The 142,191-nt window shown below is 42.3% G+C and overlaps 4 protein-coding genes across 8 annotated transcripts; all 4 read right to left on the bottom strand.

Moving 5' to 3' along the window:
• Nucleotides 1-35,072: 35,072 nt before the first annotated feature.
• FAM161A (FAM161 centrosomal protein A) lies at nt 35,073-43,760 on the bottom strand. Of its 5 annotated transcripts, none has more exons than XM_065631547.1 (7): nt 43,704-43,760; nt 42,351-42,619; nt 40,761-41,945; nt 40,189-40,356; nt 37,860-37,959; nt 37,145-37,299; nt 35,073-36,544 (listed from the first exon to the last, which is right to left on the bottom strand). In XM_065631547.1, exons 2-7 carry the CDS (start codon nt 42,509-42,511, stop codon nt 36,103-36,105), a joined length of 2,211 nt encoding a protein of 736 aa, XP_065487619.1. In that variant the 5' UTR covers nt 42,512-42,619; nt 43,704-43,760; the 3' UTR covers nt 35,073-36,102. The 5 variants fall into 5 exon arrangements, with proteins under 5 accessions (XP_065487619.1, XP_065487621.1, XP_065487617.1 ...); XM_065631549.1 differs by having other exon boundaries at nt 42,351-42,592; nt 43,704-43,756; XM_065631545.1 differs by having other exon boundaries at nt 42,351-42,592; nt 43,445-43,754.
• Nucleotides 43,761-44,993: 1,233 nt separating this feature from the next.
• Nucleotides 44,994-50,986, bottom strand: CCT4 (chaperonin containing TCP1 subunit 4). The gene is made up of 14 exons (XM_065630623.1): nt 50,733-50,986; nt 50,353-50,405; nt 50,028-50,117; nt 49,557-49,665; nt 48,646-48,788; nt 47,846-47,967; nt 47,625-47,757; nt 47,121-47,260; nt 46,729-46,825; nt 46,492-46,602; nt 46,122-46,252; nt 45,801-46,035; nt 45,473-45,586; nt 44,994-45,211 (listed from the first exon to the last, which is right to left on the bottom strand). Exons 1-14 carry the CDS (start codon nt 50,848-50,850, stop codon nt 45,197-45,199), a joined length of 1,611 nt encoding a protein of 536 aa, XP_065486695.1. The 5' UTR covers nt 50,851-50,986; the 3' UTR covers nt 44,994-45,196.
• Nucleotides 50,987-59,688: 8,702 nt separating this feature from the next.
• LRRN4 (leucine rich repeat neuronal 4) lies at nt 59,689-68,750 on the bottom strand. Its single transcript, XM_065631613.1, has 5 exons — nt 68,485-68,750; nt 66,487-67,210; nt 64,789-64,993; nt 63,461-63,598; nt 59,689-62,375 (listed from the first exon to the last, which is right to left on the bottom strand). The coding sequence occupies exons 2-5, from the start codon at nt 67,172-67,174 to the stop codon at nt 61,013-61,015; spliced, it is 2,394 nt and encodes a 797-aa protein (XP_065487685.1). The 5' UTR covers nt 67,175-67,210; nt 68,485-68,750; the 3' UTR covers nt 59,689-61,012.
• Nucleotides 68,751-73,847: 5,097 nt separating this feature from the next.
• FERMT1 (FERM domain containing kindlin 1) lies at nt 73,848-90,847 on the bottom strand. The gene is made up of 15 exons (XM_065631452.1): nt 90,805-90,847; nt 86,820-86,992; nt 86,355-86,588; nt 84,736-84,882; nt 84,040-84,253; nt 83,261-83,363; nt 81,601-81,708; nt 80,714-80,845; nt 80,523-80,572; nt 78,110-78,234; nt 77,861-77,967; nt 76,896-77,117; nt 76,551-76,675; nt 75,198-75,339; nt 73,848-74,182 (listed from the first exon to the last, which is right to left on the bottom strand). The coding sequence occupies exons 2-15, from the start codon at nt 86,968-86,970 to the stop codon at nt 74,009-74,011; spliced, it is 2,034 nt and encodes a 677-aa protein (XP_065487524.1). The 5' UTR covers nt 86,971-86,992; nt 90,805-90,847; the 3' UTR covers nt 73,848-74,008.
• Between the last annotated feature and the right edge of the window lie 51,344 nt (nt 90,848-142,191).

Here is a 142,191-nt window from a genome sequence, read left to right as displayed (position 1 = left end):
ATAATCTGATTAGAACTGAGACGTTGTTTCATATTTTATTACCTGCATAGGAGAGGTTTATGATGGTGCTTTGATTCAGATTTTTGTGCTGTGTAAGTAAATGCGGATGCACCTTGATATGGTTATTTGGACAGCTTTTTGATCCTCTATTTCAGCATTATTAATACTTCACTAGCAAGAAACCTCTTTCTAAAGGCTCAGAGATTCTGTTTTATTTGGATAAACATATAACATTTTCCATCATCTCCAAAGTGCTAAGACTGTTTTTCTTGGTAAATTTCTTATCTTCTTTCTTTATGAACTGCCATGAATGATGAAGGAATTACTACAAGGCTGCAGATCAGTTTCAATTCACTGCATAAGCTTACCTGTGCTATTGGAGAGGAAGGGTTTGTGTCTGAATTATGATTATTTTTTTTTTCTGGGAAGGGTTGGTTTATGTTACAAATTTCAAGTCATATATTTAATCTGGTTAAGCGAAAGGATTTGGTTTTGTGCCTTAGATAAGTGACAGACATATTAATTTAGTTCAACACAAACATAAATAGTATTTGGAGTAGGGGAGGGGTCAGAACTCCATTAATTTCATCTTGAACAGATGAAGTGGAGGATAGCACTACTTCCAGTTGATTACTTGTGTGAGTACTCACTATTAATACTTCACATTGTGTCGCATTATTTGATTAAGCTTTTTTGTCTCTTTTAATTTCTTTGGGCAATAGAGCACCATGGAGAATATTTTAGTGGAGTTATTGACGGTGAGGAATGTGACTCATGATGACTGAAACTCGTGAATAATTATCACTGTGAAAGTTCGTCACAACAGCATTGTCCCGTCTTATTTCAGCATCTGCATGAGATGAGAATCATTCTGCTCAGAGGTGTGGGATACGACAGTGCTACCGCTCCATATGGTAGAAAAAAATTCTGCAAGATCCAGACAAACTTCTTGTGTTCATTGTCTAGGCCGGTGGTATGGGTGTGCCTGTCCCATGGCCTTTTGTTGCACGCATTGTGAACTTTTCAAGGCAAGAACAGGGTGGTTGGAAACTGCCTCGCATGTTGTGGATATTACTGGAAAGAATAGAAAAAAAGGATTTATTGTTTTTTAGCATGAGGCAAACTTCTATCAAATTTGCTGTGGAAAGTGCCGACCAAGTTGAAATGTGCTTACATCTGACCTAGTATCTGAGAGCCATCGTTGGTGTTAAACCTTAAATTATTACATGCTGCTGGATTCACCCTTCAGGGAAAATGACTGGGAGGTTGGGGCCTGTTGTTTAATGCAGAAAGAAACAGAACACAATAAAATTTTCAACATCTTCCCCTTAGGCCTCGGGGCTCCAAATCCTGTGAGGAGGTTTGTTTTTGCTGAGAGATGAGTGTGATGATGTTGCATTCACTGCTCAGAAAGGAGATGTTAGCACCAGCTTTGGGTCAGGACTGGGAAGCAGATGAGAATCCAGAGTCCTGAGGATCTCCTGGCTCTTCACCTGGCTTCAAAAATATTTCAAAAAGCACCTCTTGTGCAGTAGTAAGGCAGGTGAGCAGCGTATGTATACGCAGCTGGAGCTATGGTTACACCTAATGCTCCTGGAGCATGCAAGATGTGTGGTCTTATTTTCATCTCTTGCCCTGTGCTGCCTTCAACCACATCCATTCCCTTGGGTAAAGCAGATCTCTGATTTCCTTCTGCTCCCTGTAGAACTGGAACACATGCTCCACTAGGTGCTTTCAAAGTAGTTCAGGACGTTGTCTGATACTTAAACATCAACATTATGTCAGGACCTATTGAGAAAAGTGGGTTTTGAGGTGATTATGTGATTCCATGTATTTCTTGTGGAATGGTTGCACTTAGTATGATCAACTGCTTGGATCTTCCTTCTTCGGTAAATTCTCTTATGCGGTTGGGGTCTTGCAGAGCATTGAGAATATAGATGGGCAATAACTATTGTGATTGGTTATAGTGCTATAGTGGTTATGCCACCCAGCTTTAAATGTTGCTGCTTGTTCATATTATCCTGCAATTAATTAATCTTGCTCTTTTGCTTGACTGCTGCATAGTTCTGACACAATCGGTTGCATCTCAGCCAGGGTAAGGAAAAAGTATTTTCAGATGTCGCCAACTGACACATGAGTTTGTACAAATCTGAACTCAGCCCCCTCACAAATCCCTGCGCAGGCAATAAGGGCAATTCTGCTCCATGTTACCTGTCATCTGTTCTGCCTGCTGGGAGGGGAACGAGCACAGGTTGTTTTTTAGTTTGGTTTTTTTTTTTTTGGACTTGAAAATGGGGAGTTGCAGGTGAGATTGCTGATATGCACAGGAGTGGTGATGGCACAAGGAAAGAGGTGCACTCGCAGTGAGGATATAATTGCAGAATTGCCACCTGCATTAGAGGCCACATCAAGCACTTGGAAATGTCTGGGTGTTGTAGGTTTGAGTTTTTGAAACTTCTCTGGCAATTGAATGATTGTAAACATAGGAAAAGTGCCATTATTTTTGTCTGTTGTTAGCTCTTCATTTACGCACAAGCCTATGGTAAAAGAATGAGTTTGTGTGCACGTCAACTCTAAATCCTTCTATTATATTTTAGTTCTTTTCAAACAGTAGGCAAAAGGATAAAAGAGAATAAAGTTCAATGGAGGGGAAAAAATACTGATGGCAGGAGGTGTCCATTATACATATAGATGACTGTATTAACTGCTTAATGGTTTACCTTTTCTGTGGTGACTGCAAACTTAATGAGAAATTTACTTCCACATTGAGAGCTGAAGCACATGTAGTTTATAAACATATTTCATAACATGAACTGTAGGTTCACTCTAGGCCTTTTTACTAGTAGTAGTTTCTGCGTGACCTAAGGTTTTCTTATGGTAACAGGTACGTCACTTCTGAGCTGACTAACGGCACAGAGTACTAGAGTGTTTTTTCCCAGACAGTCAAGGACAAATCGAAACAAAAGAAGTAAAGCAGTCACACCCAGTGTTGCATATTTGTGATCATTATATACAGGGCTTTGCTCTTGAGAAAATACTCATTGTTTTCAACATCAGCACTTTTTACTGTGACCAGAACTGGATTTAAATTTTTTTAATGTATTTCCTATTCTTCATATCTTTTAGTTAAACACCCGTTAAAGGAACATATTCACACTAGAAATTCCACTGGCATTGCAGAGACTGCACATTTAAAAAAGGATGTTTGTTTGAATGATCACTGAGAGCTTGGGGCCTTCTGTTGTAGGGTATTGAGTCCCTCACTCGGGTGCTGAGCATCCTTGTTTCTCCATGAAGCCAATAACCTTATAGGACCAGAGGCTGGATGAGCACTGCTCTCATTTGGGGAAAAAACGCCAATTCTCTTGCCTGGATCCCAGTTCACGTTCCCACGCAGGTGCCCCAGAACCTGAGAAGTCACAGAACATCTCTCATGGCAGGGCCCTGCTCCGCAGACAGGCTCACCCTGCTTTCTGACTGCTAGATTTGCAGGAAAGCCATTTTTTGTTTGCAAAAAATACCAACCAGAGATTTTATGTAACATGTTTGCAAAAAAAGTATATGACTTAATATGCAACAAAGTATATTACAATATAATGCTACAATTTAGAATTAGGGGACTAGTTAAGAGTTGTATGTGGTCACCATGGAATCTTACAGTGACTCGTGGACAAAGAACATAGCAGGACATTTCTGTGGTCTTTTCCTGTGCTTAAATCTTTAAATACCTATTGTGTGTAACTCTGGATTTCAGATCACTTTTTAAAAAAATCCTTTTTTCCTTCTGTTTTATTTTGTCAAAGGCCCAATTAAAAGCAGCATTCGGTGGTCACATTTTGAGATGTATCTAGGCACAGAAAGACACCTCAGACAGTTTTCAGAAGTGCTTAGGATTTAGAATACAATGTTTTCCCACATCCAGGTCTCTTTGCTCTGCCACATAAAACAACCCCTGCTGAGAGAAAAGAGCAGATGGATTCAAGTGCTTTATACCCAGTGACTTTCTCACTCTTCAGCAGACGTTTAGCTCAAGTGTGTGAGACTGTTGAAAGTTGTTTTCAATTTCAGCTCAGTAATTCATAGTTTTCTTCCCCAGGTCTCTAGGATCACAGGGAGGAAGTACATAATATGTTTGTAATTTGAGTACCGCTCTGTAGTCCTACTCTTTTTAGCAAGACTGACAAGAAAACTGCCATTTAGATCACGGAGAAGCTCTCAAATCCATTTAAGCTGCCATGCAGGGATACTCCCTGCATTTTAGTTGCACTTTGAGTTTCTAAGCATCAAAATAAATTAGTTACAGAAAAAATGAAATTTGTCTGTGATAAATGTGAACCGGAGGTCTTCCACTGTGTTATGTTCAGAATTGAGAGGTAAATTGATTCACTGTACAGATCATGTTTACTTAATTTGAATATTTGACAGATCTTTTAGAACATGACATTTCAGGTTTCCCGTTGCATGAGCAATGTAGCTTATTGCTGATGAGAAAAACTGAAGGCTTTGATTAACAGCATTAATTTGCTTGCTGCTATATTACTACAGTATCTTACATTTACAAGCCAAAAAAGCTAAACACTTTAAATGAAAGATTTTTTGTACAAGTAAAGAAAATACCGGCAGAAGTTTCCTTTTACTGTGTATGTGGGTGTGTCTGACAATTATGCACATTTTCCATTTTTCTATCCATCAAGATGATTAATTACAGAGTTTTGATGAATTCTAGTGTGACCAGAGCTGGTAAGTCTTGATAAGTATTACTGAGTTTTATGAGGGTTTTTATTTTTATTAGGCTAACAATATTAAGAGTTCAAGTTAAAGCTGCAGTTCCTGGAATCTGGTGATCAGATAAGAGCTTTCTTTTTTTTTTTTTTTTTTTTTTTTAAAAAAAAGCACGTATCTGGCATTTGTTATAGAGAATCTGAGAATGGAACAGTAATGTGAATTATTAGCCTACTGTCATAAAATCCCCAGTTCTCTAGGCATGTAACTATAATAACACAAACAAAAAGTAGGTATGTTCAAATTCGTGTTATTTCACCTTCGAAAAACACAGCAGATAAAGTGAGCTATTCTGTAAGTGTTCTGTCTTATAAAACATCCTGAGTTATCTATTAATTGACTCCGACTTGCTCCTTTCATGTGGCTTGTAGACTGACTAGGAGATAGGAACTGGTGCAGTAAGAAATAAATCTTCTCCTTTTATATTGACAGTATTTGTAAACAATAATGTATCTGTACAAAAATGTGCACTATCAATAATTCATGAAGTGTTTTCAGCCTTCCAACTCTTATTCTAGCATTGACTTAAAAAAAATTTGGCAGTAGATCACAGAATCCTGTTTGAAAGATGAGGCCTTACACGGGCCGAGAACTACCTACAAATGGCCCGTTTAGTACTATCATTAGGACTGGAAGGACTACTCAGCCAGCCAGCCTCAGTCTAGGAGGTTCCTCCAGTGCATTGACGATAACTTTCTGATGCAAATGGTGGAGGAGCCGACTAGAAGAGGTGCGCTGCTGGATCTCGTCCTCGCTAACAAGGAGGGTCTGGTCGAAGCAGTAAAGGTGGGGGGCTGCCTTGGTTGCAGTGACCATGAGATGGTGGAGTTCAGAATCTCCTGTGGTGGGAGCAGAATACCGAGCAGAATTGCAACCCTGGACTTCAGCAGGGCCGACTTTGGCCTTTTCAAACAGTTGCTGGAGGAAATCCCGTGGGCAAGGCTGCTTGAAGGTAAAGGCGCCCAAGATAGTTGGTTAACATTCAGGGACTGCTTCTACCAAGCTCAAGATCAGTGCATCCCGATGCGCAGGAAGTCAAGGAAGGGAGCCAGGAGACCTGCGTGGTTAAACAGGGAACTGCTGGGCAAACTCAAGTGGAAGAGGAGGGTTTACAAATCATGGAAGGAGGGGCTGGCCACTTGGGAAGAATATAAGGCTGTTGTCAGAGGATGTAGGGAGGCAACTAGGAAAGCTAAGGCCTCCTTAGAGTTAAACCTGGCGAGAGAGGTCAAGGACAACAGGAAGAGGTTCTTCAAATACATGGCAGATAAAACTAACACCAGAGGCAATGTAGGCCCACTGATGAACGGGGTGGGTGCCCTGGTGACAGAAGATACAGAGAAGGCAGAATTACTGAATGCCTTCTTTGTCTCTGTCTACTCTGCCGGAGGCTGTCCTGAGGAGCCCCGTACCCCTGAGGCCCCAGAGGAAGGCAGGGCAATGGAGGAGTCTGCCTCAGTTGATGAGGACTGGGTTAGGGAGCAATTAAGCAATCTGGACATCCATAAATCCATGGGTCCAGATGGGATGCACCCGCGGGTGCTGAGGGAGCTGGCTGAAGTCATTGCTGGACCGCTCTCCATCATCTTTGCCAAGTCTTGGGAAACGGGAGAGGTGCCTGAGGACTGGAGGAAAGCAAATGTCACTCCGGTCTTCAAAAAGGGCAAGAAGGAGGACCCGGGCAACTATAGACCGGTCAGCCTCACCTCCATCCCTGGGAAAGTGATGGAACACCTTATCCTTGGTGCCATCTTAAGACATATCAAGGATAAGAGGGTCATCAGGGACAGTCAACATGGCTTCACCAAGGGGAAGTCGTGTTTGACCAACCTCATAGCCTTTTATGAAGACGTAACAAGGTGGATTGACGATGGCAGAGCAGTGGATGTGGTCTACCTTGACTTCAGCAAAGCATTTGACACCGTCTCCCACAGCATCCTCACGGCAAAACTGAGGAAGTGTGGACTGGATGATCGGGTAGTGAGGTGGACTGCAAACTGGCTGAAGGAGAGAAGCCAGAGAGTTGTGATCAATGGGGCAGAGTCTGGTTGGAGGCCTGTATCTAGTGGAGTGCCTCAAGGGTCAGTTCTGGGACCAATACTGTTCAATATATTCATCAACGACTTGGATGAGGGAATTGAGTGTACTATCAGCAAGTTTGCTGATGACACCAAGCTGGGAGGAGTGGCTGACACGCCAGAAGGCTGTGCTGCCATCCAGCGAGATCTGGACAGGCTAGAGAGTTGGGCGGGGAAAAATTTAATGAAATATAACAAGGGGAAATGTAGAGTCTTGCATCTGGGCAGGAACAACCCCAGGTTCCAGTACAGGTTGGGGAATGACCTATTAGAGAGCAGTGTAGGGGAAAGGGACCTGGGGGTCCTGGTGGACAGCAGGATGACCATGAGCCAGCACTGTGCCCTTGTGGCCAAGAAGGCCAATGGCATCCTGGGGTGTATTAGAAGGGGGGTGGTTAGTAGGTCCAGAGAGGTTCTCCTTCCCCTCTACTCTGCCCTGGTGAGACCTCATCTGGAATATTGTGTCCAGTTCTGGGCCCCTCAGTTCAAGAAGGACAGGGAACTGCTGGAGAGAGTCCAGCGCAGAGCCACAAAGATGATTAAGGGAGTGGAGCATCTCCCTTATGAGGAAAGGCTGAGGGAGCTGGGTCTCTTTAGCTTGGAGAAGAGGAGACTGAGGGGTGACCTCATCAATGTTTATAAATATATAAAGGGTGGGTGTCACGAGAATGGAGCTAGGCTCTTCTCGGTGACAACCAACAGTAAGACAAGGGGTAATGGGTTCAAGCTGGAACACAAGAGGTTCCACTTAAATGTGAGAAGAAACTTCTTCTCAGTGAGGGTGACAGAACACTGGAACAGGCTGCCCAGGGGGGTTGTGGATTCTCCTTCTCTGGAGATATTCAAAACCCGCCTGGACGCCTTCCTGTGTAACCTCACCTAAGTTTTCCTGCTCTGGCAGGGGGATTGGACTAGATGATCTTTTGAGGTCCCTTCCAATCCCTAACATTCTGTGATTCTGTGATTCTGTGATTAGTTTGACGGTGTGGTTGATTAAAAAGGTAGTGAAGAATTTGTGGTATAGTTGTTTGCTTCCCCCATAGTAACAACAGAAAACCATCAGAAGACAGGAATTTTGAGAGATTCCAAGATTAAAGTTTGGATAAATAATTGCACAGCAATTAGGCCATGAATATTTTGTTACGTGTAAAACATCCGAAGTACCTACTTGCTACAATACAAAGGTTGGCTCCAGTCCCGTAAGCTGTTTCTTGTCATTAAGACCTTGCAGCGTCGAGGGCCCTTGTGGCAGACGTTTGTGCAGACTGACAACCTGTCCATCTGAAAGAATTTAAAGGATCTGGGCTTTCAGGCTTAATTGTATTAGTATGGTGTGGTAAAGCCTTTGTGCAAAGCTGTCACCTTCAGTGGACTGTAAGAGTTCAAACAGATTTGAGTGACTACAAAGGTTTAAGGTTGTAACAGCTGCTGTGAAGTTGTCTGATGTCACACTGAGGAGTGTTTTGAATCTGTAAACCTGATTTGTAATTAGGACAGTTTTCCTATCAAAAATGACACTGAGCCAGTAAGACAGCAAAAAATTCCCCTGTAGCTCTTGGAGAAGTTTCTTGAGATCCCTCTGTGATTCAGAAACACAAATTCCACTGAAAGCCACTTCTGAGCTTCCAGAAATCTTCTCTTACATGCTTTTACTATTTAAGCTTTTCAGAAAAGCCACGAGAGCCTCACTAAAGAACTTCTAGTCTCCATAACAGAGAAAGGACAAACAAGCAGCAGCTCTGAGGTAGCTGTGAACAGTCCCTTTTCACCTCATTATGGTGGGACTTACTAAATTGACACTTATAAAATTAAACTTTGACAATTATTCTGCTGATGATTGTTTCAGCTGAAACACCAGTCATTTCTAAATCTGAAGAACTAAATAATCGTACCCTAAACTGATCCTGCTGGCTTTTTTCTACCACACTACCCGCTGGTCATTGCTGAGGAACAGTTCTGGTAGAGACAGGCATCTATTTAAGTTATAGAAGCTTTATACAGGAAGAAAATATCTCAAATATCCTGCTTTATATTTTAATCTTTAAAAAGAGTAACCTACCTAGTTGTTGTAACTTTAGTTGATCAGCAAAACTTAACCGAGTTATCTTGCTGTTGACTGGAGATTTGTGCCTTTGCAAAAATGCAATTGTGTTAATGGCTTAGCACATCTTACAAACTAACACTTAACTTTCACCTTCGTTGCTTGCAGCAGCAATGTCAGTAATTGCAGTCTTCAAACTGCATGGAAAATTACTTCCAGTGCAGTCATCTGGAAAAGATCTGCTTCCTCTGCAGAACAGAACGGATCGTGTAGTTGTACGTTTCCTGGAAGAAAGTGCTGCTCTAAGATGATCTGTCTCAGCTCCAAGGAAAGGTTTTGGTTTGCTTGTAGACATGTTTAGATTAAACTGTTTTCTAATATTTCATTTACGCAGTTTTTTGTTTGTTTGTTTTGCCTGTTTTTTTCCCCCATGGTGATTTTGAGTGACAGCACTGGTTGATTGTTTAGGATTTTTTTTCAGTTCTTTGGGGAGCTTTGTTAGTAATATACAAACCCATCAACTTGAGTTTTGCTGTGACATTGCTTATGTCTACGATCATTTGGAATTTGTGTTTGCAGGAGCTGCTACAGAGTACTGATATGTGAACTTCCAGGGTTGGATCTGAGAGTTTTGTTTGCAGTCTTGGATTTGAAAGAATCGCTGCCATCTTTGAAATAATTCTGTGGTTTCCAGCTTCCTCAGAAGCCAAGAGTATCTAGGATCATTTGGATAAGAGGTACAAAACCCACAAATCAGTTGCAAACTGAAAATGGCGCACAGCAGTGATTCTTAAATATTTACTTGGATTTGCTGAGACAATTCAGAGCCCACTAAAATATTTTTCCTTTTATTCTAATTTATGTAATTTTAAAATAATAAGAGTCTAAACCTCTGAAAAGTACTGACAACACAATAAATACGATGGCATCTTGTTAAAATAGTAACTTCAGTAGCGAGTCTGGTGGTGGACGCAAACAGGGACTTCTTATTTTATAGGAGGAATGTTTTTGCAAACAATCCTGCATTATTTGGAGCATGTTAATTCCTGTTCCAGATGTTACATTGTACCTGATATAGGTTGTGAAGGGAAAGTAATATATAAATAAAACCTGTAACTCTCACTGTTTCTGTTGATCTCATGGACGAGTCAACTACAGCTGTGATCATATTGTCTAGGAAATCAAGGGAGCAGAAATAAATGGGTCAATTAATCCATTGTAGAAAAAAATCCCAGATCTATAAGCGTTCTGTCCAAGTGAGGAGCTGAGGATTAAACCTCAGGAGTGGCCAGTGCTTTAAATAGTGAAGTGAAAAGGTCACATCCAAGTGGCTCGTAGCCAATATCAGTTATCCTGGCTTTTACATTCACTGTCAGTCACAGAAGGGGAACACACACATGCTGGAAGAAGGGAATTGTTGTAGATTAGAGCCCCGTGTGAAATGAAAGAGCCATCAAAATTCTTTATAGTTGCTTGGCATGAGTTCTGATAATACAAAGTTCTCTTTTATTATGATTTGAAAATGCAGCCATCTACCACAGACTAAACACAAATCCCCCAAGACAATAGCGCCAGCCTGTGAGTTTGGGATGTTTAATTGCTGTGCACAGCTGGAGTTGGCAGGTGAAAAGTAGAGACATGATTACTTGTTCAAATAGGAAGATTTAGATTTCTTCTGCCTTTTTTTTGCTGTTTAACTTCCTCTTGTATTTTAGCTGCAGATAGGATTTTGAAGTTTTGCCGTATTTTAGAGCTGTTGTTTACGTACAGGGAAACATTTTTTGTTTTCTCTTGTGTACCTATTGGCAGGAATAAAAAAGCCACAATTCCCTAGTGCTGGGGTCACAGTATGCGAGACTGATAATCATCCAAGCTTTAAAAACTAATACTCGTGAAATATATCTCTTGAAAGTCCCATGTAACATTTTTTGACTTGCTGTATGTGAAGCCAATGCTACGATGAGAGTGTTAAGACATGTATGCGAGCAGGGATCCATAGCTCATAATTTTCTTCAGGGTTGTACTTAAAGCACCGAAGAGTTTACACACCAAGGAGAAATACAGGACACTCGTACGGTCGTAATTTCTCTCTTGCCAGTCATCAAGTGTCGTGCTTGATTGTTGCATTTAAATTGACTGACTGTGTTTTGCACAGACACCGATTCTTCTGAGCTCTCAATGTTTTATGCCCCGTTTTAGCTCCTGTTGTTCCTGTTTGAAGTCAGTTGGTGTTCTTAGTGCACAAAAAATGCAGCCTTGAAGATGATGCAACCAAATTAACCTTCCACCTGCCCAGTCCTCAAGGAAACATCAACAGTTGGTGATGGGAAGAGGCCTTGTTATTAAGAGGTAATTACTTTTCCTTTGATACTTTTCAGTGCATTTGCTAGCATATTGTGATCAGTGTGATCGCACAGTGAAATTGCTACAGTATTTACATATATAAAAATGATGCTAGCAGTTGTGAAAGATAGCATTATAGTTCAGATTTTTATAAAACAATAAACAAAATGTTTCTTATTGATAAAGGCGCTGTTTCCTTCTCTGAAAAGCTTGGGACTATGTGCTATAGGAATAGAAAATGTCTACATACATGTGGAGACATGCATGTATAAAATGTCACTTTCTATATCTGTGCACTAAAGACAAATTCTGGTTGTTGATGTTGAGAAACTCAGAACGTTTATTGTCTTGGGATTTGTGTTTGCAAAACCTCAGGCACAATATTGTTGACTTTCGTCTTTGAGTCAGATGAAGGAAAAAATACATATTGTAATGTTATTGGTAGTTCATGTGCTTGAACAGTCAAATATATTTGAAAGCATCCTCCATGCTGTTTGCCTGAGTGTGTACCATGCCCTGTGCATAAACTTTTCTTAAGTCAGTGTTGTCTGGTTTTAAATTAATTCAGGTTGACAGATGCTATCATGCATTCAATGTGGATGGAGTTAATTGAGATTTTTAAGTTTTAAGTTACCTAATACTGAAACGCAACTACTATGACAGTATTAACAGCTATTTTAAGCGATATAAAGCCCTAGCATTATGATCAAATATGTCAATGCAAGATGTTCTCCCAAGAAACAATTGCAATAAAGCATCGATAAGAAAAATCTCTCAAAGATAACTTTAAAAGAAAATCATTGTTCCTAAAAATGAAAATGTCAACTGGACTCAGTTTTTCCACTTGCATTTCTGCCAAAATCGTTCAAATGTTTGTGACCTCCCTTCTCTTCTGTACATTTTTTCATTCAGGCAACTGTGGAATTTCCTGTTTTATTTTTGTTTCTCTAAAGCAACTAAACCAACCAATGATCAAGGTCATTGTAGAACCCCAAACTTGCAGTCAATTTTGAACAAAACCATGACCTCCTGTGTCTGTTCTTTCTCTGTTCTCTGAGCCGCTGTTTCATTTTGTGGTGCTTTGGCCTTTCCCAGACTCTGAATTTTCACTCATCCTCCTATTTCTTCCCCTCTCCCCTCAGTTCCTAGTTTGCTCATTCTTTTGATTTTGCTCACTCTTTTGATTTTGCAGAAATGCCTGTTCCAGTGAGGGATGAATGTTTTTTAATTAACTGGTGTCCTTATTTGAATAGGTCTGTTAGAAGGCAGACCCTGTGCTGTCCAAGTACTTCTCGTTGTTCCCTTGTGAGTATCCATGCACAGGAATTCTATTAAAGTTGTGTGACTTTCATTTTCCAAACATTCGCAGCTATCATTGGTACTACTGTAACAGAAACTGCTGAGTGAGAAAATTTGAAATTAGTTCATAGTTGCTTTAATTTTTGAATTGTGCGTGATCACAGATCAATTTCAGATTTAAAAAAAAAAAGTTTCTGTAGCTATTGAGATTGCTGTGAGTTCAGACTCCAGCTGCGCTGCACAATTAGTCTTTGTGAAGGTAAAAGACTTGTGATTGCATTTGGTAGGAAGAGCTGCAGTGGGGGTGAGGTACATTTTTTTTTAGGTAAATAGTGTGCTAGACTGCTTGAAAACTAAGAATATGTCTCTGTGTCTTTATTTTCTTCGCATCTGTTTTTGTGTTGTTTTCTTCCTTGTTCCACAGGACCTTCCATGAAATTGTGGGAGGAATGGATGGGTTAGAACTAGTTTTAGTTACACCTGGCCTCCAGCTCTTCCTGCAGATACACTGCCCCTGTTCCTATTGCTCGGCTTCGTAGCATCTGAATGGCAGGGTGAAAGTCAGTCCATTTTCTTCCTCACTGGCAACAGGGCCAGTCTTTGAAAATTTGAAAATTCCCTTTGCTCTACTTAGATCCACGGTTAAATCTGAAAGCAAATGGGAATATCCCTTTTATGTGGCTTCACAAAGAGACCATTCCAAAAATTCTTACTTAAATTTATCATGAACCCAGGTCAGATCAGACGAATATCTATCACTTGCAACTCTACACCCAGTAGAAAGATTATGAGCCTTTGGTGAGCAAGTATGTGAAAGTACTGTGAAGATGATCCAGAGAAGTGGATCTGCTAGGAAAGTGCGATCTGCTTTTTTGAGTGCAGTGACTTGATGTTAGTGTGGGGGGACTTGCAAATACAAATATCGGTGGACATCATCCCTTTTTAAAATCGCCTCCTGTTGTGTACTCTGGAATCTGCTGCTTTTCTTCTTCACTACAATAAAAATTATGTTTATGGTAAGTGCTGAAAAGTGCATTATTAGTTCCCTTCATCCTCCATGGAAATTATTTGGCTTTTACTCACTTCAGTGGGATATAAGAACACTGTATGATGATAATAATAATAATAACTAATTTATTCATCCTTAAAATGTAGTCCTTTCTCTTTGTTTTTAAGAGGTTATTCAGAAAATAAAAGCATCTGGAGAAAATGTGTTTGCTAGCAATATAACTTAAGTGAATGTTAAAGCAACAGCTGGGAGGAGGAAACCTTGAAATGTTTTTGGTTCGTTACTAACTGTTAGGCTTTACTCTGGTAAAGATCTCTATGTGGAGATTTAAATCAATGGTAGGGTGTCCATATTTTCATATAGTTGTAGTAATTCTCTATCATCCGATTTAGTTGTTCATAATATTCTGAAGTCATGTTGCCTTAGAGCTGCTGACAATCGTACGTATTAGTGTTTTCTTTGTTGGAGCTCAAAAGCAAATATACTCTGAGGACACGTGCAATTCAGGATCCTGTCTGCCTCATAACAAAGGCGTGAGCAGCTATTATTTGTGTCCCATATAAAATTATGTGCACTGTCTTCTGCCTGCTCTACCTCCCCTTTCTCAGTGTCCGTGGTTCACATGCTGGATGTGCTGGTGACTGCTGGCGCAGCATCTCAAGGAAATGCTGGTTTGATATATCGTGATATTTATTCCAGACACCTGGGTCATGATGTGGGAATGCAAGCCTTGAAATGTCCATCTTTAGGAGATTTATTTTTCTTAATAGGGACAACTTGCTTTGGTCTGTCCTTTTTTCTTTTTTTTTAATTTGGCAAGGATAATGCAAACACTGCTCGTCATATCACACAATATATATCTTCTTGTCACAAGCAGATGTTGCGGCACAATAGGGTAGTGCGTATGGTGTTGGTCTGGCTGCTCTGAGTTGTCAGGTCACAAACAAGTTATTTAATATCTCTGCTTCTGAGTTACCCCTTCACTCCCCTGGGCTACCCTGGGAAGGAAAATTCTTCCTTCTCTCTCCCAGTAGCTCTGGCATAGACAGACGGACAGTCCTGCATGGATTTCTTACTCCATGGTTCTGCACTCGGAATGACAGGGGTGCTCGACTCCTGTTTCCTGCCTTTGAACCTAGCTGCAGCTACAGTGTGGTAAAATGCCATAAGTTACACATGTTGCTCTGGTTTAGGCTGCGTGAATGTTGTAATTTTGTTTCTGAATAGTATAATAAATAAGGTGTGTTTGCTGTTTAACTGAGCGCTGGGACAGGCTGCAGGGACATCTCTGCAGGCACAGGGATTCCCCCTTAAATGTGATGTGGCTGTGGAAGCAGATGAGTCCTCTCTTTACTGTTGCTGGCAGAGCTTTTTGCAGGTGAGGAGTTACCACAACAGCCTGGGAGCACTTACCCGTCCCTGGTGTTTAACCCAAGCCATGGTCCAACAACTCCTCCATGATTGAGTCTCACAGGGTTGATCTGAGCCCCCAAAGCCTCAGGATCCTTTCCCGTGGCCTTGGTGTGTTTTGCACCGGGTCCCTGCTGAGAGTTTGGGGAAACTGCCATCCAACTGCTCTCCCTTCCCAAACAGGGGCAGCAATTGGACCGCACACCCTTTTGGTTTTGTTTGGTGATATCCATTGCACAAACTTCCTTTGTCTGTGGCTGCTTGGCAGGCACTATAATTGATCCTAGTTTAATGTGAGGTATTAAGCCTTTTGTGCAAATCTGACTGTTCCCTTTTAGATAGGACCAGTGTTTTGTAAGAAGAAAAGGCAACAAAGTGAAGATCATTACATGTGTTGTCCTTCCTGCTGTGTTTTAACTAAACACCATCTGCTGAAAGGCTGAATCCCCTTTGGAGGGACATCACTCTCCTGTTGTCAACTTGAGCACTTCTGAAAAACACTTTTTTTTTGTTTGTTTTAAAGTGGAGAGTTGCATTTGGATAGCCTTCAAAGGAATTTTGAACAGTTGAAATAACACCTGTTTTGGGAAATACTTTATACCGTCAGTTATTTTGAGTGTTTATGTTGTAGTAAGCACTGTAAAATAGAGGAGCAGAATAATAGATTTTTTTAAGTGCTGGTACTTTACATCCAAAATTTGAGGGATCCCCTCACTTTGAACACCTAAACTTACCCAGCTAATCTTTCGTGCATACAGGTCACTGCTGTTTAAACGTCTAGAACAGGTAACAGCAACGGATTGTAAAAGCTGGATGAAAAAAATGCACCAAAATAAAAGCTGCCTCTGCAAGTGTTGGCACTACCTGCCTGGAAATAATAGAAAGGTATTGTGCTGGATTGTTGGGCTTTATCAATTATTTATAAACAACCTTAAGCACTTAGTACTGAGGAATCAAAGTATTTTTCTTTTACTGCTCTTTTTACACACAAAAGAGGCCTCTGTCTCACTAGCAAAATAATTTCAAGCTTCCGCTAGATGTGTCAGAAGGAGAAAATATCACTCAAGCCACTGCTTACTGCCTGTATCCTAATGCTTAACAGGTTATTTCAATAACATGCATGTTAAATTCATATTCTGTATTTGATGGACTGGCAGTAACAATTGTGAGTTCTGTTGGAACTGGACTCAGGTGTTCTAGAGGTCAGTTCTGTCCACTGGCTGTCTTAATAGCTAATTAATAGCTAATTAGACAAACTTTTCAGGTTGCCAACAAAATGATCATTTAAGTTCACAGCATGAGGAGTCTCTGAAGCCAACCAGGAGCTTTAGGAGAATTGTCTCACTGATTAGAGATGCCATGCAGGTTACAGTGAATCTCTTTTTATTAGAAAGGTGCAAAACCTCTTTGAAGTCTTGTGCCTCTAAATAAATCCCCCAGGCTCAGTGGGGATGTCTGTGGGAGTAAGAACTAGGTAGAACTGGAGTGCCTGAGGACAAGATGTGATTCCCCATATCACAAATGGGGTCAGCAAAGTCAAATAAGGAAAGGAAGGAGAGTGAGAAATGTCTGATACTCCAGGCATGCTGGCTGCCAACACTAAGCAGAGCAGTCCTGCAAAAGTATTCAGTAATTTGCTTTGCTGGATTTGAGATCCAGTGCTTCACAGCACTAGAAATGTGTTTAGTGCCTGACGCAGGATGTTTTTGGAGGAAAGATGAACCTCCTGTACCTGCTGAAGACATTCAATGGGAGTTTTGTTGTTACAACTATAATGAGACTAAAATGTGAATGCGCATCTTCTAGTTCTAATCTTCTAGTTCTAAATTTCTGGGCTAATTCTTGGCTGCATTTATTCTCGTTTGACCTTCAGAAGGCTAGAGGAGGCAGCTTTGGCTTTTTGCCTTTGTGTCAGCATTAGTAAATACAGCATCTCTGAAACGGTTTGAATTCTGGGTAGTTCAACAATGTTTTAGGCACAAGGAGTTGGAAAATCACTGATGTGCCTATATCACTCTGTTATTAAGAAAAATAAATCTGTAGTTTGAGCCCATTTTGGTACATTTTGTTAAGTTTGAAAGATTACGCTAAGAACTTCCTAGTACTTGATACAGTTTGTCGGGGGGCAATCTAGGAAGACAAATTGCATTCCAGAAAACTGGAAACAATTACATAATTAGTTTGTATGTAATAATTGTTTACAAATAGGCATTGTCTTGGTTCCAAAACTCGCTTCTAAATTGTTAGCTTGCAGCATTGTCTTCCCCGATAGTAAAATAAATGGAGCTGAGCTTCATTAAGACTTGGTGTTTTATTGTGCTATAAGAGATGAGAGGCCCATTCCCAAAATGTTGATGCAAGAAGGTTTTTGAGGTCTTTGAAAACACAACTGTAAGGGAGACTTTATAAGGAAAAACTGTGTGAATGACTTCTATTCACTGCTGACACTTGGGAAAACTTATATCTTTTTCAAGTAGCCTTTTATAGCGTTTATATTATATTCTGAAGTACTATTATGTTATTTGAAAATGATACCTTTATTTTATGGTAAAAATCTTTTATACTTCAGCAGGCAATCATTTTCCCTTTCCCAAGTTTCTTTTTTTCAACCAGGAACCTTTTGCTGCTTATTGCTCTCTGTGAGCCTTTTGAACAGCGTAACAAATTCGATAGCATATATGAAGCACACGCAAATATTTTCAGTGCTGGTGTTCTTTGTGGTGCCCACCAAGACAGGACAAAAGTAAGATGCACATGAGAGAATTCCAAAGGTAACTTTTGCTGGTGTATTGCCTTTAAAGGTGGTAGATGACCTTTTGAAGGATGCTCCAAGGTATGAATGCTTCCACATTGAGATGAAATTTTGCATTGCAGCTGTAGATGGGTATGTGGATGGCGAACTGCCCCTGAGGGGGCTCATCCCCTGGCTTGCGCCAGCTCTGGAAGACGGATGGGACAGTTTAGCAAGTTAACTGGCAGAAAAGTTGTTGTGGGATTTGTTTCTGATCATCTAGCATCCTGAGCTGGCTTCCTGGAGGGATATCAGGTGAGCAGCACAAAGGCTGGTGTAAAAGGGCTAAAGTCCCTCTAAGCCCTTTGCAAGTAAAGTGTTTCTTTGTCGTATCATCAGAAAATGCCATGTAAGAGAATACTTGCACCTGCTGTATCTCTCATGCTTATCTCAAACACAGCACTGGATTTTGCATTCCTATTTTTAAAAGCCATCTTGCTAAATAGATGCAGAGAATGTTCTCTTTGGAAGAGTTAAGTGAACAGCAGGGCAGCATTGGGGAAGCACCGTGAACTTGGCATGCCTTGGATTGGCTGAGAGAGAAAGGAGGAAGATAAGCGAACTCAATAAATCAGCATGGTTTTTGTGAGCAGAATACTGACGTGCAGATCTGGCAATGACAGAGAGGAAAACCCCTCTTTTTAAGTCTTTCATGTAGCACAAATCACCTGAGGGATAGTTGGAATCTTTTCTGAAGGAGTTTATCTTATATGCTGTTTAAGATGGAGTAACCTAAAGAAAATACCCTTGGCTTGCAAGCATTTGAAATAAGTGGCTACAAAAATAGACAGCAAAGCAGGGATACTGCAACCAGAATTCTGCGTGCTGATTGCCAGGTTTTGGATCTGTTTATAGAAGCTGGCAGCCTTGCACGAAAAAAGAGCCAAGGAGTTGGTTTCGGCTTTTGAGAAAGCAGAGAAAACAAAGAGAAGAAAAAGCCAGACAGAGCTCCTGTTTGGATATAGTCTCTATGATTGGACTGAAGTTTACAAACCTTGGGGCCACATCCTACACTTTGCACGGCTTGTGCTGAGCAGAGTGACGCTCAGAACATGAGGGGAGGGCTGGGAAAAGTTGCCTGTCAGTCTTTCCTGCTGTACCCGTCCTGGAGCCAGCCGGGAACTGCTTCAATCTGCCGTTCAGTTTAGTCCAGGCTTAGCCCAGACAGTACTTAAAGGACCTGCTGGCTGTCAGAGCAAGAAGGCAGTGGGTAGTAGTGAAGGCTGTGCTGGCTACCTGTAGGAAGATGCTACACCTTGTAGGAAAATGCTTACAGAAAACTCATCCAGTAGCTACTTTGCAATATCTGAATGGCTCAGCTCAAAATGTGCACGCCATCTGAGCCACAGGATGAGTATGGTTGGGCAATGAAGCTGGGCGGGGGGGAAAGAGTTGAAACGTAAAGGTGTTTTCCCCCCCAATATTTTTTTAATACGTGTTCAGTAAAGATACACTGCAGGGCTTGTCTGCGCTTAAACTTGCCTGGTTTAATTAAACTGATAATTTAAATCAGTGTTAATACCTGAGTGTGTACATAATTTTGTGCTGCTTTGTATGAGTTTTGTGTGCCCCTGTAAACTATAGAGTGGATGTAACTGGATTGACGAATATTGCCAGATTTATTTGAAGAGTCCCAAGTATGACAGCCAGCAACCAATCTTTCATGTTCTTTTACTTAATATGTGTTTAAATATTCTGGTTTGGGAAGATGTATTGTGTTGACAGTTCATTTGGGATTATTCGTGATGGTGTAGAGGTTCGGTCTGAAACTGTAAGTAGCAGTAAGTCTTATTCTTTGTCTTGATCTTTGAGTCTTTCTCGATTCATGTTTGGCCTTTGAAATCCAGGCAAAGATACTAGACTGGAATTCCTGGGAGAAGGAATTGCTTGCTTATGTCTATTTGACTTTCTGTAGTCTGTGCGCATATAAAGCAAAGCAATCTAGAATATGTCATTGATTTCTCTTCCAGCATGAGACTGACGGCAAGATTGCAGATATTGGCTGCTCCTTGGTATAATGTTGATAATGATGTCAGAACAAGACACACGTGCCCATTTATATATATATAAAAAATTAAGAAAGGGGCATCTATATTAAATGACGTGCATTTTAAGAGGGAAAAGCAATAATGAATCTAAATAAATGATGCAAAACTCCTCTAAAAGGTTATTAACTTAAAAATATAAAAGGGCAGAAGTATAGACTAGCTCCATGCTAAGACTTAAGAGTGCAAATCCTTATGGGAATAAATGTTTAGACAGAGCAGGGGATGTCCAGCTGTAGTGAATATAATTGCTTAAGAACAAATAAAGATAATATGGAAAAAGTGTGTAAACCAGCCCTCATCACATGTGGATCTTTACACAGGAGATACTTGTATACGCAACAATGTGGTTTTTGCCTATTTGTACTAATGCACATTAGCGTACCCAATATTAATTAACAAAAATACGTAATATTTTATACCTCAGGTTCGAAGTGGCAGATGCACAGCAGGATGCGGTGCGTGTAGCGATGTAGTAGGATAGATGACAGTAAGCAGTAGTAGAAAATTACTGCATCTGGGTACATGGGTGTTATAAGCAGAATCATTTTTACACAGATATTGGTGTCAAGATGAAGAACATATCTTCATCTTATCTAGATGAATGGGCTAATTTGGCTGGAGGCTATTAATTGCTCTTGGTCTACATTTAATGAGTGTTTCAGGAAGGAAATTGAGAGGAAGGCAACTGTTGAAAGTCTCTGTTTACTTTCTATTTTCCAAAATTAACCAACTCAAGTTAACGCTGGTTAGCCTGCCTCCATCACCAAAGTAGCAGCCCTTTCCTTGTGATTAAAGAAAATCACCAGTAAATCTGTGTTCCACAGGAGGCATCAGTACCCAGTGGAAAAGGCACCGTTCAATGCTTCGGTGAGGGACTCTGCATTTCGCTTCCACACAAGGTAACTCTGCACTCAGGCTGTCTGGTACATGCAGGACTTGGAGCAGACCTCAGCCTAGGTCATGGAATGCAGAAAACAGCTGTTTTGCCTATAAATAAACCCAGTGTCTCTTCTCAGATGAGACTTTTTTATTATAACAGATATGCTGTAGAAATGTTTAACTGTTGGTGTTTAGAGTAGAAACAGGATTCACATTCTAATGTAGGAAAGTCATGCTGGGATCAGGTTTCAGTCTTATCGTCTTGGTATCATGTTATAGTGAAAGCACTTGTGCTGCAAGAGTTAAATCTGTCAGCCTCTCTGTTTCTATTCCCCAGGGTGCCAGAGGTTTATATGTTGGGTAGAAAACAAAACTCCAGTTGATTTAGTCAAAAACATCTCCATGCACCAGTGATTGTTTTGTTGTTTCAATCTCTTGTCAAATGCTTAAATTCTTTTTTATAATTTAACAAAGACTTGTACTGTGTGGGGAGGGGGGGAAATGCCTGTTTGATCTCCTGGACTGTTTGGTTTTCTTTTTGTGGCTTCGCTTTGAGTTGTTTTTTTTGTTTTTCCTTTTTCATGTGAATCCACAGAGAAGCAGCAGTAGGAATTCCACTGATCTTGTCAGCTGGCTCAGTCCCCAGTAACAGCTTTTCAGTGACCAGCGAGGTCAGGTTCTTGGCCACTCGCACATACCATTGCCAGGTAACTCCATGCTGTTGTGGTAACAATTAAGTAACGTGAATATTTGTCGTACATTGGGCTACTGTGGCAGTAAAGGAGCAAAACCTGTTGGGCTTGTGACTGGCACCCAGAAGTCCTAGCACCTATTTAATGGACCTAAATCAAGCCCCAAAACAAAAGGCCTCTACTTTCCATGACACTAAACTCTGATCACTCATTGTCAGATTGCAGCCCACGCTTGGCTGTACTCATGCTAGTGGAAAAGTCGCAGTTTACCTCATCTCAGAACAAAGCAGGAGCTCCGAATTGCAAGGGTATTTGCTCAACTTGCAATCCAGCTCTGTATGAGCCTTGCTGAACCTGAGCAAGCCGGGGCAAGAACAGAGCCAGCAAAATTACTGATAAAGATGTTAAATCCGCCCCAGATGAGAGCGGCCGGCACTCCCTTTTCCCTGCGGTGCTGAGCGGTTTCTGCAGCCCTGGGATTGTGGCGGCTGCTGTTGGAGCGAGCTGGGCAGCAGCCAGGTCCCGGCACCAGCCATCTTCTTCCTTCAACACTTCTGGCTGCCTTTTACGGGGCTGGCTTGGGGCCAGGATTTGAGTTTGTCATCTCATCTCCTGGCATGGAAGGAGGGAGGGGGGAAAAGCTGTTAACCCTGAGCATTTCTGTCCTGGTTCTGGAGTGACAGTTGGAGCAATTGGAGACTAAGGAGAGCGCAGCTTCTTTTAAAGGAGCCTGTTACCGGTTTTGGAGATAGAGCACAGCTCCTTTCTTCTCTCCCTGTCTTCACTCAGAAGCGTCAATGCCCCATCTTCTGAGCAGGACTGCCAGTCCCAAAACAATAAAAATGTTTGAATTCTGTTTAACAGGCCTTGGCATCCTTGTATTTGCTTTGTGGTTTTTGAGATTTGGCACTCACTTGGAGAAAAATTTTGGGACTATAATCCATTTCTTCCTTTTTTTTTTAAAAAAAAAAAAAGGAAGAAGAAAATCCACAGTTAATGGTTTTCTCAAGTTAAAAACAAACAAACAAAAAAGTAATTTAACCTTAGTGGTTCACCTAACAAAGCTGGCAGTGACAGTCACGTAGCAGCCCCCCTGTAGTAAGCAGCCCCCCCGTAGTAAGCAGCCCCCCCGTTGCTGGAGCAGCAGCTGTATTTGAGTCCTATATAACACAGGCTGGTATTAGTTCTGAATTTTACGCTAATAGCTAAAAAAGGTTTATTCGAGCTTTTCTTTTCAGTTTAGCCAATTAATTAGTTCTCAGAAAGCAGCTTACCTGCTAGCAGCCCTGTCTTCAGGGGTGTGATTTCTATTTGTTAACAGAATATTTAGTCTGTTATTTCTCTGCCAAAAGAACCGCCCCCCTCCCCACTCTCTGATATGACCTATGTGTGTCAGAGATGTTAATTAAAGCATTTTCCTGATTACAGTAGTTCTGCTTTGCTTAAAAGGGTTTTTCAAATAGTGTAATCTCCTTCCAATAAGGAGAGGACAAAATGGGCCAAATTTCTCGTAGCACATTTTGCCATGGTGGGGTGGGGGGAATTGCTTAGTTCTCTGCAGCGGGGTCCAGCCAGGCCCCTCTCCGGGCCAGGTTCTCTGAGCAGAGCATCTGCTGAGCCCGGCAGCTGTTGCCTTTCTTGTTTGTTAGTGAGAGGATATTAAAAGTTCTCCCTGCTGGTCCCTGAACAGAGTCCGTGCATAGTCAAGCAGCGAGTGACGGAGGATGGCAGCTAAGGGGGTGAAAGGATGCTCTATTGATAAGGGTAATAGGCATCCACAGGCCTCTAGGCAAACTTGCCAAAACCTTTCTCTAGTAACTGCAGGGATTGTCTAAAAATCAATAATAAAGGCGGTAACTAGGGGAAGGAAAAAATACATCTTCAAGGGAAGCCAAATTCTGCAAGTGCTCTATGAGAGCAATCATGGCAGGATTTAGTACAATTGTAAAACAAATCAGATTGAGGAAAATTGTTTTAAAAGGGACTCTTAGCTGGCAATAAGGACCATATGTTCGTTCTTACCTCTGCAGAAGTATCCTATTTTTTAGCATATTGGCTTATGTGAGTAGCTGTCACAATCTTGATTTTTAGCATCTATAAATATATTTGTGGTGAAAAGAAAAAATTGCTTTAAATGAGTACGCTACATCAATCTTTGTGGTTTTAACCTTGTTTCACCTCTGCTAGTCTGTGATGTGTGTCATCATATTCATGTGTAACATACAGAAACATTGGGATGAATTTCCTAAAGTCAGTGGAACTCTCTCCTTTTGTGCCAGAAGTGGCTTTTGGCTCATCATCTGTTGCTCCATGTTCTTCCTAGCAGATGGTCTGTAGTAATGATGTCATCTCTTCTCAAGGCGCTTCAAAATGTTAGTTTGGTTGGGGGGTGTGTGTGTATCTTAACACTTTATCAGTCCAAAAAAACCAGAAATTGCTATTAATACTGAAATCTTATTTTGTCTGTGGTGCTGCTTAAATCAGGAATATCAGCTGTTGAACAGAACTCTTCGATTATGTAATTCAGCTCTGCCTATAGAGTTGAATCTGGGCAGGACTTCAGAAACACTGATTTCTATTTCATTTCTAGGGGCAGGATTTTGACTTATTTTACTTATTTCATTGTAGTGTCCAGGAACACTGGCTTTCAGGCTCCCATGTGTTTAGATTCAGTACATGAAAAATAGAGGAAATACTCCTACCTCCTAATAATTAGTGACCTGTAAGACATATTTGTAGCCATTTAAATGCCTACTTCCACAGAGTAAATGGGAGTGTTGGCCCCGTAGCTGCTTTGTAAAAGGTTATACTCTGTGGTGTGGAATTTAGGTGTCCATGTGCTGTTAAAAATCCTCATCTGAAGTGCTTTTCTCAAGTCCAGACTGACAAGAAAAGTGATTCTTCTAAATACAGGTCATAAAGTAGATCTAATATAAGACAAATGCCTGGTTTAGCGGAGAACTGGTCTTTTACAAATCTGTGCTGCATTATATCTCATTTTTCATGCTAAACTTAGATACTTTTGTAAAAACAAAGATATAGCCTTAGAACTTTGCATGCCATTGAGGCTAGGCTGACAGATCCACAGTTGACTCTCACGTTTTCCTTCACTTATTTAATATAGATGCAACATTTGCAACTCTCATCACGTGATACTACCCCCAAATTATTTTCACTGTGTACTCCTGGATCTGTAACTTGATATGGCAGTTCTAGAAGCCTGGGATGGAGATTGTCTAGCACTTCTTTTTAAAAGCGTTAAGATCTTTAGGTTTCGCCTCTATCTGGAAGCGGTAATCTCTGTATATGTTTCCACTCCGGCCTTTGTCCTGCTTACCACCATTATCCATATAGATGGTCATGTGGGATTTCAAGGTTTTACCTTAATTTTGAAACCTGTTTATCTTTTCTTTCATTGTTTATCTTTGATCTCCCCCTAGCTTTATTTCCCCCCCAACCCCAGTTGCAATTCTACTTTTCTCGAGTTGGCCTGTTAAAAGCGCGAAGAACTTATTTTTGTCCTTTTTAGTGTGCTTTGCAAGATCTAATCCATCTTTACTACTGGGAGGTCTTTTATTATTGCACTTCCTTATCACTTTAAAAGCTAACCTAAACCGATCAGTTTATGGTCAGTATGTCTTTGTACCTTCTGAATACTAATATTTAGTATTTTCACTGTGGTTATTTATTCCCTTTGGTCTGAACATGTTGCTACATTTTTATTCTCTTCTTGTTGAGGATATAAGGTTGAACTAGGAATCTTCATTCAAGGAAATTCCAAGCTTTTCACTTCTGACTGCAGAAATCCTTTACCTTATATTATAAACATCAGGTGCATTGATTTCCTCCTGGATTGCAGAACTGTATGTAATGTATCCTTCGTTTTATCTATTCACAGCCCTTAATTTCGCATTTAAGACCAAAATTGCACATAGGTCTTTGAAGACAGACAGCTGGACAGAAAATTACTGATGCAGTTTTACAAGCACAGAAGTGTCCCCCTCAGCGTTTGATATAGGATACTGCTGTACTAAAGGATGTATATTTTTTAATGTATTAAAAGAAGCCTTAAAAATGCATATTTGTGTATTGAAAACCATATTGCCATAAGGAAACCTCCAGGTATGTTTTGAATCTGGACTTCGGCATTTCCCTAATAGCAGGAATTTTAGTAAAATAGTAAAGCATTGATTAAGAGGGACTGTTCATATTAAGACGTACTGTTCTTAATTCCTTTTCTTTTTCCCTGGGAGGAATTAGTCACACCACAGTATTTTTTTTTTATATTAAAAGGTAAAAGCACTGATAAAATCAGTTTGGAATGACAGATAAGTCCTTATTAAAATACATTATACTGTGCCTGTAAGGCTTATTTGTAATAAGAACATAGCATTTTCTGCCTTCATTGCTTAGATTATAAATGCTTGGGAACTATTTTTACATGATGTAGTTCCTAGCACAGCTTTGGGCTCGGTGGTCATGAGGTACTTCTACTACGTAGATGCAATTAATCCTGATAATTTTGTTGTATGCAAACCTTTGCCATCCAGCAATGAAAATTTGGGTTAAGATTCCAGAAACATCATTTCAGTTGGGAACTTTTCTGGATAGAAGTGAACAGGAGCCCAGTCCCGCTCAGGGTACAGTCAGGAGCAGTCCCCCCAAAATACAAGCTGTTTTGGGCTTTTTTATTTAAGAAAGCAGAACATGGTCCTTAGGTGATGATCCCCTGAAGACCATGGCAAAACACTTGTTTTCTTCTCTTCAGAAGCGTTCCTTTCCTCGTGCTAGCTAATAATTTCCTAGTAAGCGCTCTAGAAATAATAATATAATATTTTTCTCCACTTCAGCATTCTTAACTCCAAAATGCTTTCCCTGGTGTGCTAATCCTAACATTTCTGTCATGAGCATTACTGCTGCTGTTGCTTTTTTAATATGGGTAGATTTATAAGACAAACCCTTGGAAGGGCTGTGAAAAGACTGCAAGTGCCTCAACATCTTGCTCCTTCTTCCTGAAACTATTTAACAGTCTTTGCTGGTATAAAAACTTACATCTTTTATTTTCAGCTCCCCTGGTAACTGCTTTTTCTCACTTCTTTTGAGTATGAAGCTGTGTCTGTGAAGTGAGATGGATCAAATGTCAAACTATGAAGACCTCTCCAATGCAAGATGGTGCTTATCAGGTAAAATATAGATCAGATAAAATCAGAGCCTTCTTACACTGTTCCATGGGAAATCATCCATTCTAGAGGAGTTTGTTTTAACTCACCATTGAGTTAAAAAATGGATAGAACTACCAGGAAGGCAAAAATTGGCGTGCCAGAAGGACTCCAGCATCCTTCCTTTTCTCTACAGCTGTGTGGAGTTTGGTCTCTCACCTAAGTGCTGTTTTAAGGCAATGCTTTTTCCCAGTCTCATCTCTCAGTTGGCCCATAGCTGGTAAGTAATTGTTTGCCATTTAAGGGTTTGGAGATGAGAGAAAGTTTATTGTAATTGCATAATGTCGAACTGGATATAATGTGCTGTCCTGCCCCTGAATGTTGCAAGATGCGTGACTAGATTGAAGACAGAAAATGGAAGTAATGTTGGGTATTTCTCACCCTGGGTTGGAGACTGAACATTAAATATCAGTTAAAGCCCTTAAATAGTGATTTAGAAATCAAAACACTGCTGCAATGCTGTGGTGTTATGCTAGAGACTCCTTGATTCTGATAATCCTATGGCAGCATATATGGAAGTAATAGTAGGCTGTCTCTCTTTTTTGGGTTAAATTCGTTGTAGTTCAGTAGCAGATGCGAAGCTTTCTGAAAAAAACACTTGCTGTCTAATGGGTAATACTTCTCTAGTGTCAATCAATCTTTATTATGTGGCTAATTCTACAGACAGATGCTTTCATGAAGCTGTATTTGAAGTTGTAACTGGAAGTTATTTATGAAGAAAGTATTTTACTGGCTTGACCAGTAAAATCACCTCTGTGGAAAGTATAAATTATGGTTCCGTGAGACATATTGGATTTTATGATGATGATTAAAATCTTTATTGATCATCCGCTATTTCTGTTTTAATCGAAGACAAACTGTGCGCTTTCTGTTTAGAAGAATCCAAGGGGGAAAAAAATAAAAGGGTTACTTGAAAAACCAAATGTAAGAAAGGTAACACCAAAGTTTTTGCCATTAGACTAATTGTAATTGAACTGTGGTTGGCTTTGTGTTCTTCTAAGAAACAGCAAGCAGGGATGTGCACGGGCATGCTGCTTGTGCTACATTTGGAGAGCGTAATTCTGTTCATTTCAAACTGCTACTTCTGACTTTTCAGTGCAAACTGAAATCTATAAAAGCTCCATAATAGCAAGGTAAATTTGAGGCTGGCTGTTAGTCATGAGCAACAAGACTGTATAAAAAAAATCAGCTTAATTCAGTTGGTGCTGCTTAATTTTGTTTTGCTTCTACAGGCCATCTTCATCTGTTACAAAAATCCTAGTGTTTCCATCATCTGCAAAAATACGAGGTATTTTTCCTTTTTTTGCTTTTATACCTGTCATCTGTTGATGTGGAAGATGCTGATTTTTCTGGAAATGAGAACAGTTGATAGAGAGACTACCAGGAGGAGAAGGAGAGAGAGAAGCCTGTACCTTGAACTCTATTTTATGCGTGGACTAGTTTCAGGAGACCTTTGGCCACGTTCTCTAATGCTTTTTGCAATAAGTAGGCATTTGCACGTATGTGGCTATAAGTAACGTCCAGTCACAAGGGAGGCATTTTGAACACTTGAGTTGCCTGGAGGAGGGAATTCACTCCCTGCCTTGTGGACCGTTAGACTATTGCATTTTTTCTTTCAAGAATTCAGGAGGGATACTCCTCATAGTGCGATGGTGCAGGGCTCATGTCGAGGCTGTGCTGTAATGAGAAAAGTCGCACACAAATCAACTTTTGGGTGAACAGTTGTTAGTGGAAGGTTAGGAAGGCTGGATGGAGAGGTGTTTTCGAAATCATGTAGGTGATTGCAGACTACAAGCCCTCTAAGTGCTTTAAAATCTCTGCCCCTGACTTTTGTTCCTGCTTAAGGTATGGATTTGGCATAGAGATTGTTATAGATTGTGAATCTATAGACCACAGAAGCCATGCAGCTTCCAAGTCTGTTTCCCTATATATAGAAGGGAAAGAAAGATAGTTTTTTCTCTGTTACTCTGTGAATGCTGCTTAGAGAAATAGGTTTACCACCTAGGTGAATATCGGTAAAATTTAGTGTTTAGAAGTTTTACTTTTGATAGTACGAGAGAGAGTAAACTGGAAAACAAATCCAAGTTAGTTGCTCACTTCAGAGATCCCCCCAGAAAGATCCACAGTTGAAGCACTTCAAGGTTCAGATTGTTCAGAGGGATAGAAGGATCTGGAACAAGTACAAGAAATTTGTTTTGCAGTCTAAAAGAGACAAAGAGGCCTTGCAGAAAAGGATCGTGGAACTGGAAGCTGAACTGAAAAAGTGCAACCATGAGACACCTCCAGACCAAGAGGACAAAGAGGTCTGCTTTCCTAAGGTAAGTCTTCCTTTCAGCTGTAGAGGATTGTGTATTTTTTTTTTTTTTAAATTTCCTGGGCTTGTTGTCAGCGTACATTGGAGTCTTTTTTGTGACAGAGGGAATTCTACATAGAAATTTGTCCTTCCTATGTGGAGTCACATCTAGCTCCTGTCTATAACAACCACATCTTTTCTAATTATTTTTGAGGCGAGGGGAAGGGGTAAGAACCTGTAGTATTGATAGGATGGATTATGTCTGCTGGGTATTTTGGTTTGCTTTTTAATGGGTACTTTCAAAGAATTAAACACGGGTGTTTGTCAACATTTTCAGTTCTTGATGACATCAGTGGTAACAAAAGACTCATGGTTGGTGATTTGTTTGGTCTGCTGACTAAATTGATTCCTTGGAATAATACCACTAACTTTGTCACATGCTGTAAACACCATGTTAATAAAACATTTTTCCAAGGAATAGGTGAAGTGAAAGTTAGATGTTCCTTTGTGGAATGATTGTGTGCTTTTACACCGTTAAGAAAATATTTTATCCCTAACACTGTCTTCCTCTTTCCCCATTCTTGTCCTGGAGCCCTCTGGCAGAAGCGGGACCTCCTGTTCCTCTCTGCTGTCACTGCCATCAGCAGATTGCCACCTGCTGGGTGCCCTCTCTGGTGTCCCCAGTCTGTACTGGGAGGCTTTACCTGCATCTCCATTAGCAGGTGTGGTGATCTGGAGAGGGGAACTCCCAGTACAACCACCTGATGTTTGTCCTGCCTGTGTTTCAAGCCAGAAAGTCACTGTCTTGCCACCCGCCGGTGGGTCAGAAAGAAAAGACTGAATCCTGTTTTCCTGTTCAGTAGATTCTGAGAGTAGGCTCTGTGTTCACCACTTAAAGCGTTGTGTACCAGCCCCCTGCTTATTATACAGAGAATTCATCACTTTTACATGTCTATTCTTTTCCCCATAGCTGTTAGATGCACTCTTGAGAAGGAAAGAAAAAAGAAGAGAACATTTAAAATCCTAAAACACTCTTAATGTCTGGCACTTAGACAACATTAATTATACATGCATCTGTGTATTTAGCAACTCAACAAAACTCTTATTTCTTAATGATCCAGAAGAACGACTTGTTCTGTAAAAGGTGTTTTCTAACTATAGACAGGTATCAATTCCTTTATTGACTGAATTGATTCCTTCCTCTGCTAATGCATCTACTGTGCTGCACCTCCTAAGGTGACTCTGACATAAAACTTCACATGTTTGATAGACGGGATGAAGAAAACTGTTTTGTTCACAGTGCTGTCAGCGTACAGCCACTGCACATTGCTGCTTACAACCAGTTGTTTTCATCATCCTAAAAGTTCCCCGATACCTGTTCACTTAAATAGCACACAACTCCATATTCTGGTTTTTTTTCCATGGGCCAAATATGAGGATGAAGTCTGCCTTGGATACTCACCAATGTTATTTTTGTCTCTGACCACAGATTTAATTTGTTCAAAAGCTGATGAGCTCTATGTCTTTGCGGTGACCCACACAGCAGATTGAACTCCAGGCTCCCCTTGTCTAGGAACTATTTGCCAGAACTGATAATGCCATTAAGCAGCTGGGAGAAATTCAGGGGCAGGTGAACTCTTGTCTTTGTTGCTCCTTAAGGGAGTGGTTTGAGCAAGTCTGAAGTCAGTCATGAATTTTTTAAAAAAGCTTACAGCTTTTTATTTTAAAGGAATTCAGAGGTCTGAAGATACTTTCAAATCTGTTGTTCAGAATTGACATGGAGCATGTGGTGTCTTTTCTCCCTACCCAGGGCGGCTTGTTAATTAAAACAGAGGACTCAAGAGCCTGTCTGGAAGGAACCCAGGATGGAGGGGCAGAGCGAACCCAGAGGACCAACATGAAGCACAGCAAAACATGTTTTGGTTTGGTTTGGTTTTTTAATGGTACAGTTAAACTCTAACTTTAAAAGGACAAAGAGAAAAGGAAAAAAATCTTGATTCTGGAAATGAGAAGGTACTTACCAGAAAAAATGTTGATGTATTGATGTATGTAAGCCAGTGTACAGCCATTTTCTTTCTAATTCCTATGCTTACTCTGAAGTGTGTTAACTTTTGAAATACATAAAAGAAAGGTGGCTTGTTGCTTGTTTCCTGTATTGAGAGAGATGAAAAAAGAAGAGGGGGCAGGTTTTGCACCATTGAAGTTCTGGGAGATGTGGGGTTTCCCTTAGTGTTCATTGGTATTGAATAGAGAGAGAACAGCTTTTCAGCTTTGTCAGTGAAAAATAACGTGATCTTTTGGCATTCCCCTTATGACAGAAGCAAACACCCTCAATGTGAATGTTGTAGTTGCTACAGCAGAAAGAGAAATGCTACATTGTTGTTGGTAGTGAAGATGTATCCTCCTGGCAAAACACTGGTGGAAGCATTTACGACATCTTAACAATTCCACGTTCTCCAGCGCTCTGAGTTTACAGGTCGAAACGCTGCTCTGTGACCCAGGGAAGAGGGATAAAATTTTTCCTCTAGCAAGTCAAATCCTGAGAACTGAATTCTTGCAGTTCTTTTAAAGTCAAGAGTAGGTGTCTCGCTGGGAGTAACAGCACATGGCAATGTGCTGCTGAGTGCTTCTCTGCCATGTAACCCTCTCTTATCGAGCTGGCATCTGGGCTGGATCAGCAGTTGGTCGCTGAACCTGCCCCATTGCAAGATGGGTGACTTGATCTAGAGTGCTGAGAGGTTCCAACAAGTCATCTCCGTAGCCTGCAGAGTTCTCCAATATCGTCAGACTTGTGCTCTAGGAAAACAACCTCCCCAAACCAGCTATGTTAACCTCTAGCAAGTCTCTTGAAATCTGTGGTGCCACAGATTTTGCAAACAAAACACAAGTTGCTGTAGTACATTTGTACCAGTGTTTCCTGATTCTAAGTGCAGTGAGATATGGCCTGAAATGAACCATTGTTGTAATAAAGACAAAAAACACTGGGGTACAAATCATGTTATTTCCTTTGGAAAGAAAAGAAAGTTCTATTTTTAATTATTTTTTCCTTAATCTTTCTATTTCAGTGTTTATATACAGAGTACAATACTTCTTGTTATGATTGTCCCAGACACATAAAGAACATAACTTGCCATTCTGCAGCAAAATGTCTGAGATGCGGAGTCCAAAGAGCTCGTGCTGCAGGAAGTTCTAACAAAACCTCACACAATCCCCTCCCACGCAACCCCAAAAAAAAACCCCCAAAACCAAACAAAAATACAAAAAGCCTAGAAGACTGTCATAGTTCCCGTGTGGAAAATTATTATATCCTTTGGAATGTAGCTTTCGTATCTATTCTGGTGGTTCTTTTTTTTTGAAAGGGATACTTTTTGGAAAATCAGATTTGCTCCAGAATTGAGGGTAATGATTTTTGATTGCTAAAAGAAAGCCTGCCACTGGTAATATTTTTGCTTTTTGGTGTTGATTGGTTGCCAGGCTTCCTGTTTTGCTCAGTTCTGCTTTCCTGTACAGGCAGTGGACCCAAACAGACCCCATGACTGCACATTCCCACCACGTCAGGCCGGTATTCCTGCTCAAAGAGGTGGGTTTTTTCCTCTTTGCCTATATTCTCCTTTCTCCCTTGTGATGGCACAAGCATGGCTGGCAAGGGAGCAGAGCAGGAAACTCCTATTTGCTTTACTTGGCAGTGATATTCATTTTTCCTGTGGAATTTGCTACTGCTAAAAATGTAAAATTTCTGATGTTTAATATGGAGTTTCAACTAAGGCTACTGCTCACGTTCAGTGCCAGGAGAGTTGCTTATAAACTCAAAAATGGGATCTGTGATGTTTGCAGACTTAAAAGTATCATTCTTCCCATCCTGCTGGAAATATTGTGCCTGCCACATCCTTCGAATCCATCACCTTTTTTATGATCACATTTTGTTGTACAATATCTGTTGCTCAACAAGTCATCTGGGTCTTTCTCCTTACAGCTTCATGAGATGAATTCCCATTAAAGAAACGTTATCCTTGCACTTCGAAATTATTATTTAATGCTACAGTCTATATACAAAGTTTTGCTCTTCTTCCCATGTGCTATTTTTAATCCTTTTCTTGGATACACCTTTCTTATTTTCATTGCAAATTTTTGAACATGCTTCTACTTTTGTGCTTTGGCTGTTAATTAAAATATTAAGGATGGAATATTCAATGATCTGTGAGAAACTTTCCAGTTCATCTCCCTCCTGTGAGGGCAGTTTCCCTGAAAGCACAACTGATGATCATTTCTCCTTTTATGAGCTTCTGACCTTAAAATGCTTCTATTATATCATCTTTTGTGAATCAAATGACTTTTTTTTCCGCCTGTATGTTAATCACATCAAAATGTCTTCAGTTCTGACGCAGTACTATATATTCTCTTCTCCTTTCCTGTGGTACTACTCTGCATCTTGGTAATTTACCAAAACCTTTCACCTGGATTTGGATTTTCGTGTTGAGGCTATTGTGTGTTTTCTTTAAATATAGTAACTTTCATTGTTTTGCCATCATCCTATTAGTTTCTTCCTGTTTTGTCTACATTTTTAGTCATCCTCCTGAGCAAAACAAACAAAAGAAGTCAAATAATGCCTTGGTTTTTAGGCCAGCCTATTGTTCATTTCATGGTGTTCATGCCTCTCATTCTTTCTTTGAAGAATTTTTCACTGCTGCACTTTGCTTCATGAAGTTTAATTCATCCTGACCTGTCTCTTGCTATTTTTTCCATCATCTGTGATTTTTTTTCCTTGCTATTTCTTTCCTTTTTAATTCCTTATTGGAACACTAATCCCTCTCTTGTTTGTAATGCAATTTCTGAACATATTTTTGATTTAAACTTCACTATTCTTCCACTTTGAAAATCTGTGCTGCTCAATGCGATTTCCATAAAATGGTTCCTTTAATATCTCAAAGTTCGATCTCTCATATCTTTTCCAAATTAAAGAATCTCGATATATATTGTTATATGAAAACCAAACTACCTTCTCGTCATATGAAAACCATTCTTTATCTTTGATCATTCTTATTGCCTTCTTCCCGTTACATAATGAATCCCTTTTCAGATGGGAGGACCAGGACTGCATGTAGTATTCAAGATGGAATTGCTTTTTTTTTCAGTGCACAGTATTGTATAATTTAGGAGTATTTTTTACCCTCACATGCATTTATTTGCACTTATTAAAACTGAAATCTGTTCTGTTATTTGGTGTCATAAGATCCTTCAGCATGTTCTTTGCAGTCAAATTTCATTTTCTTTACAGCACTGAATAACTCTGGCCTTGGCAACCTCTGGAATCTGAATCTCGAACGCCTGCCAAAAACTGCATTTATACTGTGAGAATTGACCTTTTCTTCCCTCAACATTTAATTGGTTACTAATTCATTAAGACCTTCATTCTCCTACAGTAAGTTTCGAGATCCTTTGATAGCAAATTGTCAAATGTTTCCTGAAAATTTATGTAAACCTTATTAACTGGATCCCCTTAATCCACATGATTCTGCTTGACTTTTTCAGAAATGCTAAAAAAGTTGAGGCATAACCTCCAAAAGCTGTACTAACTCTTCCTTGTCATATCCCATTTATTTGTGTGTTCACTAATTCTGTTCTTATTAAGGTTAATATAGCAAAAATTCAGTGAAAACCTCAACCTAAGTTATACACAGGTGGTCAACTCCTTCTAAAACCTAAAAAAAAGCATTGTTTTTGAGACCTCCTTCCAGTTCAGAGTAGTTTTAGTAATATTTTTACTGTGTCTTAACAGTTCAACAATTAAATATTTTTGTTCTTTTAGATCATAGTTGAATCTTATCAGATCCTAAAACCAGATTTTTTTTCCTGATTTGAAACCTCTTCAAAATAATCTTTGAGAAAACCATAATTTAGAGCTCCTCTGTCTTCTTTCAAAAACTCTGATTTACTAAAGAGACAAATATGAGTAATACGTGACTAAAAATTCAATAACACATTGTACGGCTCTTCAGAATTATAAAATACTGACAAGCACAAGCAAACCAAACTCGAGTTTGTATTGTGGGGCTGTCAGGTATAACTAGAGATCGTAAACTGATCTTCCTTGTGAAGAAATGATTAATGTTTTCATGTATGACATATATACAATGGATTGTTTATTTAAGTAAAAAAATAAGTTTCAAATTCATATTAGTTATGCTCACACTTCAAAAATAAATAAAAGTAATAATGATGAAAATCTTCCAAACATTGTTACACGGTTTCTCAGTCAGAAGAAATAACAACAGATTTAGTAACCGCTCTTGCATGCAGCATGGAAGAAAATGGTAACAAAATAAAAATCCGTATTGTTAGTTATGTTTTTGCAAACCTGGTAGTTCTAATAAATGCATTTACTATTCAATGAACATGTTTTGAGCACCTGTGCAATGTCACATTATCCTCTGTCCCGACAAAGCTTGTTTGATATTCTTGTTTGAGGTCTGTCGTCGTGTGGATGTTCTTTGCTAACATTGCACAGGGCAGGTTAGCAAGTAAGCTGGTGATAGGAAGAGAAAGAAGAAAAAACAAAACCAAAGAAACAAACCAACCAAACAAATTAAAAAACCCAAACCACCACAAAAAAACCCACCCAAACCTTCCATTTCTAACCTTTGTTGTGTAGTTGCTGAATCCTGAGTAGCAAGTGTGTAAGAAAAGGTACTAAAGCGCTTCGTTCCACGCTTTCAATGCAACTAGAGTTGCTGAGCTACATTTTTATCTGATGTAATAAGATTCTGTCTTTACAGTGTATATTTACCGTCTCAATGAATATGAAGAGTAATGTCAGCATTTGTTATTACGTTATGAAGAATGATTTTGCGTGATCGTGGCAAGAGTTCTTCAAGACAAAATGGAGTTGAAAGTAGTTTTGGGGCTCGGTTAGACAGTAAAAAAACCACGAGATTTGCAGCACAACGTATTATTCTGCTGACTTACTCTTCTGCTTTACTTGTCCGTAAGTGTTAAAAATCTCTGTGAAAGTTTCAGTGGCTCCTCTCAGTGTATTCTGGGCAAATTAGTAACTTCATCTATCTTACTGGAAAACAGATAAAATTTCTGTGCTAGAAAGGCTATGAAGCGAAGAGGTTTAAATTCAGAGAATTCTGTATTGGTAGAAAAGTGTCAAGTTTTTCTTTGGTGTTTGTCTCACTGCCAGCAATGAAACAAGTTCCTGAGCCCCAGGCCTTCCTCTCAGCCGGCTTCATCATTGCTGGGCTTCTCTTCTGAATCATCATCTTCATCTTCCTCATCCTCGTATCTGACGGCGCCCTCAGCTTCGGCATCCGACTGACCTTCCTCTTCGTGCCCAGGGGACCGGTCAGACTGAGAGCTGGGTCTGGACTGATCGTCCTCATCTTCCTCCTCCTGGGAATGGCCAAGTGACAGGCCTGCCTTTGCTTCCTCCTCATCCTCCTCTTCATCACCATGCTGGTCAGAGCTGAGGCTGGATCCAGCCTCCCCTGCAATGGCGGCCTCCTCCTCCTCACTGGACTGACCATCTCGGGGGGAGGTTTTGACACCTTTTATCTCCTCTCCTTCCTCCTCCTCCTCCTCCTCCCAGGACAGCTCAGACTGGGGACCATCAGCTGCTTCCTCAAAGGATTCCCTTTCTTTCATCTTATCCCTCACGACTCTGAAAAGACAATTTGCACGTGGGATTTTATTTTCAGGTAAGATTCTTTCCAGGTTTTAAACTACCTTCAAGTCATCTAGGACAAGTCCTGGTAGACTTGGCTGGGGTGGAACTGGGGAAGGAAAAAGGAGGGAGGGACACTAAAGTCTCCTTGTATGCTAGAAAGTAACTCAACAGTATTGCTATATATTTCAATTTTTTTGTTTCTGCTTCCTTCTAAGTCATAACACCTAATGGATATTGTATTTTTATAAGGTTTATTCTAAACATTCAATAAAAGTACTGCAGAATGAAGTGACTTGCTAGCAACCTGCCAGACAAGGAACAAAAAAAAAAATATGTTCCTTAATTTTTCTTTGAAGTGCATTACCTAACATATCCAGTACTTTTCTCTGTTTTACAAAATGATATTTAATTCAGGAAGAACAATTAAAAATACATACTAATGCTAGCACTAGTAAAGCTAACTACATAGTCAAATATTTACCTGGGAAATATTTCAAATAATTGTAACCCCCCCAAAACCTACACATCAAAAAATACTTTCTAATGACTAGGTATGTAGTGGTGAAAAAAAAAAAAGCCTTCAGTAATTTCTACCTTTCTCTGGCATCAGTGGAGTTATTAAGAGCTTCAGCACTGGAGCGTCGTAGCAATTTAGTTGTTTGTCCTTTCTTTGAAACAAACTCTGGGCATATCCCCAGCGCTCGCAGTCTGTTCGAATAATGCTTTTCTGCAGCTATCCTGGCATTTTTCTGTAGGAAAACCACAGTGGTTATGTGTTACCTAAATGCATTCAAAGCCTGTCTCTTGATACTTTTATTTATTTATATTAATGCTGTTTCTTTAATTGCATCTGACGAGTTGAACGGTTATTCACTGCAGGTACGACTGGCAAAATAATACTTGAGAACTTTACACTGGGTTTTCCTTTTCCATACTAGTTTAAGTCCAGTTTGCTGGTTGTACTGAAATGGAGAGATAAAAATATGTGGCCTCTGACACTAAGAATACTTGAATTTTCTTATCACTTCTTTCCTAACTTAAACCTCCCACATTTTTGCTGTAATTTTTTGTTGTGTTTAGAGTTACTCATGTTGTAACTAAATTGGACAACACCTTTAAAACAACCATCTCAGTTCCCTGTGCAAGTGTCACAAAAACTACTAATATTTATATGGAGATGGGGCAATGGACATCAAAATGGACAAATACCCCTCTCAAAAGTATTTTTCAGGTATCTTCTAAAAATGTTTGACTACAAATGTCTTATGCAGTATTTAAAGAGTAAGAAATAATACAGAAGCAAGACAACCTGAGTGACTCTTTCCAAAAGCAATGGCCTTTGTTTTACTCTTTCTTCCATTTCTTGCAACTCTAGCAAATATTCTCGCATTCTCTGCTTCTCATCATTCCTAAGGGAAAGAGAAGTTATTATTAATTTAGAATAGAAGAAGTAATTTTCTACAGCAGCTAAATTGCTCCTAACAAACTAAATATTGTCCTACTTAAAGACACATAAAAGGTAAATTATTTTGTGGTGGTGTTTGAGGTTCCGAGATGTGTTGTCTCATTTTCACAGCAATTGCTTGCCTGTGTAAATACTGAACAAACCCACCTCTGAAGTAGTCACTTTGGATAAGCTTTAGCTGAGTTTGGATTCTTAGGTTTGTTTTTTTTTTTTAAAAAAAAAGTTTAGATACTCTAAGGTTTTTTAAAATGCTGATTTCATACAGATATTCCAGTTGTTCTAAGCAAAATCAAACAGTTTGAAAGGACTGATAAAAATCAGAGTACACTATAGGAAATTAATATAATAAAAGTCAGTACTTTTAAGGTCAAGTTTGATAAGAATCTTGCCACTTTCCCAGTCTATGTCACCAGAGGGGTGGCCACGTTCTGGATCACAGTACACTTTTTATTTTCCCCATTTGTTTGTCAAGGGCCCAGTCAATATAGCGGGATGACGAAACTGTCGATTCACAGACTGAAATGATATCTTAGGTCACAGCAAGCACTAGATAATGCAGGCAGCGTGGACTGTAACCCTTGGCGTGTGACAAAGACACCTCTTTGGGACGTTGCCTCTGTGCTGGGCCAACTCTGGTATCACTTAGACACTTCAGGGCAGTATTTTCCACTTCTGCGCCCTCCTGCCTCTTTCCCTTCCCATCCTCTGAATTTCTGCAATAATGCTGTGTGTTAATGCAAGTTATTCACCATTTTCAGGGAGTGAACTTCATTGTTCCTACTCGCTTTGCTCTCTGGCAGCTTCCTACAAACCTAATTATCTGTTAGAAGAGCACTTACGTTAATATACCTTATTACCCAGCCTATGCTGAAATAAGCATTATCAAGTTAAGCACTTGTACCAGCCTTAATGCATCAGCACCAGGGAGAAATAATCTTGCTTTATAACAGCATAATTTTATGTGCAGACAAGAATTAAGCGTGAGTGTTTTACAATACTCCTGAAATCTGATTAAGCTAAATACTGTAATGTGAAATTCGCCGTTGAATGAACTCAAATCAAATCTGTGAAGACACCCAGTGTCTCTCTTAATTCTCTGCCCTGCTACTGTAACTCAAATTGTTTTCTGCTTTTGTCCTGGAGTCAGCAGATCATCTGCCTGAGGACACTTAAATTATAAAGAAAGAGACCCACGTAAAGCAAAAAAGAATGACGAAACCTTATTTGTTACCTTTTAACTCCCAGCCCCACCCTCCACCCTCAAATAGAAAGATCTCTCTCCTGAACCATATTCTGAACACCTTGCTCCAAGTTTACTACGGTAACTTAAAAGTTGTTAGTCCGAGCTCTGAATCTTGTCATCAAGCATATCTCATGACAGTTTTTGTTTTTTCCCCTAGGATTAAAAAGAACAAGAAGCAGGGATGGTTAAATCAGCCAGAAACACAAGGTCAAGCAGCAGTTTGAGAGTTAGATCAGCATCAGAGAGCTGGAGCCACCTGAGAAGGCCCTGATGGTTTTTCCCTGTGTACTTTCCTCAGTCATGTAAAAAGAGTCTTTGAATGCATATAAGGTAACTTTAGATCCCATTCCTCCTAAGCACCAGCAGCTTCCTGCTTAGCTGCTGATATATGTGCTAAGTGAAAATAATATTCCTGCTCTAATTTTCCCTCTTAAGTGGGGACCTGTTGGGACAAAGAAGTGAATTGTGAGAAGTTTGCTGCGTTAGGAGACAATTAGCACAAGAGTTGTACCAAAAGCTATGAATCCAGCAGTGCAAGGATATTCTGTAACTACACGGGTCCTTTTGATTTTTAAAAAATATTTCTTCTTTAGTTGATGTGAGAAAACACAGGAGTCTCCTGTTAGCTCATCCACATGGTGTTTCACAAACACGGACCCAATTTGAAATCACTACTGCTTTGAAATTGGGTTTTTTTGAAACACCCCGTACAATACTATAAGGTATACAGATCAAAAGTCATTACAACAGGCAACAATTTCCCAGTTGAAAAAAAAAATGTATCCACTTTTTTTTACTAGCTGCTTGCACAGTGTATAACTTATCAAATGTGTAATTATGTAAACTTAGACTATGCTATTTTTTACATTGTATGTTTAACATACAACGTAAAATGAGAGGTTCAGGATTCAGGGAAACGCAACAAAATACCTGAATGTTTTTAATTTGGATTTAGACATCTGAGCTAGGCTCTGATGTGGGTCATTGGCCTCAGCCCGAGCTGTTACAATTTTCTGGAGTTTTTTCGTTCTTTGTTTCTGCTTTGTCCTGTTCCTTTTTTGTTGTTCTTCCAGCTTTCTCTTTTCCTCAAGTGAATTCCTGGGTGGAAAAATAAACTAAGGCTGAATTTGTATTAAATCAAGAGCAACACTTCAAAGGAAGCTTCGGCAAAGGAGATTCAAGAGAGAAAAGTAGGGTGAAAAGAGGGTTGGCGTAAGAGGACAGAAAGTATGCGCCATTTCCAGGGATTCAGGTATACCCTGCAAAACGGCCGTCATTTGTGCCTTTCCTATGGATGTTCTGAGAAAAATGCACTGTGTTTCTTAATAATCAAATACTAATTAAGTCCCATATTTAAATGTTTTCCATTTTATATTATAACTGAGCCCTTATATTAAGTCCTGTGTTCACTGCAAGGAAGAATTTAATACCTATGTAGAAATAAAAAAAGAGGTCTGCTCTTAAAGTATTTATGAAATGTAGAGCATCGCTAAAGGAGTCACCTGATGGCTTGTACCCGCCGTCTTGTAGATTCCGTGGGTTTTGGCGATTTGGTTTCTCCAAATCCTGAGAGATGTGAATTTGCACTCGAATGTCTCATCTGAGGTTTCCGTCTCGGAGAGGCGTACGGCCAGCGTGTTTCCTTCAACTTCTCTTCATCCTCTTGAATGTCCTTCAAAATCTTCCCCTTGTTTGAGGGAATAGACGGAGTACGAAGATCAAACGGTTCACAGACTGTGAGGTGTTTCACTTGTTTTTGTTGCAGGAGCCGTTTCTGAAATTTCTGGTGTAGCTGTTGAAAATCTGGAACGCTTGATTTGATTTTGGGTTTACTTTCTGTTTCCTTTGGTTCGATGCACTTGTGTTTCTTCTTTTTATTGGTATTTGTTAGAGCCAGTCTGCTGTTGGGGAGCGATGAATTGCGCAGCAACTCTTCAGCTCTCATTCTGATCCTGATTTCTCTGTAGAGCTCTTCCTCCTTTAGCTTGTCGTTAACAGCCGGACTATAAACACATCTAGGAACTGGTTTTGCTTTGAACAGTTTGGTTTTCTTTTCAGGTGCGGAAAGGTCTCTTAATTGCATTTTCCTCATTTCATTCCTTTGCTTCTCTCGTTCGATGAATTTAAATGGCTTCTGAGAAGCCAAGAGCTTGACTTTGCTTCTCTCTTTCACAGACCTCCTGCGTTCCTCATTTCGCTGCACGATTTCGTGGTAGAGTGGAAGGAAAACAGCAGCGGGCACTGGATTGGCTCGGAATTGTTTCTGACACTCTGCTTCTTCCTCTAGCTGCTTCTTCAACAAGTGATTTTCCATTTCGACCTGTGACTTCGATTTGACGTTCTGTTCTTTTTTTCTGGCTTCTCTGATAGTCATCTGGAAAGGCTTGGGCACAGTAACTTTTGGCGACCGCGCTTTCTGTTTCCTCCGTATCGTTCTGAAGGCCGGTGAGCTCGGCACGCAGTGTTTGGCGCGGGAGATGTAATCTTCCACCGAGAAGCCGTCCCACATTTTCTCAATCCGTTCCTTAGCAAATGCAGATGATCCAGTTTCACTGCCGTTTTCTTCAAACGCCAATTCCCTGTCAGATCCATCAGATATACTTGAGCCTAAGGCATCGCTTAAGTCAGAGTCTGAAAAGGACTTGTGCAAATATAGAGGCTCATACGAGCTCTTCTTCCACGTTGGCCTTTAAAAAGGGGAAAAAAAGAGTTGGTTTGAGCCCAGCCCACTGATGGAAAAACAGCAACTTGCACTTTCGGTATCATCATATGAACAGCACTAGTCGGAGGGTGGGAAGGGGAGGAGAAGGGAAAAGAGAAGCACGTTGGGCACTCAAAGCAGATCACAGTTTTAAGTGCTGATGGTGAACAAGTCAGCACCTCTTAAGGAGAGGCATTGGCTTTACTAAACGTGCTGCCCGGTCTCCCCTGCGCACACACCTGTAAATCCCACAGTCCGCTAGCAAGGTGAATAAGCATTTTTATGATTAAAACTAACTTTTCTGTGGTTATCTGCTTGCAGGAAACAGGGAGAAAGAGAAACACCCGCTGTATCACCGCTATCTTCTGATCAAAGGTACCATCAAACTTACCTACAGCACCTATGAGAAGCAGCATTTTTCTTCTTCCAGGGTTGTACTCCTTTTAAATACAGTTTATTCTGATACATACTTTCTAATTTTGCCATGGTCTCCAAGTGGGCATTCTTCAGCTCTTCCAGCTTCAAGTAATATTCTCGATTTGAATCGCACATTTTGGAAAAGTCTATCCCCTTGTCAGAGTCTGCATTCTGAGAGAGGGTCTGTTCTCTGCCGCTATTTGAATCCAAACCATCCTAGAAGAGATGTTTCAAATTTTCTGACTGGTAGAAGAAAGGGGAACAAGGTTCTTAGTACTGCTTTATCCTAATTAAGTCTAATAAATGGTACAGTAAAAGCAAACAGAGATAGTGTATAAAAATGTTAATGTGGGGTTACACAGAATAATCTTACCGCATAATAATTTAGATCCTAAGGGTCCTCTTAGAAGCATGTAAAATTCCACAGTCTGTCCCTGCAATCAATATATTTATACCAGGAAAGTTGATCTAAAGGGTTTATCGAAAGGAAAATGGTTTTAACAATTTTGTAAAAGGTGTAGTTTTTCCTTGATTACTACACAGCTCTGAAAAAGCCTTTATGTAAAAACCAAAAAAGCCTTACCTACCTCCCATTTCCATAAGCATTCTAAAAATAAGATATTAAAAATATTACCTTGTGTATAAATGTTTATTCCCATTTCCGTAACTTACTGTGAAATGACAGGGATCCTGCACTGCTTATATTTCCAATACTGTTTGGCAGCTTGCAGCTGTGTGCAGGTATGCACATTCTCTAAACAGTCTGAGCTTACACAAGTTAAAGAAGTTATTAAAACCAGCTTAGTCTGCATTACGAAGGCTTGCTTTATGTTATTTTAAGCACTGTGTTTTAAAAAAATTACAGGATTAGTGTCTTTATCCAAAAATTAGAATAATACTTTTCCACACAGAGGTGTTTTAATAAGCTTTAACGTTCCAACAAAAAGTCCTGCTTATGTCTTGTTGGGTTTTCACTGTGAAAATCTCATTTTTTCCGTAGCCTAGTCAGCTGAGACAAAATGAATTACACGATCAAAGCAGCAAATTCAAAGCAGCGGCACCATCCACCTGCTGCTCTGCCTTTGTGCATCAACCTCCTCTTTCAGTTCTGGATCAGCAGAACCATCCAGTTCTTAAATCGGCTCTTCGGCCTCCGGGGCGCAACAAGCTCATTAAGGGATCGGTGCCGCAGGACCAGCTGTCAGGTTTTCCTGCATCCGCGTCTGTCCCCACAGGTCGCTGCCCAGCACAAAGGTGGGTTTGGTCACCCGGGCCTCCCGCGTCCCCCGGTTGTTCCCCAACGCGTGTCCCCCCTGCCCCGCGGTACCTGCGCGGCGGGGGCGCGGGGGCGCGGGCGGGCAGCGGCCCCGAGCGCGGCCATGGCCGGCGGGGCGGAGCGGAGCGGCGCGGAGCCTCCGGAAGGGGCGGAAAACCCGCCCACGGCCAAACCCCTCGGGTTAGTCGAGAATCTGCCCCCGCCCTCAAGTGTGCGTACTGGGGAAAAGCAATTGCGGAAGCCGCAGAAAAGTGGAATCACAAATACTCTTTGCGTAAAGAAACAGATGAAATTACACACAACGGTTCTAAGTCATGTCAAGAATTGGAAGTTTGTGAAGCTTTAATCGAGGTTACCACCTAAACTAAGAAAGATCATTCCTGGATGTCACCCTGTGGGGTAAGATTTGTAATCTTAAACAGCCAATAAATAATGTGTGGAAAGCTTCAATGCCTGTATCAATTCTTTTTTAAATAATTCAGTTATTCTGATTGCTCTAAGTAGGGGCATGTAGCACAGACAACCAAATGTAACAAAAATTTTACCTTATTTCTAGCAAAATGATTAAAGCAAACACTCAAGTAGACTACATGTTTATTGATAAACAGCATTTCCTTTTTCAAACCAGATTACTTTTTTAAAAAAAATTAACGTGATAAAATTAACATGATAGGAAAGTATTTCAGCAATAACTGGTCAACAAAGTGGTGGAAGTTTATGCCAAAGCTACAGCTCTGACTGTAAATAGGAAGAAGAAAAGTATTTGTGTTTCTAAAGAGGAATCTGGTCATTGCAGTGCAGCAATAACGAAGATGGAAAGGGTTAATTCAAAACTCTAGGCTAAGAATTAAAAGTTGAAAAATGTTTATTCTAAACTATAGAAGGTAACATTAATAACAAATGAACTCCAACTGATGCACTGAGATGCAGCAACACAAACAAGGGGTACCCATTGCCTTCAGGTATTAGTAGACTTTTGGTGTATATTCTATGACATGTTTTAGAAAAGTGTAATTTGCATTATTATAAAATAGCATGCTTCGACTTCTCAGCCAGTTTTAGGAAAACCAACTAATTTGGGGATGGGATGTGTGTGGATGACTTAAACTGCCCAAAAGTTTCACTCCTGGGGTTTTCCTGAACAGAACTGGGAGCTGAACATGACCACGATGGAAGTTTCAACTGTTTCAGCGAGATGCACCCAATATCCTGTTATTTTTAGAATATAAGAGCTAATTATTTGCTGTTAAACTTTCCAGAGCTAAGTAGGGGCACGTAGCACAGACAACCAAATGTAACAAAAATTTTACCTTATTTCTAGCTAAATGATAAAGCAAACACTCAAGGAGACTACTGCATGTTTATTGATAAACAGCATTTCCTTTTTCAAACCAGATTATTATTTTTTTTAAATTAATGTGATAAAAGTACAGAAGCCTTTGTGGACTTTGAGACAATTCACGCAGGCGCTTTTGGTGAGGAAACAATCTTGCAGACTCCAGGGCCGGAGCTCTAGGGCACAGTCCCCACTCTCTTTGTTCAGCTTATCGAGTGTTCACCTGCAAAGAGAGTTCACAGGATCAGGGATAAGAAATCCACAGGATACGTAAAAATTGCTATTTCTCTGCTTAAAGATCCTGGTATTTTAGTCACTTTAACTCCTTAAGGTACAGTAATTATAATGCACTTTATTTTGGTTTAATTGCAGTTATAAGACAACCAAGTGGTCAAAGTAGCATATGAACACCACACTTAATATTTTGAGGCACAGTAGATTAGATGACAATATCTAAACAAAACGCGATGCAAACACTACTCACCACATCATCGATCTTCAGAATGCTGCGCACGGTTTCTGTTGCGAGAGTCAACGCGCTCAGAGACACAAGCAGCGGCTGCACAACCAGCTCCTCCAGGATGTTGGAAATGCCACCCTGGGAGAACAAGCAGCTTTGACTTTGTGCAAGTCAGATTTAGCAAGTTTTAAGCAGAATCCTGAGGACAGTCACCTCTTAATTTGACTGTCAAAGGGCTCGAACTATTCCGTCCCCAAGAGGAATGTTATACTACCCATAGCCCTAACGCTAAGCATTTTCTTTTTAACAGCCAAGTATTTTTTTAAGCTACGCTCCCACAATTCCTCGTTACCTTTCTGACGTTAATGCCGGCTGTTTTCTCTCCTTGAGCGTGTCTGTTTCTCAGCTCCGTGACGGTTGAAATGGGGTTGAGCCCCGCGTTTTCAGCCAGTGTGGAAGGTATGACTTCCAGCGCGTCTCCGTACGCGCGGACGCAGTACGAGTCCATGCCCTTCAAAGTGCGAGCGTACTCGTTCAAGCGCAGCGCCAACTCGATCTCCGGTGCTCCGCCTCCTGCAATTAAAGCTCTGAGGACAGAAATTAAAAACTCATTTTACGTAACTGCATAAATGATTGGGTCTCTGGATTATTAACGTAATACATGAGACATTACCTTTTCTTAACTAAGCACCTTATGACACACAGGGCATCGTGAATTGAACGCTCAGCTTCTTCTAGAACAAGTTTGTTGGATCCACGTACCACAATGGTTACAGTTTTTCCAGGGTTTGTACAGCCCGTAATCTGAAACATAAAACCAAATACCAAGACTGAAACAAACAGTTCTGGACAAAGACTTTAGTTGTATTTGCAAGTTCTATAGCAGTACTGACGTCTGGCAAAGTAAAACCGTTGCACTTCTCAGGTCAGTGGCTGCTTGGATTAGAAGTAGGTACTTAAATGTAATAACTTCAGTAGTAAAAATCATTAGTTATTAAAATAATTGGTAGTTGTTAAGTGGGTGTTAATGTTTTGTCACTCACCTTGATTAGTTTCCCAGAACCGTTCAGGTTGACCTCCTCTGCCAGCTCAGCAGAGCCCAGCATATCAGCAGTGAACTGGTCAATGTGAGCAACAGGCTTAGTTCCAATTGTCTGAAAAAAGAACGGGAAAAAAAAAAAATTAATGCAGAACCTACCGGCACTAGCAGGGTACTTGGTTTTGGGGTAGACTTTAAACACCGCTGCTGCTTCAACTGCCCTTTCTATAACTCACGTTACCTTACAGATAAATTCAATGTCATCTCTTTCAATGTCTTTAACCACCATGATCTTCATTTTGTTCAGGAAATGGAGGGCGAGGTCACTCAGAGCATCCCTAAAAACAAGAGGGAAGCAGTGAGTCCACAGTGCTGTTTTTAGTAACAAGGTCATAAACTGCAAGGTTCTTACCAGCAGTGCTGAAATTCTTCAGCCTACAAAGTAGGGATGTCAATAAACTAAAAATACAGACAACACTTGTGCTTTCTAAAGGTACGGTCACTGTTAAAACCAGTCTGACGCTCTACCAAGACTGACTATTAATGTTTGGCTTCCATTTCCCAGGTATTCCAAACAATTCCTATTGTTCCCCCAAACACCTCCAATAAGCCGGTAAATTGGTATTAACATACCGCAGAATAGACTTCTGAATCAGCAGCACGTTGCATCCAGCCTTCTTAATTTGCTTCACTAAGTTTAGAATATAGGCTCTCTCTTCACGCAGTACTCTGTCCATTTGCGCATAATCCGAAACAACTATTTGGTTGTCCATCTATTAGAAGGAAAAAAAAAAAAAGAGAAAAACGAGTATTATGAACAACCGCTGACTTTAAAAGCAACTGTCAAGATGTTCCACATTCTTGAACATTATAGCCTGTGATTCAACACGAACAAGCATGACAATAAAGTGTCTTATAGAGACTGTTTAAATTATTATAAGTACTGAATTTCTAGAGTGTTTTCTTTCTTATACCAACTCCAAGTTGTTAAGTGTGTACACACTACCCTGCAGACCTTCGTTACAGCTGCGGCATAGAGCTGACATTACAACATCTTGAAAAAAATGTGTTATTGTTACATTTGCATCTCCCAAGTACTACAGCAAAAGGTTTCGCTCTAGTCACAGTTCAACTTACATCTGTCTTTGGAGCTGACAAGCAGAACTGAATGAGGCCAATTTTGGCTTTTTCCACTCTGGTTACACCGGTATTCGCCACCTTCTGAGTCAGGACGAGTCCTTCGACCAGTTCGCAATCGTCAATTGTGCCTCTGCAAACAAAAAACATCAATGTCTTTAGCACTTTGGGAAGCTTATTTCACAGAGACAAAGTTAGTCTAGTTAAAAAATGTTTCTTACCCCAACTTCTTAACAATTTTAATATCTCTGAGGTCCACACTATTAGCTGTACTTGGGTCAATCACCTTCATCACTGCATCCACACTCATTGGAGAAAGTAAACTAGAGTACTGACACACAACCTAGGGCATTTAATAGGGGGGAAAAAAAAAAAAGTGAGATATTTAACGCTCATGAACAGTAATTTCAAAATGATAATGTCATCATATTTCAGTGTCTCGACTTGTGAATTTTGAAACAAAGCTCATCTTCCCTCCCTGACCAATAACCTGATATCTTAACGTGTTATCTTCTTAATGGCTGCTCCATTGAAAGTAAAGAGCAGCCACACTGGTGGGAAAACCTACATTTAGGGACTCGGGGAAGAAAATTGATTTATCTTTCTTAGACTCTTAAAACAGGATTTTAGAGAGCTTCCCAGATTCTTCTGCCGAAGGGAAACCAGCACAGTTCTCTGGATTCCGATACTGGTTTAGGAGTTTCTGCCGCGTGAACAACTGCTTACCCAGACTGTTGGCAAAAGAGCTCAGATCCCACCTGATTTTTTCATTCTGTTTTAGGCGGAGGCTTGTTTTTACATTTACAGTCTACATCTAAGATGATGAAATATTTCAGATTGAAATTCAGTTTGAGTGCTTCGACTGAATCTGAATCAATCGTGGCTTTTTCAGAGAAAAGTCAGACTGAGAGCAGGTAGGCAATACCAACCAGATGTGTGATGTGCAGGGGGTTCTTAAGAAGCGAACAGCAGCATGAACTGGGCAAAACTCAGAGGTACCAGGTTCAAATATCAGTCGTACCTTGGAGTTCAGGGAAGTGGTTGCGCTGTTCAGCAAGGTCTCTCTGTCACTCAGCTCCACTGGCTGCGCCATGTTGGTCAATACTTCAATACCTTTATCCAAAGCTTTCTGGAATGACTCAGAAATGATGGTGGGGTGAATTCCTGCGGAGAGTATAAAAAGGTTGGTTTTTTCCTCACTCTCTCTTTCCAGCAGCACCGCCAGTACTGGGAGAGGAAGGGAACACAAACTAACTGTTGTTACAGGCCAGAAAGAGAATAACGAGCAAACTGGTGTGTATCGAGATAAGGCTGGTGTAAGCAAATCACTATAAATTCCAAATTTGAGTCAAAAAATAACTCTGCAGGTCCAGCCATCCTCACTATATTTCCAGGGCACACAGAAAGTCAGTTGTTATCTGGCTGGACAGGTAAGAACACTCCTGAACAGCAGGGCAGCAGACAATCCTGAGCTAATGAAACAGAACCTACGCTCCTGCCCTCCAGAATTATGTCTTTTCCCAACCAAATTTCTCAACCTCCCTATATTGTAAGTGATAGGAGGTGACAAATTTGCCAAATATAAAAAAAAACCCTGTAGAATCACTGGTCTCAAATTTCATTTATACCTTCTTACGCTATCTCTTTGTCCATAAGAAAAGTACCAGTATAATCGAGGTGAGTTTTTACACGGCAACATTCATCACATCACCTAGGCTATTTCCTCTATCCATAGTAATGCATTCAATTAAAAATAAAAAGCTAAACAGATTTTGAATCAAAAGTGAGATATGAGTGTAACCTGAATGTGAAGACTTGGGTTACCTTTCACTTTTCAACTGGAAACAGCTAATTTAAGCTTCATTATACACATGCAAGTAGATACAGGACTTAACTATGTCCAGTTTTACATGAAGTATATATATTGTTTACCTTTCTGAAGAAGTCTGGAACAGGCATCCAGAAGAGCTCCAGCAATGACGACAACAGACGTAGTGCCATCCCCAGCTTCAATGTCTTGTGCTTTGGACAGCTCTACCAACTAAATGACAAATTATGACAGTTTATCTATAGTGCTACTTAACTGCAAACACAACTACAAAAACAAAAAAGACGACATATTGAAGAATGCAGCACTACTGAAATCAACCTCAGTATCAGCACCACCAAGGCCTTTTCTAATTTGAAGCTGGTACCTTTTGCACTTTGCTTTCCACACTTGTGCACTTATTTTGCAAAGCACAACTACTGCACAACAGATCCCTTACAGAAGCAAAGAAGCTTTTCTCCCAAGCTTAAAACTGATCACAAAATTTCTTGCTCTGTCACTACGTTTATTTTTTTGGTCACAGAAATTAAGCTCTAACACATAACATCGTCTAAGCAATTAAAAAAAACACTTACCATTTTGGCTGCAGGGTGCAGAACCTGCATTTGTTTCAGAATAGTAGCACCATCGTTAGTGATTGTCACATCTCCTTTAGCATCCTGGATCTGAGAAGGGAAGGAGAACACAGGGCTCATCAGTAACTACAGATCTTTATTTCATGCTGAATGTAAAATATTATTCCTGACAACATTACTTCTCAAAGTGGGATGTGCATTTCGTTCACACTTCCCCTTAAATAAATGAAACTTGGAAAAGAACTTCAAGGCAAAAGATGCCATCCTATGTAAGATATGTTGACTTCATAGTAGTCCCACTAAGCTTTAAAACTATGAGATTTACCATTTTATCCATGCCCTTTGGTCCAAGGCTTGTTCTAATTGCATCAGCAACAGCTAGAAAGAGAAAAAAAAAATACATTTGCAAGTTGATCCAAAGAACTACCAGCTCTCGCTCCATCATTCTGAACATTCCCTCCGGAGACAAAGCATCTCCCAGCATTACGCAGCTCACAGTTATGTTACCAGCAGTAAATCACATAAAACGTTGCAATATAACTGATCTCCATAGCTCTTTTTTTAAACAATTAACATCCGATCACTTGATTACTCGGGTAACGACGTAGAGATGTTTAGATGCCAAGTAATCCGACCAAGGCTTGTGTCAAATGCCAAATATAGCATTAGAAATCACAACCCCCTCCCGCCCAGGCCTCACCTCACCTTTGCCGGCCGAAATGTTGCTGAAGCGGATCTGCGAGGGCTTGTCCCGGTCCTGGTAGGTGCTCTTAGCGCGGTTCCCGGCCCCGCCGTGGGCCTTGGCCCCGGTGCTCTCCGGCATGGCGGCGATGGACGCGGATGGACGCGGATGGGTCCCGATGGACGCGGATGGGCCCGCGGTACCGACCGCCGCGCCCGGATCCTTCCAGAAGCCGCCGCCGCCGCCGCCACCAGCCGGACGCGCCGGGGTCCTTCGCGCCGGCGTCGCGCGTGACGTCACGCAGAAGCTGCCCGGCTGCGCGCCTGCGCCCTGCTAACCGAAAAGCGGAATCCCCCCCTGCTTGCCGGCGAATAGCGCGGACACCTAAAAGGAGCGCGCGCGGCTTCTAGAATGAGCCGCGCGGGGGCCTCGGGCGGTTTCCCGCCGCGGGCGGCGCTGAGCCAATGGCGGGGCTGGGCCCGCGCCGCTGGGGGGCGCAGGGGCGGGGCCTTAAAGGGGCCGCGGGTCCCTCAAGGGGCCTCGGGTCCCTCAAGGGGCAGCGGGTCCCCCCGCGGCCTCGGCCCCTCCGCGCCCGGGGATCCGGAGCGTACGTGGGCTTGCGCACACGCAGAGCGGCTGGGGATGGGTCCCGCTGGCCGGCCGGGCGCTCTGAGGGGCGGCGTTTCCTCGGGGGGTTGCGAGGGGGGAGAACCCGCCTGTGGCACAGCCGGGACATCCGGGGTCGTTCGCACCGTTCCTGTGTGAAACTCTGCGCCACGGCCACCCCACAAGCCGTTTCAGGTGATTCTTACCGTATTAGTGCCACATAAACGGCTCGGGGTGGGTGGGAGTGCGGCTGTACCCAGCGTTAGGCCGGCCGAGACCTCCTGCCTTAGGCCTTTCCTGCCCGCCTTAGGCCTTTGCCTTAGGCTTTTCCTTCCTTAGGCCTTTCTTTCCTGCCTTAGGCCTTTGCCTTAGGCTTTTCCTTCCTTAGGCCTTTCTTTCCTGCCTTAGGCCTTTGCCTTAGGCTTTTCCTTCCTTAGGCCTTTCTTTCCCGCCTTAGGCCTTTCTTGCCTGCCATAGGCCTTTCTTGCCTGCCATAGGCCTTTCTTGCCTGCCATAGGCCTTTCTTGCCTGCCATAGGCCTTTCTTGCCTGCCTTAGGCCTTTCCTGCCTGCCTTAGGCCTTTGCCTTAGGCTTTTCCTTCCTTAGGCCTTTCTTTCCTTACGCCGTCTTGCAGCTTTTTCCTGCTACAGCCAAGACCTGCTGTGCCATCCCAGTGGATTCTTAGCGCCTGTTTTCTTATCTTTTGCAGAACCTGTTATCAAGAAGGGTTTTGAGCAGTTTTATCACCAGTGAAGCTAGACTTGGATTACAATAAAAGAATAGAAGCAATGTGTGTTTTCTTGTAACACCCTGATCTCCCCACCTGTCTGAGAGACTTGTTTCAGCTTGGATTGCCATTGTAAAAAGGTACGCTTTGTCATCAATAAAAATAATGCCAGAATTGAAAGGCAGCTTATACCTCTTGGGATGATCTTGCCTCAATTACTGTATCAATATAAGCAGCTTCTGTATGCTTTTATTTTTTGGGATTTCTAAATATTTAAGTTATTTTCTTCACCTTGAGCAGAATGCAAACATAATATGGCTTAGGTTGAAAGCACATAGTTGAATCCATAAAGTGAATTAATCCTGTACCGTGTTCAAAGTAAGACACAAGGAGGACACAGCAGCTCAAAAGAGCTCTGACAAAACCAAGTTTTGTCTAAACCCTATTTATTTTTTGGCACATCTCCTTCTGAGTGGATGTGAGAAGTCAGGATTTATAATATGGCAGTGCCAGTAAAGCGCTCCCCCGTATGGACAGTTGTACAACAAGAAATGTGTCCCTGCACTAGTCTGGTGCTGCCGGTGTAGGACACATTGTAAGAAACAGGCAGAGGATGTGAGCTCTTGAGCTTATTTTCTGGTTCCAAGCATGTGCATTTGTCTCAGGAGCTTGTTGCAAGTGAAATGTGTCCTCATGGTGAGCAATTTCTTGGCGCCAGTAGTGGCTTTGTGTGGCGCTACATATAAGCCAAGCGTTTGGACAGTTCTGTTGTCAGAGAAAAATAGGAAAAAAGATGGAATAGTTACATGTTTTCATCATCTCTCAACCATTTCCAACAGTTGCTTTTGAATTCTTTTTGCTGGATTCATGCAGCATTGAAACACTGATAGCTGCTCTTTGTCTGCTGGAGACTGTTATAGAGAGAAGGTCTTGGAAGTGAATGGTCTTTGCCTTTTTGTATTCAGTTTTTAACAAGCAGAGAAAAAATGAGTTTTCAGAATAAATTGGAGATACATCCAGGTCATAGGGGAAAAGTCTGCTAGTGAAAGTCTCGACCTGGATTTATATCATCTTCAAAATCATCAGAAACAAATCCTAAATATCCGAGATCCTTGGGGTCTCTGACCCTGATGTTAAAGTACATCGAGCAGCGATGGCAAAAGTACTAAATCATGGACATTTAACGCAACGTTACAGCCAGACTCAGTATCGTGCCAAGCTTTTTAAAGAGCTGATGAAGTATGTTTATGTTTATCAGTTTGTTGTGGTATCACAGGAGGTTCCTTGGTTTCTCCTGGACGTATATAAGTGGTATAGCTGCATTAAAGGGTTTTGTGTCAATTCGAGCAGTGGCAGACGTTGCTTCTCTGGTGTTGAACTGGGCTTTGGGTTTGGTTATGCCAGAGAGTGGCACCAAGGACCTGGTTTTCCTGCAGGAAAACACAGATCGTGTGCTGTGACCATCAGTGAGGTTTTTTCAGGAGTTTTGAAGAAAATGAAGGTCAGAACTGATGCTGTCACAGCCAGCTGGTTACACATCGCTCCGTGTCTGGCAAAAGCAGCTCCGCTAGTGTTAAGAATCATTTGGAGTTGGAGTTTGTTCTGTTGCTGAGTGGAGATTTTTTTTTTTTTTTTTAAACTTGGTACTTAACAAGCTGCTGAGCTAAGGTTAGGGCTGTCGTGGTCAGCAGCTACTTTCTTTTGAATAATTTTGGTCTGGCAGGGTTGATTCTCTAGAGCCAGCCTTCAGGGCAAACTTAGGATTAAGGGTTTTGTAAGCGTGAGTCTGTGCGATCAGGTTTGCGCTGGATGTGAAAGGAGTTGTCTGACTCATTTAAAGGTTGTCATCCACTGCCGCCTCTTTCTGTGTCAAACTCCTTGGGTAAAGCTTGGTTTGATCTTGCGTTGAAGTTTTCTGCTTCATTCTACATGAAACAGAGCTTATTTTGTTCTTTTTACTCATGCATATTTAGGGGCAGCCTTACGGCAAGGCTTCCCCGGCAATGTCCCGTTGACCTGCGTGTCAGTTGTTAATGTTGATCCAGGCAGAGGGCTGTGGGGAGACATTTCTTGGGTATTTATAACTTCACGCCGCTTGTGGGAGGTTTATCTGAGATGGCCGAACATCAATCAGACTTGCTGTTGAAGTTCACCGTCATGTCAGGGTGAAGGTTGAGCTTTCAGACCCAAAGGACCAAATGTGTTGTTAGGTCAAGTTTAGAGCCAGCACTTGCAGAAACCTTCCAGGCTTGTTTTAGAGCTGAGCTTAGACTCAGAGTTGCCTGTTCATTACGTTTTTCTTACCCTCTTATCATAATTTCTGGCTGTTCTGACCTTTTCCAGCATTTCCAAGGAGCAGTGAGACGATAACAAATTATACAGAAAACACTCACCCTGCCCTCTGCGGGGGGTAATTTTTTTTTTTTTCCTTAATTTCTTGAAGAAATGAGATTTGTGTGCTAGTACTCTGTCCTTCAAATAGGACTTGGATTTATAGCCAGTTTGGACTAAATGTGCTAGAAACTCTTGTGTTTTCGGGCTAGATCCTAATATCAAGTGGGCGCTGCTGTTCTGCTCCAAGATGAGCAGCGTGAACAACCTTCACAGCATAAATACTGTCAGTGGACACTTAATTGTGTGATTAGCACAAAATGGGGCTTCTGGGAATATTTGCATCTCTGTCCTTTTTACAAGGTGAGAAATACCTGGGATGTGTATCTTGCCACTTACTGCACTTACATCAGGTTGGATACGAACATTAGTGTCATGTAGGGCCGTCTTTTCTTTTTTGCTGGAGATAACTTGCTGAGTATTCTCAAGGCAGTAGTGATGACAGCGTAACGAACGATTGCCAAAGAGAAGGTGACATCATTTCACCTCATGGCCTTAGATAAGTTATTAAGTACCATTACTTAATCATGCTCTGATAAGAGCAAATAGCTCCTAAACATTTAATAAATGCAATGCTCATGCCTTCCCAGAACAAAATATTTTGCACAGCAAGTGGGTTTTTGTTTTTCAAAGAAGAAAAAAGTCTCTACCTAGTGCTGAGTCTGATTCTTTTTTTTTTTCCCCCTATTTATTTCCTCTCTCCTGCTCTGGGTGTATCCAATGGTCTATGTATTTTGAAGATATTTTGTCCCTTTTCTCACACTCCCTCCATTTCTTGTTAGTATTTCTTTCTCCCTTATGTTCCTTTAAAAATACATATATATATATATATAAGCTGAGAGACATGGTAAGCAGTTAAAAGGCTGCTCACTCATTAAAGGAAGTTGAAAAATGAGGATATTTGCTGCGGTAGTATGTCAGGAAATACACAAAATGCTATGCAAGTATTATCATCCCATATGTACTAGTGGGTAATGTCATCCAGGATTAGGTAGCAGCACAAAGTACAATGCTGCGCTGTGGTCTGGAAGAGAAGAAAAATACCCTGTTTATGGTGATTTTATTCTGCTGAGACACTAAGGCAAACATTGCTAGTCCTGTGAGGAATTTGCTCTAAGGGATTCCTATGGATTCAGACTTTTTTTTGAATACTGGTGCATCATCAATGTTTTTTGAAGCAGATCAGAGTTGCTTAGAAGATACCCATCCACTTCTTGTAATATTCTACAATAATATTACATGTAAATTGAAATTGAAAATGTCAGATAACATAAACATACTGAACTGTTACTGATCTTTATCTGTGCTGAACCAAAAAACTGACCAATTCTTGCCTTTGGTTTTTGTTTCTTTGTTTGTTTTTTGCTGTAGTTGCAACGAATGTGATCTGATCTCTGTTTCCAAAATGTACAATATTTAAAAGAATCTTACTGCACTTGTAGACTGATTTAACCAGTTTTGGTTTTCCCAGGCAGTAACCCCCTCCTTGCTCTTAAGAAAAATTTAACATTTTTCCTTATCAGTGTCAAGTTGGCAGAGAAATTCCTGGTCATAATGCTATGAAAAGAATTAGAGACAGGGACAGATAAGATTCTGAATGTCAGTCTGTGGGACGGGGACTGTTGCTACTGTTAATTCTTAGCGCTTCTGCTTTCTTTTTCTTCAAATGTTAGTAGGTAAAGGTACACAGATGCAGATGGGCAGTGTGAATTAGTTAGCTTTGTCTGTGGGGTGCAGGCTGAAGTTCTTTGGTGAAAAAAATGAATATTTCCGTGAGGAAATGAGAATACCTGGGGAGATGATTCCAGCCTCTCCCTCTAGATGACAGCAGAACACCAGCCTCACTGTAAGGGATTGTTGCCTGAATGGATTTCAAAATAATATAGTTATTTGTTATCCTGCTTCGTTACTTTTTGAAGAAGCTGGAATTGCTGTTGTAATATATTGCCCTGCTTCAGAACAAACTCTGCATTCTTTGGACAGCTGATAAAAAGAAAAAGCACCAGGAGTTTGAACATGTTCTTTTATGAATACGTTTCCGCAAACATGAAACATGTTTGCACCTGTAATAAATATTTCTGTATTTCACAGGTAAAGTGCGAATTGGATTCTTCTTCAGCAAGATCCTGAACCCTCTGAGGCATCCTCGTTTCTAACACCACATGAAGGTGTTTTTCTGGAGACCCCTGCAGAGGAGCACATCAGTGCCAGTGCAGCGCTTGATGGATTAGCACGGTGGTTTGATTTTTGTGTCTTTCCAGACGAGGCTGATAAAGCCTCTGATATGAAGTGAGCTCCCTGCCTTGGGCTGCATCGTCTCCCAGCCGGCCTGTTCAATTCACCTCAAGCCTGTGGCCAGGGACAGCTCCCTTCTGTCACCGAGGCAGGTGGGGGTGAAGCGCCTTGTCCTGCCGCTCTGGGCTTTCCCACCCCCCTGTTTCTGCCACCCAGGACGGGGCTCTTGGTGGCCGCTTCTCTAAATGACATTTGTTGTACCAAACACAAGGCGATCCCTCTCTGTTCCGTCACAGCCAGCAGCACTTTAGCCTGTGTGGGTTCTGGCCTTTGGAGAGCTGCTTTCTTTCCTGTTTGGAGGCCTTTTCAAGTATCACCTCCTTTTCCCAGAGTGTTTCTGCTTCCTGAGAGACTACATGAGACTCAGTGACTGATTTTTCAAACACTGAGCAGCAGGCATCTCTGCCACAACACCCAAGGGATGCACCCACATGTACCACTGGCTATTTTGTGCTTCCTTTGCTTGAACTCGGTCCTGTAGAAGGAAGAAGAAAATTGACAGGTGAACGGAAAAGGTTCTTGGGAATGCAGATAATTTCTTGTCAGGAAGACAAGCCAGAAAGACATTGCACACGCTCTTCAAAAAGCATGTTTAAATGCTGGCTGCACATCCCCGAGTCATCTTCCTCTCGCAGAGAAACAGGACAAATGAGCAGTTGAACAGTAAGTGGATTACTAGTAATATTATTTTTTTAATGAGTTGGCTTTTGTTACCTTATAAAATTGTTTCAGAGGTGTGTGGGTATCCCAGTCACACTGCAAAAGGTTTATGTCTTTGGTGTTGGAGGTAGAAACAGGATTTGCTGTTGCATGCAAGCAGGATGAGGGGGAGGAACAACCAGACGGAGCAGAGCTGGGCAGCTTTCTAAGGTGGCTTTACACGTGGGCGGGGAAGTTCCCCGTTAGTTCCCTGTTGCTCTCCTCATCGTTCCAGTCCCAAGGAGCGCCTGTGTGTGTTGATCCACAGTAGTGAAAGTCCAGGAAATGTCCAAACTGGTTATTAGTTGTGCTTACACGAATGGCAGATCTGGGTTTTGAGGTTGGGGAATGGGAATGACATCTATGTTTTTTCTGCAGTTATACTGGGATTATGCTGAAGCCAGAAAACTTTACCCTGTTGATGAAAATAGTGCTTGCTTTTTAGGGTTTACTTTCAAAATTGGTAGATGTGGCTACAGTTAAAAATCTGGAATGGATAATGTGTTGATGCAGTTTCTCTAGAAGCATCCGTTGGGTGTAACAACTACCAGTAGGCAGTGCTGATGATTTTATACCTGAATACTTTGAAAATACTGTGAGTTACTCAAATGGAAGTTGCCCTTGTGTGTAATTGTAATTTTACCTGTTCTTGGGCTGTGGCAGCTGTTTACAAGACATACAAGTTCTGGGTGGGAGGACTTTTTAATCCAAGATGGGATTTTTATAGCACGGCAGAATAAAGCCATTAGTTTTTATACCGTAAAAAGTATTTCAGAGTGTGTCTGTAGAATATATTTGAGGAAGAGTGGTTGTAGTTTAGCACAATTAACAGGAAAAAGAAAGAGAAGCACTCAGTCAAATAGAGGAAAAAAGACAAGAGAGTAAAGTTGGTCATTACTAAAGTAAACTCTGGTGAAAATAAAGTGGTAGTGTGGCGGAGGGGGAAGGAACTTCTGCACCTGAAGCACTAATATTTACCGTTGGTGTTGATAAATAAAAATCCTGCATTTTGAACCCTGCTGCTAAATCTCTTTCATCCCGCTTGTGAAATGGTAAGAGTGTGATGGGGCAAAAGAGGCAGTGCTGGGATGGCTCATCAGCCCAGATGAAACTGGACTGTTGAGGGTTATTTTAAGTTGGAACAAGTGGGACTTGCATATTTGTTTGGCTCCTAGGAAGGGCACTTTTAAAGAATGGGAGGCTCTCGCTGTTGCCTTGGCTGGAGGGCAGTCAAGACCTGTGAAAAGTCAGGAGAGGCTGGAGTGAGAATTGGCTGGAGAAATCAATGGGGATAAATCTGCGTCTCGCAGTGGGGAAAGAGTTGAGAGACTGAGGTTGATCTGAGGTTGCGCTTCTGGTGGTGTCAGGTTCTGACACTGACCCTCAGGGAAGCCAAATCCTGTTACTGGCAGATCTACTGAGCTTTGTGGCTTTCTACTTAGGTGTTGCAGTGATTATGAGTTGCGATGTTGTAAAGAGTACTTACTTAGACGTATCCTCTCAAAATCTCAGTTTTAAATGGTGTCTTGTCGGTTTAGACTCGCTCATAGTTAAGCTGGAATAATCTTTATTTTCTGTTGCATTATCTTTTTTGTCCTCTGCCTCTAGAGCTAATCTTCTAGTCTATATAAATTGCTATTCACAAATCTCTCATTTTGCTCCACTTTGTTTCTGTTTCTGGTAATACCAAAGACCCCAGTCAAGGTCTCCTAGAGCTATGTTGAACAAACACAAGGGAGTATATGATCCCTGCCCCAGTTTGGAATAATGTGAGTCAAAGGCTGAAGGCTCCTGCTCACTTCAAATGAAGGCAAATTATCATCTGTGCCTGTTCACTAGGCCTTCCAGAAAACGCAGGAGTAAAGGCCAGAAATAAATATGAAAAACAAAGTCCAAACAAAGATAGATCTGAACTAGCAGGATGTGAAAATAAAAGAGATTTTCAAAGTGAAAGGCGATGCCATCCCAGCTTTTTCATTTGCAGTTTACCTCTCTTGTGAGTTCTGAGTCATGAGGCTCAGTCAAGCTCTGGCAGGAATTTGCAATGAGCATCTCCCCGATGACGGTGACGTTTCCAGCACTGGTGTAGGGAAAGGACAAACTTCCAGGAAAAAGCTGCAAGCCCGTGGTGGTGAGGATGGCACAGGCCACTTTATGCACATATAGAATGAAAGCTCTTGTGACATCAGACAACACAAATTTACCATCATAAAAACATTACTATATGCTGAAAGTTTGTTCCAAAACAACAAAGTGTTTGTGTTAGTTTCTTGGGCTAAACATTGTAGATGGTAAAGACAACACAAAGATCTAGGTTGTTAATAAAGAACCAGAATTCAAATCTGTAGGATTTATTTCCATTAACACTGGAAGCATTAAAATGGACAGAACAGAGACTCTTTTACACTGTGTGTAGTACCTCTCATTCTCTGAGATGTGGGGAGATTTCACATATTGTATCTACACAGCAGGATACAGCAGCAGAAACACCCAGCTAATGGAACATAAACCTATGGGTCTGTGAGTAGGAAATATTTGGGACAAACCCCACCCCTTACAAAAACATCTCTTTGAATTTTAATAGCAAGCTCAAAGCTGCTGAAGGACTGAAATTCTCAGCATCTGTTATTGTTTTATGGCAGGAATTAGCATCCCAAAATGCATCTGAAAAAATGTCTGTATGACTGCTGCTGGTGGATGGGGTTTCAGTTTTTCAAGTATCAGCAACACACGCCTTAAATTGTTTCACGACTTGGCTCTTTGCCTCTGTATGAGGTAAATCAGCAGCCTGCTAAATCTGGAGATGGGACTGAGCAGTCATCTCTGCTTAAAACCAAATGCGAAGCAAATGCTGGTGTGGGTTACTGTGAACTGCAAACTCCTCACTGCCTGTAATTGGTGATGTGGTAACATTTGGGAGCCTCAGTCGTGGAAAATATTATGCCAAGTCAGAACAAAACAACTATCCCCGCCCTAAGGATCCTGCACTGTCGTTTTTTACAATTAATCTTCATGTTTCTTTTTCCTGATCTGAAGTTGTGCTGAGCAGTTGCAGTCACTGGAGCTTTTTACTGGAGTTAGATGAGCACAGCAACTTGTCACTGAGCCCAAGGACACCTTTCTCTCACCCCCGCCAGTAATATGCCCTTTTTGGATATTACCTTTACATAGGCATTAGAAGAAATTGAAAACCCAGCTTCACTGATGTGAATAAAAACACAGTCTATGTTGTTTAGCTGGATGCATCATGGATTGTGGCTGTCGGCGGCCGTATCCATGAGGGGTACCCGAGGCAGACAGCTGGTGAGCAGCTGCTCACTGTCTGAAATACAGTATATTTGTGATTATAAAAACAACTTCTCAAGGTTACTGTCCAGGTTTGCTGCTGGTTAGCACATGAACAAGAGTCCAAAGGTTTTTTTTTTTTCTGTTTGACTACCATTTTTTTTCCCCCCCCTTAGAAGCATAAGGGCTATGAAGTCTGATGTTTCCTAGTTTTGCTGAAGGACATTCTGAGAGTCTCAGGAAAACACCCCAAGGTGATAGAGACAGTGAGCTTGGAATGTGTAGAACAATCCCTCAGAGCTAATTAGTAGTTTGTAGTTTTAACGGATAATCAAATGCCGGGTTCTTATAAGAGACTAAGTGTGTACCATATTGCTCGCTCTGGGGCTTTTTACGTGCCTTACACAGACATATAGACAAAATGATTGTGGAAATGAGAAAGAGTCCGCTTGCTGCAGACAGAGCAGCAAAGACAAACTTGTAGCTGGGTTTTGTTTTAAATCTGGTGCACGAAGAACCTGGAATTCCCTGACTTGTTGTCTGGCTTGACCCTGCCTTGTTTGAAGCAGTCACGCAAATGTGGTAAGTGGTATACGGTAATAGATTATACAGAGTGTGCTGCCTTGCCGTGGAATAAATATTGTCCAGGACAAACTGTCTGTCCTCCTTGTCTTGGGCATAAAGCGTCAGCTCGTAGGTGTGAACAACTGAATTTGGGGCGCACCAGCGTATCTGTGCAGAGCTGTCTGTAACTTCAGCCACCTCCCTGAGCCTCGGTGGGTCTGGAATCTCATCTTCCCTCGACAGGCCAGGACACAGACATCGGGATACGCTCTGAAGTTCGCTGCACGGCTTCTGAAGGTGTCTGCAGGGGTTGTAGTCACAGGAGGTGTATACCAGTTGTACTGGGGTTTGTGTCGAGTGTTCATTGTAATCGTAGTCATCTATGTAGTGTATCAGTGACCTGGTGTGTGCGCTGCTCCTTGTGGAGTTCAGCTGGGGGGGGCTTGTTTGGCTCGTATGTGTCGTACCTTCCCCAGCACTGGTGGCAAAGGAGCTGATATAATGGTCAGTGGCATCAGGCTTTTCTGTTGCCCTCGTAGAATAATCACTAGTGGGCTGGGTGAATGGGCCTTCCTGGGGAAACGGCGCATCGGTTGTTCTGAGCTCTCCCTTTAGCTGATCTGTTTCAGTTTGACTCGTGGAGCCGTAATCTGAGGAGCGACTATAGAGCTCTTGGAGAAAATAATCTGAGGAGTGACTATAGAGCTCTCCAAGCCAACCCGGGGAGGTGGTTACGGACATGAACGAAGGAGGATGGCTCGTGAATTCGGAAACTGCCTTCTCCTCGTGAGAGGAACCGTGGGCCTTTGTGAGCATCATCTTGGTCGGGTTGGCTCCTGTTGTGCTCATTACATCCCCCTCAATTAGGGAGCTGGTGTAAGTGCCGTTGGTTAGCGGAGCAGAGTCTGCTGTTGTTAATCCAGTAGTGGCATCATCACTGGTGAGGCTAAAAGCATCGTGTTCGGGAGAGGCTGTGTTTGAATCGGGCAGCGTGACGTTTCTCTCAGACTGGCATTTGTCGTAGAGCTCTAGCAGTGAAGCAGGCGTTGAAGGTCTGTCCGAGTCTTCCCGGGATGTGTGGCAAAAAGTCTCTGAAGCCCTGCAGAGGGGACAAGTTAGAATAGGCAAGATCCACAAGAACATTACAGGCTCCTGTAAGGTTGCTTGCATTGGGTTTGGCAACCTGCTGTCCACAAAGCATCTTTAATATAAAGAAGACATGAAATCTAGACCTTGGAACTGACTGGCTTTTTGTTTTTGTAAGGTGCAGGAATACCTCTTGCCTGAAGGGAAGCATCCTCTGGTATAAGGACTGTAAACCTCAGCAAGAGTGTCGGGATTCAAGGCAACTTGTCGTAAAGGGTCAGAGTTTAATGTCACACTAGGAGGGGATCTCATGCAGAGAAAGGTAACGGGATCCAAGATCTTTAAGCCAGCTGGTGTAGCAGCTGGAGCTGTGCTGACACAGGATGTACTTGTAAATGACTTGTAAATGACTAAGCTCCAGCTTCTTTACTCAGACATTGCGTGTTTTTGTAAACAGTGCAACTGCTAAGCCCATCCTGATGAAAAACAATCTAATTTTAACAATCTACTTCCCTGCTCTCTCCACTACGGATGGCAAATCTTGGTGGCCTTTCAAAAGGAGGAGAGATCATAAATATGCAAAGCACTTCTTTTAACTACAGCTCATTGTAATTCGTCTGTAAAACCGTAGGAGAGCATGGCAACAATAGGTGACAAACGGGGCTATTTGCAAGGGGTTTGTTGACTGCCTGTGCTGATCTAGGCTTTGGGAATGCAAGGACAAAGAGGAAATAATTTGCTAAGTATCTTGCAAAGTCTTCCAGTTCCTGCTCTCAGTGGTGGCCTATTAAGACCACCAAGCCAGCTCATTTTTTTTTTTATCTCCAGCCGATAGATATGAATCGTAATTGAAAAAATAAGCTATTCACACTTTATACTGTTCTGCACATGCCCATCGCATTTGTCCACATTCAAGTATAATCCGGCCACACTTTATCCCTGAAGTGGACTCTGTTTTGTATTTCTACCTCTTGTGGAAGGGAAGAGCATGCAAGGAATGTGGATAACTTCGACTACAGTGAAAGATTGGTCCCTAAATAACTTAAACATTTAAGTAGTGCCTGAAGAGCATTACTTTATCTCCTTGAACTCACTTACTTTTGCAGCACAACTTTCTTGGGCTTGGAGAGCAGCCAGGAGAGCTGGCAGTCGCATAGCAGAGGATTTCTGTACAAGTTGATGGTGATGCTGTCCGATGAATTGATATTCCAAGGATTAAAGGAACTCAGGTTACAGCTACAAGATGACAAATGCAATAATTAGTAAACGCTAAGCTACTTTCCGAGGGCTGGAATGTGCTTAGTATCCCAGCCCATGTAAGACACAAAGCAATATTCCCAGTTCCCTTGGAAGCAGCCAGTTATCAACATTCTGCACGTTAAAGTCCAGGCTAACACTAATGCACTTTTCTTCTGTGAAAAATGATCTCATCTCTGCCATCAGGCATCCAGCTACTCTTTTCTTTTATACTGCACCCTTTTTCTAGCTTCTTTCTTCATCTGCTTGTCGTGGCATGACTTTCTCTATGCCAATCATCCTCTTCATGTTAATTGCCCCTCTCATGACATATTCTCTCACCTACTGAAGTCAAATGACTCATATAGGAAGACCTTCCTTGCCTTTATTAACCTGTCCTAGCTGCAGAAAGAGCGTGAAAATGGGACCTCTCTGCAGCCTGAGTGCTCAGAAAATGCTCTTTTTTCTATGACTTTAACTGCTACAGCTTTGTCTTTTCAGTTTGAGTCATGATTTTTAGCACTTTGAACTGTTATCCCTGGAAGTAGTGTGAAGTGCTGTGTAAACTCAGTATGGCAATCTAATAAAGGGTGGAATACTTTTTATTGTTTTGCCTAAATGGTTTCTTTTTCCTGAAACTGGTTCCTAGAGCACAGCCGGTACTCTAGTATTTGTTTTCTGATATGTTTATAATCTGGGCCTATATTATAGAAATTGTTTAAGGTGTTACCCCAATATTTTTCTTTATGCTAACTGTTCTGTGTGCAGTTTACCTACTTTTATTCAGATAAGTCACTTTCAGACTTTTGTTTCCCTTAGTATTTCAACAGGTGTGTGACATACCAAGTAAATCACACTGAGGTGTTACCTCTAGAATAAGGGCTAAACCATTGCTTTTACTAATGCTGAATAAGGAGCTATATTAATTTCTCACACTGAAAGTGGGAGAGGATTTTTGACTGACACCTTTTTGGGCTCTATCAGCTTTTCTGCTGTATTAGATCTACACCGCAGGCTTTACACGGCATATCTAAGTCTAAGATAGCACGCATGCCCATATCTCCTTCCTAAACATTTGATAACAAGTAAACTTTGCATAAAAATAAGCTCCTACTTTGCCTTAAAATTAGCTCCCGGGCGGCTGTGCAGCAAAGGCAACATTGCGTGTCGAAGAAATAAAAGCCACTCACTTCTCAAAGGAGAGATGGCTCAGGTGAGGAGCACTGACAAACATCTCGGTCCTCACGAAACCCAGCGAGCGGGAGTCCTGACAGTTCAGCTCTCGGAGATCAGGCGTGGACTTGAAGAAGTCAGTATCAAGGCTTCTGAATCGTGGCATCCTTGTCAGGTGAAGTGATCTGAGGTTGGGCAAATCTCTGATCCACTCTGGTTGGACTGAAGCAGAAAACAAAAGATTTATACTTGTTGCCTAAATCGAGCATTCCTGTGGATTGCTGCCTAGAAAAAGGTTTTTAATTCATAGAGATGTAAAGTGTCTCTGGTCTTGTGCAGCTGTTCTCTTTGGGAAAGGATTAGAACAAAAATCAATATGCCAGTATATAAACACCCGTGCAATCACGTTTTTTAATATCACCTGCAGGCCTGGTCCTGCTGTTGTAGGGCAGAGGAAAAGAAGGGAAGATAGAAGGGCAGTAAAGCTAATCAGAGATAAGGAATGGCTTTACTGTCAGGTGAGATTAAATGAACAAGGATTTCTCTGCTCAGGGAACTGCTGGGTGGGGGAGATTAGAAAGGTCTACGAAGTCCTGAGTGGTGTGAGAAAGGCAAATCACTTATTTTTTCTCCTGGCACAGGAAAAAGAGATGAGAGGCAACAAATAGGTGTTATACAAAAGCGCCTTTCTATCCCGTGACTGAATTGTGCAACTCATCACCACAAGAGGGATGAGGCAAATTCATGCGGGAAATTTGCTGGTGTATCTGCTGAATGTGAGTTGAAGTGAAACATCGAGCCGGGGGAGTCCCTAAGCTGGTGGTTACTGGAGTTGGGGCACGTACACATGGAAAAAATCCCTCTATGCTTCTCTTTCTTCCTTTCTTCTCTTGGTGAGAAGTGCCATGTTGGGTGCTTGTGGGAGGAGGACACTGTTCCAGGGGAATCTCTGCCCTGACCTCACCGTGATTCTTGTGTCGGTGTTAACATCTGAAACCTCACAGCAACCCCAGGAGACGAGAATTGCGTTGTATGAATAGAACTGGTACAAAATGAGGGAAAAATACACATAAGGTGACCTTACAGATGGGGGAGGAAGAGTTTTGGCATGGCTGAGAGCCTGCGGTGCCAGGGGACAGGGACAGGTCCTGGCTGGGCAAGGCGGCCAACATCTGTCCGCCTCGGCACCTCAGTTGTGCACTGAGGCCGGCAGGAAAGGCAGACAAAAGAAAAAAATCATGCTGTAAATTGCTCAGGGCATGGGTTGTCTTGCTGTGCGGAAGTGTTTGGCCAGTTGTGGTTGACACAAAAAGCCTCTCTCAGTGCTGCTTCAATACAGCAGTGTAAAGCTGAGGGTAACTGGAGGGGTAAACAAAGAAAGATTTCAGCAGCGTGTCTGCAAAGTGAAATGAATTTCCTCCTGCGTGTCCCAGAGCTAATCCCAGGGCTGACAGCGGGATGACTGTTGGTAGCAGACAGTGCAATTTATGATGGAGCTGGGGGACCGCAGTGGGACATATCTGGTGGTGTCCTTTCTCTGCCCTTCCTTCGGGAGGCTGGTCTGTGTGAGGGTTTTCCCCCAGCAGATCCGTGACCAGCTGTTTGCAGCTTTGGGTGTGGGGTGTTCCCCCTCCACCCAGCCAGGTCCCAGCCAGGCTTCTGCTCCCCCAGCCTGACCAAGCCCTGTGTTTACAGTGGGAAATCCAGAAACTTACTTTTCTCAAGAAAGGTCCCACTCAGATCAAGCATGCTGATAGTGTTTCCAGGCATGTTCGTGGCCTCGCTGGGAGATGCGCTGATGGCAAAAGCAGACTCCCTGATTCCTCTGCCGTCCTCCTGCCCCAGCAGCGTTGTCGAGAGGTTCAGGAACTGTAGCTGAGGGTAACAGGAAAAAGCCAGCGGCTGGATTTCGATCAGTGGATTTCCAGCCAGGGACAACCACCTCAAGTTAGGCAGGGCAGAGCTGTGGCATGATGGCACAGACGACAGCTTGTTAAAGCTTAAGTCCAAAGAGTGGAGACTGCTGAGGGCTTCAGATCCCCATCTAACTGACCAGAGATGGTTCTGCCTCAGCGAGAGGACGCGCAGCCGCGGGAGGTTTGCTATCTCCATGCCGTTCACCTCTTGTAAGAGGTTGTTGCTGAGATCCAAGGTCTCCAGGGCCTCGGGAAGGCAGACGGGGAACACTGTCAGGCTGCTGTTGGTCAGCTGCAGGGTCACCCAGGTCCTGTTCTTCCGATCCTCACAGGACATGCTGGTGAGATTAACGTTCTCCCAAGAGTCTTCCCGAGCCAGCTGGAAAAAGGTGGTGATGTCCCTGGATGCTGCAGGCTCTGCTCTGCTCACTGGCTCCGACACCGTGTTCCCCATCAGCAGAGAGAGGATGACCAAGCGTGAAAACATCCTTCTCCTGAGCAGCTTGCAATTAACTTGCAAGATCTGTTTTTGTTTCAGGGAGGGGAAAGCAAAACATCAACATTAAGAACTAAATTAAAATCCTTCCAGGTAGCTACAAGCTATTGAAAAGCAAAACATTAGTAAGTCCTTTCCTATTGCATCCAGACAGCGGAAGTGATAATTAATGTCTCTTCCGTAATTAAGCCTAAGTAAACATGAACTCTTGGGGGCAGAAGTATCATGCGATCTTAGTCTAAGCATACCTACAGTTTTTCGTGCAGAAAGCAAGCAATTTGTATCACAATTTGTATTGTGTGTCTGGTTCCCACACCAGTACCAGTGGCACCAGTCTGGCACCCCAAAGAGCAGTAGCAAAGGTGGGTTCCCCGCTCCCCCTGCTCGGCTGCCTCTTTGCAGTACAGGGGTACAAGGGAGTGCCAGTGCTACTCCAGTATAAAAATACCAGTTCCTGCTGTACAGGACAAGCTGGTGAGCTGCACTTTTGAGATTCACCCTCTTCCTCTGCACCCGACTGGCTGGCATTGCCCTGGAGCCTGTCTGCCAGGCTGGGGACCTGCCACAGGTGAGTGCCACAAGCATGGTACATGCTCCTGGGGGAAGGATGTGCTGAAAATGCAGCTCCTGAACCACATTTCAGTGAAAGCAGTCAGAAATGAAGAGTGAAAGTGGTCAGAAACTCAGAGCGTGCTCCTGGATCAGTGCCCCGAGGCCTCTTGTTCAGTGTTGCAGCTCCCTCTGTGCTTCTTCCCTGTCCCACCTCACTTTTGTCTTTGTCATTAAGAAAAAAAAAATGTCCTAAATTACTTGTCTGAGGCTGTGCAGGTTATTGGTGTCAGAGGAAGCATTTCACCACAGCCCCACACTAGTGCTTTTCTTACCGAGCTGTCTTTTGGGCTACCAGGCATCATAATGATCATTCCCCATCCAAAAATGTATTACAGTGTAGCGAGGTGACTGAAGCCCCAGGTAATATGAAATATCTCAGACTTATTCCAAACCTTAGGGCCACTTGCTGTTCCCTGAATGGTGCCAGGTCTTGCCCAGACCATCAGCTGTTGCTGCCATCCCAGGTTTTAAGTAGGAACCAGCAAAATGGTATCATTTGGTTGCCCGTGTCCTTTTTGTCATCTGGAAGTGCGCAAGAGCCAAGCAGCCTCAGGGCTTCCTGGTCTCTGGAGCTGCTGGGTTCCCAGCACATGGCAGGGAGAAGGTGGGAGGAACTGGGGGATCCGCTGGATCCCCATCTTAGATTTAATCTTAATCCCTGGCTCTAAACCGCACCCTCTTGCACGTACCTGTCCAGGAGTCCCGACGCCTCGTGCCTCCGCTCTGCGTGGCTCCGCTTGCCTGGCCTTGATTTTATACACTTGGGTGACTCAGCCCAGAGCGTGAAATGCCTCTTTTCTGTTCCCAGCTTTCCCCGCTGCCGGCTCTGCCCACCAGCGCAGGCAAGGTTTGTTCCAGGCTCGCTCCCCCGCATCCAGCTTTCCCTGCCTGGGGAGGGGGTGGCTCCCGGCTGCTTTCCCGGCTCGCTTGGCCCTTGCAGGAGGTGGGTGGGAGGGCTCTGGTTTCCCAACACTCAGGCAGGGCTGCTCCGTCTGTCTTTGTTTAAGCAGAAGGGGGGTAAAGGGAAAAGATCAGCTTCTCTAGTCCCAACTCTCACGTCTTGCGCTGACAGGGGGGAAGGGAGAGGAATTATTGTGTTTCTTTGCTGACAGGTCAGGATGATGTAAAGCCAAGGCTCTGTCTGCCTGACATGGGCTTGGGTCGCTCTCTAGGCGCCAATAAAACGCTTCAAGTGTTTTTATTTCTCTGTAAGACTCTCGCACTTAGGAATAAGTCCTGGAAACGTTCATGCAGGACAAATGACTTTTCTAAGGAGGCCCTTGGGAAATGTCGAAAGCGAAGCTCTCACCTGCTGCCCTTCAGAGATGAATTCTTTCAGCCGATGGAGGGGGCCTGCGGCATCTCACAGCGCACGTGACGGGTTTGGGAAACCTCTCCCAGTCCGGCTGTGCGTGGGTTGTGTTCTCTGTTCTGCATCTGCTGTACCGCGTGGCTTGGGAGAGTTCCCATTCAGCTCCTTCTCGCATCCTTTGCTGGATAAATAAGACTAATGTAAAACATCTCCCGCTAAGGGACATGCCCTGAGATGGGTTTTTCAGCATTCCCACAATTGAAATTATTATTAGGCCTTAGGGCTAAGAATAAAGCCAGGAACTGGAAAGGGATGAATTGGTAAAGATTGTTCCAAAGTAAAAGCAGAAAAGTGGTTTTTACAGTTGCTACTTTAAGACAATTAATGAATAAAATTTCCAGGGAGAACAGTAGTCAAGTGCTTTTCATTTGTCAGGACAACAAAACACATCCACGACACAAAGGCAACACAGACCTGGATGCTTTGGTGCTAAAGTGCAGATAAAGGTCTCGCTTTCCCAAAAACCTTGAGTCTGCATGTACGCAGACCTTATCTATTGAGGAGACCTTATCTATCGACCGTGTCATTCATTATCTGTGTGGGGAGAGAGCCTTGAAAAACACCAGAACATCCACGGAACAAGATACAGGCTTTTAGCAGGACTCCCTGGAGCCATTGCGTTTCCCTTGGCGGCCGGGTGAGAGGTACGTGTTGTTCCCGTGTGGAATGGCTCTAAGGCAAGACAAATAGTTTCCTAAATGAGGGGCTAATCCCCCAGATGAACCCTGATGGAGCAGCTCCCAGGCCCGAGCTTAGGGCAGCGTGTGGGCCAAGCACGTCCGCACCGACAGGTACCTTGGGAGAGCTGCACTCTGTTAGGTTCAAGGGGCAGATTGGAGCAGGTTAAAAAAATCTGAAGAATTTGGTATAATAGGAGGGGAGTCCAGCTCCAGCCAGGCCGGTGGAAACTCTGTTTTCCCTCTGGCTTTGCTGACCTGCTGGCTGCAAAGCTTCTCTTTGAGAAGCCGGGGAGCAGCGGGGCGGCCTCGCTTTACCTTGGGATATTAAGTACCTGTGTTGTGTTTGCTGCTGTTTGCTCACTATTTACAGACGGTGACTTTTCATTGGTTATTTTATTGCTTTTAATCTCTTAAAAATACTACTCCAGGAAGCCTAGAGAGCCAGGTCTGCCTTAGTTTTAGTGTGTTCAACCTGACTTCGTTTTGGGGGCCGAGATGAGCAGCCTTGTAAGACTAGAAAAGCAAGTGGGCGACTCATTTCAGTGAAGGTGGAAGGCAGGTGGAGTCTTTGCCCAGAGGCGCTTGATTTCAGAGCGATAGGCAGAAAGAACCTCTTGCAAGAAGCACGAGCACCCTTGGAAAATGAGCTTTTTGTTTTCTTTATTTTCCACCTTTCTTTCTGCTTTTTGGATGCCCAGTTTTTTGAGGCAGGTATTGGTATTTTTCCAGCTCTTTTCCGAGCTGCAAACTAATCATCTGGAATATTACTGCCTTGGTTCTACATCTCAAACAGCTGCCCACGTATCGGTGAAGGTTTCCCAGGGCAGACAGCAGCCCCTCTCTCACCGATTTATTTGAAATCATCAGGTAGTAGCAGGCAGAGATTTCCCCTTTGTGAGTCTCTTCCACCTGTTCACACGTCACTGTATTTCTTCAGGTTATTGTTCTCCTTTTTTTTTTTCCCTAACTTTTCTAAGAGATTCGGTGGCAACCTGGGGGAATGTTTGGTAAAGGCAGGCATTTTTGTCAGCCTTTTCACATGGGTGATGCACAAAGAGCTGAACCAGACGCCCCCTCGTTGGGGCTGATTCAGGGCTGCACAAAACCCTCCTGCCTGCAGGAATGCTGGGGGTGAGCTCTGCATTCCTGAGTGACACCCAGATAAGCAGAAACACGGGCAGAGCAGAAGGCGAGGATGGTACCAGGCTGTAAAGTTTAAGAGGTGAATGTTTCTCACTGGCCGCAATCCAAGTGATGGTTAAGAATGAAACTATCCTGAAAAAAAATCTGGAGAATGGCTTTTAAGGCCAACAAAAGAAGAATTTTGCAGATCGGTTCACAGAGCAAGCACAAGCAAGATTGTTTTCCTACAGAGAACAGGGAGAGAATGCAAGAATAGGATTATTTAGCCTGAGGTTTCAGGAAACCATGGGGTGTGTGTGTTGTCGCTGCAGTACACATGCTCAGGGCAGCGGTGAAATCTCCTGCAGAATTTGTTATAAGAACAGCCAGCAGCCATTTGACATTGGTAGTGTTTTACCCTGACCCGACTTTGGTTTAATTAAGCATGATGGACAGAACAGACTTGCAGCGTAGCCCAGGTATTAGTTTCCTGAAGGTTTTTGTTTTCATCTAAACAACATTCCCGTCCAAGATTTTGTCTCTGCATTGCGAAATTTCAGGGCAGACGCCCTCGTCCTGCTTTCACTCTCTCTGTAAAACAACTCACGCATCTGGCACCGTGCAATTAGTAACTTCATTACTACAGCCCACTGACCCTCTGGTCTTTAACCCTATGTGTAAATCAGAAGCGAAAGTCGAGTTTAATCAGGTTATTGCATGAGTAAGTGAGGGTGTGGTACCCTGTGCGCATTAAGGGGAAGGTCTGGAGTCTGTCTGGGATGCACCGGGTGACGTGGGGAGGGATGGAGGATGAGTGGGTGCCGTGGCTGCCCCCAAACTGGGCTGGTGCTGGTGCAGGACCTTTCTCAGGAGCTGCCGACCGTATCCAGCCTGGAATCCCGAGGTGCAGGAGCGCCCTGGGTCCGGCCTTCCTGCTCCCACCTCTCCAGGACGCAGAGCTACAATCACTGCCCCGTAAAAACAGATCCCTTTCCTAAGTGTTCCTTACCTGTCATGGAAAAGCTTTGCAAGGTGAGTGGAGCAAGGAGGAAGATTGATCTAGAGAAACATGGAGAGGGGACAGCAGAAAGGGGTTGTTCCCTGGGAGCTAAAACACCAAGGGTGGGGTGTGCAGCCTGCAGGGTGAGCTGGCAGAGCTCCTGCTCGCAGAGCAGCGAGGCAGTGACACATGGAGCGAGACTGAGGGAGAGGCAGGAAAGAAAACGGAAATATTTCATAGTTTCTCTGAAATCCCAGCGCGGACAACTTGGACTGTAAGTAGGCGTCTTTGCTTGGCGGTAAAATGGGCTGTACGCTGTGCTAATGAGCACTACATTTGATAGGCCCGTATCTCTGCATTCGTGCGTTCGGATCATGCAGACAACAGGGCTTCCACATGAGAATTGTGTGACAGACGCTGCTCCGAGGGCGGCGAGCACGGGGCTGCGCTTCCCAATGAACAATTTACAGGAGTCTGTCCTTGCCAAATGAAGGACCCAAATACAGGCACAGTCACAATCCTGACAGCAACTCGGTAGCCAAAGCGGAGGCTGAGTCTGGGAGGGGGCTGCCCGTGGGAGAAGTGCTGGGCCTAAGATGCACATTCAGTTCTCCCACAGCTGGGAGAGCAGGGTTTAAATACCCTTGGGCAGGGTTTAAATACTGCAAGTGTTTGGACTTGGACTGTAGGTGGTTCTCACACTCTGAGGAAAAACCTTGGCCTGTTTCAAGCAAGTGAGAAATGAGTAAATCCTCTGCTGAAGGAAAACTGGAGGGTTTCTCAGCCCCAGTGTAGAAAGTGCTGAAGAGAGGGAAGAACAGAGGGCTGGGACGCAGGCTGTATTGGCTCTTTCTTTTGCAATATGTAAAGCTATAGTTTGTTTAAACTGGCACAAATTGGGAGCAATTCCACTGCTACCTACTGATAGGCACCAGAGAAAAGCAGAGGACACGACAGAAAAATCAGGACTGCCCAGTCCCCGTGACCATTAGGAATTCTGCAGCGATTTCTGCAGCGTCTCTTGGTGATACGACAACACCTTTCTGTTTTATTTCTTTAGATATCTGAAACCAGTTTTGGTTTGTCCAGCAGCTTCACAAATCCTCCCAGCTTCAGTCTTTCCCTGCTTTCCTGATGGCTGTGCATTGCAGGGTAGAACCAAATTTCTTTCAACTCGGTGGATGTGTGTGGCTTCCTCCGGCAGCCAGAGGTGGCTGCTGCACATCTGGTTCCTCCGGCACAGGATCACTGAGTGATCTCTTTGCATTCTGCTTTACGTACATAAGATCATTCCTACAGGCATTTCAGCTCCTTACTCAACTTAGGAACGAGTTTAGAGTCAGATGTCACAGTGAAACAGTAATAAGGACAGAAAATAGGTCTATATCAGAGGCCTTTTTAACAAGCAAATAATTTTAAATAGTACCTAAAACATTTTTAAGTGGAGGAAGGTAGACAGGGGTGCTACATTTTTGAACAATTGCGTAATCACTACTTGGATCGTGACAGCTCAGTCTGCAGGAATTTGGAACACTGATGGAGTGTTTTCTGTTCCCTGTTCAAGTGTGTTGGACAAGTAATGTAGCTTTAAAATATGTATTTATTCAGCTTTAGTTCTGTTAAATGCTGGCCTTTTAGCAATGGCCAGTGTAACAGTGGGAGTTGCATGGCTGTAATAGAAGAAAATTCGCTGTACAATATCCTCAGGATACCTGTTCTGGATGCTTAAACAGATTGTTGCAATTAAAAATACTAGATTAAAAAAATGCCCAGTGGCTAGACACTGTTTATTTAAAAACTTCTAGCTGTACAAAAGGAAAACAAAGATGATTTAATTTTCCTAATGTTGATGGACTTGCCATACTACATCCAGTGACTTTGGCTTCAATATTTAACAAAAACTCTAAACAGTCCAGTCATATTACAAGATGAATTGACATGTACAATATTTATTAGCCAGCAGTTAACAATCAGAGAGATTTTTTCTTTGATCTTTGGTCTTCTTAGCTGTGGGGAGAGGGAAGAGAGTTTCCTTCACCTCATTCCTGACCTCCAGTTAATTTATGGAACAGATCTTCGTCCAGTGTTTCGTTCTGGTCTTTGGAGCGGGTTGACAAGAAGATGTAGCCCCCAATATACTCATGGATGATTTTGCAGTCTGCGCTCAGACACGTGAAAGCGATAAATACGTTCTGATCAAACTCGATTGCAACCTAAAGAAAATACGTACAGTAAAATCAGGAACAGAAATAAGCTGCATCTGGGAAAAAAGAGCAAGTGTGAGAGTCCAGCTGGACCACAAATACTGTGATAAAGCAGGGCCTGCTTCTGCTAACCAAGATTTCTGCAGCTGCTGGATGTTGAGGCTGTTTGGCTGCTTGTTTCTTAATTTTCTGCTACGGCAGGGCCCTCTGGTGGTCAAAATCTTGTTGCTTGTTCAGGCAGGCAACAAAACCATGCTTTTCATTAGAATTTTTCCTAATGGCATATTAAGTGAATGCTGAGAAGAGCAGGAATGGCCCTCCTGCCTGTTAGTACGCTTGAACCGATAATGTTTAATACTGTCCATTGTTATGTGCTGGCTTTAGCTCAGCTTTTGGGGGCCAGGTTTTGATTTCCAGCTGCTGTCAGTTCTAAAATCCAGCAAACGGAGGTTAGTTGCTAACTGTGGTTTCTGCCTTTTTTTCGAGAGGGATTTAAAGCAAACCCAGTAGCTTCCCCCAGTGGTACAGGCTCTGGCACGGGGGATACTGCCGGAGGGTGTTAGGGATCGTATCTGATCCCTCCTGCAGATGGATGTGGAAAACTCTATAAGCAGGAACAGTTTCCAGGCTGCTTGAATTTACATCGAGTCACACTAGTTCCACTCCAGAAATCTGGGATCCTGTATCCTCAGTCTGTAACAGAGACTGAATCACCACAATTTAGAGGATGACGCATGAGCTAGACTATACAGAGCGCTAAAATGAGATTTTTACTGTGACAGAGCAGTAAACATAATGGGTTGGAGTTTACCTCTGAGTCTCTGTATGTCACCCCACCAAAATCAAAGGTGACTTATAAAGAATAAGCTTGGTAGGAACCTTTTAAACTGGAGATCTTTTAGTTTCTGAATTTTGACTAGAGACTCTATTAAGAAAAAACGTAGACAGATTCCTTAATAACATGTCACAGCATGTTCAAAATCTCTTCACTCTGAAGTTTAGAAAGATTTTTCTGAAGTTTTACCTGGCGTATTTCCCAGTTCACATTCCACTGCTTCATGTTGGAGAACCTCCACGTTGTGATGGGATCTCCCGTGGCCATATCTATTCGGATCAGCCTGTTATAGGACACCCCAAGTACATCATCCTTCTTGCTTCCTTTAAACCTGAAAAATAAAAAAAAAACCCCACAAACCTTTGAGCAGCTCTGGTTTGCAATTTCTGTCCAGAGAAACACTTCACCTGCCCTCCTCTGAAAGTGCAGAAAATGTGGGAAAAGTCACAACAGCCTGGGATTGAGGAGAGCTCGGACCCTTCTTTGGAACAGTGTTTGGTATGAAGCAAAAGTGGAGGCTGGTGAACCACGGTATAAGATAGAAAATAATCAGGCAGGTAGATCTGGCTGAAATCTTTCCAATTCATTGTCTTCTGCTAAAAAAGACTCTTCTGCCAAAAGCCATGAATCTGATAATATTTTTACTGGACAAACGTCAACAATAATTTTCCTTGCTTCATTTCACTGATGTTGAAATATATTCTTCTAGTTATATTCACCTAAATTACAGATGCATATAAAAATATATTTAATGTTTTATATATCACCATTAACCTATTGAAACAATTCTGTTAGCAATATATGCATGTTTTTGAGTATAAATTACGTTACAAAAATATAGAGCCACTTTAACATCTCGGATTTCTTCTGATTATCAGTTTGTAGAAATTCACCACCAGATGTTTTGCTTAACGCTACAAAACGCAGTTAGGGTTATAACCCAGATGTAGCCCTGGAAGAGGTGTTAAGCACAATTAAAGAAGGTGCTTCTAAGTGTAGTTTTGTCGGTGCTTTTCAGTTTTTTGGTGGTTTGTCAAGAGAAACGAATGCAGGTCAGAACACTGTTCAAGGTTAAGTGCGCAGGGAAACTGCTGTGAATGCAATGGGACCTTTCTGGTGCTGACCGCTCTTCCATATTAACCTAAAAAAGGGATCATTTGCTGTTTTCTTCATGAAATGCCAAAGAAACTAGCATTTTATCGTATTCCAGTGAGCGAGAGTTGGAGCAAACACATACACCGCAAACCTGAGAACACAGAGTCATGCATTTTTTTACATTTTAGTGAGTTTATGTCAATGAGGGTTTAATCCTATGTTACTTCAGGCAAAACCCGCCAGGTCTCAATGAAGGCAGATTGAATGGAGAGTCTCACTCCAGGAATGGAGCTACCGAGTGCTACTGCTATCGGAAAAAACCAGCGGTATGGAAGTGGGGGAAAAAAATAAAGAATGTTTCCAGAACAGGGAGTCAAAGAACTCCCTGCAAATCGCTGCCCGTGAACCTGTTCCAGCAGCTTGGCTCTGCTGTAAGAGCGCGATTACCTTACGATGTAGTAGGATAAGCCGAACTCGGGGAGGGACTGCCATGCTTGGATAAAGCGCAGCTTGGCCTCCACCAGCGTCATCTGGGAGACGTTTTGGTGGGCTTCCAGAATACGAGCGGCCAGCTGGGAAACACAGGAGGAGAGAAAGGTTTCTGTTGACTGGAGAACAAAAACACCCTTGATTTCACCAAATCGAACATCATTAGCTTTGGTGCCATGTTCAGACACTGAGTGGTCACCATTGCAAGACGATTCTGTTGTGTGGTTTCCAAATGCTGCTTCGATCCACCCTCAGCAACCATTGGAACCACCATCCCCAACCAGCAAGCCATGCTCAGGATACCTGCTTGGACTTGTATTTTTTGGTATAGCGTGGAGAGACGAAGCATTCCGGTTTCATATCTATGCTTTCTGGATCAGAGACAGCCTGGGGAGACATGGTCCAGTTCTTCATCTTTAGAAACGAGAGGATCTTGTGGACCTCAGGGTGGTAAGAGCTGTCGGCCATTGTTTTGCCTTTGGAGGCTAAAACACAAGCAGCCATCCACCGGGCGTATTGATTCTCCTGCAAAGACAATTGTTTGAGATTTTTTGGAGAAACTGTTTATGAAGATGGCGACTGCTCACACATCTATCACTGTGTGATAAAAACCCTCTGGAGTTACTGGGCTTCATTTGCATGGATGTATAGTTACCATAATACTGTCGTTCTTCCCTGGTTGGGCTCGTTCCACCTACAGAACTGACTTTGCAGAATAGTTACATTTTAAATTTTCAAAGGAATCCTGTACTTTGGAATAGATTGTCTTGCAAGTTTTTTGCACGACTATTTTCCGCCTAAAGAACATTTTTACATAGTCTGGATTCATACATTTCAATATAAAAGAATGGATTGAAATTTAAACCAAATGTAAGATCATTATTGCATTACTCTTGTCTGAATGAGGGGAGTTCTAATTAGGGAAAAAAGAGAACAAAACTCAATTCTCAGCCCTCTGAAAACACTGTAGCAGTAAAATATTGTAATTTCTCTTTACTTTTTTGATAGTGTATTCTTTTTTTTTCTTTCTTTCCAGCAGCTTTACTTGGAAACTGATGATAAACATAGAATTACTGTCCTTTGGTCCCCTCAACCATAAAGCATTTGTTAGACCACCACATCGTTCCTAAATTTTAGTAAACATGTAGATAATAAACTCTCTGCGACATCCTTATTTTCCTAAACCAATTCTAGAACAAGACAATGGATCTTCTGGACAATCTGCCAGTAAATCTCAAATACAAACTTCCCCTTGTCTTGTTACTCACATTTTCGCATCTTAAATATACTTCGTTCATGCCATCAGCAACAGGAATTAGCAATTTGATCCCAAACTTCTTCGCTGCAACATTTACGTCTGGTACAACTTCACAACCTGGATCACAGAAAATCAGGAAAAAATGGATTTATTTCATTACTACATCACTAAGTACCCATTAATTCTAAAGAACAGTACTTAATGGTCGTTTTTCTTTAAGAAATTAGAAAAGGGAAAGAAAGGAAAGGAAAATTCCTACCTTTTAGGTTTAGTTTCTCAATAGGTTCTCCCTGTGCGGATTCTTTGTTTTTAAAATAAGATACTGAAGTGTCTTTAAAGACAAACCAATATGGCTTGATAGTTTTGAGTGACAGCCTCCTGGGCCTGAAAGGAAAAAAAGAAATCACTTCTGTTTCTGTTGAAAGGGACAGATTGCCAAGTCACTCACAAATATCACTGTGGAACTCAAGCTGCTTTGGGGTCATACGTGTGGTTTTTCTTTTTCTTCCATGTCTCATCAAAACCATCCCCTTCTAACGAAGACTAATTTTGGTTTCGTTTTTGTTCTTTTTTTCACATGAACTCAGTAATACTCATGTAACCCACTAGTGTGTTCACATGCACTAGGATTCGCTTCAGTTTTTCTTAGCTCCTTATCTAGAAGATTTGCATCCGTAAAACTAACTTGTAATCGTTAACTTGTACAGGAGTAGACACCATATTTTTGGCTTTATCTGAATAGTATCTAACACAACAAAATCCTATTCCTTCCCTAAGTTTATAGAGGTTCTGTAGCACTCCCAGACAAGGTGATAGTTTAAACCATCTTGTTCCACTAAGGCAGGGTTATTCCAGCTCCTCACACGTGTAGATAAATGTATGTAATCCTCATTTTAATTATTTTACTTCATTTCAATATTTTGCTAATGGAAACTGATTTTTTTCATAGAGTAAATTTTAAAATATCTATGTTGGAACTCAGAATGAACTGATAGATACTAATGGTCAAACATAAACATTGTGCCAGCCCCACCTCTCTTCAGTAAGCCATGAAAATCATAATTAATTCTACTATAATTTAATTCTACTAAAAATACACTAACAAAGCCATGAGGTTTGTTATCCCAGGTTCGGTATATTTCAAGAGAGAAAACCAGAGGTATTAGCACTATTTTAGCAGAGAAATACTTCAGAACAAGCTACGAAGGTTGACAATGATGTTAAAAAGAAGAAAAAAGAAAAAAACAAACCAAACCAACCCACATTTCCACTGTGTATTTAGTACTTCCCTTTAAATCTAAGATGACGGTACAAAGACTATACAGCTAGTTGGAAAATAGTGATTTATTATACCCATTCCTGCCTTCTCCAGAGCCTTGTTAGAAATCCTAGTTTAGAATCCATTCTAGAAAAGAGTGGGTTTTTATGTTTAAATTTAAGAAATAACTTGGATTTTCAAAACTGCCAAAGATTTTGGCCTTTAATTTTCCAATATAGTGACATTCTTCAAAAATAAGGGACTATAATTTTTTTAGACTAACAAACTTATTTTTCTATTAAAAAAGAAAAGTTGCTGAAAACTTTTTTGAAAGCTTTTTGTTGTTGTTTTTGAAAAAAAATCGTAATTCTTCACAATATTGTCACCCGCCTGAAAGTAGGATTTACCAGCGTGCTAATGTGGTGCATACTGTGAATAAATGTGAATAAAAGTTCACTATATAAATAGAGTCAGCACTATGACATGCAGAGCTTTGCATTTAAAGTTGATAATTAAGCAAGTAATTATAGTACCAAAATGTTGTTGTTCCTATAATAAATGTTTAACCCCTTACCCAGTTCCTACAATGGTTTAGTGAGTGATTTGTCATGTATATAGGAAACTTTCACAATGAAAAATAACTGCTGAATGCTTTTAAAAGCAAACTGCTCTGCTGCTGGGGAAAAAGAATCCATTGTTACAGGCGGCTGACAGAACTTAAAAGGCTTAAATTCCCTTTCATCTTAAGCCACCTTAGTAATTTGAACGTCAAATAAATTCCTAATTGGACATTAATAATTAACAATTCTTAACAGTTAACAATAGTTAAACATTTTCAAGTGCAGTTTTCAGTTCACTGACTACAATGTGATTTGTCAACAGAATGAATCTGATGAATATTTGTGCAGTAGGAATCGTCATCTTTCGAGAACACGAAGACTGTTGTGTGATAAACGGCATTACAGACTTGAGGTCACGGCAGACATTTAAATAGGCCATAAATCAAGATATTTTAGTGGGATCACAGAAAATCATTTTGATATTCGAAGAAAAAAAAAGGGTAATTTGTTTCTTTTGTTTAAAAAAAAAATCCCCAGTGTTGCTTTCAGAAATTATTCTCAGGGAGAGCTGAAATGTTTTCTTTTCTAGTTTTTCATTGGCACAAAAGAGTAAAACGTGATTGAAAACAAAACTGTAGACTCTCATAAGTCTGGCTACCCTGGCAGGCCAAGAGCTGGAAAGATTTGCTGAGCATCTGGCTCAGGAGCAGTTAGAGAAAGATTTGAAGAGGATGATATTAGGCTACTCAGACCTATCAGAATCTACCATTAGATTAGAAAGGAAAACTTAAGAGATCTCTTGTATAGTTAAGCTTTTTGGTTTGTATCTTTTATTGTTAGTTTTAATGACTCACCTAACAAGCCTGAGATTATCAGCAAGTTTCGGGATGTCTGTGATGTCCTCCTATCAGGAATAATTAGGAATAATTTTAGTACAATGCACTTTATAGTCGTCTGTTAACTGTTAAAAAATCAGGAACCAGGTAGGCTCAGAGTCAACACACTTGAGACAGTGAAAGCAATTCTGGGATCCGAAAGGACGTACCAAAATGTTATTTGTGTTGCCACCTTCCAGTGTCACTTCCAGGTTAGAAAGCGCAGCTTCTACTTCATCTACCTCTGATTCACAGGTGAAATCTTGTGCCTCTGATGATAACGATAACTTGCTTACATGATACTAAAAGAAAACATCAAATAGTCAATATAACAATTAGCAATACACAATCAGAGCATATGAGAATAGGCCATTTGGTCTTCTGCGACTTGGACAACTGCATGAAGTTCTACAGTACAAGACTATTTGTTTTTTTCACAGGGAAACAGGTGTGTCCACTCTGATCTCCAGTGCAATTACCAATTACAGTTTCCTGTTTTAATTGCCGCTGTTTGTATTCCTTCACTGTACAATCATCCCTGCTCTGTGAGGCTATGAGGAAACAATTTATTATTGATAAACATTTGTGCCTTATTACCTACAGTCAGGGACTAAGCCACGCTAGGTCATGTTAAATTTCTGTGTACTCCGTAGTGTCCCTCTCTTCACATTGTGCTGTAGCTTTTTTTTGGTCTGTTGTGAATGTATTTGTTTACGTATTAGAGAAATTTTCAGGAAGAATATGTGAAAGGGTGGTAGCTGGTATGGGAAGCAATGTGTCGTAGTAATCCCCTTCGGAATAGACTAATATCAACGTTACACCCTGGGTATGGTTTACTTTAGATAAAGTTAGTCAGTGCTTCCATAACTGCATGTGTCAGTTTGAATAATGACGTGCTGCTACTGAATTTAGTTGGTTTAATTGATGATTGTTGCTCGCTCAAACAGCAGACCCCCAATCCAAGCAGAGCTGTTGGCCTGGGCTCTATTTTAGTCTTGTCCCAACCTGTGCCTGCTTCTGGAGGAAACAGGTTTTGCAACTTGGATCAAGTACGTGCCTGTAGTGCGGCGAAGATCAGCATTTCTTCCTCCGTGCAGTCAATTTCTTCTAACAGGATGGCCCAACGGGCTTGTTCGTATATTTGGTTTATTCGTACCGCGTCGTACTGGAGCAAAAGAGAACAACAGGGGTCATTAGTGACCATCAAGATATAGATGAACAATTGACTGCAGCTGATCTAACACTGTGCTGAAGCCATTTGCTCCCATCCTCGCCCCCGCTCTGCCCCACTGTATGTTCCCATCCTTCTCTCGTACTATTATAGCTCGTGCGGTTGCGCGTAGGGTCACGGTGGCTTGCTGACCCAACACAAAATGAATCAGGAGTCCCTGGCTGAAGCAGAAGGGGAGGTGAAGACATCCCCTTTGTGGTAGGAGGCCTTGGGCTGGCTCAACGGAAACGTGAAACCACACCACGAGAGTGAAAATAACGTGACACGGCTGATAGGAACGTGATGTTCAAGAGCTTGCTACTGCTAAAACACAGAAACTCTTATTCCACACTTCCCCTCTTCCGCTCTTGGCTTTTTCGGTTCTGGCTCAGTATGTGTCAGACCCTGCTGTGAACTGCTTTAATTCACCATCCATTTTTTGGATGGTGATTGTTTCTTATTACCTACTTGGTTAATTATCTGAAGTGACTCAAAGAAATACTCAAGCCCTAGAGCTGATGAAAAGTAGGTGATGGGGAGGGTAAACCGTGGGGAGTGACCTCTCCCAGTAGTTGTGAGCTGTTAGTAGCCTGAAGCTGTTTTGGGTTATTTCATCCTATGGCTCCATGACTGGCTGGGCCAAAAAAAGGAAATGTTTGGGCCGTTGATGTTGAGACATGTGCTTGAGTTTTAGTGGGGATGGCATTTCACCCAAAACCACGCCACCTGAACTAGAAAGCGCCCTTCTGTTTATGTGAGATGCCTGAAATGAGAGAGTTCTATGGAATTTCCTGAAAATAACGTGAAGGCCAAATCCTCTAAAATTCACATTTGAATGCTTATTTATTTACACTGATCAATGATGATGCTTTAATTTCACTAAATGTATCACCCAAGCTGTAAAAACATGGGCTTAACACAACCACCGTGGCTTTCAGTGGAAATAAAGGCAAACAAAAGGCGACTTTAGAAAAACATTTAAGTGATTTTGAAAGCTAAGTCTTGTTTTCAAATGCTGAGCTTGCCAAAGGTATTTAATCACCCAGTGCCACTGAAACAAATTTAAGTGCCTGAGTGCTTCTGAGGGCTTCAGCCCAGAAAAGCTGAATATTCAGTGAAGGGCAATGGAACATAAACGTCATTGCTCAATCTGTTTTCAAAAATAGGGCTTATACCTTTACATGATTCAGGATACTATTGGTTTAGTTTTCCCCTTGATTTATGTTGTTCAAAGAGAGGCAGAAAGCAAACCAGCCCCTCTGGAAATCTGGATACTGTTTCTGGTGCTCTGCAGATCTCATCTTTATCCTTAAGGTCTTATCTTAGGTGAGGAACAGTGATTCAGTGTCCAGAGGGGAAAAGTGCAGCCTTAGCTGAGGGGAAGAAGTTGAATTTGATCTCTGAAGGGGCTGGAACAAATCCTAGCTAAAATTCAATATCCTTGTGCTACAGCTCCTTGACATGAAAGCAGGCAAACAACGAATAGCGAGAAAAACAAAGCTCTTACTTTTGGATTCAAATCAAAGAAGGTGTAATATTTAAAGCGCAAAAGGAGTTGATCGTCCTCCAGAATGCCTTGTTCCATAAGTGATCGAGATGAATCTAGCCAGCTGCGGAAGAAAACAACCCACAGATTCATCTGTACAGGAAAAACTATCACACCTGCAGAGCTCCAATGTACTTGTGAAACAAAAGGGGGAACACACAGCTCTAATTCCTGCAAGGTTGGGGAAAATTCACATCACCTGAGAAGGTGGAACATTCATATGGATTTCCAGCTGTCATTGTATAAATGTGATGCCCAAAATCTTCCTATTTTTACTCCGACACTATTCAAAACATCAAGGGTGGATACCAGAAACTGAGCAGTAAGTTGTGGGGTAGCCTATGCCAATAAGATTATTTCTTCTTGATCTCTCGAAATGAGAGGTTCATTTAAGGCAGGGCAAAAGTGTACCTGTATATTTAGAACTCCCACTTTTCATTGCAGTGTTTGCTGTTTTTTAATTCTAGCTACTTCTGTTCTCCAGTGAAATCTAATGAAAATATCAAAATCACTGTTAAACGCTCCACAGATCCAAAAATGACAATCCATGTTTCAATGCTAGAGACGATCCTCTCAAACTCTCGCACCACTAAACCCCCCAGTGCTCTGTGTTCTGTTCAATAAGCAACGTTTGCTTGTGCATAATTCAGTAAGTCACCTATTTATTATTGAATTTATCCAGTGTCCATTTAAAGCCTTTAGAGTTTGCGATCCGAAAATCTCAAAGAGAAGCATCTTACCCTGCATTGAGTTTGGCTTTGTCAGCCAGAGAGCGAGGCTGGTACATCTCTGCGAGCGTCTCTGGAGAGCAACTGGGTTGACTGAAGGTGAGGATGCTGCAGTTCTGCTCCGTCAAGGGACTGTCGCTGAACCACGTAATTGTAGAAGAAGCCGGCGTCCCACTGATGGGATCATAAACGGGTGTCATGGTTTTACTGTATAAACCTGGACTTCCTGCAAGTTAAGAGTGTTTCATTATTCCAGGGAAAACCAGCTCCAGACTTAGGTAGTCGACCACTTTCCATCGTAAAAGACGGGCCCTTTTTTTCAAGACAGTATCTCGCTTGCGTTGGAGATAGGGAACACACACTTTATTTCTCGTTTTCCTTGCAGGCTGCCAAAATTGTTGAATGTTTCAAGAGTGGTCTCACGTTTTCAAAGAGCAGCAGCACAGGTGCCACAAGTGATCACCTGTTTTCTCGTAGGGCCTTTCTCGTTATCAGTGCAAAGGAAAACATTTTAAAAGACAACAGAAAAATATTGATATATTGGAGATTTCAGTAACTTCTCAAAGCCACTGACTTCAAGCCAACTGTGTCTCTCTGACTACCATCCTACATTAAACTGGTCTCCCTGGTTTTAACTGTGTAACAAAGAATTTCTTCCTCTTTTTGGTTTTCGGTCAGAAGAATAAAATCATATTGGTTTTTCATTACCTGATAATCCAGAACTCACTGGGGAGTTGCACAGGTTCAAAATATCTTCTGTAACTGGTTCTTTGCTGTTCTTGTCTTTTTTCTTTTTCTTTTTGAGCGTGTCTTCTGATTGCTTCAACAAAGAGACTTCTTCCGACCGTCGAATATCTACAATGGCAATTTGGGAAGTGAAGCAAGATGAAACATTTGAAGCTAAGCAGATTACATCCCAAAAAACCCCATGGTTGGTAATAGCATTTGGGGAAGCTCCATGTTGCAATCTGATTCTTATTTTTAGCAGGTTGAAAGCAGTAGCCGTGGAAAATCCAGTAATTCAATAACAAGGCCAGAGATTTTGGGCTGTGAGAATAAATTTTGACAGGATTTAAGCCTGCTTTTGTAGCAAGTGTAACTGCATTTGCAGTTATGTTATGTTTTGCAGTCACCTTTGAGCATAATAACCTCAGTGAAATGTCTGACTTACGAATAAGCAAGAACAGAAATGGAACCGCTATATTTGAAGTTCATGCCTTTTATTATTCACTATATTTCATGTACAAGATTCTGTCTTGGCTATACACTATTCCCTAATATAGTCCCGATTTAGATGTGTATTGTCAGTTGCAAACCTGGCACTTTGTTTCTGAAAAACACATTTTTGGGCAGTATTTACTCACGACAAAAGTTACAGGGTTCCTGTACCGACTCAGCCTGGAAGAAAAATGTGGGTAGAAATATTTAATTCAGCCTAATGTCAGTTGAACTATTATGGCGTCACTTTCTCAGAGCTGTTAGGTATAATAAAGACATATTATACCTGTCACAATCCACTGCTAGAAGATGAAGTTGAAAGCTGCATTGTAGTCAATACGAGGCGCTAAATTCCTACTGAAGATGAAGGGCTAAGCTTTGAAGATCTAAATTAAAAGGAGGTTTTAAATCTCTATTTTACCCTAAAACTAAGGGATTCCGAAGACTGCAGACTTATTGCTATTGGTCATGGCACACAGGTCTGGCAAGCTCCAAAACCTCATCTCTACTTGGAAGTGTCTCTATTACTGGAAAGAGTAGAGACATGGGGACTCGGTGCTGCAACACGTTCACGTGCAGTAGTTAGGTATGTCCTGACTTGAAGAGGTTTGGGAGTATAAAAGTTTTGAACATTTAAAACATGCTCCTTCTGGAGTGAACACATGTAACCAATAGGCTGAGTTGAATATCATGAATGCTACTGAAAATAGGTGATAAATCAGTTGACACCAGTAAAATTGCCTGTGGTGAAGGCTGGTGTAGGAGATGGATAAGCTGAAGCTCTTAGTCAATGGCTTAGAATAAGCAGGACTGAGTCCTGCTCAAGAACAAGGATCCCTACAAAACCATCAACAGGACTTGGACTATCTAGTACTCCTGCAGCTCACGGGACACATTTCTGACACCGTTTGCATCAGTTATCACAACAACTGAGAACCACTGACATGCACTGCATACTAAAAACCAAAAGACCTGTCTTTTGATCTTGGGTCAACTCAATCAAATTCCTCCTTGAGCAAAACAGTTTCGTGAGTAAGGACTTCACATCAAAACAACCACCTAATAAAATGCTCCAGCTTAGTTGCCAGAGGGGATTTAGCTTTACTCACTGAGAATTTTGCAGATGTCACTGACAGCTCTGAATACCATAGAAGAGAAGCTGACTTTCAGTCTCACGGTCTTCATGTTTGGCAAGCGAAGCCGCAGCATTTTGTGCTGAGTAGTAAAGAACAGCTTAGCATCTGCCTGCACCCCGCATTTATCCAGTGTCCAGTGGGTTTTCAGAAGCCAACATTTTTTTTGCTCCCACCAAAGAGCATAATCTGACCAATCTTGTGGTATTTCTAGGAAAATACAAACCGGTTGTTAATAAACTATAGTTAATAAACTATAAAAAGAATAGTTTGGAAACAGCGCTCTGAGAACAGGAGAATTTATATCCTACAAAATCTTTGTACCGGTACAAGGAAGTGAGGCAGTGCCATGTCAAAACGCATAGGAGCCTCTTTTTGTAAAGGGAAAGCTGCACATATTATTTTAATAACACTACGTAAATTAAACAGGTCTTTACTCACTGATTTGTTCTACTAATTTCAGCATCAGTCCTCCAATATGAAGGTCCCCTGTGACCCGTAGTAAAAATTCCTTTTGTACCTCTTCATGCTGATGATCAACTGTCACCAAGAGCTCCCAGGAGTGAGACCCATATTCATTTGAGGAACTCATTTTGGAAAGGCCTATGTAAGCTCTGCAAAAAAACAAACGAGCAAAAAGGAGATTTTTTTCCACCACTCTCCGAAATAAACGCGGCTCTCCACAGTCTCTAAATACATCCAAGCTGCCAAGACTTCACAGCGGCCTTGGCTGGAACTTCAGATGCGTTATCTTGTTACCTCTGAACTAGACTCTGCTCTTGTGATTACTCTGGCAAGATAGGCATGTGGGATTTTTTGGTTTTATTCTGATTCCCCCGTCCCAACTCAAGTGTCTCCAGCTGGGTAGAGAGAGACCAGTTTGACCCAGGTTTCCCCACTATCCAATGCTAAATGTGACACTGTAAAGCCTGCAGTTGTTGCGGGGGGGAATCTCTTTTGGCAATCTGCATGTAAATGGAGTTTCTGCTGATTTTCTGCTTGCAGAGATGTAGGTGAATCCTCTGAGATCCCAGCAGGCTCCTGCCAGGACAGGTAAACAGTAATAATCGTGCCAAACCAAACCAGAGAAAGATGCTCGACGTAGAAGCTTTGGTTACCATCATCAGAGTTCTGCTAATTACTGAAGAAAGAGCTTGTAGGTGTAAGGTGACTGATGCTGCAGGAAGGATTTGTGATATGTAACCAGTGAGAGAAGACACCAGTTTAGTCCTCAGTGTCCTATCTAAGAAACAAGCCTTTGCAGCTGAAGTTTGGGCAGTAAAGTGGATTATTTCCATTTATTGCAGACTTTCAGCAATTCTGAGAATGCAAGTCACAGAGACTCTGTCAAAGGTGCCATACACAGACGGCTTCAAACATAAAAAGTAACCAGGAGTTGTTTATGAAAAAGGTTAGAGGGGATATAACAATGGTAACAGATTTTTGTAGATATTTTTAAAAATAAGTATTTAGTAATTTAAAACTTTAGCCTAAAAGTTGGGTCAAAATCAGAAAAATTAAGGACAGTTGTCACAGGTGAGGAGTGAGAGAATGAATCACCTTTTCCAGGACTGACTGCAGGACAAGATCAGACTAGCTTAGGTTACACTCATGTAAAATTAATCTAAAGATTAAATACAGCATGCCTAGAAACAGGGTGAAAATTGAAGTTCATCTGTTTACCCTATTTATAATAACAAAGCTTTATGTTAGGGATTAGATAATAAAAGAGGTTTCTAGTGTCCAAAGATACTACACCAGGGCAGAGCCCAGTTCAGTGTTCACCCTGAGGTTTCCTTCCAGACCTCCAGGTGTTCTTTATGTTTCTTAACCTCCTATGGCTTAAGAATTTGAACAGGAAGACTTTAGATATTTTGGTAAATTACATATCATGCACTCTTTGTATGATGGAGTACAGCATGAACCAAGTTTACAATGTTAGCATTCTGAGAGCAGGTTTTAAAATAAGTTCACCGAAACAGATGACTTTGATTTCTTAAACTCCTTTGGGCCTAGGCCATGCCTTATGTCACCCCTACTGATATAAAATTCGGTATCAAAGGGATAATAGAAAAGTGGTGGTAACGACAAATTCTACCAATATGGAAAAGTGGTTCTAAAGGCAATGAAGGTGTATCTGTTAAAGATTAGATTGATGTTCCCCGAAACGAATGACAATATAAACAAAACAATCTGTCCAGCACGAACCCATCTTGTTAGGGGAAAATCACCTTGCCAAGGAGTTTCACTACAACAGTGCTGGGAGCCCGCCCTGAAATTCTAAAATCACGATGACTTATAGAGAGCCCTAACTCAGAACACTGCAACTTCTTCATCATATGACTCCACGAGGCTAATTTATACCGAGGAACAAATGCCATTGTTAATTAGGTTCCTGGATGTGCCAGCCTACACCTTTTCACCAAAAATCTACTAAACCAACACAGGTGGATACCTATCCAAGAAGTTTGTTTTTCCTTGGTAAATGAAGACATTGTGTTGGACACTGGAAAACACTATATCTCTCCCATCTTTAGGATAGAACTGGGATTTTCAATTTGTGCTGCTGATAGAGGGAACTAACACTTTAAGGGTTAACCACATAATGAGTGCCTAGTTTAGAGCTTTATGTAACCAATTATGTTAAGAAAAACAGAGCCTCACTGAATGCAAAGATAAGACGTTTTGCAGCACCCAGCTGTATCCTTGAGGAGACGAGATAATGAAGATTTTCAGCAAAAGGAGGGCACCAATCGGGTTTCAACCGACTTGGCAGTTTGGGTTCCAGCCAATTCAGCATACTAAGCCAAAGGTAAGAAGTCCACAGTGACGAAGCCGAAGGAGCCTTCATCCAAAGACGCCTTCTCAGTGACGAAGCCGAAGGAGCCTTCATCCAAAGACGCCTTCTCAGTGACGAAGCCGAAGGAGCCTTCATCCAAAGACCCCTTCTCAGTGACGAAGCCGAAGGAGCCTTCATCCAAAGACCCCTTCTCAGTGACGAAGCCGAAGGAGCCTTCATCCAAAGACCCCTTCTCAAGACCAGGTGGCACTGCACAGGCACAACAGGGAGGAGGAGACTATGGAAATGATTTCCTAAGACTCATTTTAATAAAAAACGCCTTCTCGGGGAAAGGTTATGAATATATAGGCATACCTGGGGTTACTATGAATATGTAACACCTTGCTGTATTTAAACACACCTCCTACTGTTAGAAAGTGCGTGCAAGATTAAAGGAACGATCCTTCACGTGCCCAACGTCGTCAAATAAACATACCTGCTTTATAACCTTGCGAGTTGTAAAGTTTTATGACTTCATAGGTTGTAAAGTTGTTTCCTGCGTGTCACCGCTGCGTGCCAGATGGATGTACTGGCTCAGGTACGTTGGACTGGGGGGTACGGGAGGAGGGGGGTCCAGTGTCCAGACACAGCTCCTGAGATGCCAATCTGGATTTTTTTTTTTTTTAATTTGGTTTAGCTTCCCAGTCTAATTCTGCATACAAATGCTTGTGCTGACACGGGTGAAAATGAGCAGCCCAAGGGGTGGGTGAAACTCTTTCTTTCATGGAAAAGCACGGCCTCAGCGCAGCTAATCCTGGCACTCGTCATTGTCCCCTAAAGGTGCTTTCTTCCCCACTCCCTCATCAAACCAGAGGGGTTTAGTTTGATGATAATAAAACACAAACACCAGTAAATCCATCAGAGTACACAGCACAAAGCCTAGTCTGGAAGAAAGAGGCAAACTGAGCAACATGGACAACTAAGTGCTGTGTATTAAAACCCAAAGCAAGCCAGGCTGTGCGTGCTCCGTGTCTTAAAGCCTGCAGGGTACCACTGGATGCGCTGGGGAACGTGCCCCAGTTCCCACCCCACTGGGGTGCAGCTGTAGGAAAGCAAAATGGCCAGAAACATCTCTTGAGGCCATTGCTGACTCCAGTCAGTGCTTCTACACAAGCGTTTTAGCCAACGCTGCAGTATAAAAGCAGCAACGACTCTACAAATCGAGCTCGCTGCAAATTACAGCCCCGAACTTCAACCTTTGCGTGGAAACCCGGGAGGGTGTTAGTTGTACTAGAGCAGGAAGAGATCGACTTTAAGGTAAAGGGAGGAGGAGAAAACAAGAGTATGACGTTTCCCTGCGTATTTCTAAGCCGGGTAGTGCCCTGGCATCATTGGGAAGGTGGGTGCTGGAGGCGGGGGGTTCACGGGCAGCACTTGAGGAAGTGCCGCAGTGGCCCCGGCAGGAGGTGCCCGGATCGGATCGAACCGCAGCGCTCGAAAATTAAAAAAAAAAAATAAAAAAAGCAATCCGATTGTACCGCGCTCTTCACCCGGCCCCTCCGCGGGGAGCGGGGCCGGGGGAGCGCGGGCTCCCGCACCGCCCCGGGCTTCCGAGCGGCCCTTCCCCGCCCGCCCTCCCGCACTCACTGCCGGTCTCCGGCGGCCGCGCCGTCCCTCGGTCCCGCCGCCTTCGCCTCCACCTGGCGTCTGCGGGACGGGGAGGGAGGAGCGGCACCCCGGGGGAGGCGGCCCTTCCTTCCCTTCCCTTCCTTCCTTCTTTTCCCCTGCCTTCCCCTCCCTCCACCCGGGGGAACCCGGCGGGTTTGCTGCCCTCTGGCCGGCGGCCGCTGAGCAGCCTCTGCCGTGTGGTTCCCCGGGGTTGCTGTGCAGCAGGTGGGGCAAAGCCGGCTAGTGCTGACTCGCCATCGCAGGGCTGGCGCAGCCGGTGGAAAGCTCCTTCTGGTGAGGGCTGTGGGAGAAGTTGATAGCTGCCCTCAGGAACAAAGAGTGGCAAAGGCGTGTCTGAAATACTCCCATATCTCCCTTTCAGGGAGTGTGAACTGGTGCAAAGCTCCCAGAAATAAGTTAAATATTAACTTTGGGGAAACGTCTGTGAGTCTACTTTAAGACTGATAAGTGTTAAATGCAGCTAGGTAGCTGTAAGTCAGTCTGTAGTGACCATGGCTAAAAGATTTCCTCCTTCAGTCCTGAAAGCTTTCCTGTCTGGCGTTGGATTTTGGGTGTGAAACCGATAGAAATGACGATGAAAAGTCTCCTGGAGCCCCGCTCAGACATGCTGGAGCCACATCACGTGTACAAGGGGTTGTTGCATTTAGGCTGCAGTTGTTGAGAGATTGGAGGCTGGTGGGAGAAATCAGTTTGGTTCTGAGGGTGCAATGGCAAAGAAAAGAAAGGTGTATTTGTGATGTAGGGCGTGTTGCAATGGGCAGAACAAGAGTAGGGTGAGTTGACTGGAACTGGGCAAGTGCTTCTCCAAGAGGTGGATTCCTACAGAAAGCCGTTCTTGAATTAAACTTTTAACTTGGCTTGGTGGTATAGTGACTAGATAAAACACAGTGGGGAAAAAAGAACAATTAAAAAAAAAAGGAAAAACTTGAGAGATGAGGGAAAAAGTTCTTTCAGATTAAACTCTTATCCTGGAAAAAGAGCCTCCAGGGGCTGTAGAGCTATAAAGGATGCATCTTTGACATTCCATGGGCAGCAAACTATGACTTTCAGTAGCATAAAGCAGATGTGAAGTTGCTGAACCACAGACAAATTCACAGGATATTTGGACCCTTATTGCTGTCCTGACTCAGTCACTGAGCTGCTCTGGTCACGCTCTTCAGATTGTGGAGGCATCAGGCGTCCTTTGAAGCAGGAACTTGAGAGCTCATTCCTTTCGGGGCTCTCAGTCACCTGGGTGCACGGATTGGCCTTTAGTTGCCCCAACCAGACTCACCTGGGACCAGTTCCAGATGCTCCAGTTAAGCTCAGGATGATGTTGTGTGTGCTCTGGTTGATGGGAGCACAAAAAGGCTCACCCTTCGGTTCTGGTTCATCCTTCTATGTGGAGCAACTCTGCTTTTGCTGATTCTTGGCAGCATCTTGACTCAGCAGTTTTTAGATCTTCGCAGGACAGTTTTGTAAGCTATCTGAAGCCGAGAAGCTTCTGGAATGCCCACAGCCAGATCTGAATGGACTATAGATGGGGTTCCTGCCGGAGACCCCCTTTGTGTGGTCTCCTCGGAGCTGCGGGTCTGCCGTGCTGCCGGAGTCCCTCCCCTTAGATGGAGAAGCCGTCTAAGGTAACCTCCCGGGATGGGGAGCGCCTCACCTCCGCGTGTGGGTGAGTGAGAAATTACTGAATATATGCTTAAATAAATCCTCGCCTGGTAGGCGAGTGTAAATTCCTCGTCTGGGATGGACGAGTGTAAATTCCTTGCCTCGCAGGCAAGTGTAAGTCCTGGCTGCAGTAGGCTAGTATTTCTCTCTTATGAGCAAAACGGGGCAGAGAGGGCTCTGGTTTTGTTTTCTTGTGGGTGCGTGTATGGACGCGGTGGATCCTCATCTTATTTCGCTGCACCCCAAATAATGTCCTAACCTAATATCTGAGTTATCGGAGTGCTAACTAATAATATAAACCCCATTTCTAATCGGTTTATCGGCGGTACTTTTCTGGCCAGAATAAAGTTTGTTTTGGACCTTGTTGTCTGCCTAAACTTATTTTGGGGTGCCTCCGTGACAGGTACATATGCAGATGAGCAAATAAATTTTATGGAGAAGGCCACAGAGTGATGTGAAATTCAGGTCTGGGTTACTTTCAATAGTCAGAAGAGCAATTAGAAAAACTTTTAAGAGTTTGTTCTTGGGCCAGAATATTCTGGTGCGCTCCTCCTGGCTACGTGAGCTTGTTTTGTCTTACCTACCTGGCTGGGACATAAAACTAAGAAGCTTTTCCTGGTTTTCTATTCAGCTTAAGCAGAGATGTGATGCACATGTCCAGGGAAGCTCGTAAACAGCCAAGTCTGCTGCTGCTCCGCTCAGGAACAAATCCTTGTGTTTTGTTATTTAAACAAATAAAGGATCTCTCCTGTAGGCAAAACTGTTGGCCCTTGATTAAATTGGACAAAAAAGATGCTGTGGAGATAACAGATAGAAGCAAAGGTGGTCACCAGGCCAGAAGTACTGATAAACATTGACTTTCATTGCCAGGTTGGTCCAAGTCTTGACCTCTACTAAGTGCAAGCACTATTTTTTTTTAATTTTTCCTCCAGTTGCCCGTGAATTACTAAGTTGAGGGAAGAGACTGTGGAGTTTGCTGTCAGCCTTGTTCTGCTGTGCCAGGAGGGCTATGGCATGTGTTCCTTCTGAACTGCTCTGGGCCTGCTGGAGAAAACGCTCCGTCACCCACCTGCCACATCCCCCCGAGAGGGAAATGCCCTCGCTGTACGCTGGAGGAGCTGGATGAAGAGGAAAAGATCTGGGAAAAAAGGCCAGAAGACAAAGAAGTTTGGGTAAGTTCTCTTTGAATCTAACAGAAAGCGTTACAAGGTGTATGTGCCAGGAAACAGGCGGATTTTCAGTCAGCATTGAACCATACCTCGAGCATTAAAGGCAGTGGTGGTTTACTTCTGAAGGGCTGCAAAGTGAAGGTATGTTTTGGAGGCAGCACACTCATTTTCAGCCATCTCGTGGGAAGCTGAGGAATTCAGATTTGGAGACCTGTAATACTCCCATCCTTTGAGAGGGTAAGTGGGGAAAACTGTAATTGAGCAACAACTTTTCTCTGCCAGAATTCCCAAGGAAAAGGACAGGAAACCTCCATTTGCACCTTCTTAATCAGATTCTGTGTGAACACCCTCTTCTAGTCAAGAATTAGGCTTTTTGGATATGGGTAACATGTGGCTTTGTGCTTGGAGTTAGTCAGCTAAGACTCAACATTATCTATTTCATTTGATTCCTTCTTATATAGGGTCTACTAAATGCCTATAGCTAAGTGTCTCTTAATAGATGAATGTATATTTTGAGACCATGGGAATGTAACAAATATTCAAATATTTGTAAAAGGTGTATTTCTTCTTGCAGTACGCTTTTTATAGCTCCTCAGTACATTTTTTAGGCCACTGTTTTAAACGATCAGCAAGTGGGTGTGTTGGACTGACTGTATTGTTTCCTGTGTTTGTGCTCCTATTGACAAACACAAGGTGTGGAATAAGAGCCTTTTCTTTGGGGGCTTCTGCATATTAACCATGATCTTACCTTAACCACTGGAAAAAAAATTGCTTGGTATTAAACTTACAGATGCTCTTTTAAGTATCTGGCACCTCTGAATTTACTAAAGCCTTGAAGGTAAGAAGCTCTTGTTGCTGTGCTGAGTATCTTGGCTCAGATTCCAGGTGAAGACTGAAAAAGCTGAGAAAAGAATGTCACTGTCATGTCCCCCCGGTCATTGGAGACCTGTTCTTCACGTAACAGTATAAAAAACGCAGAGCAGAGATGTAAAAGTGCGGTGTGCTCACTCCTCATAGAGTATTTGTGTTATTTTCTAATTTCATTTCTGATGTGTGCCTTTAAGACACGCTAGGCAGGCACATGATTTTTGTTGTGCTAAATAAAAATATTTTTCATGTGCTCTAGGTGAAGAAGTAATGTATGTGTCTCATCTATCCCTCCCTGTTACTGACCAAAAAAAAAAAAGAAATCCATGCAAACCCTGGAATCAGTGCCAGCAATACTGACCGAACTGTTGGGAAAAGGTGATCTTTACCGCAGTGGATCTGTAGGCCTCTGTGTTTAAAATCGCTCTGTAATAAATGTCCAGGATAAGTGGTATCACTTCATCTTTTGGTATCCGTTGGCCGTCCTGCCGGTTGATGAAACCAGGAGCCATGGTCTGAATATCTGAAACTCTGGAAGAATTCAGATCTGAATATAAATCCTGTAAGCAGTACTCAGATTAAGAGGAGCGATAAATAAATCCTTGTATCTTACTCTTGGTTTAGGAGAGTTTTGAGCTTCTGTTGCAGATCCGAACATGGCCCCGAGGTTGGTGTGACGGGGTTTCCGTGGGTGCGGAGCAGACGGCGATGATCCATCATGAGTCAAGCCTGCAGAGCCTCTCTGCCCTCCGGGTGCAGGTGCTTCTGAAGGATTTTGAAAACTGGCTGTCACATGCTTGAAAAGCAACTCATGGTGAAACACCGACGTGTCTAGCGCAAAGTCTGAGTCATTTAACAGCGTTATCAGAAACCCCTTCGATAGGAGGAACAGAGAAGGGTGAGTGGGATGAGTCTTGCTACACAGGAGAGGCCACGGAGAATAATGCCTGAACCAGACCATAACAATGCGTATTTTCCCCAGACAGCTGATTCAGCCTTTGACCTTCCTTCAGTCCAGCGATTGCAACACGGAGCAAAAAATGGTGCCTTGGACCGTCTTTCAGGCTTTTTTTTTTAAAAAAAAAATAATGACTTGGTCATCAAATGTGTTAGATGGTGTAAGATTTCCAGAAATTCTTGGTGTTACCTTTTCAGTGCTCCTGTCAAATCAAGGCTACAAGGAGGTGGTACCAACTGAATGTTGGCCAGTTTTGAAAATTCTGCCCTTAAATATGTACCTCTGTGTTTAATTAAAAACCTTTTTCTTCTCCACCCTTAGAGTCCAAACACCTGCTGTGGAGTTGTAAAGGTTATGGGTTAAAAGCTATTGTGCCTGAGTGTGTACGTAAAAGTTACAGGCAGCAAGATACCGCATTATATAAAATATTGGCCAGTGGATTTAGTCTGCACTCCTGCTGTGTTTCTTGTAGATCCCAAGTCAAATTTTAACGTGTTCATGACAGCTTTGTTGCCAATGTGAGAAAAGAATTAGCAGTTCTCGTTCTGCAAGTAGGAAATATGAGAACTGGAGTGGCCGCAGGTTTCAGAGGATGGAACTAAGGCTAAAATCCAGACGTCGAGTCTGGAGCTTTAGCTGGAAGGCCACGCACATTGTACTTGTATGTGAAACTAATGCTTGAGCGTCTGTTGCTTGTGGTAGCCTTTCAGTAATTTATTCTGAGATCTCAGAGTGGGGAAAACTATCCAGTATTATCCTATGTTGGCCTGTGTCTATTATTAAGGTACTGGATGGTGGCTGATGGGGGTGTCTTGCAGTTGTTCTCTGCTGTAGGAGCAGGTGAAGAAGTCCCAAAGGCAAACTCAGGATTTGGTACTATTCCTTCCAAAATCAGAATGCGAAAGACTGGGTTCAAAATAGTTGTTTGATTACGTGCTGTTATTATAGCTGTTTTCCTTAGGATACTATTTCTCAGTTGGAGTGATGTGCTGAGATATTATCTGAAGCTGGATCGGGGCTATTTGGATAGAAGCTTTTAAGATAAATAGACTCACCTTTGTTTGACCTTTTCAGTTTAAAATCGAAGGCTGCGTCTGTCTATGAAGCAGTGCAGTATCAAACTTCTTTGAAATGATGTTCCTTCAAAAGTGGGTTGTGCAACTCTCCTGAATGAGTTCAGCAACACAGCATTCACGTTGTTTTCATCGGAATTTGGTTCTGCCATCCAAACGTGCAACTATTTTTTTTTTAAATTTTTTTTTTTAATGCTAGACACAGCATTTTAAAAGTAGAGGCTTTAAATAAGACTTCCCTGCTTCTGTTCTGGCACCGAGATCGGTGTCAGCACTTTCCAAAGGGCTGAGCAGCGCTTGAAGTTCCCTGTGAGGATTGTGACTGATCATTGAAATCTGTAGCGTAGTCAACGCTCCGAAAAATCATGCCATGGATTTATGTGCCTAACAGTACTGTGTTTACCGACTCTGATGATTTTCTTGTTACCATCATGTTAATTCATGTTTCTCAGAGCTCCACCTCTGAGAGCAAGGTGAGGTGTTGAGAACAGTGATGAAAAGTTGAGAAGATGATTTAGGTGTGCTCCAAAACAAAGAGCAAATATTGTATTGCTTATTTAAAAACTTATTTAAGAAAAAAAAATCTCATCAGGGCATGGCTCTCTTAAAAACTGGCAAAGTTTTCAAGCCTTGAAGTGCTTTAAAGATTTCTTTAAAAAGGAGTCATATTTGAAGATGACTAAACCAGCAGTTGTCACAATAGCGGGGTTACTTGCATCTCTCTCCTTTTCTGGCCCTGACCCAACGTTGGGCTTCTTGCCTGTGCTTGCACTTGAGGTTGGACAAGTTCTTAATAATATTTTATTCCCAGTGACAGAAGAAAACTCTGATTTCCTTGTGAGATACTTTGTTGGATACTTGAATGTCTGCAAACGGAGAGCTGTACTATGGTGTTGAACTGCCTGCTCCCGAGTTGGCCCTCGTTTAGTTTTGCGTTGCAGAGCACTGATAAAAGAGAAGCTCCCTAATGGCAGACCACCCTCTTCACTAACACACAGGTAAACAAGTCTCATTTAATCTTTTGTGCCAGCCCGAGTTCAGCTTTTTTCTCTCTCACCCATGCAGATCCTTCTGAGTACCTAAGGAAATATAAATATTGTTCTTTGTGGTAAACAGAAATCCCAAGGGAGGTCCAAACGTCCCAGCTCAGTCCTTGGAAATAGTTGGCCTTGTAGACCCGCTCAGAAGCCCAGCTAGTCCAGGCATAAAATGGCACTGACTTTTGTTGTACTGCTGGTGGGACACAGACTAACTGGGGGCTGCTAACTGGGGGCTGCTTGGAGTGATAAATTCGTATCTTGAGGTTTTTACATCTCTCTTCATTGATGACAATCAGCTGTAATACCCCTTGCTTTAACATCTCCAAGGCGACTTAGCAGCAACGGTAATAAATGATAACAACAAGGAATAGCAGTGGAGAAAAAAAAATGTGCAAGAAGGCCAAAAAGCTCTTCTGTGTTGCAAGAAACTCTCGAAGCTGACAAAAATCCAGTAGACCAGTAGATGCCACTGCAGCCTTATTAACAGGGGCCGCTGCAATGTGGGTATAATTAACCATAACTGCAGGCTGGGCAGGGGACATCTGGTGGCCTTGTCACTGTGTTGGCTGATGGCAGCGTGTGCCACAACACCTGATGCTGGAGGTGCACAGGAAAGGCATGGGGTAGAACACCTCATGTATATGTCTGCGTGACTAATTCTTGGCTTCACGTTCGCTATTTGATGAACACCGACTGCTGCATGTTCATGAAATAGTGTGAGCCACCTCTTTGGGGCTTATTTTATTTTTTTTAACCTGTTTGGGTAGGCCTTGAGTGCAGCGTCACTGGATTCTCTTTTCCTAGCCTGAGCTCTTTTTCCTGAGGGTAAGATTATATATTCTGGATGAGTTTTGCAAAGCACTTCAACAGATGCCTCACTTGAGGCTGTGAATGCTCCGGTTGAAGATGATCCTTTCTACTTTGGCCTGGACCTTCAGGGGTCAAACCATGAGTGACTTTTACAGTGGTGGACATGGAAAATGGTGGGATATCATTTTGGCTCAAGAATACTGCAGTTCAAGCAGTGCAGATACCTCATGATTTGATACAGATACACTCATCCTAACAAATACCCCCTCTTTTGAAGCAATTAAGCCTTGAAGGTCTCAAGTAATGAGCTGTACCGTCATGAAAATTAAATCCCATCCCAATATTTTGGCTTTATTAAACTAGCACTGTCCAGTTTCAGTATTTTATTTGTCACTTTGTTCTTTATTTGTCATTTTGAGCCCTTGTGATGCATGCAAGTCGTGTTGTCAGTCTTTACTTTGCAGCTGGAAGGGAGATATACCTTGATGAAGTGAAAGGCGAGATTGCACCAATAGAAGAAAGAAATAATCTTGAAAATACAGAATATCTGAAGAACTGTATCACAAGTTGTGGTAGTCTGTCAAGGATTTGATTAAACTGGAGTCGGAATCTTTTTTCCTCTAAAAGAAAGCACATGAAAGCATTTAACAAAGGAAGAGTGAAAGCAGTTTGAATGGAGCTTCTTTTCTTTTATAGGTGGATCTTGAAAAAATCCTTTGTGTGTGTGTTCTTCTAAACTGATTACGCTAATGTGGTTGTTTCTGTAATTTAATTATCTCCACACTCAATGAGAACAAGTTAATTAAGAGTCTCTTCTTTTGTTAGCTGAAAAGTATTAGTTTTTCCTACGTGGAACTTCGTGGCTTTCGTTTGCTCCTATTGTCATAGGCTGTTTTTGTTCACCAGAGCTGCACTTTCTATTGCGTAACAACTTAATATAGCTGCCTTTATAGCTCTTCCTTTTTATAGGCGGGACAAAATTACCTCCAGGGATTGGCAAATGTAGGTCAGTAGTGTAAAAACACAAGTCCCACTCCTATATTGAAGTTTGCTCCTAAGTGACCCGTCAGTTTTGCTTCCGGTCCCCCCGGCAGGTTGTATTGCAGGCGCTTTGATGTTAAACGCGTGTGCGGGGAAATCGCTGTTTTGTTTGTAACCAGAAAGGTTTTTATTTTAGGAAGCTCTTGGGAGATGAGCTTAACCTTGGGCTACGGTAATGTCAGGACTGAGCAGGGCTGGGTTTGTGTTTAAACTGGCGACGGCCGATGCGTGGAGCTGCGTGACTCAGGAGCTGACACACTTCCTTCTGGGGACAGATGCCACAGCACGTTGGTAGGAGGGGACTGTGCCGCTCCGTGAGTCACTAAACCCAAAGCACAGAGTTGTTCCTGCTCATTAAGGATCACTTGGCTCCCTTAGTGAACGCACGGCTTTGCCCGGCTGTTCTGACTAACCCTAGTTTCATCACTTGCTCTTTGCGTTCCTGCTGGAGTGCTGCAGGTTCCTGGTGTTGGTGTAGAGCAGCCGGTCCTTTTTAGTACTGGGGAGGTCCATGTATTTTTACAGCTCTGACACTAGAAGGCTAAATAATCAGATAATGTAAACTGGATAATTTCTTTTGATCGTCAGCATACACAGGCGAGGTTTCTTGTGCCTGCTGTGAGTGTCTTCTCCTACACAAAGACCTCGGAGTGAAGCCCACCAACCTGAAACCGCAGCATTTCTTGGCCGTTTGAGGAGCAAGGAGGAGTTTCCCCTTCCCCGCAGCAGGGCATGGAGGGGCTGTGAGCTTTGCAGATTCCTGAGGACCTGCTCAGTCTTGTGGCAGCGGTAGATACGTTTATGTCTCTTTGTGTATCTTGTTTTATGGACTGCCCTCCTCTTTGTGTCCCACTAAACTGCAGTGGGAAAATACGGGCATGAAAAATGGGCAGACGTGCTCCCAGGACTCTGGACATTTTTTTAATCTGCTGTAACTTACCACCTGTGAGGATTCAGGGTGGCTTTTGGAGATGTCCTTTCCAGTAAGAGTCTTGTGTTAATCATAAAGGTTTTAAACCAAATTTCTTACTCATTGCATGTTATAACCTGCCAGCTCTGACCCATGTTTGAGCTGGAATTGTTTTAGGAATATCCAAGTCTGAAGGAAATGTTTGTCCTCTAGCCAGGAGTAGAGGCTCCATTTCTAGATAAATGTTCTATAATCTTTACAAGTATCTTATTTTGATAATAGGGTTTTTAAGTTACTTTTCCAAGAGCCCTGGTTCTGTGTTTATTGACGTCTTAGCTTATTGAGTTGATGGCCCATTTCGTCTGGTGTATCGGGTAGGGTTCTTGGTCAAGTTTCCAGCCCAGAGACAAATGGGAACTTCTCTTTTAAATATGCTTTTCTAACTTTAGTTTCAAAACCAAAAATTTCGCTTCAAAGGAAGTGCTTACATGGAACAGGTAAAGCGTAGAGCTTTAGCTCTTAATCCTTCCCTAGAATTCTCTGGAAGTGGAGGTGACTGTCATTCCGGTGTTTAAAGTCTTCTAGTGCATTGTAATAATGCTTAACATGTTTTGAGACATTATTCAGTAGCCACTTGGTATATATATGTTTAATCAGAGTTTTCAAAGACTCAGTTACGTTTCTAGGATGAGAGGTTGGCAGTTACTGTGTCTTTGACAGCAACAGAAGTCTCGTCTTAACCCAATGACTAATTCAATACCTGGAAAACCCCTCAAAGCTCTCAGATTTGGGATTGCCTTTAAGTGGATACTTGCAATAATATTTGTCGCTCGCACACCAATACCACGCTGTGCTTGTTCTGACCGCCCCGTAAGGACATGATCCAAACCCAATTTTGCAATAAGCGGAAAGTCTTCCATTGGTGTTGTGCTTTCGAACAGATCCATGAAGAAACTGGAGAGGAAGCGCTAACGTGGTGGTGGGTCGTGTGTCTTGTGTCTGCAGGGCCGGAGAGCTGATGTCATGTTTATTAGAAGCCAAGATCAGAGTTCACAGGCTCAGGAAATGTCTGCAGAGTTTAGGAATGGTTTGTAACTTCTATCCCAATGACAGGTTTATTTGGCACTTTTTGATAAGTGGCCTGTTTGAAATTTCCTCTCCGAGTAAGCAATTTGTAATTCCCACTTGAAAGGGCTACCGTGGGGGATGGTGGTGGGGCCATATTTGAAAACCATTGATGGTTACAAACATCCTGGCATCTGTCATCCAGGAGTCCTGCGCCTTTATCGGTTTGATCCGTCCAAAATGACTTCTTTATATAGAAACTGGAAAAATCTCTTTGTGCCCCGAGCGCAGATAAAAATATTTATGGTCCCTTAAAATGTACAAATAGAATGGGTGACTACGCTAAAGGATTGTTAGAAGTAGTTCCGCTGTTTTTTTCTGTGATTAAATTTGCTCACTTTATTTTGATCATCTTGTCTCATACAACTTTACAGTGCAGTTTTCACCGTTCCTCGCCAAAATACCGTCATTGTCCTATTCTTGGCTTCTTGTTCAGACCATTTAATGACGTACTCAGGATGACATCCCCAGAATCTCAATTCAGCCTTACAAGTTGAGTCTCGTTCCTGCCAGCAGAGGACATTGTTGTTCAATAAATTTCCCCAAGACGCTGCCTTTTGGAATTAGCTGTGGATCCTTAGCCTGATGTTTTAGAGAGTTCTGATATACTTGAACAATTTGTTACACTTACAAAAAAAGGAATTGAAATCTAGGGAGACTTTATGCACCTATTTTTTAGTGAACCTTTCACCTGCACGAGGGATAAGCAGGCTTCATGGCAGAAGTTGAAATTAAGGAGGGATTTAAAACTGATGGCTTTGAGAAAAGTGAATTTGTATGTGCCTTGTGCAAGGGTACATCTCAATGGCAAAAGGGGGTTGATGCTGCCACAGAAAGTTCAGAGGGGAAAAAAAATTGTGTTTATTCAGCCATTCCCTGATGCCTGGCGTGGAGGTGGGAGCTGGGGGACAATTAAAAACATCATCCTGTTTATATAAAGGAATCTTTATTGGGCCAACAAGAGAACCGGGAGTCCCTGCAGATGCAGAGCAGCCTGGAGTCATGTAGGTGCTTGGAGGTGTTGATGAACCTGGAAAGCAATCCTGGGTTATGTGTAATTAGCTGAGAGCGTATGTCCCCTCAAGTGTCTTCTGTAGGAGGGGGGCTCCGTAATTTAGAGGACTCTTGAAGGACCAACCCAAAAAACCCCACCCCTGCCTGAGAGTGAAAATAGAGATTTAGGATTTTTTTTTTTTTGAGAATTCACCTGAATTTTGTTGAATTATTTGCTAAATAAAAGTAATAAAAAGTAATAAGAGCCGACTTGCGTGGAAGTGGTTTTTGAGTTCTGAGACTGGGCCCACGGAAGGATCCAACCCTTTGATAGTGAGTCAATGAACAGACTCTTCATCCTCCTTCTCCTTCAGCACTTCCAATACCCACCATTGCTTTATTTTTAAGGAGTACTTGAATGAAAATTCCCCGATACCACTCCAAACCCCAAACTCTGGCCTCCTAAGTGTGCAAACACAGCCATGTTCCCTTCTCTTGTGTGTTAAGAAAGTTATTTTGCCTCGGCGCTGTTAAAAAGGATTACGGCGGGACCGGGATGTGTTTGACAGGCTTTGCTCTATCAGCTTCGCTTGCACTGTGTTTATATTAACTGAGGATGTGGCTTTGGGTTTTGATTTCAGTTGCTGGTTAAGTCAGGAAACCTAAGTTCCTCAGCTGGGATGCCTTTTTATTTTTTATGGAATCTACTTTTAAATGAGTAGTATAATTGACTGAATGTTGCTCTTCTGATGGATTAGCTACCTTTTGGGATTTTGTGGCCAGATGCCTCCTGAATGCTGCCAAAGCCATTTTTTTTTTTTAAAAAAAATTTTTATTTATTTTTTTAAGTACTAGTAGTCGATATCTGCAGAATAATGAGTGAATTCCTCAGTGGAGACCGATCTTCCCCTTACCCTGGTGTGCACCGGAGCTGATTGTTGGTATAGACCAATATCAGGAACACTGACAGTTTGCCGTAATTTGGGGAATGGCCTCAAAAGTATATCCTGACCAAGCACTGCAGATTGGTCTTTAAGCAGAAAAATATGATGGCTAAAAAGAAAAAACCTGAGTCTCCTTTCACAGGGGAAGAGAAAATCATAGGCTTATAAGGCAAGATGTGGTGAGCTTCATGCTTTGTAACTTTCCTACTCCCCCCCAAGAAGTTCAAGAGGTCTGTAAGACCTCAGGTTCCATGAAATATGACCATCCCTGATTAAAAGGTTGAAGTATTAATATCACGTATAGCAATAGGAAGTGTGAGGAGGAAGCACTGCCCCTTTTGCTGAACACCCCGTTTTCAGTAAAAATAGCAAAATCAAAGTTTATATTGGGAAATGTGAAAGTCCCACAAATCTCGGCATCCTCTGAAGTAATTTCTTCCCCTGCTAGGTAGTCACCTTCCTATTTATTCAGAAACAGCGTAACATCTGTGGGAGGGAGAAAGACACGCTCGTATGTGTGGCCTCCTCAGGGCCTGGTAGTTGGGGAAAAAGTGACGTGTTCCCTAACGCTGTCTTTTCAGGTTTGCTTGTAACACTTGCACAAAGTCACTGGCTTTGGGACCTCTTGTGTTCTACACGGAGCGGGGCTGATCCGGCCCCTCTCTCTTGGGCAGAGCCCCGGTTGAAGTCAGTAGGTCCCAGCTGATCAGGGATGAGTCTTGAGAGGTTGCAATGGATCCTATAGTTCGGTGATGGAGAGGAATTAAAACTCAAAAGATTGATTTACTTAGTGAACTTCATCATGTTGCTAGATTGTGTCCATGGTTAAGAAGGGAGGACGCAAGATGTTTTTGAAGTGCAAGTGTCCTCAGGTGGTTTAATGCGAGGCCAACGGCACAGGCTGTGGCTCTTTCTTCCAGCAGTGGCAAGTTACAGATGAGAGACTTTTCTTTTAAGGATCGATGGTATTGGTGTGTTCTCCCTCTTAACAGGAAAGGAATAGGAGGCGCTTTGGTACCTGATCGAGCTTAAGAAACTGGTTTATATATGACAGAATAGGTACTTATGCCCTTGACTAAGCAAATAGCAACTACGGTACACTTTGGATGTGTAAAACCAACCAACTAACAGTGTGGGTGTGTCAGAAGAGGAAGGAAAAGTATTTGTCTATATTCCTAAAGCTGAGTCTTTATCCCAAGGTAATGACCCATAAATAAAACATTCATTTACTTAATCACTTTATTTAGCTTTGTCTTGCAGGTCTGTCCAGTCTCTTTCCGTGCAAGACTTGCACACTTGGCCCCTCCGTCCTGCTCTCCCATCCTACTCCTGCCAGCACGTAGGTTTTAAGCATCGTGGCTTTTTTCCGAGTTCCCTGGCTGCCTCTGCTGCCACCCACCCACATCTGGCATTTGTTAGTGACGATCGGTGGCATCCCAGCTCCCCAGCTGTCCACAGACCACGTCTTGTGCCATGGCCGTGTCCTGTTGTGTGACTTGGCTTGTAGGACACGTCCCTCTCATCATCTGAGCTGGTGGATCCTGGTGCAAAAAGCACCAAGTTCCCATCTTGTGTCTTAAACTGATCTTTTAGTTAAGCTATGACATAAATCAGCCAAATGGAAGATTAAAAAGAACATTCTCAGTATTTTTGAGTTGTTTCTCGTAAATTAGCAAGTTGGAATTTTTGAAGCTGGGGCCTTAGAATGGCAGATAGAAAGACTTTAAGTGGGGTCTAACCTGGGTGATTTGTTTCGAAAAGTGAAGGACGATTAGTAGCTCCCATCAGCTCTATGCAGGTTGGAGAGGGCTCAGCGCTGTTGAGAATTTGGTTGGGTTTTGTCTCCAATTCATCTGTCTTTCAAGCACATGCTTACCTTTAATCCTGTGAGTAATGCTGAGTGATAGTCAAACGCAAGATAAGAAGTTTTTTTTTTAAAATATTTTTTTTAAATTTTAATTTCATTTTAATGTTAAGCTTCAGTTTTTCAAATGACCGTCTGTCTCTGCGCTATGTACAGGTGACTTTTTATATACTTGAGTGACGATTGTGCATCAGAGGATTCCATTTTGGAGTTACTCAATTGCTGATGCAGATAAGTAACCCTTGCACGTTCCCGTACCAGCGCCGTCTGTGCAAAAGTAAGCCAGACAAAGATGATTTTGTGCAAATTTGGGGGTCTTCAGTTGAAAATCAGCCCCTTCATGTGAACCACTTAGGAATTTGCTTTGGGAAGGACTTGCAGTAGCTTCATCTCTAATGTTGTAGCTTCATCTCTAATATTGTGAAACTTCAGTTTTCTGACAACAGCCTATTCTCATGTGATTGTCTTTTATTTATACAGCAAGGTTAACATATTTGCTCTTGTTCTTTAATGTAGAACAACAGAATTATTTTGGTATTAGTGCATGAGTGTAGTTAAAAAGGGATGTCTGCAAATAATGTGGATATGTGTGTGTTATGTATGTGTCAGTTTTTAGAAGATTATTGGAAGCAGCTGTGGGTGGAAGAGAAACAAAGCCATGGGTTTGTGAGCCAAACAATTAACATAGGAGTGGAATACTGTAGTTACATCAGTCTTGCTTTAAAAAGCCAGAATTTCTCCCTTATTCCCCAACGTACATTATTAATTCTCTTGGCATGTAACGTAGCAAAATGACTGCGTTTATGAACTTGACTGCTTCTTTTAACAAGTTCCAATAACTGCTTCCTAAACCTTGTGTTTTTATATCAATTACATACAGTAAGCATTGAAATCAACCAAAGAGAACTGCTGAGGCCAAGAAGGGTTATTTATGTTAAATGAGGATTGCCAACTGCCAAAAGTAAAATGTGGATATAATTTTATAACACCATTTTATAATTAAAGTCATAAGTGAGGTTTCCTGCTATTGTTTAAAAATGTGTCACGATAAATTTAAATCAAGGATGAAGGCCCCGAATAGGCTACTAAAGAACATATCAATACAACAAAGATGGTACGGTGAACATGTCTGTTGCAGAAGAAAAACATGTGCTAACAATTTCGGTGAAATAATTATATTTATTGCATATAGATTCTGTTTTAGGAACTATAACCACTTAGAAGCTGTTTTCATTCATGTCAGATTGAGGTTAATTTGTTGTTACTGTATGTCTATAGATAGATTTTACTGTCAGAGAAATTTAATATGTTGGTTTAATGATAAGGCAAGTCTTCTAGCCAGACCAGATTTTTTAAAAGGCCAGGAGATCCAGCAAAAGTTAATAATTTTGGCTAATATTTATGTGTCCACATCATTTTTGAGTTAATATTATATCAATAAAGAAAAGAAAACTTTGGCAAGTAGGTACCTGCTGACTAGATTCAGGAAAACATTTAAGCACACGCTTAACTTTAACGATTTCAGTGGGATGTCGATTTTAATAGGAGTTAAGCACATGCCTAAAGACTTTTATAGGAATTATTTTTTCAATTGTGGCCTAAACTTGAAGAAGAAATAACTTCAAATTGTCAAAAGCGAACAGGAATAATAATACCCCTTTGTTTTTAACTTACTAGTTGTCTGAATATATAATTGAGCTACTGTACTGTTGGAGTCATTTACTTGAGAAGATTTTAGGGTTGACCCATTACAGCGTATTGGTAGGAGATAATGCCGCCCCTTCCCCAGAAAGAAGTGGTTTAACTCGTAAGAGTTAATCGCTAGAACATTCCTGACTTTGGTAAGTCATGTTCATGGAATAGGTAAGTAATTTCCAATGTATCATTTCATACGTCGCTTTGCTAATATAACCCATGTGTTTCATATCAGCACCGAAAGGACATTAATCAGCGCACACCACTTCTGCCAGACGCGTTCTGTGCAAAGTCCCTGGTTACATCTCGAATGTCAATATGTGGAAAAAGATGAATAATAAAATGCAATAGATATCATCTGTTACACATGCCATTTGTAAGTTCATTGTAAAATAGATCCCATAGAAAGAACTGATGATAATACAGCATTAAAGTTATACAGTTAAGCCCTCAGAGGTAAGAAATGCCACAGTCAGGCATAGAGTTGTAATTTTTCCTTGTGCACACGCATTATTATCATCTAGATTTAACTATAGGATCACAGGTTATTTCTCCAGTGACATAAGAAAAAACTTGGAAGCTGCACAGTGCAGGAGCCATTGATATCCCAATGAATTCTACCTCATACCTAGAAAATTTCAGCCAAAATATGTGTGGTTTTAAGTTATTTATGAGTCTTGAAAATGGAGATGCTGGAATGGTAGCAACTGTGTAACCCCAGCATGAGAGGTCACTGTAGCCACTGGTCTAACAAATGCTGGAAAATGTTCTTATTAGTAACGCTAATTCTAATTTAATTTGTTAGTCATTTGAGGCAGAATTCTTTAAAGTTTGATTTCCCTCTTGCTGTCGCTGGGGGGAGAGGGGAAGAAGTGCTTCAAGGAAGAGATTGTGAGGCAAAGAGAAAAGAAACGGGGTCTCGGGAAGAAAGGGGGGCAAGAGGAGGTGCTGGGGGCTGGAAGGTGTACCCGTGATCAAGTATAAAAATGAGCTTAAACCACCCTGACAAATGGTCTAGAAATCTGTGACAGGTGATTTCACAATGTCTCCAAGTAACTATTGCTTAACTTTTAAAAATCTTTTGACCTCTCAAGTGGATATCTCTTGTTTTTCAAGTTAAGCCCTTCACTCTTGTCCTGTCTCTTGGGGAGGAAGAGGACAAATCATTGACTCCCCCACCAAATTTGGTGTACTATAAGATGCCTCCCACCCCTTCTTTTCCTTCTCCCTACTCTTTAAATCTTCTGATTTGCTAAAATTTGCTATCACTCCTGTTGATTTACTGTTCCAGAGGTGTCTAACAGGTCTCTGATTTTTTTTTTTTCTTTCTGCTGGCTTTTCCAGCTGACCAATGTAACTTAAATTCTGATTCTGTCCTCCAAAGTATTTGTGCTCTCTCCTGGCTTGGTATCTTCCAGGTTTTTTTACAAAGTGTCTCTCAAAAGCACTGAAAGACTTCTGAATAATACAGTTGCATCGTGATGGGTGTATGTAAGATGAAGATTCTGGTGAATACATTCTCTGTCTCCCAGGGAATGGTTAAGGACTCGTTAAACACAACTTCTCAATCACTTGTTTTGCCACTTTGCAATCATTTCACAAAGACCCTGTTTTTCCTTGTTTTCTGCGAGGAGCCGTGTTGAGAGCTCTACTCCAAGACTTGCTTGCCTTGATGTCAAGTTTTATATGCTACAGGCCAGGTCTTATGTAAAGGGAGAAATCGTCATTTGTTCTGCAAGGTATTTCTTCCTGTCTTCTTTGTGTGGTAGGGGTTAGAATCTGTTATACAGACTGGGCTAAATGTTCCCAAACTCTTCCTTGTCTCTTAAAATCAGGAAAATTCTGCTTTCTGGTCTCCTGGAGTTCCATAAGTATTTTCGGTGAGTAGTCTGCAGATAACCAGCAGTGGCTTAAAGTCCTTCGTTTGCCTTCCTAAGTGCTTTGAAGTTGTCATATGTGGCTGATCTGGATATATTTAACTATTCCAAATATTTTTTAACTTTTTTTTTTCCCATAGTCTGGACTATGCACTTACTGTGTTGCTATTAAGTTCAGCTTTAAGTATCTGATCTCAGTTAGCCTCCTTTGAAGCAGGAAGGGCCATGTTTAGGCCTTCTAGATGTTATCGATAATCAGGAAAAGCATCACAGATGCCCTCTCCTATTAAGCAGTTTACTATCAATAGCCTGAGAAGGCAAACATGGAAATGTCTCGGGCCATTTAGAGAAGGACTCCGCTGCTGGGGGGGGTGGTTTATGCTGCCAGAAAGCTCAAATATTCGTGGATTACTCAGTGTGAGAGCAGATGACTGAGCTGAAATCGCAGCCTCCTGCGTTCAACAGCAGCAGGAAGCATTTTGTTGTGCTGCTTCCCTGGGTGCTCTCTAATGACAAAAAAATTGCACATTTCTGTCTGGTGAAATTCAGTCAGAAACCTTGGTAGCTGGACAGAAATCGGGCTGGACGTCGCTGCTTAACATGGTTTGCATTACGTACTAGCTGCAGATATTGCCTTGAGGAGAGTGTGCACACGGAATATTTTGTCTTAATTGACTCCAGTCGGTGTGACCAAGAGCTTTCTAATCTTTGTCCTTTAAGTTAATATGTTAAAAAGAACACAAGGCTTCTCTCTTTCATGTATCTTTTCTTATGAAGATACAGAATTTTGAGACACAAGAAAATACAGATTACAATGGTTAAACTGAAGTAAAAAGGATTATAAAAGCAAATTTGCATTTGCACACTGGGCAGTTGGGACCGAGCAGCAGATCTTTTGCAGATCTGCTGCTCCACAGACCCCTCCGAGCTCTGCTGTGGACGAACCTGCATGTGAATTCTTCAGTTCAGTTGGAAATCAAAATGATTGTTCTTTCATTGCTCGGAGTTAACTGCCATGTGCTGGTGCATATGCTGGATTTCAAAATGAACATAAAACTTAGGATCACTCTGCTTATGCTGAGCATCCTTCTAGGATGGAGCACAGGCACAAACTAAAATGTGGCTTCAAATTGGTTAAGCCTCCAACTTCACTCTAAACGCCTATGTTGACCAGTGGCCCATAGTATGTTTTGATGGCATTGGTGAGACTCACTGTGATTTATAAAATTGTCCTTCTTTATAAATATATAAATTATTCCTTCTGTAATTATAAAATTATATCTTCTTGGTAAGGCACGTGAAGTATTAATGTTCCTGGTCCTATTACAGCTAAAAGTCTTTAAAGCTTTTATTTTTATATGACTTCCACGAGGTAGGAGGTCTCAGTTGCTTGGAAAATGAGGAGATAGAGCACAGAGAAACTAACTTGTGTAGGAAAACTGTGACAGAGCAAAAGACTGATTCTGGATTTCAGCGGCAGAATTGTTTTCAGTGGCTTTTAATCTTTCTAAAAAATCCTGCGATCTTAAAAGCCACTTCAGGAGTGTGCCAGAGAACACATTGCAATTCAGAGTCACTCTCGCCATCCCGAAAGCGTATCCTGGATCCGCGTGCATCATTGTTAATTTTGATGAACCGGCATTTTACAACAAAACCCCATTTAAAATTTTTTAAAAATCTAGTTCTTATTAGTTATAGGAGATCAGTGTTGCTCTGAACAATACTTAAGTTGCTCTCTTGGAGCTCTGGCCTACAAGATGGTGAATAACTTCTGGTCTCCCTGGGCCGACTGTATATTCTAATACACTTGTCATAGCTTTCCTCAACAGCTTGTACAACTCTCCCCATGGGTCTTGTGCATCATGAGATTGGTGGCAAAATTGTTAGGTGATGTGGAGCTGGATTTAAGAAAAGCGTGCTCAAAAAGCTCCTATGAAACTTGCCTGGTTTCATGGTTCATTAGAACCTTTAAACTCCTGCCATGCATGTTGAAAGATTTGCTTAAGTCAATGAAGTCTTTCAAGTGAACCTCATCAGGCAAAATTGGTGGTTCCACTGAGAACCCAGAAGAATATTGCCAGTTTCAAACAGCTTTCGCTCTGAGATTTCTTTGATTCATTTGGAGCTGACACAGTAGAGCTGTGGAGCGACTTGAGACAAAATACTTCAATGATCTACAAAGCAAAACCACAGAGTTTTGTGAACTTATCATTAGAGCTGTGTTGAAAACTAGATGGGTTTTTGAAAAGAGAGGGGAAATATGAAACTAAGGTCTGCAAAATTTCCTTACTATGATTACCATAGCAAGAAGCTTGAAACCTGGAAACTTCACCAACTGCTAAACTTCATCAGAGGCCTCCGACTAATCGTCATTACTCCAGCAACACGTACAACCTCCCAGTTGAAGCTGGGCTGGACCCTGTCTGAAGAAATACAGGATAGATTTGTCCTCATCTCAGAAGGCTGAACAGGCACAAGAGACCTTCTCAAGTCAGCCTCAGGGGGCTTTGTCACCCAAACTTTATTGAAACTCATTCACGATTTTATGCTGCTTTGAAAATCTTAGCTGCAGGAGTCGGAAATTCTATTTTAGTCACAGCCTTCTGAAGGTTTTCCATAGATGCTCACATCGGTACTTCTATATTATTTTGGTTTTACTAACCTGCTTAAGTACCCCAGAAGCCTGTTCCAGTGCCCGTGTGGGTTCTTGCCTAACCAGATGTCCACAGTGAACCACACTTGAAGATTCCCCAGATGCCTGTGCTGTCCTTTACTACACCTGTACTACTGGAGGGGCATTTTCAAGTGGGTTTATGGCCGGCTTTTATTTTTGTCATCTCCAGAAGAAAACTACGTTTTCTATGGAGAAAGCTCATCGTTCAGCTTGCTGCACCCCAACAGACACATTTGGAGAGCTGTTTTACTCTGGGAGTGACTCTTACTCCCAAGGGGGTGGCAGCTTCAATTTGTTTCCTTCTCAGAATTTTCTGTTTTCACCCCTTTCCTTGGGTGCCTGAAGCCAAGATCAGCTTGTGAAGATTCCTGTTGTTTTCTGTCTTTGTAAGGGAACCCAGCAAAGGTGGAACTACACGACTTGGGATCCCATTTAGAATCTGGATTTCACAGGATTTAACTCTCATCTGGCCAATTTCTCCCTTGAATTATTACCCACCACCCAGGGAAGTAAATCAAGGCATATCTTTGCTCAGTGTATCTTACTCTGTGCTCAGAGAACCCATTTTCCACCATCACCGGGCACTGCGGAAGGACAAATTCTAAATATAAAGCCCATTCTGATGCCACTAGAGCAAGGGAAACACAGCCTTAAAATCCATATTAAATGAACCTAATTTCCTCTGAGATGTTAACGTACTGCGCTGATTTCCAGTTAATTAAAACAGATGTTTTCGAAATGCATCGAATGGATGTAGAAAATTTGGCTATTTAATGCAGATTCAAAGGCGAATTCCTTATAACCACCACGGAAACCATGGCTGTTTGCTGAGTAGTGCAAATTGATGCGGGGCTTTTTCAGTGCCACTTGCTGACTTCTGCACACTCTTGCCTACAAACTGCAGACTTAAAGCTTAGTTACACAGAGGCACTAAAGATAGTTGGCCAAACCTTGTTCTGGGGACATAATTAATATATCCTGCCAATTTCTTAAATAGAGGCAGGATCAGATCTAGTTCCTGTGTAGGAGCAAGATGCTTTTACGTATATTATACATTCTATTCTGGAAGCCTTGCTATTAAGTTCAGGCATTTTGCACAAAAGAATGATACAAATGGAATTGAACTGAGGAGTTCACGTCAGTGTTTGGTGTTTCTTTTAACTGCAGATTCTTTGAATCTCTATTTGATCAGACCTGTTTCTAAGCCTTAAATTCAGTACCACTCAGAACCAAAAACCAGTTGTCTCGTTCCTTCTGGTTCAAACACCAAGGTAAAACCAAGTCTTTTTCGTCCATGACACCCATTTGTATGTGTACCTGCCATTGAAGCAGGTAAATCCAGCTTATGCAATAATATTTTAGGTGGGGATTAGTCAGCCTGAATCCCCTTCTTAAAGTTTCTCTTGGATGTACTAAGGTATCAAGTAGAGAACGGTCTTGAGCAGGCAAACAGTCATGGTACTTCAGCGTATCTTACATGCGGTCTTCTGCGGTTTTGCATTTTTGTTGATCTTTATTGCAGTTTAACGATTCTGACGTGATCTAGCTGAGCAGAATTTGGTCTCTGTCAGCGCTTTTAAGAAGAACCAAGGAAAACCGAGGCGTTTCGAGAATGAAGGCTCCACAACCTCTGCGGACAACCCGTTCCAGTGTTTGATCACTCTCGCAGTAAAAAAAAGTTCCCTGTGTTTCAGTTTGTGCCTTTTTGCCTCTTGTCCCGTCACCGGGCGCCAGTGAGAAGACTCTGGTTCCCTCTTCTTCATTCTCTCCCATCAGGTATTTATTAAGATCCTCTCTTTTCTAGGCTGAACAGTCCCAGTTCTCTCTCTCTCCTCCTGAAAGATGCTCCGGTCTCGTAATCATCTCCGTAGCACTTCATTGGACTTGCAGCAGTAAACCCACATTTTTTTGTATACTGGGGAGCCCAGAACTGGCCTTGCAGGTGCTGAATAGAGGGGAAATGTTCCTGATGATTCTTTTATGCTGTTTTCCTTCCATTACAGTTGAGATCTTTTGTCCCAAGTCTTGTACGAATATTCTTTCTGTTCTAAGCTGCATTGCTTTGGGACACCGTTAAAATCTTGGCATTGCTGAATCAGGCATGGTGGTTTTGGTTTTGTTTTTTTTTCCTGAAGATAGGCCAAATTGTAGGAGTTTTTGGAAGGACAGACTATGGAATTGTGAGATATCTTCCTATTTCTGTATTCCACCAACATGTCACTCAAAGTAGTGTGGCAGTATTCAACATTTTTTAAGATCTGTATAGGATTTTGTTTAGCTAAGATAAATGGAGAAAACTTCTCATTGGTCATGGAATGAAATCCCATTAATCTGCGTAAGAAGGACTTCTGGCACAAGAGGGATTTGGGGCAGATTTTACAGGGTGCAGATACAATACGAGTTCCTATAAACTAGCTATTAAAATCCCTTGCAGTAGTTTTAACCCTTCTTCAGTGAGGAGCATCTAGAGCAGTTTCAGCCTTTCTGGACATCTCGGGACCATGACATTTGTGTGGTTTTATGCTCCAAATGACTGAGAACTCTTGAACTCCTGGTGTAGATGGGAAGCGATTTTTCCAGAGCATTATACTCTGCATTACACCTACTTGTTGGTTGTCTATTCCTGCACTTGCGTGTGCTTGAATCACAGAACAATTTAGGTTGGAAGGGGTCTCTGGAGGTCGTCTAGTCCAACCTTTAACCTCATCTTTGTAGAGGAAGGAAAATCACTTGTTTAAACTCCCAGCGATAACCACGTGCAGTTGTTTAACTATATGTGCCTCCGGGCACCTGTATTTAAATGTTTAATGTGCACACTTGCTGTATCAGTTCCTTAATGGAAAATTAAGGACTAAATGAATGGATTCCAAACCAAACACAAAACAGACCAGACGCGCACACAACCGAGCATCTACAATGCCTGTATAATCCAGACCACATTTATGAATAAATGGGTATGTTCTCTTTGGTGATTTTGATAATATGTTGTACTGAGTTGCAAATTCTAATTGCAGTTCTTTGATACTCTGTTAGCTGGGGGAGAGAAGCAGCTTTCCCTTGCATGCCTGCATGGTTTGTTTTCTGGTTTGCAATTCATCATCAGAAAGGATTATCTGTTTTCTTTGTGGAATCATTTATGTTTTGTGAATTTGTGGTTAGGAAGATTGAAATGTCTTCAAGAAACAGTCGTGTATTTGACTGGGCAGTTCAAAATGAACACAAAGGGGCTTTACTTTTGGATTTTTTATTTGTTTTATTTTTTTAATTCTGTGCAGATGGCTGAGAAGCTGTGAACTTGGTGGAAGTTTATATAGTAATGACTGACCAGCAGACTGGAGGCCAGGAAATTGTTCCCTGTCTCATGTAGCAGGAAGGCTTATAATTATTTAAAAGGTTAAATTATGAAAAAAAAAAATTCAAATATTTAAAAAAGAAATGAACCGCACTCTCATACAATGTACCTTTGGAATCTCTTTTGGAGGATCTTTGGAACTTACTGCTGCTGATCTGTGGGTCTGCTCCAGGGTGACACTGTTTGTCTCTGGGTTTTTTGTTTTCAATCAGAAGTTACAATCTGTAGCAAAGCAGCAGGTGGCACTACAGACTCTCTGTTCTTTCCGTAACTTTCCACAGTAATTCTTCCTTGCCAGCTTGCCCCGAACAAGTGTACCTGTTTCCAAAAATAACAAGGTCGCTTCCAAGTTTTCTCAAAATATATGCGTGGCCGGTTAGTCATTCATAATCACTTCTTTGCAAACACTGCAGATATTTCACGTAGGAGCAGCACGTCAGAAATGGGAGTTTTGCAGGAATTCCCTATATCGTGGAGAGGAGTCCCTGAAGTGGTTCTTTCTGGCAGCCGGGGCGGTGGGTTTACCTACGTCAGGGACTGAGCTCCAGCAATTTCCTTGCTCGGCTGGAAGCCCTTGCTGGGGTTACAGGCTCTGTTTGTCCAGGCGAAGAGGCTGGTACAGCCTTGCTGGGAGATGGCTCTTGTCCGCTGAAGTTGTCCTGGTCCCTTCTGCACGGCCAACCCCTCGTATATGAGGAGAACCTGGGAGGAAGGGCTGTCGCATTTCTGTTTTCTTTTACTAGAAGTGCAAGATTTGATTATACAACAGGTAATTATCCTCTTTCCTGGAGACGCGCGAGGGATAGCCGGTTACATCTAAGGGAGCTCTACAACCTCAAGTGCCAGGTGACCCAAGTACCTCTCGGTTTTCTGTGCTGCCTTTGCTGACACGAGCCTGTGAGCACGAGGTCGGTGTTTCCAGCTCGATCTCAGTCTTGCAGGGCCGGAGCAGGCAGAGGTGAAGTGATTGGACCCATGTGATATAAAGCTTGTGGCAGAGAATAAACTTGAACTGAGGTTGCCACAGGTTCTTGCTCTGACTACACCAATGCCTTTGCTCAGGTCCTGCACACTGGAATATTTGCCTTGCTGAAAAATTATGTCCAAACATGTCATGGTTGAGATTTGCCGCTACTGAGAACTGTCTGCTGGAGTCTCCCATGTGACAAGTTTTATTCTAAATCTTCCTATGACTTTGAACTTTGTCTCTTTCTCTCTCCTTTCTCCACCAACCTGTCTCATCCACCTATCATATCTTGATACCCTGATTCACCCAACCCATATTACATCTGTTATTCACAGAACTATATAAGCACTTGCTTTTGGCAGGTGATTGAGAGCAGCTGGTAATAAAGGAATCAGTGGGACATGTGCATATGTTTAAAGCTTCAGCACCTGAAGATACTGGCCAGGTATGTTTTCCATATGCTTGTGATAGCTGTTGCCATTCACAGGGCTCTGAGCTCCTTGATACCTGAAGTGAAGCCACAGTATAAAAAACAACGTTGATTATTTTAGCTGATTACGCTGCTGCAAATGCGATTGCTATTTTTAATTTGATTTCCCTGCCAGCTTTTGTTCTTGAAGACAGGGACTGTTTTTCTTTGCTATCCAAGAACCCATGGTGTGAAGGAAGAACAATAAATAAAGATGGGAGCAGCACAGAACAGCTGCAGCGTGAGACAGAGCAATGTTCATTTTTGGAACGAACTGGGGGTTTTAAGCTCTTATTTTTCCATTTTCTAAACTTGCCATGCAGACTAGAAGCTGCTTAGCTTGTGTGCTCTCGTCCTGTTTCCTTCTAGCACATCAGTCATGCTGATGATCCTAATAAAATAGGAGGTAACAAGGATTGTCTGGTCACAGGCAAATGCTGACTCTCCAGAAGAACATGTCCTACTACTATGTGAATGCTTCCTGGTAGAGAATTGAAATTTAGGTGCAAAATCAACCACATATTATACTTCCTAAGCAAGAGACAAAAGTCATTTACCCCCTGGGTGCGCTTTGGAAGGGAACTTAAATTCCTGCAACTGGATTTTGCACATGTGGGTTAAAGTATCTCTGTAAAGGCCACTGTGTCATGCAGTGTATATACCATCCCCTCGAGTGTGCTTTCCCTTTTAGGCTGTAATGTAAATACAGCTGCTGTCACAGGTCAACACTGCCTGTCAGATCTTTGTTACTGTAAAACTACAGTTGTCTAACATGAGGGTAATGGGCTCTTTCTTTTTCACCCACTTGTGTGCACGCTTTCTTTCTCGCCCCCTCTCAAAAAGAAGAAGAAGAAAAAAAGGATTTGGGTGGTCTTAAGCCTATATTCATATAATTCTAAAGACCAAGAGTCAGAATAGCCAGGAGGCCCTGGGAATCTTTTTAATCTACAGCTGTGCTGTCACAAAGGCGTTGCCTTCCTTGAACTTACAACTTAAGGCACTTCAAATAGAGGTTTCAGGAACTTCTTGAAATTGTTATTTATTTCTTGACTTTTGTCATGAAAATGCTTGTTTTGCAAAGACAAGGGCTGCTTTAGAGCGGCTGCACGGAGCTGCCTTGGGCTGCTGGTTGCTGTGCCTAAAGGTAGCAGATGATACAGCCTGGGAACAGCTTCGATTCATTGAACCGAATTTTGAGCGTGGAAAAGAAGGTACAGTGTGGTAATGTTGGGTCAGTGAAGTTGTGGCAGGGCAGGCTCTGGACATACGTGGTAATTAGTTTACTTTCTCAATTATCAGCTTGGCTAAGGTTACAGTCTGGGGTCAGTTAAGCCGCAGAAAAAAAAAAAATAGTAAATCCTTTCTAATGCTCCCCTTTTAAAAATACATTCCCTTTCCACCAAAACTTTTGCAGATCTCCAAAGGCCAAGCTGAAACCGAAGACTTTGGGGTTTTTTTTTTTTAGAAAGTTTATATAAAAAGCAATCTATATTCTAGATATAAAAACTACCTAGTCAAGAGTTTGTTCAGCGCGTGTATCAAAAAAACCCCACACTGTAGGGGATTATCCCTAGAAAACACATGGAAAGCTTAGGAAATTGGAGATAAGGATGTCCTGAAAAAAAATCCTCTTGGCATGGTAAAATGAGGAATTGCAGACTCTAAATAATCGTAACTCTACATAGGAGGTGACCCTTTATTATGATTTTAGAGCTATTGAACACCTTTCGTTCTAAGCGAAGTCAGTGGAAACTGTGGATATGCAGTAGTCCTGAAATTCAGGCTCAAAAAATCTGGTTTATTTCCATGTGGTCACAGTTTCTTCCACAGGAGAGATTTTAGTACAGTAGCAAAGCGGGGAAAACCTGGGGCTATGCTGAGGTTATCAGGTAACCCCTTTGGGTACGTTGCTCTTTAGGAGAGTTTAAACTCGCCGGCCTGTGGGGAAGGTGTTTCATCGTGCCCCACGTAATTCCCAAGAAGGTCTGGTAGTTTCTGACCCCAGGCACAGATGCAGAATTTAAGGGGCCATCAGTTTCTGTGGGCAGACCAGGTCATAAGCCGCCTGCATTTTCAAGCAGGGATATAAATATCAGAATTCACTTTCATAATCAGATTTTCATAGTGCTTAGCGCTCAGTAGTTTTTAGAGGGATGACTGTGAGATGGTGTTCAAAAGTCTCCTTCATTCTCTGGGCTCTTCTGAGAATCTGTGCGCGCAGGCAGAGCTCAGCGCGGCCGCGAGCGCTTTCACAATTCTGCCTTTATTTGCTGTGCAATGAGCAAGGAATTTTCTTTTCATTACTACATCATTCACGACCCGATGCGGCGGCTCCAAGAATCACATAACCTTATCCTGCCCTCACGTTAGCATGAATACTTTAAATCAACATTTCTGTTGGGGGAAAACGTTGTTTGGGAAACGGGGAGCATCCAGTAGGCGTGTCTGTCCGTGTTTTTCCTGCTGAGTCTCTCCATGGACTCAAATATCTGTCTAAATACAGCTCCCTAACACTGGCCATGCTGTTCGGCTCACTACATCACCACGCACAGAACCAACCTTATGGTAGTTTTCTTCAGCAGAAGAGCTCTTGTCTGCATACGCAGTGCTACCACTTTTACGAAAGGTGAGATTTAATTTGAACTAGGATAATTCTGAATTTTTTAGTGGGAATGAGGTTCCTAAATATACAAGCTGGGCCTCAGTCACCGTCTCCAACATGGAGCTCCTTACTGCCTCGATGGCTCCTCCATACGACACCAGGATGATGTTACAAGGAGTGAGGCTGAGAGAGAAATAATCTTCATGGTGTGGTAGTTTGAAAGAGCCTTTTCTTTTATTTTCTCTTTTTTTTCTTTTCCCCCTTTTTTTTTTTATGTACAGAAGAAACAGCATTTGCAAGTGTTGTCTCATGGAGACGTCGGTATACAGAAGGCGTTCTATTTTGGGATGTTGAGACGATAAAGATGCTTAGGACGTCTAGTGAAGTGTTGGCAGTGTGTGACACTGGGAACTACTGTTTGTGAGATGAGGATAATAAAGATAACTGTCTTTTGGGTAAATCTGTCTTGGAATTTGGCTGAGAAAGCTATATCACATCGGGCAACAATAGCGGTAAAATTTGATTCGCAAATATCAACCTTTGTCTGCTAGCAACATGGTAAGGAAAATGGATCATTTTGATCATTGTAAATGCAATTTGTTCAGTTCTTTTCAAGCATATAATCCCGATACAAAGCAAGGATTTTTGTTAGGGCATTTTTCAATTCAAACGGAACAAAAGTGCAGACCACTTGGAGGTTGAATTATCACTTGCAGCTGCACTGATAAAAGAGCAAACACTAAATGCCTCTACAGTTGTGAATGCTTTAGAAGCAACGAAGTTTCTCTAAAGCAGCTGCTTTCTTGGCTGTTATCTGGTTTCTCGTGGAAAGCCGTATCTGCCTCCTTCCTCGGGCATTCCTACATCTGTCTTATGCACGTAACACAGGCGAGTATCAGCAACGGGGAGAAGATCAGTTTAGTCTGGTATCTGTTTCTAGAGAGATGTCATGTTGTTATCATTAGGCTACAGCTTCTGGCTCAAGTGTATTCAAAACAAATCAAATTATCAGTTGTGATTTGTTATATTGTTTAGGGTTATGGACTTTGAGTCTGAATAGTAAATACAGAATATGTTTCTACGCAGTAAGTATACTTATATTCTGGAAGAAGAGACAAATCGCATGGTGAAAAGTGGGAACTTCCCGGCTTTCACTGATACTTGGAACTTGTACCATAGCTCCAACCTCTGCTGTGGTTCTGGGATCTTGTTATGAAATCCGTCAATTTTTATTTAGTATTGAATTTTTTTTTTTTTTTTGCTGTGGCCACCAGCACAGATAGAGCTAATAAACTAAAAAAGCACATGTGAACTCAACCTCCTGGACTCTCTGTAGCGCAGATCTCCACGTTTAGAGAGAGGACTCCTCAGCAATCTCAGATGCGACGTTTCCCTAAAAGAAGCAGCAGGGTCTCTGCTTCTCCTCCACTCCCGTTCCTTCTCGCCTCGCTGCCGACAGTCGCTATCTGCAGCCTGGAGGGAAGCCAACATCAGGGCCACTTTGTGAGTCAAGTGTTGGGACATGGCAGGGAGTGATAGCGCCCGAAATCTTCCCGGACCCTTAGAGATAACAAAGCCAGGTGCTCTTGAGTGCCCGACTTCAATTCCCGTCACCTCCCGTCAGGCCCGGAATCTCCAAAGAGCGAGCGGCGAGACGACGCGTGTTGACAGGTCAGAGGAGGGGTTTGCTCTGAACATTGACTTTCTGAGGAGCGGGAGAAGGTTGGCTGTATACACGCACTTGCTAGATACTATTCTTACATATGTAACTGCTTTGAAGAGGCCACTTCGGCGGTATCTGGGCGCTGTAACCGATAGCCAGGACCTGGAGCCAGGGTCCCCACCGATGCAAATCGGTGTAAAATGGCCTGACTGGCACCCCAGGGCAAGCGCAACACCACGGAGGGGTTAATAATCATTTAGACCTCTCATTAGCACCAGTCCGCTCCCATATGGCCTTGTCAAAGCAAGGCAGCGTCCCTCATGTCTCCACAGATGTTGTATTTTATCGCCTATTGACAAAAAGTTCATGTTGAAATCGCCAATATTATTTTTACAGATAGGCAAAACAAATAGTCACTCATCTGGTTGGTTTGCTGAGAAATCAGACTTGGTTCAGCTGTAACTGTTTGCAGTCAACCTTGTCAAACTTGGCAAATGGTTTTGGCCAAACTTTCCCACCCTGGGAAAAAAGGAGCGAAGGGAAAGATGTCATTTCAGCATTTTCTATATGAAATGTTTAGGCTTTTGTTTCAAAATGGGGTTCTAAGATCAGGTTCAATTAAATTTAATAAAAAAGGTAAAATTCTAAAAGTAAAGAAGCACCTTCAAATAGAGGAAAAAAAATCCTCCTGGTTGTGAGCGTTACAACACATTTCTTTCAGTCCGCAATGCGTTTTCTCCCAAGTTTTCGTTTTGACAAGAAAACTTGAGGCATTTCATTTTTAGAGTGACCTTAAAGAATTAGAATGAATAACCTGAAGAAAAATTCCCTGGATCATTCCCTGCTAGATCACGCACGTGTGCTGATGCTAATGGATGAGGGTTTTTGGGGGGTTGTTTTGTGCTGTGGAAGCGCCGTTATCTGGTTCTAACTGTCCCAATGTCACCGGTTTAGGGCTGTAAATCACCCTCGGGACTCCAACCAGTTGTAATGGCAGCGCTGGGAAGTGCTGGTGCGTTTTCTTGGTGTCCCATTTGTTTGTATTTTGCATGAGGGAGTGAGGGTGTCCACAGCATTTTTATCAGATAATGCCATGAAGCGGGATGAATGAGGGGAAATGAAAGAAAGAAACATTTACAGCCCGTCACCACAGGAGAAATCTGCCTCGGTGAAAATGGGACCCAAGAGACACATATAAAAATAACTTAGGATATGTTTAGTTAAAATAAGACTAAATCTCAGCATTTTGGCTACGCTAAGTGGCAGAATCAGATAGGAACTGTACATCTGCAGCCAGAAATATTTTGGACATGGACCTGTTAAATGATCAAATGCGTGTTATGTGTGGAACCTTGTTTAAATCTGAATGTTAATACCACTCAGAAGATTTACAGAAACTGTTTGATTCTTAATACCTCTTCTAAAGATATATCTCTACAATCCAAGTGTGTTTATTGCTCAATAATAAACAGTGTCGACAGGAAACTCATACAGAGTAAACACGATCCTTATGTTTTACTTCTGCGTTTTCATAAGAGGTCAATGCCCTGCTATAGTTTCTTCTCCAAATTCTTACTAGTTCAGTTTAGATGTTTCTTGAATGATACATGTCATCAAAGAGGAAAAAGAGCTTAACTTAGTAATACACGTTTTAGGCCTGTGAAATATTTAACTGGTAAATAAGTCTATAGAAATACCTGATATAAAGAGGCATCTTCTAAATTTTTTTTTTTTTCCTGAAATGGCTAGCACTAGTTTAATTCCACCGACATTAATAATTCTTGTACAAACTGTTTTCTTCTAATATGTTAAACATTATGCTAACTAAAGCTACATAAGACAAAATTATATATCGTCAGTATATCTCGTTCACATTTCCCGTTCAAAACATTTGTGATGAAAGACAACCTTCTTACTAGATTAGAAACAACACTTTTTGCCTTTTCGTTAAAAACAGAAATGTTAATCTTGTGGAATTTTGGTATTTTAGTTCTACCTCTTTTTCTCCTTTATTGATACTGGATGCAATTGAACAAGGGCATGAAAAAGTTTCAGAAAACAAAAGGAAGTCTAGAAAACTTTAAAAAAGAAATTAAGAAAAAGCTGAAAAAGAAAAGTAAACCAGAAAAGATATAGTCAGCAACAGTGATGTTAGATGTGATTTGAAACAACAAGAAAGGACAAAAAAGTAATAGCCTTCCACATGTTTAAAAACAGGATTTTAAAAAATTTTAAACATTTTATATTAACATTTAATTTTTATAAGAAATGTCATTTTGTACATCTTTTAAACATTAATTCAGTCATGGAACAAAAATTGATTCAAAATCCCCTGCCTCCATCTAGAATTTCTGTATACCGTAGATTTCCAGCATCTTTTAGTCAGGACTTGATGGATCCGTATTTAACCGGGGAAGGCGTCTTACCCTTTTATGTCTTTGTTAATCCAGGTTTTTTTCTTTCCATTTTCATCTGCAGCATTATAAAGTCTGTAGGTTCTGTGAATTCTTGGAACCAAATAAGACTTACTTGCACCCTGTGTCCTGCTGGAATTCTCTGAATCCCGATGGACAATGATATAAGTTGTAGAAACCACTTTGTAACATCCACAACTCAGGAGCCCTCTGTATTATGTTTCATTTTCTTGTATCTCTGAGCTTTGAGAAGCAGAAAATATCTGACTTTTTTTTTTTTTAGAAGATGAGACAGGTGAGTGTGCATAAAATTAATCACATTTACAAACTTCCCAATTTTGAGCTTTACAGAGCTGAAGTTTGTGCTGACCGTCTTAGTTGGGCACCGGTAAAGCCAGTTACAAAACTCTTTAAAGAAGAAAAACCTGAATTGAGTAGAATCTCAGATCTTTGGCTTATAGAAATCACGATGTAAATTGACATCGGGAAGAGGGTCTTGCCCTTTTTATTATTTGGTGTCTAAATTATAGCAGGCTTGTCTCAGCCTTGGCAGCGCTTTCTGTGTGTAGGGGGCACTACGGTGGGAGAACATTTGTAGACAAATTGATGGTGAAGAAGAAGAAATGTCCACAGTGTCAGCATAGCATGGAACCGTGGACTTAATGTCCTTTAGGAGTTAGAACACGTCTTCTGATTTAGTTTCGTGAGAAGGAATTTGGTTCATGTGTCCCAAGTCTGCTTTGTGATGGGAACCAAAGCACTGCCAGGTGACTGAAAGATTCGTCTCAGGAAGATACCTGTTGATTAGCATTAAAATGCTGATAGAGACACACCCCAATTAGTTGGAAACGATTGAGAAACTTCCTTTCGGTCATCTCTATAATTAATCAGGTTCCTTTCAACTGCAGACTGGTGGGTTTAGGGTAAAATTGAAACTACGTAGGTTGAGAATTGATTTTTCTCCGGCGTTCTCTGCTGACCGATCGCTGGGGAGCAACTTGCGGGGGCTGAGAATGGAAGACAAAAGAAATGGGAAACAAGCAGACGGGAGATCTGAACCTTCCTCTGCTGAATTTGTTTCTTTGCTGAAACCTACCTGTAATATGCGAGTGGCTTTTTGTGGAGAGTGACCAATTATCCCTGCGTGCCCAAAGCAGCAGGTAGCTCGGTCTATCAAACCTGTACCAGGTGATCTCCTGAATCACCAAATCCCAGTGGAAAAAACCTTCTCAGGAGACTAATTCTGTCTCCTTTGTCATTGTCTCTCTATGGAACGATCACAAACTCTTCCCTCTTGGCTCATTTTTGTTTCTGATCGGTCTTTTTATTCTACAAACCTGCAACTTTCCAATTCCTTTCCTGCCCTACGAGAGACTCCGGGGTTCATGCATCTGCCCCATTCTGCCTTTTCTAGAGATCCTTAGAGGTGGCATTTCCAGGAGCTTGGTTCATCAAAGAGCGTTGAGCAGAGGTGGTCTTTCCTTTGTAGAAATAAAGAATTCCCGGTTATGGGTGTGAAATAAGGATATTAAATGCTGGGCACGGCATTTGGAACCCCCCCAGATTGCTTCCAGCGGGGAGTTGTGGCACAGAGGATCAGCACTACATATGTGAGACTGGTCTTTAAGGGATTTGCAAAAGAAAAATAAAAGTGTGTTTAAATTTACTGTGCGGTCAATATCGCCTTTACCGCATTTATTTTAGGTTTCAGTACATAATTGTAAAGTTTTTGAATTGCTTAAACAATTATTTGCTGGTCCCCTTTAACATACTTACTGTTCTCTGGCAGTTGAGAGACTAAATATCATTACCTTTCACTGGTGCATATTTTTTCCCCACATGAAATGCGAAAAACATTTCTACAAAAGGGGGCCTGGGAACACTTAAAGGCATTTGTTATTCAGATCTATTTTTAACCGACTAGTACCCTCTTTAGGAAAAAAAAAAAAAAAGCTCCTCTTAGCTTCTCAAACTGTCCATCTTGAAAGGACTTTATTTTTTACATTAGGTATTAAATTTATTCTTGAAAAAGTTGTGACGGCTCCTGGACAGCCAACCATGCAATTAGTTAATTGCTCGAACTATCTAAGGCGAGTGCAGTTTCCAGCGTAGTCATCTTTTCAGATAATGTGGTTTCTACTTCAGAGTTAACTGGTTCAAATTTACTTTATTTTGGAAGGGATTTGACTTATGGTGTGTTTCTTCTGTTCTGGTCAGTGAGTTTATTAATATGAATGTCTTCTGACAGAGTAAAATAAATGGAAGGTGTCCTCACTGAGAACCTGTGGATTATTTTCCAAAGTGGTGAAGCTGAAAACCCTCTGGTCCTTCTGTGTGGAACTCGGAGCCGGAGCTCCGAGCGCTGAGGTTGGTCCTGGCCTTAATAAAGTTAGTGGCAACGTTCCCATTGACTTCAGCAGGGCCAGAATATCACCCTTTATAATTCCTTAAGGGGATTTTAACACTGGTAAAAGGAGCCTGGATTCCTAGGTAGGTCCCAGCACATGATGGTTGTCTGGCCCCTTCAAAGTGGTGTCCGAGGTTATCAGAGGGGAATGGCTGAAGGAAGACGGGACGATCAAGGAGGTGGTGGTGGCATATTCAGAGTATAAGCTTGTCATATGCAGGGACAGGAGTTGGATTTGATGATCCTTGTGGGTCCAAACTCAGGACATACTGTGATTTTATGATGTAGATTATAGGAAGAAAATAAAGGGTCATCAAACACAAAATAAGAGAAAACCTGTAATGGTCTACAAAGCAACAGAAACTTGGAGTGGATGTAATGTGCTGCATATAGCCCTGTTAAAAAAAGTGATTTTAAAAGTGCAAGGAAAATGTAAAAATGAGTAAGTACAGATGAAACTGCAGTTCAGAGCTGTGGAAGAGAGCTTGCAATTCAGTGCGGCTTGGAGGTGTGCAGATCACGCTGCTCGATATTTAGAAATACCTGGGCTGAAATTCTCAAAATACGGAATGACGTGCAAATCCTTGATCCCTTGCGTGACTTCCTTATCCTTGCCAGCTAGCGCGGTGTGCCAGCCTCAGTATGGAGCCTTTTTATTCTCCGAAATTCAAGACTTGGGCTACGCAAACATATAAATGGGATTAATGAAAGCGGCTCATTACCGGCTCTTGATTGAGACCACACATGATGATAATCAATCACTTTGGAGTGCTAATGGCTTGGGGTGAGTGACCCCTAACCTGGGCTTTGATGGCCATCTTGTTGGGGACACTGAGCAGAGAGCTCTGGACAGCGTCCACGGCTCTGTCAAGCAGTCCAAGAAACCCTGGCCAGACGCAGGCGTTGACTGGAGAAATGATGTATGTTCCGCAGTACAAATTGCCTCCGCGCTGAGCTTTTTCGTCCTGGGGCGACAGAAGACCAACTCGGGTTGTGCCAAGGAGGTTTCGATGAGGAGGTCCTGCGAAGAACGGGACAGGGCTTGCGTAAAGGAAGGGGCGTCGGGGGAAAAGTCCAGCTGAATTTCCCTCGGTGACGGGGTCTGGCGGAGGTGTCGGTGAATGATTTCAGATGGCAGTTCCCTGGTGTCACACTGAGGAAGGGTGGCGGGGGGAGCTCTGGATGCTGTAGCCCTGTCTCCCCAGGGTGCTGGTGTAGGGGATCACTGAGAGGTGCCACAGATCCGTCAGGCTTTGAAGAGTCAGTCTTTCTGCAGGCACGGTTGGGTCACACCGTCTCCAACTTCCGTAAACTTCTAAGAGCGCGGCGCACGTTTCTCTCTTGTCCTGACACTGCATGTCCTACTTCCCGAGGATAATTCGTTTTTAATTACACTGAGACTGCCAATAAAGAACCTTCCCAAAAATATCTGCTCCCTTTAGACGTGATAAATCCTAATGACTGATCTGAATTTGCTGTAATAAAAATTAGCAGACGGAATATATTTTGTTGTCCAAGACAGGGATCTAAGATAATTTAGATAGCACCTCATCTGAAGCGGGATAGTGCTGGACTTGGAGGCACAGGAGAAGTGACTGTGAAGAAAGGTTTTCACTGGAAGCCCGTGGTGGACCTTCCCATTCAAGGAGGAGGTTGGACAGCAGCTACTACAAGGGACTCAGGTGAGGTTCCTGATTTTCTGCTGCACATTAACCCCAACTTCTGTGCTGGTCAGTGCAGCCATAGCTGAGGCTGAGCCAGATTTCCCCTCCTCCCTCCATCCCAGCCCCAAAATATAGAGCCTTTTGTTTGCACTAAAAATTACAAATTCAAGCGGTTCATTTTTGAATAGCGAGAGAAATTAAAACCAGCTGGACCCGGAATGGCTGACACGAGTCGGGTTCCTGGAGCATTTGCATTCATGGCTACAAGGAGGTTTTTGGAGAGAGCCCCCTGAATGCAGGTCTGTTTTGCCGCAAAAGGTGTGGGGTGTTGGGAGTAACAGCCTGTGCTTTGTAGCCTTTGCCTGTTCCCTGCTGAGACATCGCTATCATGTATTTGTATCGCTTACCTCTGGTGATCTGTGCGTTCGCCTCTATTTGTTGCTTTGTCATAAATAATAAGCATCGCAAGGAAGCGGAGAGCAGATTGGGTTGGAGTCCCATGGTTGGCACGTCAACGTGCAGAGACGTGAACCTTACCCTGGGAGTTTTGAGTCGGACGGCGTGATTGCAGGAAAGCCCGTTTCCTACAAAACTCCAGGCTAAACATGAATTCACCTTTTCAAGTATGTTAAACCCTGGAATTTAATACAACTCTGCTCACCTGACGTCATTTTCCAGTGGTATCTGATTTGCATCAGCCTCTGGGGAGAGGTTTGCTCTGAGCAAGGAGTGTGGTGCCCTGGGCTTTGGATCTTTGCAATGTGGAACATCTGCCGGTTCTGGACTCCAAGAGCAACCCAGGCGATGAAGGGGCCTGGTTTTGGGGAGATGGCGGCAGTGGGCCCTAAATTGAGTTCCTATAGTGGGTGATTTGTCCCTGCACTTGAAGCATCAATGCTACTGGCAGCATGTCACAAAAGTATAGAAATTCAGACAGATGTGCCTACAAACCCAGTTGCTTTTCCTGATTGATTCGCCCTAGAGCCCAAATCCAGATGTTTTGTCATTGCCAGGGGCTGGATGGGTTGGCTCACGGCTTAGAAAATGGGCTTATGCTGCTACGAATGGTTATACATAGGATAGACTGTGAACCACTGGTCTGTAAGGGTTGGGATGTTGTTTTTTATATCCTTGCTCACATTCAATAGTATGAAATAATTTGGGGGTGTAGAGGTTGTGGCTATATTGTAGAGAAAAGCAAGAGTGGGATTGATGGAAGAGCTGCCTTGTCTTGATACTGGCAATTCTCCATTCTCAATCCCTTTGGTCTCTCCTGTAATATTCTGACGTTTTGGCTCAGTTTAGCCCATTAAGAGATGTCAGAACGGGGATGCTGAGGTTGCGTGTTCAAGGCCGTATCGTGACATGGTTAGGGCAGAACAAGGACTAGCGTGTCTGCATGTAATTATGGAGCGTGCAGTGCAGAAAAGGCTATTCCCAAAACAACTATATTGCTTCTATCTCCTGGATTTCGTGCCTTTGATATTGCTTTGGCTCTCTCTTATTATGGGTTTCCTTCAGCAGCGGGGCTGGATGTTCAGTTTTGACAAGTGGCCAGACGTTTTCAGTTCTCTCAGAAAGGTCATTGAAAGTTGGTCGGACTATCTCGCTGGAAATCTCACGGCTCTAGGTCTTCTCAGGAGATTTCTTATTCTTCAGGTTTTCCCTTGGCCCGTTAGAAATGTGAACAGCTGCCTTTGTTTCGCTACTTCTGGACCCAGACCAGATGTGGAAACAGAGGTGCGTGTGCTGCAGAAGACTCTTAATTTTAGTGTATGATCCACAGAGTGAATTTGAGTGAGAAAAGGATGGTAGTTTGCCAGTTTTATCTCACAATATTAGGCGCTTCACTAGGAGCTGCAACTGCAAAAGATGCGTGGAAGTGAGAAAACTTCAGCACCTATTAAGGAAGAAATAGCGGGACAGGTTGTTCATGGTCCTCTAATTACAGAGAAAAGATTTAAGCTATTTGCATAAAACAAAACAAAAAACCCAACCCAACCAACCAAAAAAACCCCAAACCAAAACAGAACAAAACCAACCAAACATTAGAGCAACAACAATAACAAAAAAACGCCAACAACAACCCCAGACCTGCTCGAGAATCTTGTCCTAAAGTAAAATCAGTTGGCAAGAGACTTTAAAGAAAATTAAGAGTCGAATCAGCAGCTTGTGATGATGTGAAAAGATCACTATTTCTACTATGCATTGGGGGCTTTATCCATTAAGTGTTGTGGACTAATCAATCAGATATATATTGATTTGAAGAGCAGAAAGTCAATACACGGGCTGAAAGAAGAGCTTTATTTATTTTAATTGCGTGTGTGGGGGGTTTTTTGTTTCATTTTGGTGGGGTTTTGTTTGTTTGTTTGTTTGTTTCTAATTACAGGCAAGACAAAAGAGAAGAAAAGCTTTAAGCAGCAGTGAAATTTTCAGCAATATCTTGTTTTATACCTGAGAATTGAAGGTGGGGATTAGAGGAGGCTTCACTGCACACGCCTGTTGAAATAGCGTCATGAAGAAAAGTGTGTAAGATTTTGATTAGGTTCTTTTTCTGCCTCGGTTTTCTGTGAAGACAGTACATTTTTAGAGTTGAAAAGGGTATGATGGAATCAGGCAAGAATTTCTTTGTGACTGTCAAAACCTGAAAACTATTCCAGACTCTCAACTTGGGTAAAAGTTTTCAGTAGAAATAAGATTTTTCAGGAAAAAAATGCAGGTTTAGCTGTGGTAATAGTTTCACGAATATATGTTGCTCTTGCCAATTTTTTCTCCTGTTAAAAACAAAAAAACCCACCCAAATCAGGTAGATCTTGAAATCTAACAATTCAAGGGGGTTTGTGTTTCAAAGTTGCCTCTTTAAAAGACTTCAAAATTGAAATAATTGAAATCCCTTCAGACCAAGTTAATGTTCCGTGTGGACCCAAACGAAGTAATTACATTTTCCAGCTTTGCTGGAATTTTTGAAAGAAGTTTGGGTTGGATAGATCCGAAACAATGTTCTCCAATATTTAGAGGCTGCTGCAAAGTCAACATCAATTATTCACGTAGTTCAGCTTCTGGATATGACCCTGCTGTTATTCTAGATAAGAGGAATCCTTTTTCTGTCATAAGGCGATGGAAGTTCGCTGTGCTTTTTCTGCCATAAGAGACAATATTTTGCATAAATGGGACATCTTTCCTATTGCCAGCAGGCAGAGCCGTACAGTGGAATACCAGCTCTTCCAGCTTCTTGGGAATGTCCTTGCTTTATTTCATTAGATTAATTAATCTTTAGCTCCATGGTTCTGATGTGTTTTCTGATATTACGTGTGAGGGTTTTTTTAAGACGCAAATATTTCTCATTCAAGAAGATCAGTGTGATGTAGATATATTTGTACTCTCCCTGTGTTTCTGTTCCTTAGTTGGGTACCAGCCAATATTGACTTAAATTTGCAGTTTGCCATTGAGATCAGCAGAGTAAGGATTGGTTTTTATATAACTCCAGCCATCCTTCTGTCTTGCAGAGAATATTGTTTGGTTGTTGCTTAAGCAGTTACCACCCTTATGGGATAGGAAATTCATAAACCCCTTTTGCTTCAATTCAAGTATCTGCCATGATGCTTGGAGGCCTTGCAGAGGCTGTGAGGTACCGTAGGGAGCAATTGCAGACGCTTGCAATTTCTGCCTTACTTGTCTTGCCAGTAAATGTCATTAAGACTTTTTTATGAAACGAGTTTAATTAATTTACTTGAATTTAATGGCCACGTTGCAATAGTCTGTCACCCATTTACAGCATTATTTTTTGAATGTACATAGCCCTTTTAAAAGATGAGAGCTGGCTTTGCTAGATGAAGTTGTCATTACGTTTAACTAGGTCTTTAATTATAACCAGATGGATGAATTATTTTAATCGCTGCTATATATCTTAACAGTAGTTTGTACGTTGACACAAAGTCGAGAACATCAAACAGAAATTAAACGCTAGAGCAGGAAAGCTGCCAACCTCTAAGGGAAGCAGTTGATCAGAACCTGTCATCTTAAAAGGCTCAAAGAATGCAAAACAAACATTCGGGATTAGTATGCTAAATATGGCTCATCAGCCCCGCTCTCTGATAATTCATCTATATCATTTATTTTAATACTTTGCTGTACATATCTCAGACTCTGTAATTAGAGAGCTTCAGGGATTCGCTTCTTCCTGCCTTTGAAATAGTTCGCTTTGAGGCTCTTCAGAGAAAAAGGTACAATTATTACAGGGCTATTTGATGCACAGTACAAAAGAATATTCACATAAAACTGTCCCTTTGTGTGTAACAACTGACTGGGGTTCGTATTGGCACCTCCCGTGATTTCCACTCTTCTGATCCGCCTGACGGAAACCAAGGAAAGGGGTTCCAGGCTGAGATTTGTCGATCTCAGGAACAAGAGACAGTGGATAAGATCTGGCTCTACGCAGGCATTTTGCTGCCTACCAGCGCTTTATTTAAAGAGAGAGGGAAGGAACAGGTGGAGCGCTCGTAAAGCTTTTGTGTCACAAAAAACTTGCTTGTGCTGGATCCTGCACTGAGACACGCGGTGTCAGACACGATGCTGGGAAACCTGAGCTTCCATCCCATGTCCACAGCAGAACATCCCTCATCCAGCTGGGAAGAGCTTTTGATGCTTTTCCCTGGTTAGCCCCTATTTTCTGGTGCCTGGTGCAGTGCTGCATCCTGCCAGCCTCCAAATCTGGGTCGCTGCGTGCAGACGGGGAGCGGTGCTGAGCTGAGTGCCTGGTTCTGGTGCTGCGGCAGAGCGCAGCAACGGGCTGTGGTCCGTCAGAGGATCATTCTGGTTGGAACAGACCCTCAAGATCATCGAGTTCAACCTTAACCTAACTCTAGCACTAAGCCACGTCCCTAAGAACCTCATCTGTGTGTCTTTTAAACCCCTCCAGGGACGGTGACTCCACCACCGCCCTGGGCAGCCTGTTCTGATGCTTCACAACCCTTTCTGTGATTTTTTTCCTAATATCCAATTTAACCTCCCCTGGTGCAACTTGAGGCCACGTCCTCTCATCCTGTCGCTTGTTACTCGGGAGACCAACCCCCTCCATGCTCCAAGCTCCTTTCAGGCAGTTCAGAGATCAGAAGGTCTCCGCTCAGCTCCTGTTCTCCAGCTGAACCCCCAGCTCCCTCAGCCGCTCCCATCACCCTTGTGCTCCAGCCCCTTCCCCAGCTCCGTTCCCTTCTCTCAACTCGCTCCAGCACCTCAGGGTCTTTCTTGGCGTGAGGGGCCGCACCGATTCCCGTTGGTGGGTCAGAAGTTGTCTGACACTGGATTTCTGCATCTCCCCTCTTGCTGCAAGGAAAGAATTAGGAAGGGGGTTCAGGAAGTCTCAGTACTGTCACCTTTTGAGTAAAGCCTCCAGAGGGAGTAGAATTAAACTGACACCAAGTGATTTTGTTAAAAACACCCAGGGTGATTTTGTCTGTTTGATGTCTGATTATACAGCAATTACTTTCTAATTATGGTGTTGATTTGAATGAGATTATTGTGCTCTTGATCAAATGCAAGTGCTGTGATAAAACCACTGCTTTTGTTTGTTTTCTTGCCAAGTAATAATGACATATTAAGTAGGATCATATTATCTTTTGAGAATGTTTTGCATTTATCAGCTACAGTCCAGCTATGGCCTCTATTGTTTAAAACAGTGAGCGGGTATCTGTGAATATCCGTTAAGTTATAATATTTCATTTTCACGTCTTCATTTTTGAATTATCTTACTTGGCTAAATAAAAACATTCATTTATACTTTATGTAAAGCGATACTTTATATGTAAAAAGCCATCAACTGTAATATGCTTTTCACTCAGAAGTCTTTTCAGCCAGACCCAAAATGACCCTTGCTGTAGAGTTATTTTCGAAACTAGAAAATTTAGGAAGTTTAGAAAATGTTAATACTCAGGAACTGCTTTACCTACCCTATAACAGACTTCCTCTAGGACACTGGATCAGTCTGCGAAAGTCAGTTCCAAAGGGCATTTCAGAGACGATAAATGAGTTTTGCAGGCGGGAATCGTAATTATATCTAAGATAGGTAAAATGCACTTTTTACTTCACTTTCTCGTTGTTTCCGAACTCTGTGGTGGCAGCGATGACCATAGCGGTGCCTGGAAGGTCCCAAGAACGACACTTTTTTGTGCAAGTCCCTATGAAAACCACCCGCGGAGGCACCTGGAGGGAACGGCAGCGCGTCCGGGCCGACACGGGTGAGAGGAGGGGTGGAACACCCAGGCAGAATGACCAGTATGAACCCAGCACATGTCACGTTAGTTATCTACAAATCCATCTCTCTAATGGATACTTTAAAAAAGCCCAGAGCCCAGCATGCAGGGACTTGCATCTTTGACAACTAACTCTTGAAAACTGAGAGCTGTTTGGCCCCTGAACGCTTGCCTTTCCAAAGGATGTTGTAAATGCTTTCTCTCGTTCAATTCTCCTTTTTCTCTTCTTGTATTTTGTCCACATTTGAAAGCAGAACATGCTCAGATTTCCTTGCTTAATACTGAAACGCTGAAGCAAATGACAGCTGGCTGGTAGGTATCTGAAAAGGCAAGGAGAACGTAGTGTCCTTTTACCTGCTGCCTCCCAGAAACCAGCAGGAGAGATGAGCAGAAATTGGAATTTCCATTCAGGGCTACATTTGAGTATTGACTTTGACATTTACCTTCGGAGAATCAAGGACTAATGCAGGTTGGAAGCAGCATCGGGTCCACCCCATGCTCAGAGGAGCCACTTTCGTGGTCAGATCTTTTCCGTTCTGAGTCAGAGTGAAGAGTCAAAGTTTATGTACCTTTAAATCTGGTGGTTTATGTTCGAAGGGAATAAAAAATTCAGAAAAAAACCCTTTGATCTGGGAATGGTGAAATATTCTTGATCAAAGTGGGATATTGTTGATATTTCTAAATTGAGACACTTCATTAGAATCTGTTAGACAATAAAATGCATCTGCTTGCGATACCATCACCTCTTACGAGAGTTGTATTTCCAGCTGCTGATGCTTTGTGTGCCATGCTTCCTGAATTATACTTCTGATGATGTTCCTCCTCCTTCTCCTCATATATTCCAACCACAGCCTCACTATTTTTTCCAAAATTACATTTTCTCTTTCCAGTCTCTAGTGCTACGTTCATCTTTGATCTTTCATGGCTCTTCTAGAATCACACAGGAGCTCCGTAGGCTCCTTCCTGCGTGTGCATCGGCACTTTGAGGGAATCAAGGAGCTGCCCTTTGCCTGAAGAACGTGATTATTGGTTTAGATGGGCTTTTCTGCTCAAAGGCAGAGACTTTCGTAAGCTGTTCCTACATCTTCTGTTAGACAGTTGTGGTGAACGGATGGAGTGTCGAGGAGTTAGCCCTTTGTCTTTGATGAGAAGGTGGATGTTTAAGTGCTCATTGTACCCACAGGAAACTCCAAGAACAGGGAGTGTCGGGGTTAGGTGGCCTCTGCCAGGGAGAAGTGTGGAAGCAGACCAGGTGCTGAGATTTTTCTATGTCAGACCTGGAAGCTGTTTTTATCTATGATGTTATCGACGCCCCTGTTAAATAGAAGCAGCTTTGAGATTCCCTGTTTTCGCACTTGCTGTGGTGAAGAGGTGCTTGCTGGAATCACGCAGAGAATAAAAGGAGAGCGGTGTGTATTTTGCACGGCTTCGTGTACAGTGGTCAGTGGATCGTAGTGGCCCGAAGGGCAGACTCTGCGTTTGCTCACCTACGGAACAATGTGGGAATTTACACCTCCAGACCTCGGTGTGCCTGTTGAATGACGGTGGCTTCCTTGTGTCTTCTGTCCTGTTTTTCATTTCGCCGTCCCTGGAACCGGCCAGCGTCGCACACTCGCGAGATGCATTAAGGCAGCGGGACAAAGGAGCTCCTTCTGCAAACCGGGCCAAAAAAAGAAAGTCAAATAAAACCTCCATTCATGGGATGAAGGACGATGAAAGGCGGAGAGGAAAGATGACACAAAGCTGACAGCTGTGGCACACGTCTCCTCTCTTAACCAGGAAAGCTGACAAGTAGATTGCTCAGGACAGGCACTTACAGGTTACCCTGTCAGCTACTTGAATGCCTTGTCTTTTATCTGCCACCTTCGTAGGAAAGAACAGAGAGAGCTTGTGCCCATCTGATGAGCTGGTTCATACTGGCACATCATCAGCTTTAGCAACACATGAACACAATGTAGTCCCAAAGCTGCCGTTGGGTGACTGAAACCTTTCTCTTTTTTCTTGCGTACGTGCATGCGTGAAGACACGTACCTTGCCCAAGCAGCTGTATGTCCTTGAAAAGTCCTATTCACAGAGGTGAAATTCTCCCTTCCATCACAATTTGTCTTTCTTTTTTTTGTCTCATAAAGCCCCACTCCATTAATAACTGCATAACAGTGTGACTTTATGTGTGTGGGGTAGCTGCCGCAATGTACAGAGCTCCTTCAGGCCGTGTGCGATTTCATCTTTTTCACCTCTCTCCACTGCAGAGAAGGACAGCGAGGACTGTGATTTCTTTCTCCTAACATTTTCTTCGAGTCTCATGGCAAAGAAATAATTTGTGTCTAATCTCAGAATGAGGGAGAAAGCTGTGAAGTTTGCTTTTGCCTGTACGTGGTGCAGCAGCGTGGGGTGGAGGGGGAGCGTGTGGTCTTCGTGGTATATTCGTCCCAGTGAAAACTCACAGCGCAACTAAGCAGAACTTGCCCAAACAACCCGAAATTCCAGCACTTCACAACGTCATTGAGTAGGTGTTGACTTAAGGTGGGGGGGGTATATATTGGAGGTGGCACAGAAACACTAAAATTTAGTTTCAAGCTAAGAATTCTCTCGTTTTGTAACTCTGCCATATTCACATTTCCCCAGAAAGAACATTACTTCCTTTGCGCAATTTCAAGTTTTTTTTGACTGTGACCATGATAGAGTTATTTGACCTGGCAGCAAAATTACTTTGTTCTCTATCCTTATTCACCGAAATGACTTACTGATCTCTCTGAAAAATTCAGCCTGAAATCAATATAAAACTTGGAAATGATGAGCCTTAACGGCGACAGGATTCAGTGATGCACGAGCCCGCGGTGTTTTCCCGAGTGCGATCTGGGAAGGTGGACAGTGACTGTGACCGTAGATATTAAGTACTATCTAGAACTTGGCTATAAATCAGGACTTTTAGCAGTTGACTCTCAGGACTCTACAGATGTTCATAAAAATAAATGCAAAGTAACGAGTCTTTCAGCAAATGTAGTCATTTCTTTAGCACATCACCCCCTCTTCCTTTTCTTCTCTAGAACTGTGTAGTCAGTGTTTATAGAAGGCTAAATATGCTGCGTGGTACAAGAGCTTAAAGATTAATTAGTAAACAATTATGACACACTTTGAAGAGGAGAAGAGTTGAGGATGATTTTGATAGAGATACATTTGTGGGCCATGGGCCATTCAGGCTATTGCCAGTAATTAAAGATATGTTCTCTAATGCTTCAGTAACTCTCTTTTAATTAGCTTGTATAAATGTATATATCTGCGGTATCATCAAGCAATTTTCTTGAGCACACAGGTTTTGTTGTTATAGATTATTTGAGATGATTGCATGCTGTGTTTTTTTTTTTTTGCGGTTGCTCATTAAATGAATTTAACGGCCTCCGTTCTCAATTGCGATTAATCAGTGTCACTCCAGGCCAGGGCGCTGCGCTGATTCACACCAGGGAAAGCTGCGTTCAGTGGGGTTTTCTGGATCTTGTGATCTTTTATTGTCCATCAGCGGAGTGTGGTCAGGCCCCTCGGCACCTGAGAATGGAAAGGAAAAGGGATTTATTTTCCCTGGGGTCTCAGTATTATGTGCTTTCCGTGTGTCAGTCACTGACGAATTTACTCATTAAAACATTCAAAGGCAAAATTGATGGTCCATGTCTCAGGAAATCTTGGTTTCAAGTCCATCCCTGCTTGAGGAACTCGTAGCCCAAGAAAAATGGTTTGTATTTAGAGTTCCGTAGTTGGTCAGGAGCGCTGATAAATAGTCACTGCAAAGCTGTGCTGCTTGGGGAAAACAACACACGGCCACAACAAGGTAAAACAGAGAAAATGGAGCTTTTTCAGAACATCGAGGCTCCTGCTGGCAGGACCTCACCTTTGAGCTTTACTGGTTGAGGTCTGTGGGGGAGATGCAACCTGCTTAAGGAGAGAAAAGCAAGATCCGTTTATTAAAGCGTCCAGCAGGAGAAATGCGAATCTCTGCCAAGGGGCAAGAATTTAGATGACCTTGGCTGCAATAAAAATATGTTGTTCCCATTCACCAGAGAACAGAAACAGGGAGCTGTGCTCACTCCAATGTCAGAAAAACAAATGTTTGTGTTCAGTACATCGGAGAAATGTCCAGAAATAGTTCACCTTAGTGAAAATATTACTTCTGGAATATTACCAAGGTCAGCAAGACCCTGATTTATCAATCCTGTTAATGTTCACATAAATTCAAGCTGTCAAACACCAACTTGTCCAACTAAGATATTATAAAGGACTTTCATCTGTATCTCCCTTCTCTGTATTTCTTTCGTTTTTTTGCACACTTCCATCCTTCTCCCGTTGCGAGTTAGAAGTTCAGCCTGTGGCAAGGCGGGGATTTTCAAGGCTTTAGACTTTCTAGGCCTTAAATGACGCAGAAAAGCAATGTCTTCAAATAATATGTGATACCCAAAATGTCTTCTGAGTGTAGCCACGTCTGTGAGCGCGATATCGGGATTTTAACACTGAAATGTTGGATAACCGGCTGCTGTAGTTCCCGTTCTAGTGAGTAACGGCGAGGAATTTAATTCTCTGTTAGGGTTTGGTTCTGATTTGTCACTTACGGAAGAGACAATAAACGACTTGCACTTTCCTTTGTTTCTCCCTCTCGGTTTCATAACCACTTTAAAACAATAACTACATATATCTGAAAGACCGATAAGAAATGAGAAGCCCGGGGGTACTGGTGACATTTCACAGGATGGAGTTAAGAGATAGCTGACCTAATGTGACAAGTGTCTTTTTTCAAGTCTTTGCTAATAGCAGTAACCACTTAGACTCCTTAGGTGTGTGTCAAATACCATGGGCAGTCAACTGAATCATGTCAAAAGGCCGCCTCTCGTGACTAAATTGTCTCATATCAGCACAAAGCCCTGTAAATCCACCTGGGGGACTTTAATCATTTTGCTTTCAATGGATTTGGGTTAGCAAGAAGTGACTAAGAGGCTAATATTTCATGCGCCGTGGCTGCGAGCTGTTCATTGCTGCTCGGTGGTGCCGACTGGCGTGGTTTGGTTTGCTTTGCTGTCGTTTGGCCTTTGAGGACCAGCGCTGATAACAAAGCCGGGGGAATTTTCTGATGAGTTTCACTGGAATTTTGTCATTCTTGACTTAACGCTGGTTTCTGAAGCACTTTGTAGTCGAAATCCTGTTTGGAAGAGTCTGGGGATAAAGTTTGCCAGCATAGGGCTGGGGTTTATGATACCATAGAGTATAGGTGGGATCATGTATCTGTGCTAATGTATTGACTTCGCAGCGACAAAGCACTTAACGACCGGCACTAATGAATTTGCACTTGTATATCAATAACTCTCTGGGATCTTAAGGATGAGAGCTAAACTCAAGGCAGACCAGCAGGTAGTTTGTGCCTGAGGATGGTGAAGTATTGTATTGTCATCCTTTTGTTTTCTGTACTCAGATTCAATTAGACAATCCTATGCCAGGCTTTCTATTCCTTGGTGCTTTACAAACACAGATGAGGAGAGTCCAAAGAGATTCTAGTCTGCTTGTGTTACCAAGAAGTACCTATGACAGATGTTATTCTAGGAGCAGAAAGGAACTAGCGTTTAAAAATAGGATTATAAAGCGAAGTTTCAGGTTGCTGCACAGGATTGTGCTTAAAACTGAATACAGCAAATGATAGTGAGAAGTTAGAAATATCTTTAATAAATTCTGCGGTATAAACATCCATGTGTCTCAGATATTAATACAACTGTTATGGAAAATCATTCCTTTGCCGCTCTCCCTTTCTCCTCCTCTCCCAGTTTCCAGTCTTTTACCTATTGCCCTCCGATCCTTGCAGCTTCCCCTAGGAGAGGAACGATGCTAGCTCGTTCTGATAACGTCTAAAGCAGGAAAATCCTGAGTTGTTTTTGGCTGTTCCCCAGGAGACAGTAAGTCACAAACTGTGTCAAGAACAGTCACTGTGAGTTCCTGGGTTTGAACACTGGTGGTACCTCCTCTGGTCCTGGAGGTTTTTTTAACTAGTGGTGCTCATTCCACGTCTTCGTTTCTCCTAGAGCTGGTACTTCATCGCTTGGCCTGCAGCCTGCGAGTAGATGCTCCCTTCTTCATTGAGTTGTGCTGCAGTGAAGTCGCTGCTCACAGCCTGTCCCAGCTTCTGATCCCACAGCAGAAGACAACGGCTCATGTGAGCAATCCCTAACCTGGCTCAATCCCCACCAGCCGGTTTAATTTGTCTTCACTAATCCGGTTCATTTTGAATGTAGTGGCTTAATAAATGTTTGTGTGAGCAGCACCGCTGTGGAGGTTGTGACCTTCAGGAGGGATGGTGGTGGGCGCTGAAGAGATGATCGACCACCTCCAGCTGTTTGCCAAACCCACGTCTCTTTTTCACTCCAAAGATCTGCCAAGTGCTCCCTCCGACAGGTTGGGGCCAAAGTCAAGTGTGTCTGTAGTCGCTGGAGCAGAAGAAAGCTTAACGGGAGGGATTTGAAAGCTGAGAGTAGAATGGATTTGTCCTGTTTGCAATGAAACCCTTCCAGGCTTGAGCAGCACTTTGCAGGAAAGCGTGAAGGTGCTTGTTTGGTGCAGTTGTAAGTGGGCACCAGGCTCTTCCCACTGAAATCTGTCTGGAAGCCTGTGATATATGGTAATGCAGGAAAGAATAGGCCAAGAGGAACCTGAAAATGAAGATAAATAGTCTGATGCAGTGTTAGAGGAGGAACCGTTTCTGTATGATTTTCTGTTCTTGGTGCAAGTGTTTGGGATTTCAGGCACTCGTGCTAAGTTTTGGCCAACGCAGGCTTTTAAATTACCATCACTTTTAAAGTCTACTTCTTTTTTTTTTTCCCCCCATTTAAATAAAGACTCATAGTTAGAAAAGCTTAACAACTACATCAACAGGAAAAAACCCCCTTCCTCTGACAAATTGGAAATCTCCAAAGACTTATAAGCTAGCATGAAAGATTGACTTAATGGAGCAGTGTATTTTTGATACAGCAAGGACCCCCTCAATCCTCTGATTAGACTGATATGTAGGTTTTCTAGAGATTAGCAAAATCTGAAATGCATTAAAAAGATCCAGTGTGACAAAACAGTTTTGACAGCATAAATGAAACCTAAAGCAATGTAAAATGCAATTACTGTGGCTATACCTGTGACCCGTCAGTATATGCTGCCTTACTCTGGCCTCAAGAGAGCTGGGCTTATTTTCCACCTATTTATTTTTCTGTATGTTCGGCAAGAATATTTTTAGTTCATTCATTTGCTTTTCTTTAGTACCTCTTTTCTGGTTCCTCTGTATTCCAACATGGGTGAAAAGATTTAAAAAATAAATAAGGGATTGGCAGGTTCTGATGAGGGTCCAGGAAGTTCAAAGACAAACCGGAATCAATCCCTTACTGCATTTTCACACGCTTTGCTGGTAGGGCCGTGCGATTATTTAATTTGCAGAGGTCCGGGAGGATTTTATTTACAATCCTGTGGAATAGAGGGGCCCTCGCTGGTATTGGGAATTCATTGCGCTGGGGCCGGCGCACCTGCTTAGTGAGACGGTTTCTACCTTGAAGAAACCAAGCGACCATGAGACAGGAGAGGAGGAAAAAGTCTTGGAAGCCCCAAGGTGTCGCAGAAGGTGTCGGAGTGTTGGGCCAGCGCTTTACCCCCCAAATAGCCCCACTTTCCAACATGAGTGTCCCGGCCCCAGCCACGCGAGTGTCAGGGATGCGGCTCTGCCTGCCACTGCTCGCTTCTCAATTGCATTTCTTTTTTTGCCAAAGGTAACAGGGCGGATCTACTGAATATCGCATTGTATGTGTCATATTGATACCCAAAGAGGCAGCGTTGATTTGCTTCTCCCCACGCTGCCACGGCGAGGGAGAGATAATTGAAGACTTTATGTGATGGAAACAGAGCTTGAAGACAAAAGTCTCTGTGTGGGGTTTTTTTATTTTTTATTTTTCCTCTGCAAGCTGTTGTGCTGTGACTGAGGTGCTGCGTTTTACCTTAGGGATGATAGCAAGATCACAAACATGCTGTGAGGTAGCTGCCTCGCATCAGCGAGCGACCTGCTTTTGAGCCGCCAACCTTGGGGAATGAGATTTTGGTCCTTGAGTCCCCGTCTTTTCCGCAGCGGAGAATGCTGACGACATCCGCCAGATGGCTCCAGATGCAAAACCACACCTTTTAAAAATAACCCCCAGGGTCAGTTATTTGGCGTTTTGAGGAGGGATCGTAGATGGAAACGTTATCTGGCTCTTGGACAGCATCTATCTGAGGTATTTGCGTGGCTTCCATTACCATGGGATCTGAGCAGCCTTGTTAATCCTCAGATTGCTGATCCCGGGTCGGGCAGAGAGCTGCTGGGGGGGTCAGTCGCACCGAGCTGCTGTCCTGTTTCCCAAATTCAGGCGGGAGGTCCACGGCGGAGCCCGACAGCCCGATGCTGGCTTGTGGTCCAGGAGCATCCTCCGGCCAGGCAGCCGCGGCCCTTCACGGGGGCTGTGTTTGGGATCAAGCCTCAAGAAAACCTCCCGTTGCTCTAGCGCTATGAGCTGTAAACTAAAACGCAGGTTCCCCAGATGTTTTTGACCTCTGGAGAGCTGGCAGCCCTCCAGTTTTCCTGGGCCTTGCTTCCACTTGCATCCCCTTGGCATCATAACTTTTAATTAAAACGGCACATATAGAACTCGATGCTGGTCACATATCCTGTGATTTTTTTTTTCAATTTTTTAGTGAGTTGCTTCTTGTTTCTCTACCTCACCTATAACTTCTGATGGGAATTTTGCAGGAAAGGGAACTAACTCTGTGTCAGTAAACGGCTGGCACAATGGGTTTCCATTACTGATGTTTGTAGGTTTATGATAAT

The sequence above is a fragment of the Caloenas nicobarica genome, chromosome 3, assembly GCF_036013445.1.
Source record: "Caloenas nicobarica isolate bCalNic1 chromosome 3, bCalNic1.hap1, whole genome shotgun sequence".
NCBI classification, from domain to species: Eukaryota; Metazoa; Chordata; class Aves; order Columbiformes; family Columbidae; genus Caloenas; species Caloenas nicobarica.
Note: the sequence above shows the minus strand (reverse complement) of the source record. Positions and strands in the feature narration are given on the sequence as shown.

Bases quoted from the DNA above. Each gene is read 5' to 3' on its own strand.
- CCT4 (XM_065630623.1), bottom strand. From the start codon at position 50,850: ATGCCGGAGAGCACCGGGGCCAAGGCCCACGGCGGGGCCGGGAACCGC. The intron at 50,118-50,352 runs GTAAATCTCATA...TTCCCTTCTCAG, and splicing joins CAAAGGGCATGGATAAAATG to ATCCAGGATGCTAAAGGAGA. The intron at 46,826-47,120 runs GTATGTTAATAC...TCTTGTTTTTAG, and splicing joins ATTCAGAAGTCTATTCTGCG to GGATGCTCTGAGTGACCTCG.
- FAM161A (XM_065631547.1), bottom strand. From the start codon at position 42,511: ATGTGCGATTCAAATCGAGAATATTACTTGAAGCTGGAAGAGCTGAAG. The intron at 37,960-40,188 runs GTATTTTGTTGC...TCTTTCCCTTAG, and splicing joins TCCAAATTAAAAACATTCAG to GAATGATGAGAAGCAGAGAA. The intron at 37,300-37,859 runs GTTGTCTTGCTT...GTTTTCCTACAG, and splicing joins TTTTGGAAAGAGTCACTCAG to AAAAATGCCAGGATAGCTGC.
- FERMT1 (XM_065631452.1), bottom strand. From the start codon at position 86,970: ATGAGTTCCTCAAATGAATATGGGTCTCACTCCTGGGAGCTCTTGGTG. The intron at 75,340-76,550 runs GTAATCGCGCTC...TTTATTTTTCAG, and splicing joins TTATCCTACTACATCGTAAG to GTTTAAAGGAAGCAAGAAGG. The intron at 74,183-75,197 runs GTAAAACTTCAG...TATTTTCTTTAG, and splicing joins TGAACTGGGAAATACGCCAG to GTTGCAATCGAGTTTGATCA.
- LRRN4 (XM_065631613.1), bottom strand. From the start codon at position 67,174: ATGTTTTCACGCTTGGTCATCCTCTCTCTGCTGATGGGGAACACGGTG. The intron at 64,994-66,486 runs GTAAGTTTCTGG...TTTCTGCTTCAG, and splicing joins TGGGACCTTTCTTGAGAAAA to TCCAACCAGAGTGGATCAGA. The intron at 63,599-64,788 runs GTGAGTGGCTTT...GTCATCTTGTAG, and splicing joins AGCCATCTCTCCTTTGAGAA to CTGTAACCTGAGTTCCTTTA.